A 139,812-nucleotide genomic window follows, 5' to 3' on the forward strand; every position below is an offset into this window, starting at 1 on the left:
ACTTATCTATAAATACAAATGTTTTAGCGGTACAGTGGAGAAAAAAATAGTTTGGGTTTGAGGTATAGACGAGTACCCCACCACTACGGAGATGGGATAATATAGAGATTTTCACTCTTAAAACTATGGTGTAAAATACTCATGTACGAACTATGTATATGTAAAGCGATGTATGGTAGCAAAAGAAAATCTCCACGTATACAATTTTTGTGTTTTCGGAGTCAAAATTAACTTAAAAGTTTGTCAAAGGACCCCGGACACAATACATTGATTTTAAGTTTCGGTTAAAATTTTTTAATAACCATTGATTAGGATAGTTTTGAACATGCTGATCAAAAGTGCTCATAGACTCAACCCACAAAAACTCTTCTCTTCTAAGCTACAGCCCTTCAAGAGTTTTGCCCACATAAGTTATTAATTTTTGGTTTCAGTTAAATTCGGTTTCGGTTTATAGTTCATATAGGCTCAACCCTCAAAAACTCTCCCCTCCCAAGGTGTTCATTTAGGCATAACCTTGGAAGTTATTGAATGTTACCCAAATTTAGTGGGATTACATATTTGGTTGATTAAAATTGGATAAGATTTGCGTGTGATAGAGAAGTGACAATTTTTTTATTTTAATGACGCCCAATTTGTAGAGGCCCGTATGTACGTAGAGGTACAATTGTGCATTGTATAGACAATACAATGGCACATTTTAGTTAAAATAAAATCGAATTTACCTCTGCACAATGCAGTTATATTGCTTGTTTTTCCCATCCTTTTCATACTAACCAGACAACATAAAAAAATATTTCTAATCTAAACTTTTCCTTATTAATTCGCAACTTCAAGAAACTATAGGTGGCATTTTAATGGCGGATGAAGAGGGTATAAACATCGATCTCTCATGGTATAAACTAACAAAAAACCGTAGACAACTCTAGTTCGTAAGTTAATTAGTAGAAATTCCCTTTTTATGTCATATATGTTCTAAGATATTGATGTGTACCAATGTATACACCCCCCTCCCAATATTTAATATTTGAATCAGCAGAGATGAGCTCAATATTTTGGAGTCGCGAATAGTAAGGAATCAAACTTATATAAAACCTAGCATAACAACCAAATTAGAAAAATCACTAAGCTCTAATCGCGATTTGGCAACAATGTCAATAAAACACTTTATCAAAAGGTGTAATACAAGTGCTCTCTCCTTACTTGACCTATATACTTTGTTATATGGGTCTTTTTTTATGCGACAATTTTAGTCACTCTACAATTATTTTAATTTTAAAATTTAAATTAAGAAAAACTTCATTTTTACAAAACAATTACTCAAATTTATTAAACAAAAATTATCTAGGCAGTATGTTTTACATTTTAATTATTTTGAGAAAATTTATTTCTATTATGAGCGACTGCGACGACATAATTCAGCATGAATTTCTAATTTTTTAGCCCTCTGTTCATGATAATTTAAACTAAATTTTTTAACGGAAAATAAGATATGGTTTGGTTATTGTACTTACTTTTTCGAAGCAGATTCCTTTATTAGTTTTGTAAGCTTCATGAAAGTGAGTTCATAGTAAAACAAACTAATCGATTCTTCTATATCGAAACACGTTACTCATAAGGTTATCCTCCAGTGTAATATAGATGTCGTTTTCTAGCTTTGAATTATATTAACCGTGGCTAAATTTCTCCAATAAACATTCGTTCAATAACGCCATCGCTTTTACTTGTACTGAAACTGCATACAAGTGAAATTTGCAAAACTTTAAACACTCTTGACAAATGCTGTTTTTTTTCCTTGCAACCAAGCAGATCTTGTACGTCCTTAAATGAGCTGGCGGAACAAATGAATGTAAACCTGATATGGGTACCGGGACACAGGGACATTCCAGGAAATTGTGAAGCCGACGAGCTTGCCAGAAATGGCACAATGCTGCCGGACACAAGCATTAATAAATACTCGGGAGTTCCATTTGCGAACTGCAAGTTATTCCTGAAAGAGGATATTCTGAAAAAGGCCAATCTTAGATGGAGGGAAGAACGTACTTGTGGTACTACAAGACAGATATGGCCTGAGTACAATCGCAGGCGTTCCGAAGTTCTCATATCACTTCCAAGGGCCCCTGTTCGCAAAGTTGTTGCGGCTATCACAGGACACTGGCTGGGCGGCAAGCATGCTGAACGCTTAGGCCTGGTAGTGTATTACGACTACTGCAGGAGCTGTCACAGTGGTGACGAGGAGGAGACAATGTCTCATCTTCCCTGTCACAGCCCAGCTCTTGTCATGAGTAGATGGACTTACTTGAGCCAGCCTCTCTTTGACGAGCTCTCCGACCTAAAGTCAGTCGACGTCAAAGCCCTCCTGCTGTTCCCTAATAGCTCCAAATGGTTCATGGAGTAGTGGCCAGGGATGGGCCAACCCATTAACGGTATCACAACGGACCCTATGGTCTAAGTGTGTCCCACCCCAGGACAGCCACTCTAACCTAACCTAACCTAAGCAGATCTTAAAACCCAGATAGGACGATATATCTATGACTGGTTATTTAATCTCGAAACATACAGGGTGTGTAGCGTAGTTGAAGAATTCCTCGAGGTAGATAAAAAGTCGCAGTTTTTATGCTTTAAATGAACATAATTAAAACTCAAACTAATTCATACGTTAAAATAATTTATTAATCGCAACAAATATGTTTTGTCTTCGTAAAAAATAATAATTAAAAATTTATATACAAAAAATAGTGGCATATTCTCATTATTAACAGTCTCAATAGTTTCAATTTATAAATATCAACAAAATATTATAATAATAATAATAATAATAGTAATAATAATAAAAACAAATTATTTTACGACACTATTTGTAGTCACTTTAGTCATTCTTTTTTACATAAAATCTAAGTCATCGTGTTCATTCATATTACACGATGTCTCTGATAAAAATTCTAGAAGTAAAATAAATTTATCATCTGAACATTTCCAACGTTTATATTTTTCTAAAATTTTATTTAACGCTATTGAAAAATGTTTCAGAATTACCTAAAACCAAAAGTTTTAATTAATATCAAGAACTACAAGGTTTTCGATTAAGAGTGATAACGGAGAATCCACGCGAGATCTATCAAACGAAACCCAAAAAGTGACCTAAAAGTAGCAAAAAAGGGCACAATTTGTTTTGGCCTATAAAGGCGGCCATTTGATTGATATTGTATTCAAAAAATAGTCCAATTGGAAGCCCCGTTTCGCCCTTAATTAACGTATCATGTGCGAAATAATATTTGTAGAAAATGTTTATCGAGTATGATTGACGATACATTTTTCAAAGGATGGAGGGGACATCATTTCATTTTCTTCGAGACCTTATATCGCGCGCAATGAAAACTTCTTCTCTGAAAGAGCAATCCAATGATATTAAAATTGGGACACAAATGGCAAATTTACAAGTATTTTAAGATTTGATTTTTGTAACACAGGCGGACATGACGACGGAACCCTAGAAAGTTGAGAAAAACATTTACCTCGGGCCATTCATTATGAAAAAATCCAGTACATTGTGATTCCAAATCATCACAATTAATAATCGTATCCTGATACACCATTGTAAATAATAATTCACCAAACACAGTCCATGTTACATCAGGATAATCGGATTGTTCCAACATAAATATATTACGTGAACATATCATACGAGAAAAACGATTTTCTTGATCATTTAATCGTTGATTACTCATTGATTCATTATCATGTTCAAGAGTATTGTCATGATTTAAACCAGATGTTGATGATGCGGCCATTTCATCGATATTATTCTCGAATGTCGTCGACATATTTATATTATTTGCATCCAAAGTATTATGAATTAACGGCTGCTGTTGTTTTTGTTTTGTTTGTTCCTTGGGGATCTTTTTTGATTGATATATTTTCCATATGTTTATAAATGTGTTTAATATTTCTGGATTTTTCATTAAATTCGGTGAAAATGTTACTAAAAAATTTTCAAACACTTAAATTTGATCGTGAAATTATAAAATAAAGAGACCGTCAAAACGAGTTGGATTTTTATGTTTATGTCAATAGGATATTCCACTATTTTTGAAAAAGTACTTCAAAATGTTGATTTTGCTAATAAAAAGCCACCAAAAAATTATTTTGGAAAAATACACACGCTTTCTTGCCAAAAACTTAAATTAAATTTTAAACCTTTTTTAAACTGTCAAAAACGCGGTCATTCAATTTGATGACGTAATATGGGTAGCACTATACGAAATAACACAAATAATTTTGGCAGATATATTCATAGACATCTGATTATAATATAAATATAAATACTTATCAATGTATATATTATACCCAACTGTCTACACTGAACTAACTGATGGTCTATGACTCATACCGCTATGACATCACAGCAGGGCTTACCCACGTTTTAGGTGACGTGATATACAGTTTAAAAATTTCGATTTTTAATTTTAATATTTTAAAAGAAAAATGTGATTTTATGACTCGAAATCAGAATATTTAATTAAGTATATTTTTACATAAATTTTAACTTTTTTCAAATTTCATGATTTATTTTTGACTAACGATAATACCCTATTATGGAATTTAATTCTCTTAAGTCAGAGGTGATGAACTTGTATTAGGCACGATGTTATCACTCGCGTTCGTTTATAATATACTACTTCATAGTGAACTTTGTGATCGGTGTCGTGCCTATTTTGATTCGCCATCCCTGTCCTAAATAATACATATACACGAAAATCTAGTTTTGTAAGCATAGTCGTCTCATCCACAGTCCAAAATTGATGAACACTTACCTACAACTAAGGCTAAATCAATGGTCAAATTAATAACTTGTTCGAGTACAAATGGAATAAAATCCGTACGTGACGTCATACTTAATTCAATATCTTTTAAAAATTGATGGAATTCATCCATACAATAATTATTTATTTCACGGTCCATAAATTTCCATATAATCTCCTAAAAATTTATCCAAAAATAATTATTATGTTTGGGTACAATTTTCACAGGCGATAACTTTTCAAATCTTAAAAAAATCATAGTTAAATTCATTCAGAAGCAGATATTTTGAAGCCCCATACAGAAATATTTTTGAGTTGTTTTATACTTGAAAAAAAATTACGTCTGTGATTATCATAACGAACTGTTTTGAAAATTTGTACATACCCGAATTCTATTTAAAATATATAAAGGCGTTAAAGTATTATAAAATACATCATTTGTCATTTCAATTTTAGCACTAATTTCATCGTCATTCTTTTGGATTTTATCATTCAAAATTTGTTTATTCGTTATAAAATGTTTGATTATATCGTTCAAACATTTTAGAAATATATCTGAAAAAAATAATCAATTTATTGAAAAGTTTCACATAATTACAAAATACAGACTAGTCAAATTACAAGGTGACAGTTTGGTGAAGTAACAGTCATAACACTGTTATCAATAGCCTTTTTCGATTTATATCACGCCTTTAAATGATTACGTTATGCTTTTAAAGTAAATTGGCAAAATCGGCGATTTAAAAAAACAATTACCTGTTGAAACATGTGATTGAATCCATTGCAAAATTTTCTCCTTTGAATGTCGAATCGTCCATTCAATACATAATTTTAAAATTGGCTCTTGTAAATCACCCAGTAATGCACCTAAACTCACTTGACATCGATCCTCGCATAAATTTTTTGGACTACAATTTGTACAAAGCGTTGAATAATAATTATCTGCTATAATTCGTGCTTGTTTTTGAATAATATTCTACAAAAAATTTAAATTAAATTATTATATCAATTCCGTCAAAAACCATTTTCCATGAGAATTGTAAAGGAATCATTGAACTCACCTCTAATTGTTTGATTTCGTCTATTTTTAAAGTTTTCAAAAACTTATTTAGATCTTTTTTCGCTTGTTCTTTTAAATTTGGTACTAAATTGTTACATATATTCTTAATGCATGCAGACGCAATACGATCTGATACAAATTCGACGGTTTTACGAGTAGATCCTGGATGTGAATTGAAGAATGTTTCTTCTAATTGTAACTGTAAAACAAAATCAAACAGAAATCTTAAAATCAATTTGAAAGATCTGAATGAAACTATTGAAATATTTCTTCTTAGATGGTTATCAAGCCCGAAAAATGAGGTGTGACTCCCATTTAACCTAATTCATATCATGCCTCATGTTAAAGAAATTCCAACAATTGATCATCTCCTCAAATCGTCTAGATCGGAGTCACGATCCATTTTCAGAGCTAGATACTGGTTTAAAAGAGTCTTGTTTTTTATATTTAGCAACGGAACCCCATTATAATTAAACCCCAGATATATTTAATAATATATTTACCTCTAATTGCTTCGTAGACACTGGTCCATTAAACGATATTGTTGTTACCGGCGTAATATGTCGTGACGTTAAATAACTTTTACTACTTCGTAAATTTAATTCACTATTCATAACTAACTGTCGAATTTCCGTTAAATACGGACATAATTTATACAACATTCGTTCATCAATAATTCTAACCAAATCCAAACATGTACTTCCATCGAAATTTTGTTGAGATTTAATCGATATATGTTTCGCTGTTGAATTCGAGCTATCAAACTCTGTCGTCAATGCACAATAATTCGATTTATTTGTTAACCATTTAAAGAATAATTCGTCGGGGAAATGTGGCCGTTCAAATAACCATCCTAAACATATTTTTAAGTACAGTAACGATAAACAAGGCATTGTCTTTACATAATTTAAAATATTTGAAATTGTATCGTCTGTATTATCGATTTCGATTGCACGTAAATGATAATAAATTTCGAATAAAGTATGTAAAATGTGTTTGTTACATGGTAAACGTATTGAAACGTAATCTTGCATTGCTAAATAATCGCATATCCATGGAATTGTTAGAATAAGTGTGTGATTTTGTATTGAATTATATAGAAATTGATGTAAATTTAATTGATTTTGTACCTGGAATCGTAAAAATTAAAAAGTTGAACAAATGACAATATAAATTGTAAAGAAACATGACGTTAAAAGTACATTAATGTACACAAAAAGTGTTTCTTTAACCCTTCAGAACGGTTTCGAAGAAATTCTCTCACGCTTAATTTAAAACGGTTCGAAACTGACAATAAACTGACGGACACAGTACACACTATAGTTGTTTCCCACCGATACGGAATGACTACATAGTTACTCAGTCAACGTACATCGTACGTCTTCGTATGATTTTTCGGGTTACCACATAAAAATTATACTACATATAGTACATATAAAAGACAAAGCATCTATTGTTTGAAACTGGCAGTGGCCTAACGGACACATCACACTATACAACACTTAAAGAATAGACTTCAATCGTATGTCGTGGCACACACAATTGCCCAATAACGTGAGATTTTCTCTCAGCACAAAAGTAGTGATTGTAGTATGAAAGACGACCAATCTGAAGGGTTAATTTGTTGCAAGCAAATAACTCGAAAACTAAATCTTATCGAAAAAAAAAATGTTTAAATTAAGGTCAGGTGTACTATTTGGCAGTCATTTCAGAACAACTTGAAATTTTCGTAGATTCTTGAATGAGAATTTCGCAACTATGAAAATTATCGAACAGGAAAGTTGTTAAACATGACCTTGGTAGCAGTTAGTTCTGAAATGGCTATAAAAAACTATACCTAGTACTAAGGCTCTATCATATTTTGTACCTTTTTCGAGTTATGTGTTTGTGTTAAGTAAAAAATAAAAGCTCACATGTATTCGAACGTCATGTTGAATAGAAATTAAATTTTCTGGTAGTGGTGTTTGTATTACATGTGTGTACGATAAACATTCGATAAATGATAAAAATTTGCTTAACAATTTCAATGACATAATGGTTTCACTGTATTTATATTTTGATTCTGGACCTAAAATTAATTTTGATTAAATAAAATTTGTCCAAAATTTAACAATCCATAAAGCTAGCGTAAATTTTTTAGAATTATTTGCTAGAGATCTACAGTTAAGGAAGTTTCTAAGGTCCGTTTTGTTCATTAAGATTTCGAAAGAAGTCTAAACGAGATATAAAATCGAATTCTATGCTTTTCTAATAGTTAAGAACTGTACGCTAATATTTCAAATATGTACGCTAGCTCTAGGACAATTTTAAATATTTACTTTCTTCGAAATTTAAATTTTCAAAATGGAATCCATCAAAATATAATTGATGTATTTCACTAATAAAACTATCCATTAAATGCCGTAAAAATTGCGGTTTTTCACAATGTATTAAAAATTCTTTATAAAATTCTTGATGTCCTGGAAAATCATTCGAATTTTCACCTAGAAAAAAGATTCAATTATCTAAAGCCTCTGAAATTTGAAAGTTTCAAAGTTTCGAATCCAAGGTAAGACTATATTTAGAAATAGGCCACTACATAAATAAAGCTAAAAAGTGTACTTTACCTGTCTGGGGTGTGGTAAGTCTTGATTGTAAAAGCGATAATTTTGTGGCACTAACATTTTTTAATGACGAACATAAGGCTTTATCTTCCTGGAAAAAGAAAAAAAAGATATTCTTCAAAAATAAAGAGAAATATAATTTTTCTACGGCTTTTTATTAGAAAACTTAATAATAACGAGTGTAAATTCTGTCTTGTAAATTCATTTTTTTAAAGTGTAAATTATACATTGAACTGTCACCAATTGACAGATCACGTACTTATACGTCATCAACAGAGAGCGCCAAAAAACTGCGTTTAAATATCTCAAAATTATAATGTATTTTAAATATTTTTTTACACTTAAATACAACATTTTTAAGCAGTATTTATATTTTTTACTTTGTTATAACGATGTAAACAATGAATTAAAAATATAAAAAAAATACATGAATATTTCCTATTATAAACATACCTCAAAACCGCTTTTCCCATCAAAACCACTACAATTACTCAACAATTGATATTTAAAAAGTCGTGCCAAATGTAAAAAATTAATCGGTTCCGTTGCCACACCACTTAAATTCATTAAACTATGTATCGATCTCACCAACTGTTTAAAATTCCACGTTGCACTCAAATGATTTTGTTCCCATGTTCGTAAAATCTCATAAAATAAATCACGTTGTTTACGAAATGCATGAAACGAGACCGCACTTGTAAAATTATTTCGATTATCCGTATCGGCTATAAATCGAACTACACAATTTTGCGTTGAATTTTTATATAAAACTAATTCATTTTCCGATAACTTTTGCTGATAAAATTCCGTTAATTTCTCACCGAGTTCCGGAGAAAATTCTTGAACACGTTCATTCGATTGTAGAATTTTTAACGTAGGACGATCTAAGATTTGTAATGAATTTTGTAATCGTAATAGAATTTTACATGCGAAATAAACACAATTGTGTAACGAATGAAAATATTCGGTTTGAAATTCTTCAGGATGTGATTTTCGTTTGCTTTCTTCGAAAGCTTCACAAAATTCTTGATACTCATTATCCTTCTGACATACAAGTAACAATGAAATAATAAAATATAATTCATTAATTAAATTTAAAATTAAATTATTTTCTATAATCATTAAATAAATTTCGATATAAATATCTAAAATATTCATAAAAGTTATCGATTTCTTCGAAGCTTTAATATAATTACGGGTCGTGGATGTTGTTTGTGTTTCAAATTTTTTCTTTGTCGGTGTAAGATTATTATTTGGAATAAGCGTTGAAATTTTTAAACATTCCGCTCGTAATAGATTTCGATCATCAACAACGTGTACATTTTCTTTAACGTCGCATACTTTAAAAATAGCGTTTGATTCGATATCTCGGATATTCGTAAATAACGGGCTGTCATTTTTAATATTAGTCGGGTCACTAGATGAATTTAATGAAAATAAACTAGTTGGCTTGATTCGTCGTGGTTTTTCTGAATCAATTGATGTTCTTTTCCCTTTCGAATTTTTTCGTTCAACAATGAAATCACCCAAACATGCTGAGTTACGTTTTTCTGTGGAAAAATTACGATATTTCGTTATAAATTTTTTAGTAAGAACGCTTTGGTTTTTTTTAACGATAATAATGATAAAACATAAGAGGGGTATCGAAAATGGGTCCTAGAGCACCTAGACCAAGGTGTCACTTGTGCCTTACTTGAGAAAAATCTGTCACCCGAAGGCGACACGTCTCTGGGTAAGAGATGCTATTTTAAGCAGATGAAGCTTTAGGATTCTGCCGAGGCCAGACCCAACGCAAGAAACCCACAGTTTTTCCACCGGGTTTTCTCTCAAGATTGATAGATCCAAGGTTTTGAACTCAAACATTCTAAACGTGACGCCCTGCAGATTTCCTCAGGGCGTCACATTTTTTTTTTTTTTTTTTTTTTTGACGAATTTTATGTATACATTGTATATCGAAAGAGAATGAATAAAATATTATTATTATTATTATTATCAGTTGCAAGTAACGTGGATGGAGATTTCATCCTTCTCCATACAAGCCTTACAAATGGGATCATCAACGGTTATACACAGTTTGGTCTGTCGCAAGCTCTGCACAAAGTCTTACTAATCAAGATAGTAATCCCAGTAGTCCAAATTTTGATATGGGAATAACAGGCTTAGGTGAAAATTTTCCAAAACTATAGATTTGAAATAATTACCAAAATTACGTTGTTTCGATGTATTTTCATTCAATGAAGATGTCACCAACGATGAACTATTTTTCTTGGATTGTTCGAGAGATGGTGATGGTGTGAAAATATCCGATTTTGGTGTACTATGAAATACGGAACGATTTGGTGTGCTTGGAGTGTCTTCCCAAATGCCGCTTGATTTTAAATTGGTTTTAATTGGGGTATTTTCTAAAGGTAAACGTGGAAAATTATCTTCGTTGATTGTTAATTCGGGAAATAATTCTACACGCCGTGTAGATGTTGATTTTTTCGTTACAGAATTTTCACTTATACTGTTCTTTCTTGGAGTTTGTATGGTGCGAGGAGTTGGTTGTGTTGTACTCGAATTTAAAATGCTTGAAAGAAAAATTATTTCCTTATTTAATTTCCCTTTCAGTAGAAAAAACTTTGCAAATTACTTCCAAAACTTTTTTTGCACAAGATAAAAATAAAATAATTTTTATTTTCAGCAAAACGATGAGTTTTACAGCAAAAATAGTTCAGACAAAAATTACAGATAATCCGATTCTCTACCAAAAGTGTCTCTACACCTTTTTTTCATAAGTATTGCCATTTTCGTAATATATCGGTTCAAAGAATTGATCAAATTATTTTTTCCTAATACATTTGTGAATCGTTATACGAGTAAAAATATGAGGACTTATTTTTGATGAACCAGCTTCTTCTTCTTGACGCTGTCTTTTCACAGCATCAATGCTACTCTTTCGATTATAATTTTTACGACACTGCACATCAATTTTTACAGATGTCTGGTCTTTCAGGTACTCCGAAAATTCATCATCCCTTTCAATACTTACGACTAAAAGTATTTTGTGGAGTATGAGACCTTTGAAACGAGGCAGGTATACGAGCATCACCACGCTGACAATCGAATGGAAGACAGATGTTACTCAGGCCATGCTACTAAATAAAAATAGGGACGGGATTCTTGACATTACTTTATATTCTACAAATTTTTAAATTTGTATGTATAAGATATAGGGACTCATATATTTACTCGTATAACGGTTCAACGAATAAAATAATTTTTTCAATTCTTTGAACCACTATATCACGAAAATGGCTGCACTTATGAAAAAAAGTGCAGACACACTGAAAAACGCAAAAAACCTATTTTTGCAAACTTCCCCTCTCAATAAAATTTTTTGCACAAGAGGGATTGATGGGGACTTTTCACAATTCATTTATAATAGTATTCTAAACATTCATACCAATTTTTAGCTCTATGAGAATTTTTGTAACCTTCAAAGTGTAATTTGACTGGATAATATTTGATTTAAACAGAATTGAAATACGGTTAATTCGACCAATAAAATTCGAGAAATTTGATAATTTGGCTAGCGGTTTCACAAAATATCGTCTGCAAACTATCAGTCCTTATCAATTTTGTCAGGTTTAAGTATTTTAAATAAATCAAAACATGAAAAATGGACATAATATAATTTTCAAAAATAACCGCTCAAGTTATTGACCTACCTTGATGTTTGATCTCGTAAATGATTTAAAAAATGTATAACAAATTCAGCATGTCCACAATTTAATTTTACTATTTCTTCATATTTACTATCCTAGAAAAATATAGAATATATAAATTTTTACTTAAAAATTTAACATAAACATTAGTTAAATACGGCAAAGTGAGGTTATGTAAGCATCAATTTTATAAATGTAGAAATCAAATTTAATTAAAATTGGTGAAAGTTAACTTTTCGAACTTACCTTTGTAGAAATATCTGACAGCCAATTTCTAAAATCATCTATTTTTATTTCTTCTGACAGCAACCTATCTAATAATTCTGCAGCCATGTTTGTGTAATGGATGTGTCCAAACTTGACATGACATCTTTTGAATCAAAAAGTTTCAACTTGTTTTTTTATTCGAAAATCGAACTTACGGTTTTTGTTAAAAAGCTAGAAACAATTTTGTTAAGTACAACTCTTGAACTTTTGTATTGTTTTTGTAATATATTCGCCGGGCTCGTTCACAGTTTGGAACAAATTTTGCATAGGTACCTACACATTTTTAAGGCGGCCAAAATATTTTGATTATGAAAGTGCACATATTTCTTGATTAATTTCTATAAATCTCTATAAATTGAATTCGAATGGTTTATATTGGGAAACAGTGTTTATCGGAAAGGAACACTTGCCCACGGTGACGATGACTTCGGTCCAAACTCGGTCCTTCACGACGGAGATCTATGATAATCAAAATGCTTGCCATTTTGCTCGGGAGTAACTGTTTCTGATAAACGCAGCCAACCAAAGGAGTTTTATAGTAAACTCGACTTTCTGATATGTTCGTATAATGTGCAACAGTGAGGAGGATTCGGAAATCATCGGCCTTCATCAAACCGGCTTCAAGCATCCTGCACAAGCCATTTATGCCAGAGCTATAATCCATTTATCTCATTGGTTAAGGATAAATGTTCGCGTTTATAAACGTAGCTCAGTTTTTCAATGTGGGGTTTGGGTCAAAACTTTAATTTACGAAATATATTTTTTACCATAAAATATGGAAACTTTTGGCTTTGTGTGACAAATTATCAGGCTTCTACTGCCCGTTATGGTTTGATTTGATACAGTTAAAAAAGAGATAAAAAAGATATAATCTATTCACTTTTAAAACATTTAATTAAAATTAAAAATATTTACAAATAATTATTGGCGAACGAAATTACCTAGAGATGGCTCTGGTGTGAATGCAATATGGCCGATATAGAGGATTTTCGTTCAAGTTGTCAAAATAAATTTTTGCATTTTTTTTTGTTTATTTGTTTTTTTAACATGGAGAAAGCCCTGGATATTAATATTGGTGATATATTTTATCTACTTGGTGGATCAGTAAGGCCGTTGATGGAAGGAGAGGCGCTTTCTCGTTCCAAAAACTTGTTTTTCTGTGGTATCCAATCGAAGCAAAATAATCGTTTATTAATCAAATCTTCATGTTTGAAAACGTCGAACATCACCGAGAAACCTCATGAGATCTAAATCAAAGTGTTTGTAGCCAATGACAACAAAAAAATCGAATGCTATTGTTCTAGCAAAGCGGGCGCGGGAAGCAAGTGCAAGCATGTTTTTGCGACATTGTGCGACAACTGACGCCTGTAGATCTTGTTTTCCCACACTGGGGAACACCACAACGTTTTTCATTTTTGATTATTTCCATCTCAACAACAAAAACATTCAGCACTTGTGTAGCTGTCAAAACTCAAAATCCTCTATAATAGTTTCACTAATCCTCGCTGCGCGGCGCCACCGTATCTTGCGATCGCGAATACAAAAATTTAATTTGTTACGATTACAGCGCCAATGTGATCACAATAGGAAATATTCATGTATTTTTTTTAATATTTTTAATTCGTTGTTACACCGTTATAACAAAGTAAAAAATATAAATACTGCTTAAAAATGTTGTATTTAAGTGTAAACAAATATTTAAAATACATTATAATTTTGAGATATTTAAACGCAGTTATTTGGCGCTCTCTGTTGATGACGTATAAGTACGTGATCTGTCAATGGGTGACAGTTCAATGTATAATTTACACTTAAAAAAAATGAATTTATAACATAGAATTTACACTCGTTACTATTAAGTTTTATAATAAAAAGCCGTAGAATAATATAATTTAATGAAATACCATATAAAATGTAAGTAATTAATATCATACAGTATGTCAACAAATTTGACAAGCCCGTACTATGATGACACGTCCGTATAATAATTTGAATTTCCGTTTTAGAAATTTTTAAATGCGCTCACTGAATTTGTACTTTTATTAATTAATTTTAAGTAATTAAAAAGATATTAATTACTAAAATAATGGTTTAGTTGAAATGTCCAGTCATTAAAGTTACGGAAGAAAAATCTTTGAACCAAATTTAAATTTCATGAATAATCCCAATTACTTCGGGATATATCACCCCCCGTCAACGACTGTAAAAAAATTGACTTGATTACATTTTAGAGAAGGCGTTAGCAATTATAACAAATTTCACAGATAAAATTAATATTTTGATTTACTTTTATTTGATAATTTTAATTTATATCTATTTATACATTATTTACATATTAAATTAATATATTCAGTACCAAGCTACAAAATTTTGCAAATATATGAACAACATTAAAATCAACCATAAATTATGAAACCATCCATTATCAGTTATTTGAAAATCGGAGACGTTTATCTGATTTTTTTTAGCAATTAAGATGATGATTTAATCATATCAATTAATAATCGTTCAATTGCAACATCTCCAATTGTCTTTTTAAACAATAATTCTTCCAATGATCGTTTCGATAACGATTGTACGGCAGGTAAAGCCAATAATAATTTTCCAAAACGAACAGCACCACGTTTATCGCCACTATTTAAGCGATGTAATCGATTTGATGTTGAATTACAATATTCTTGTAACATTACATAAGTTTGATCTTGGAGTAATTCAACATGACCAGAATCCGCTAAATGTTGGCAATCTGAAACATACAAGTTAATGATAATTAATTTAAGCCAGTTACTGTATATATTAGAGCTTGCAACAGGTACGGTAGTTCTGATTTTTTGCTGAGCTGACCTTTCTTCAGTTTCTGACGAGTTTAAATTCGAATTCAGTTATTTAAATCTTTTTTTTAACGCCATGAAATAGTAGCCGCCATGTTATTACGTCATACGGCTATGTAATAAACTAATAAGTTTAAATTATAAGCAATTATCATACAATTGACGTCATTACCACAGAGGAAAATGCGTCCATTGTCGTTTCAGTCAATAATTACGCACGAAATTTGATTGTGACACTTTTGTAATACTCTATTATTGATTCGGGCACCATTATCAACAACTCATCAAAAACTGTTTAATTTAACGCAAGATTCTCCTTCAAGGGACAAGGCTATTGACACAATTAGTGGAAAAATCGTTAATCTTACCTGATTTAAATAAAATCAATGCTTTTAGACAAGCGTATTCAGTGTGATCAATTTGTAAGAGGGTTAATCGTGTCACAATATCTCGTAAACGTTTGGCATCTTCTTCCAAATTTAATGTTTTCGTTATGTTTGTCGTTAAATTATTTATTAATACACTTTCATCTATTGGTAACGTCCATTGAGCAGCTGTTAGAATGAATAATTCGCCCCACGATTCTTCCAAAAGTATATTTTGATCTTTATGTGATAACTATTCCAAAAAATAGAAAATTACAAATGAATATTTAAGGTTCAAAAATTGTTTGTCCAAATATATTTTCAAAAACTTACTTGCAAAAATGATGGAATTGTTCGAGCCCATTTCACAGACAAAAATAGTAGTTTTGCCGCAGACTCATAAATATTTTCACTAGGGAAAATTGTTGATGATATCGTTGTAGAAAATGGATTAAAATTATCTGCCGTAACCATTTTTTGTTCGATTTTATTATTATTAGTAATTTCAACCATTCTGCTGTTTTCAACAGCTGAAATTAAAAAAAAAAATTAGTAGTTACCAGATGGCCGCGATCAGGGCACGAACCTGGATCATAAATCGGGTCAGAACCACTAAACGATAACGACTATTAAAAGATTTGATACGATTCAAAATATAAAAATTAAATACATTTAGAAATCTAGATACATAAAATATAAAAAAAATTAACTTCCACCGTGACAATGTTAGCACATTGCCGTGACCAGGATTCGAACCTGGGTTACTACGGCCACAACGTAGGGTCCTAACCACTAGACGATCACGGCTATTGGAAGGCTTGTTTCAACATCCAAAAAATAAATTCCGTTGACTTTTATAGTACATCTGATAAAATTTTTTAAAAGTACCTGGTGATTGGGTAACACTTTGTGTATTTGCTTCCTCTGAACTACTAACTTCATCATCATTACTTGCTTGCCGATGTGCTGTAGAATTATTCAAATTATTTACACTTCGTGGTAATATTACAGGATCAATAATTTCGTTCCCAATTCCCATCGTATTCAAAAATTTTCCACGAAAATATGATGGAATTGAAGTTGGTGAGAACATTGTTGGATAAAATAAATTACTTCCATATGAATTTGTGGAAGGCGCCCCTGGTGGAGCTGATGGTGGTATGGTCGCTTCAAATCCATTTGGTGGTATTGTTGGTATTTGATTCGTTAAAAATGGATGACGATTTTGTATTGTTGGTAAAGGAAGACCTGCACCTCCAGTTGTAAAGAATGAATTATGAAATTGACGTGGAAAAGACATTCCAGGAAATGGTAACGGCAGTAAATGTCCTGTTAATGGATTTGTGTGTGGTCCATGATGATGGCCATGTGGTATACATGATCTTGGAGCTCTTTCGTGTTGGACGGCTAGAAAAAAAAATTAAATGTAAGTTATCTCTTTATTAAGTTTAATAAAAGTTGAAATTGACCTGCAGCGACGCGGTCGGATAACTGCTAGTAAGATATAAATACGATATGTATTTATTTTAGTATTGTGTATCATGTTTAAATAGAATATTTGATATCTGAGTTTTTAATTGATATAAAAATAAGATGAAAAACACACCCTTTGTTTAAATAAATATGTCACCCTCACGCTCACCCCTCTTTTAATATCAATTAGTTTGAACACTTGAACCACTTAATAAAATAAAATATTCTGCTAATGAATATATTAATTTATACATAATGGAAAGATTTGATTTCATTTCCATGTTTTATGATCTATTGTCACGTTTTTGTCGATGTATAGAGTGTTTGGTTAATAATTAAGGGTGTAAGGTGGACATACGCGGAGTTAAAACAAATGTGAATCTAGAAAATTTTTTGTGGAAAGCAATATGAACTTTTCATGAGCATTTTTGATTCATTGCCATTGTTTAACTTAAAAAAACACACCAAATCTACTTCATTTGTGATTGAATGACAAGTCTCTGAGATAACGACTGAAATTGCTCCAAAATATCGCCTTTCGTATATTTTTTTTACCGATATCTCAGGGTCAAAATTAGCCTAGTAAATTATTTTTATCCTAATCGAATACAAAAATTTTGTTCCGATTTTTTACAATTTTCTTAAGGAGAGTACTTTGAAAAAATCGAATAATTTCCACGGTTTGATGAGTAGTTTTTGAAATATCGTCTAAATTTGATAATTGTTGGTTTCGAATTTGATAAAATTTAGTTTATAGAGTAATTTTGACCCAAGAATTATATAAATCGAATTCCTTTACCTATTAGAAAGGCAGTTTTTGAGATATCACCTTAATTCCTGTACGAAAAAGCTTTTATTTCGAAGCGATTCTGAATATATCTCGAAAAAAACACATCTAATTGTAATATGAATTGTATTTTTATATTTTTTGGGTCTTAATTAATCTGAAAAATCCATAGACACTAATTTTGGTTGATCTTGCGATTGAACAACAAATTTTTCATGTAACGATATATGATATCATCCCTGGTATACGATTTTAATCAATAACTCAGGAACCACCTGTCCAATCGTTTAAACGATCCGATTTTTCTATTATTTGGGTCTCAGGATACAAAAAAAAAATTATGTACACGAGAAAAGAGTACACTTTATTTTTCTTTTCTTTGTACTAGTGAGACATTTTTTCATCAACTTTGCATCGTCTACGGTGTCATGTTTGTAGTAATAATTTGTTGTGTAAATGAAAATCTTGTATCGAAATGTTTTTTGGGAAAAGTCTAATAAAGTTATAGTAATTGATTGTGTACGTGTTATTGAATGCTAGATGCATTCCTGAAATACACATTGCCTATAAGTATTAAACGATATGTGGTGACATCTAGCTATCGACAAGCAATTAATGTTTCAATTTCAAGTGGCTTTTTTTTTTTGTATTTGTATAAAAATATTGATATTTTGTTTACTTTTTTTATTGAATAACAATTGATCATATACAAAAAAATTATTAAAAATATCTGGTTATGACATTTTCAATAAATTTTATGAGCAATATAAACATTTGATTAAGATATGTAAACAATTTCAAGGATAATATTGTACTTACCATCTTTTTTCATATTTACTTGCAAACATTTTCGAAATCGACATGCTTGACATTGATTACGTCTGGTTACATCCACAACACAACGTCCATTTTCCTTACAAACATATTCTAAATTTCTGAATCATAAAAAAAAGTTCAATTAGAATATGTATAGCCGTTTTTAGTTATTTTATAAGCTACCTTCGAATACTTCTTTTAAAAAATCCTCGACAGCCATCGCAACTAGCAACTCCATAATGTTTGCCAGAAGCTTTGTCACCACAAACTCGACATAAGACTTCTGGTTTGCTATTTGGCAGTGTTGTTCGGTCATTCATCTGGAAAAATTTTGAAATAAATCCAAATGAAATTTTCTTTTTAAATCGTAGTTTTCATTAGTATAGAAAAAGGTAGGAGCAAAAAAGTGTTTTTTTTTTGTTTTGCGAAATTTTGCATAGTATTCATAGTTAATCTTGGATACAACGAATAATTTTTTTCTATTACAAAATCTCGTTTTTCCATAAAATACATTTGAAATGATGAAATGAATGGCATTTGTATGTTATTTCTCCTATAAGTGATTTTCTTTAAATCCTTAGGCATCTAATTTTCCTAGTTCTAACAGAATCCACAATCAAATAAAAATTCAAAAAGGACATAAAAGAAATGAAAAATTAACATTTATTAAAAAAAAAAGTCAATGAATGTACAATAGGGGTGGGGGGTTGGTGGTTTTTTGTTTTTCAAAAAGTAAACTGTTACACAACTCGTAAGCATAACATATTGAATAATTAAATATGTGAAGTATGACACCTGTGAGTGACCTGCGACATTCAATCTACTACCCCAAACAAGCGCCGCCAATCCGATATACCAGTGGTTTTGTTTTATAAATATAATTATCGACCCTTATTTCAATAAAGTGGTTGAAAATACTTTATAATAATATTTTATATAATTTAAAAAAAATTAACTTCCACCGTGACAATGTTTGCACATTGCCGTGACCAGGATTCGAACCTGGGTTACTACGGCCACAACGTAGGGTCCTAACCACTAGACGATCACGGCTATTGGAAGACTTGTGATGCTGTGCAAATAATAAAAGTAGTTTCTACTCATTGATGAAAGTAATACAAAGAACGATCAGAAAAAAATACTTTCAAATATTTTAAATATTGTTCACTGTTTTTACTTTTTCAACTATTGAATATACGTTTTTTTATTATTATTATTTATTTTCTTTACAAATATTTCAAAAACTATAAGATACAACCGGATCAAGTAAAAATTTATTTAACAGATATTTGTATAATTTTTTCCCAGGTATATTGTACTGTAACCCTTAAAATGAAGAATAGATTCTGGAGTCCAAAAAATTTAATTTTGCTCTCTCACATCCAAATTTGATCCAATTTTGATAAACCAAGTATGCAATCCTACTAAATTTGGGCCATACTTTTCAAATTTGTGATCAAAATTAACTTAGCTATAAAAGGTTTTAAGAATGTGGAGTCCTGGTCTCAAAATTATGCACAAAAGTGATAGCTACCGATAAACTGACAACACAGCCGAAAAGAATAATCCAAAATTAGTGGGTCTCAAAAAAAATTCCAATAAGATCGGATCAAATTTGCCTTTGTTATCAAAAAAATTGAATTTTTTAACTTTATGACGTCATCAGAATCCAAAAAATTTAATTTTGCTCTATCACTTCCAAACTTTATCCAATTTTGATAAACCAAGTATACAATCCTACTAAATTTGAGCCATACCTTTCAAATTTCTGATCAAAATTAACCTAACCCTAATAGATTTCGAGAATGTGGAGTCCTGGTCTCAAAATTATGCACAAAAGTGATAGCTACCGATAAACTGACATCACAGCTGAAAAGAAGGGCGTTGCCACGCCCTAGCTACGGACTTGTGCTTTGATAACTACTCCCAGAATCCATTATCCAAGTTGAAGAGAAGTAAAATTTTTAAATCCTACGTTCTATTGAAATAGTGAATAGTTTTTATAATAAATATAAACATAAAGTAGATATAGTATGTAATGTATGTAATGTATGTATGTTAATAATTAATGTATGTAAAGCTTCGATACATGGGTAACGACTTCTAGTCTGATTGGGCGACTTTTGGTTTCATGTTTTACACGAGACCTAACATAAACGGTTATTATATCATATTTAATTCAATATTGAACATATTACAAAACTCTATATTATTATTTTGTAATATTTATAGTACTGAGTGTCAGTACATCATTTATGACGTTTTTGGGTTTGTATCTCTTACCCTGCAAATATTTACAATGGCGATCTTATTATTCAAAGTTTCTTGACCAGGGTCCGGTCCCAGGGAAAACAAAAATGTTCCTTGCTGGGAAGTTATTTTAATGTGATATCGACCAAATCTCCACAGTGAAGAACTTCGAATAAATCATTGAATAAAATCTAGCTAAAAGCAAGTGAAATTAAACAATTGACTGAGTTAATTGTTAAAATAGCATATATAGACTGTGTTGATTATGGAATTGTTTGTTTTTTCACTTCATATTAGTTAAGAGAGATAGCCAGTCATAAATACATGTCACACACACCTGACTGGTATGTATTATATATACTGTACAATGTTCGAATCTTTTTTGCGCCCTTACAGGTAAACAATGATGTTTACGAAAAAATGTTTCAATCAAAAGTTGTTTATTTTTTTATAAGGAACATTTCTTATATTTAAACTTTTCTTCTATCTCTAACGGTTTACAAGATGAGCCCTACGGATCCAAGACCCAATTGACCTATGTTGCTCATTTACGAACTCGACTTCACTTTTTACCGTCCTGAGCATGCTATAAAATACGGTGATTTACCGGAAATGGATTAATTAGGTGATTTTATGAACACCTTTACCAAAATTTTGTTCGCAGCATCAATATTTTTAAGCGTTACAAACTTGGGACTATACTGAGTATACCTTGATATATACAGTCAAACCTGAGTAAGAGAGAACTGGGTAATAAGCGAGAAAACTCTACAAGTAAGAATATTTCTCAGGTCCCGAATTTTATCCTCTCAAAAATTTGAAATTTAACCAAAATTTTTTTCATAGCATCAATATTTTTAAGCGTTACAAACTTGTGGCTAAACTTAGTATACCTATAATTACCAACAGGCAACAACCACGAAAACTGCTCCAGCATTGTATCAAGTCGGGATGATGTACCAAGGTATAAAGAATGGCTTATTGTCATTTTTTGAAAATTTTCTTTTTATATAATAAAGGCTTTATGGGATTATTTATACTTTCGCTTTGAAATAGGTGGAAGTGGAAGCGTTAGAAAAATAATTTTAATGAATAAAAATGTATTAAAGTTAAAAAATTTAATCTTTTGTTTGGTTTTAAAAATTTGCTTAAAATAAAGCTTTTCAAGCTCGGTATGTTTCTAGAGTGACAATCAATATTAGTTCAAACAAGCTTTCATAAAGGTTATATTTATGAATTTGAAATAATCATATATTTATCTTTGAAAATTCTATTTAATTATACTAATTTATATTTTAATTTTTTTTTTTTTTTTGTAAAATATTTTTTATTTTACAATTATCATAAGCATATAGTATTTACCATAATATTTATGAAGATAAATTTAATAAAGGGCTGTATTTTACTTCCATATATTAAAATAGAATTATTTATGCAATTTTGATTTATTGCATTCAGAATTTAATGAAACTTAAGGCATGTTGTCCATTATTATATCATAATTAACCAGTTAAATTTTTAGGGGCCTTCAGAGAACTGAAAAAAGATATTTTAAAGATATTTTAACATTGATCCTTATGGGAAATCACAGATTTTATTTTATTTCAAAAAATTGGACGTTCAGATTTTCAGTTCTCAATATTTAACTGGTTAATTATGATATAATAATGGACAACTATGCCAAGTTTCATTAAATTCTGAATGCAAAGTCTATTACCGATAGTACTACCTTAATGTTCTCAACGTAGCTGAATTTTTAATTTATACAAATGATATAGTAAAATTATGGTGAAAACGCTTGTTCCATTCAATTTTCTTGTAAAAACGGTATGTTGAATTCACTGATCTGCGCTCCCATTCATAAGAAATATCCGTATACTTATCAAATATAACTGCAGATAATTAAATGCCTTTTTGTTAAGTATTGACGTATTATTTTCTTGTCTGTATACATTCGGAGGTCGTCTGAAGATTTAAATTTAAATTTTTTAATTTGTATTTTTTGTTTAATTTATTGAAGGGAAAATAATATTATTTTAATATGAGACAGAAAACCGTTGAAATATTGAAAATATATTCATTCCCCCTCTAACAAAAAAAAAAGTGGTGTTATAAGTTTAATCGCTATGTGTGTGTGTCTGTCAGCCTGTCTGTCTGTCTGTGGCATCGTAGAGTCCAAACGGATGAACCGATTTTGATTATTTTTGTTTCTTATGAAAGGTAATTTAATGGGGTGGATTCTTGGCTATGTCTCAAGTGCGTGTTTAGGGTTTAGTACCCGGAACAGCTAAAAAATAGGCGATGATCCTTAAAACAGTTCAGTTTGGAGAAAGCTCTCAGGAAAAAGGATTAATAATTTAATGGATACGGTTCTTAAGGACATCTCAAGTGCAAGTTTAGGGTTCCGTATCAAAAAAAACTTCACTTGCCTACACTTTTTTTTTGTGTGAAAAAATAAATATTATTTTGAATGATTTATTTCATCAATTTTATTACACAAAAACAAGGGCGCTACCAGTCTGTGGTTCAGGGAGCAGAATGGTGAATCTATATAGTTTATAATGTAGAATTTAAAAATTTTAAAATAAAAAAATTTAATTCTTATGTGATTCGTACTAGATTAAAAGTTGATGAGCAATCCCATAGATTTATCATCGCATTCTTTTATCGCTGACTTTTTTAGGATATTAAAGATCATTGTACAAAGTACATCGAACATTCATTGACATTATTTAATACCATTTTTATTTATTTATTTGTATTGTTTTCAATAAAAAAAAGTTAACAGTTGGTAAAATACGACATATAATTATTACATTTGACTCTACTTCCGGTTGTGCGTAATATATCTAATATTTGATTTTTATATAATAACAAACAAAACATGTCGTGATTACATTTTTAATTTCGGAGTCAATTAAAAACCATATGGAGTTTATTAACTTTTTTAACTATAAAAACTAATTTAAAAAAAAACTATTGACAGCTTCTAAAATCAGTATGCCCAAAAATTGGTAGTAAATATTGATGGAGATAATTGCAGTAGATTGATCTTGTAAAGATTCCTCAAGAGTTGAAGTTCAATCATTAGCTTTTATCAAGAATTTTGGGCGGATGCATGGGGGCGTTTTAGGTCATCAAACACTGTATTCTCCATTAAAATACATTTCAAATAGCGCTCAAATTTATAACATTCTTTTTTTTTTGATCGGTGGTTAATCATATCAAATAGTTATATCACTCGTTTCTCCTAAAAACTATCCAAATGGTTTTCTAAGTACACGGAGATTATTAATTCCTTATGTTAGTCAACCATTCATTGAGTGGTCTCGGTATAATAGAACACTCGAAATCGAATAAAAGTGGTATCAAGTGGTTTTAATTTGTACGATTCAGAAAATAGTTTTAATTTATATTTAAAATTTTTGGAAAAATTTTTGAAAAAGAAACTAAAGTTTCTGTGATATTTTTTTTGTAAATACTTTCGTTAATTTCAGTACATTTTGATTGATTGGTTTTCTAATCGAATAACCTTAATCAAAGTACCAGAAATATAATAAAAATATGATTTTATTATATATAAATTATTATAGGAATGAGTATTATATGATGACTTACATAATAACATTTTACGCTACTATCAATCGTAGAGTGGGTGATTTTGCACTTCCATATACAGATTAAAATAATTGTAAAAGGCTCGAAAATTGCTCATTTTAAACCATTTAAAGGCAATTTTTAAAAACCCTTTTGTATATCCCGCCAAACCGTCACCAAATTAGCAACGAGTAACATACATTCTTTTATAAAAGTATGTACGATTATGTCTCCATTTTTTCAAAGGGGTACCCCTTAAAAAAAATTGCAAAAAAACGAGAAATTTTTTTAATCTCCAATTTCGATAAAACTCAGTATATAAGGTAATTTTGACCCAAAAAGTACAAAAATCGGATGCATTTAATGACTAGTCGAATAGTTTTTGAGATACGGAAAAAATCAAACCAAATATTGCGATTCTGGACCCAGCGGTTTTAGCTGTGCTTTGAAGGATCAGTCAGCTTCCATTTACATAAATATAGGATAGATACCATATGAGATCCATGGTTACCATCTTATATATATTATTTTGATTACACAAACAACCAAATACCCTTAGAAAGTGGATTTTAAGGCGTCAATTAGTCGTTATTATTTCTTCTCCACATTTCAACTTTCAACAAAATAAACTAATAAACTTTCGAAAACGTTACTTGATAGATTAACCCTTATTCGCACCGTGCGCGAGTTTCGTTTAAATGGTAACGATACACTACTTTAATTATAGAATTGTATGGATGCATATATAATTGTATGGATTGCATTTATGACTTACATTGAAATTTTAATATTATTGTGTCACAAATTTAAATAAATAATCATGATAATTTATATTTGAAACATAGTATTTGTGTAATTTGATTTCTTATTTTCACAATTTTTTAATGCATTAAGTTTAATTAATTAGTATTTTTCAATAATTTTAATTTGACATTTCTATAACATTAACATGTAAAGAATTGCAAATTAGTCATAACAGCGTCCTTTAACGCCAAAATTTTCACTGGAAACGCTGGCATCGATTTTATTGTCCCTGCCATGACTACGCACACAACGAATATGCATGCATATAGACGTTATATGTGAAATTAAAACCACAAATATATAATATTTTTCCTACATATTATATATTTTATCGCTTCATATATGTATAATATTCCTTTGCCTGGTTTGTTATTGTCAATCATTAAGCATACGATGACTTATTACACAATATTTTTATTAATTGTGTGAATTTGTACACTTGTTCTGTCGATACCTTATGAATGGTATCTATGTATGTACGACGTATATTACGTATACGATTATTTTATATCGATAACTGTTATCATGTTCGATATATTATGCATTGCTTGCTTGCTTGCTGTAGGGGTTTTTACATCGGGTACAATAGATATTAGGAGGTTTATATAGGAAGAATGGAAATATATGGGGGTGTAAGAGGGTGGTATATATCTTAATAAATATGTGAGCTTTTGTTGAAAAGCTAAGTTTTATAAAAGTATATTATATGATGGATATATTCTTTTATAAAGCATTGACATTTTAAAGTGAAATGAGGTTGTGAAGCTAAATTTGTAAGCCAGGTTATGTTAGGTTAGAGTGGCTGTCCTGTGGTAGGACACTCTTAGACCATAGGGTCCGTTGTGATATCGAAAAGGGTTGGCCCATTCCCGGCCACTACTACTTGCAGCCGTTTAAGAACAGCAGGAGAGCTTTAGGTCGGAGAGGTCGTCAAAGAGAGGCTGGCTCAAGTAAGTCCATCTCTTCATGACATGAGCTGGGCAGTGACAGAGAAGATGAGACATTGTCTCCTCCTTCTCACCGCTGTGACAGCTCCTGCAGTAGTCGTGATACACTGCCAGGCCTAAGCGTTCAGCATGCTTGCCGCCTAACCAGAAGTAGTAAGCCAACAATACCTTAAAATTTGGTTTATGGAAATACATATAACTGTCTTTATTTTTAAGGAAAGTTATTCGAAACTAGATCATGAATTTACAATCAAAATACGTCATCCAAAACTATTTCTCTCTATACCTTATTAATATGAATTTTTTCGCCTTTCTGTCTTTCTCAGATATCATGCACTCTCACTCCCATGGATATACCTTAAAAATGTTCCCAAAAAATTACGTTTTCTTAGGATCATCTTTAAATCATATATGTGTACCCATCTACGTTTTTAAGTTAACAACGATAGCTCGGACCGAAGAATTGCCCCGAACAGCTAACGCGATTTTACAGATTCTAAGAAACAAAGAACTTGAACCTAAAGAAATAAAAAAAGGTATTCATTGACACATTTTTAATACTCGACGCGCTAATTCTTGAAACTGCTTACGGAAGCGAAATTTCTTAATGCGCCTTTGCTTCTCAGAGCTAAGTATTCCATCTTTATGTCAACATTAAACATTTGATTGGCTAAATTTTCTTTTTTTTTCGCAGTTTGATGGGATGAGCTTAGAAACACCAATGTATGGACAGTTAAAAATTATGGGCTCAGAAAGTGAAGAGAGTGCATTTCAGTGTCTAAAAAAGTAAAAACGTAAGCCACGTTGAAGGGCTAAGTTAGTTCGAAAGTCTTCTTTAATTCATCCCAAACAAGGTGAGTGTAGACACAATTTATATCTTTAGGAGACGAATATTGTATTAACAGCCAATGAAATCTAAAGAGAGAGATCTAAAGCTTCCTGAACTTCAATTCCCTCATTATCCCTTTGACCACTCTTTATGATTGTAAACCTAAGTATCTATTCGATAACTCGATTGAAACGAGCTTTACTGAAGTTCAGATCAAAAGTCTATTTAGTGGCTAAAGGAAAAAGCCTATAATCGGGCAAAGCAGAATAATAGTGTGATAATTGTTTATAAACTTCGAATTGTCCAGCTGAATGAATATAAAGAGTACGCAGACAAAAGTTTAAAAAAAAAGTTAAAAAAAACTTCCACCGTGACAATGTTTGCACATTGCCGTGACCAGGATTCGAACCTGGGTTACTACGGCCACAACGTAGGGTCCTAACCACTAGACGATCACGGCTATTGGAAGACTTGTGTCTCGATACAAAATACAAGAATCAGGTAATGTTAATCTTTTTATCCATAAGTACGAACTACTTTATTAGATAATCTGCATTATTTTTTGAAGAAAGTCATCTTGTTTTATTCAAATTTACAAAATAATAAAATCAAAAAGTTTACTTCTCGTTGCTAACACGCAGCATATTTTTGATGTAATCTTTTATAAATTATTTGATTTGAACATGTAAAATATAGAACCGATGCTCATTGTATCAAAACCAGGCATTATCTTTAATCTTTGTTATAGCAATAGATATCATCAATATCTATTATATCTCCTCTATAATATATCTCCTCACTTGGTTTTTTTTGTCCCTATGTTTCGTTATCACTTTCGTTATCACGTTTTAACATTTATAGGATAAGAGATAGACGAAAAATTAAACAAGCTTAACAAGCTAGTGTCTTGATGTCGATTTTAAAGTATCTTTCGATATAATTTGAAAATGTGCGAGAATAGAAGATCTCAAATAAAAATTATAATCGATTGATAAATATGAAAGATATACTCAATTAAATAATTTTATTCGGATGTTATTCCTCTCTTTCTATTTGTACATTTAAATCCTTCATATTTTTGTATCTTTGATGTTATCCAATAACTGATATGATTTCGCATGATGTTTTGGTTACACTAACGCAATAAAAAAAGTTTAGGATACATGCCTATTATTTTTGTGTGAATATTCCGATGTTATTAGCTGAAACGTACATTTTGGTTTTTGAAGTTTATAGATGGTTAGTTCATGATGAAACTAACTGTTCATATTTCTAAATCTAGTTTTTTAGATGTTTTTGGGTAATCTAAGCAATCGCACCTAGTATAGGCATTATATTATAACGAAAACAGATTAAACATTTTTATAATACGGTGAGCTCCTGATCTAATATCGAATATTATAATCATCATCGGAAATTGAATATTTATTGACAGAAACATGTGCTACAATGATAAAGTATTTTTTTATTATGGGACAGGAGGACGCATAACTATGACATTGGATAAAAAATAAAGTTATACGAATAAATTTCATGGTTATTTCTTTTAAACTTTTTTGATTTGATTATTATTATATTAATATTTTATTTTTTATAAAATCAATCCATATTGTTTGAATAAATTTGTATACAAAATTTTTGCTGTGTCAATATTTTGTGGGTTTACAGGCAGTACCTATACATAATTTATAAGAATAAACCTTTCTAAGCTTCTCAATACGAAATCATTCAGTCGAAATATTTCGACAATCTTTGTTTAATCGTTAAATAAACACGTTTTTCTATTGTGCTTTAAACCAGCTTATATCTAAATCACTATTTACTAGCGGAAAATTTGTTACGCTATAATTGAGCTATAAAAATCATACAAAATGTTGAGGAGGTAAAGTTTGGAAAGACCGTCATGTATCTTGAATCGAAATAATGTTTCTGTATTGCGAATTCTTAATGTTCTCATTATTTTGTTATATTTTATAGGTCACTATGAGATGTAGTTTGAACCTGAAAAAACTCCAACTAACCCCGAGTCTATCAAAAAGAAATTGAAACTTTTACTGAACGTTTTAAGTATGAAATGCCTTTAAAAGAAACTTGCAAATTTTAAAATTTATCAGTCACACACCTTCTATAGTGCGCTTCTCGAAAAATGAACTGTACAATTTGATGAAACTCGGTGGATGGGGTAATTTTGACCAAAAAAGTATAAAAATCAGGTTAATTTAATGATTGGATACAGAGTTTCAAAGATATCGCTATATTTGGATCGATTTTAGTCCGTATCTCAAAAACTATTCGACCAGTCATCAGATGCATCCGATTTTTGTACTTTTTGAATCAAAATTATCTTATATACTGAGTTTTATCGAAATTGTAATTTTTTAAGGGGTATCCTTTGAAAAAATCGAGAAAATCGGAATAAAAAATTTTGTTTTGGATTTTGATGAAACTCGATGGATGGGGTGATCCAAAAAGTATAAAAATCAGGTTAATTTAATGATTGGACTTATAGAAAGTTACAATGTCAGCGAGTATCATGGGAAAAACTTCATTTTCGAAAAAGTTCCCCGCCAAAAAATTGAAATCCCTAAAATTGTGAACAAAAAAGAGAATAAGTGAGGGCTATAACGTGATAGCCTTTGTTTTTAAAGGAAAAATTGCCCAGCAAAATCGGCGAGTATCCGCTAGTCTAATCTATAAATATAATATTATGAACAGAAAATTCGCAAAATCGTCGAATCAGGGAATCCAACATAAAAATACGAACATATTGACATTTCTAATTACAATTACAGATAAGATAACCCTCTCTTTCAGTCTCAAATAACATATAAATTTTTTATTTTTAAATACAAAGTGATTTGTATTACTCAATAAATAATTACACCAACAACGATAATTATTATTATAAAAAAATACACGCACTTATATAATAGACCACCCCCTAATATTTATCTTGGATATTTATAAGAAAGGGGTTGTGTTATTATTTTAACTAAGGGTTGTTACAATTATTATTTAAACACTCAACAAAAATAGGAGAGTTATTATTTTGTAAAACATATGTTGTAATTCACATCTTCAAAGGAAAAGTTAATTTTTTTGGGGCATGTATAAAAATATACGCATACTTCCGTAAAACGGAACTTCCAATATTTATAGAAACTTCTAAAAGTGATTTGTTTGAAAACATTCATCTTTTTTAAAAGGGTGAAGATTTTTACTTCATGTTCCATGCAAAAGAAACTAAAAATTTAACTTCCACTCTGACAATGTATGCACATTGCCGTGACCAGGATTCGAACCTGGGTTACTACGGCCACAACGTAGGGTCCTAACCACTAGACGATCACGGCTCTTCGAAGTGATGGTAAAATATATTTATCTGAAGATGTTGTGTTAAAAATAACCAAGCAAAAACAACTAAAAATTTAACCTCCATCGTGACAATGTATGCACATTGCCGTGACCAGGATTCGAACCTGGGTTACTACGGCCACAACGTAGGGTCCTAACCACTAGACGATCACGGCTCTTGGAAGTGATGGTAAAATATATTTATCTGAGGATGTTCTGTTAAAAATAACCAAGCAAAAGAAATTAAAAAAATAACTTCCACCGTGACAATGTTTGCACATTGCCGTGACCAGGATTCGAACCTGTGTTACTACGGCCACAACGTAGGGTCCTAACCACTAGACGATCATGGCTATTGGAAGACTCTATAAGCAATAAAAAGAATACTTACTAAAAATTTATTAACAACGTTATTGATGTAAACTTTAAAGAACAGAATACAAGGGGACAGTGGAAAACTTTGAGAGTGATATTGACTATCTGGTTCAATTAAACCATCATTTTTGTACCCCGATAGATAGGTCTCATCCTTTTTATTTGAAATTTCCTTGGTGCACGTACATCCTTAACCATATATCTCAAAACTCAGATTGAAGAATCATCCGATTTTTTTCAGGATGATGTTTTTGAAAGGTTTTACAATTGATATAGAAATATTAATTATTATAAATTATTTGTTTTTACTCACATAAATCAGAATTTTTGTTTAAGACCTCAGAGATTTTTTCAAATCTCTCAGGTATTTTAAGATAAGTTTTCCCGTCTCATTTTTATATGAATATTTATCATTTATAGCTTTATTTTTGACCATCTACGATTAAATACATACACGCGTTATTAATGAATGATGATCGTAAAATATATATGGCACACGACTGGCCGCGTGCCTAAATGTAATTAATCAAAAATTGTCGCTTCCTAAATCAATTTCACGCTGCAGTGTTTTATAAACAGGTGATAATAATTTTTGGTGTATGTAGTTAATTATGATATTCATTGCATTGATTTAAAAAGGGGAGTTGTTTTAACTTTAGTGGCTCGATTGATTTCATAATTGTTTGTAGGTACTCGTAATTTAAGTTTTGGTGGCTTTATTATTTATAAAGATAGGTAACCGTTTTGTAAGATATTATCAAATATATGAACTTCAGATTTCGATTAAAAATTTGAATAGTTTTTTTCAAGAAAGCTCTTTCTTCTTCTTTACTTTTTTTCTTACTGCTCACGTCATTGCTTAGCGTTCTCAATTGCGGTGTATTCTTTTTCACGGATTCCGGGAAAACTTTGATTACTCCCCCAATCTTAAGATTGATAGATATCAATTTTTGGTTATTCTAAAAGTTAAATGGGATATTGAAATATTCTTAGTTAAATGAGATGTTCTGAAAATAAAAATTTCTTCTTTTTTTTTGAAGATTTGATTTTTTTCCAATCCAATTTAAACTCAATTCATTCATTTTTCGAAAATATGAGGTTATTGCGATTTTCTTGAAATTTGAAGGTTATTTTGCAATCTTCGGGGTTCAATAGCAAACAAAATCGATGCATGAATTTATACAAAAACTATTCTTCTTATTCGCTCTCAATTCGATCAATAGAAGCAGAGATATTCAAGAAAAAACAATGCAGAGATAAATTGTCCCAAAGCCGCGTGTAGAAGGTCGTGTGGAACATTCCGGAACCGGAAAACTCCTTTACTCTGTTTCTTACAACGAAAGAAACGTATTAAAAATAAAATTAACCTTCTTCCAAAATTTTCCGAATTGATTATCAAAATCCGATAGATTTACCCCACTAGCATATAAAGTCTCAACGATGATGTAGTTAGTTATTGAGACGTAGCGTCAATAAACCAAAAATTTTGTAGAACATGATTTTTCGGGTATTGCTTTTATGGATTTTTGTTGGATCCTTCACAGTATAAGCGCGATGCACTTATCTATTTTATAATACTTATCAATTCGTTTTGGCAACAATTCTAAAATAAAATTTCAATGGTTCAAGCCAAAGAAAGGATTCAATTTGATTAAAATTTAAATTACAATACAAGTCTTCATTTTTTATGTATAAATATTTTTATCAAGTCATCATTTAACCATTATGTAAATCAAGGGTATAGTTTTTTTTTTAACCCTTAACAGTTCAATAATTTTATCAATATATTTTTTGATCTTAATTATGTATGCACCCTGTATATGTGATTGAAAAAGGTGTTACATGCTGTATATAATACTCTTTGATCTATTTTTAATGATTTGTTGATTTTTGGTACATTCAGTACCACAAAATATGTTATTTGAATTAAAATATTGGTTCTTGATTTTTTTTAACATAAGCTTGTAGTATATAATTGCTGTAAATTCTAGCTTGAGATTTTAGTATTTTTTCAAAGCTTCCAGTTAGACAAATTTTTGGGACCCCAAATTCGGATAAATTCAATATCTATATTTGGATTTTAAGATCGTTGGTTAAATAATCGATCCAAATGTGATAATGAAAGGTATTTATTTAAATTGAAGGTTAAAAAAAATAGTTATGAAAAGGTACATAGCTCAATATCTTTTACCTCAATACAAAATTGACTGTATGAATTTCTGGTACCTGAATCTAATTTTCTTCTTCCAAACCTTTTGCGGTTTGTCATTGTTACACTTAATCGATATTTAGAAAGTATATTAATTTTAGATTTATTAAACTGATTTTTATTTTAGCTTCTTATCATGTCTTCCAATAGCCGTGATCGTCTAGTGGTTAGGACCCTACGTTGTGGCCGTAGTAACCCAGGTTCGAATCCTGGTCACGGCAATGTGCAAACATTGTTACGGTAGAAGTTAATTTTTTAGTTTCTTTTGCTTGGTTATTTTTAACAGAACATCTTCAGATAAATATATTTTACCATCACTTTCAATAGCCGTGATCGTCTAGTGGTTAGGACCCTACGTTGTGGCCGTAGTAACCCAGGTTCGAATCCTGGTCACGGCAATGTGCAAAACATTGCCACGGGAAGTGAAATTTTTAGTTGTTTTTGCTTGACTATTTTTAACAGAACATCTTCAGATAAATATATTTTACCATCACTTCCAAGAGCCGTGATCGTCTAGTGGTTAGGACCCTACGTTGTGGCCGTAGTAGCCCAGGTTCGAATCCTGGTCACGGCAATGTGCAAACATTGTTACGGTAGAAGTTAATTTTTTAGTTTCTTTTGCTTGGTTATTTTTAACAGAACATCTTCCGATAAATATATTTTACCATCACTTTCAATAGCCGTGATCGTCTAGTGGTTAGGACCCTACGTTGTGGCCGTAGTAACCCAGGTTCGAATCCTGGTCACGGCAATGTGCAAACATTGCCACGGGAAGTGAAATTTTTAGTTGTTTTTGCTTGACTCTTTTTAACAGAACATCTTCAGGTAAATATATTTTACCATCACTTCCAATAGCCGTGATCGTCTAGTGGTTAGGACCCCATACGTTGTGGCCACGGTAGTAGCCTAGGTTCGAATTATTATTTTATTTTTTGTTAAAAACACATTGTTTCATCGGGCGAAACAATACCGTACGATGAAACTTATAGTAAAAATATTAAATCTGAACAAATTCGAAACAAATCGATTAAATTTTATTTTATTTTAAAACAAGTTTATAGTAAATTTAATATTAAACACAAATAAATTGCTAAACTATTGAATTAAATAAATACAAAAATGACATACCTCGACCAAATCGAATAAGAAAATTTTAACCCAAACACGTTTTGCAAAAATTTCACAAACTACACTCCTAGAATCTATCAACGATAAAACACTAGTTGTATTTTTCTTGAATTATGACAGAAAATTATGATAAAATAATTCTTTCTTTCGATACAAAATTACAAATACAAAAAAAAAAAACCAGCCCCTATGAAATAATTTCCAAACCACAATATTAATTCTTATTGGTTTTTACCCTTCATTGTATATACAATCGTATACATTCGATTGGCTAACTTTCGTTAAGGGTGGAGTTTAGATACATAATAAAATCAACTTGTTTTGTGTCACTTAAGGGTTGTAGGGTGGTTTTATATGTATATACCATTATTTAAACACAAAAAACGTCATTTGTGGAATGAGAGTTCTTCGTGCGGATGAAAAAGTTGTGTGGTTTTTTGAACTTAAATGTCGTACAAGTCAGCCAACAAATTATATACCCTTATAGATATCTATCTTTTGTTTTTAATCAATTTTCTATAACTATAATGCTTGTTTATGTTCGAACAATTTCGAATAAATGTTGTATGCGGATAAATTATTAATTTTTTTTACGTCTATATACGGTGGAACCTGGATAACTCGAACTTCAAGGTAAATGTAACAAGTGAAAACAAACAATTGACTGAGTTAATTGTTGAAATACCATGTATAGACAGTGTTGATGAAGCAATCGTTTGTTTTTTGACGTCACGTTAATAAAAAAAGATATCCTTTTAAATAGCTACACACACACTGATATTCCCATATTAATGCATACTATAAAATTTGCACCTAATAAGCGCCCTCGTGGGTAAACAGTGAAGTTTACAAAAAAAATTTTCAAACAAAAGTTGTTTATTTTTTTATAAAGAACATTTTTTACATTTAAACTTTTGTTCTATCTCTAACGGTTTACAAGATGGGTCCTACGGACCCAAGACCCAATTGACCCATATTGCTCATTTACGAACTTGACCTCAGTTTTTAGGTCCTGAGTACGCTATAAAAATTTCATCTTGATATCTCTTTTCGTTTTTGAGTTATCGTGTCCACAGACGGACGGACGGACGGGCGGACACCCGGAAATGGACTAATTAGATGATTCTATGAACACCTATATCAAAATTTTTTTCGTAGCATGAATATTTTTAGGCGTTACAAACTTTGGACTAAACTTAATATACTATGTATATTTCATATATACATGGTATAAAAATGCTGTAAAGTTAATGAGTTTCCGACTTAATAGGAAGTTTAAGATACAGAGGATTTATTTGCTAAAATTTCGACTTAAAAAGGCACGATTATATTTTTATAACTACGACGTCATTTTCAACTTCTTCTGAGGATTCGAATAATCGATGTTCCACTGTATATATTTCGTGAAACAGTACCCGTTTTGTTAAATGAACAATACATACTTGAAACTTCGTGAGTGCAGGCTTTCTTTTGACGAGTCTATACCAAACTTTCTCTCTACGACTTTTTCAAAAGAGCTGCGTTTTCAAATGAGCATGATAACGTCATATAAGCTTTCGATCTGAAAAAACAGGCAACAAAAATACGTATGTACGGCAAGTTCGAGGTGATATAGACAAGCTCATCGGTGCTGTATTTTTAAATGCGTTAAAACTATAAGAATGTATTCGTCAAGAAAGAATTCGGTATTGCATTCGGCATATTTTGATCATACTCATTTGAAAACGCAGCACTTTCGAAAAAAGCCGTAGAGTGAAAGTTTAGTAAATTCGCCAAAAGGAAATCACTGATGAAGTTTAAACTATGTATAAATCATTTAACAAAAAGAGTGCTGCCTCGCGGACTAAAAGGCTTTTTTTGAAAGAAATCCAAAAACCATATTATAAGAAGGAAATTTTTGTCGGCATTATTAATTGTGGAAAAGGAAGTCAAATGATCGAAGAGTAAGTAAAATGGCAGAAGTTTCGTGATCGGTTTTACTAAATAATTTATCTACAATATACCTAAATGTTTTATTTATGAGTTTATCGTATCTGGGCTAAACAAACAGGGGCTAATAAAAGAATTGGAATGAAAGTAGCAAACAGTCGGATTTCCTAAAATGAATATTTGATTTTAGTTAAGAAATTCAACAAATGCTATTCGTCATAAAATTGACGCTATTAGCATTTTCAACTTGAGAATTTTTGTACGGAGGTCGTGTGAGAGCTCATACCAGATTTTTTTTATTGATTTTCGTTTTAAATAATTTAAATGATGTTTTTTTAAGGGCACATTATAAAGTAATTTGTCTTCGTACTTCGAAGCTTTGCTGGCGATAATTTTTCATTTTATTAGTTAAGTCCTTGAATTATTTAATTTTATTCGAGCTACAATTTTGGAGAACATATACATATTTCAGTCGAAAAAGATCTCTTTTCCCAAATATCGACTATCTATATTTCTATGCCCTAACATTGCCACCGACAGAAAAAATATTTTAAAATAACATCCTTTTTTATGTCAAGGACTAAAAATAAAACAAAATTATTTGATAAAAAAATTTTTATTTTCTCATAATTAAATTTCAACTCAAAAAATCATTTAATAATCTTGAGTTTGGTCAGCAATCCATTCCAAATATTCTGGGAAATTTACTTTTGTATAGATACCTGCACGTCCTTTTTCACCACATCGAACACCCCATGAAACAATACCAACATTTACCCAACGACCATTTGGTAATTGTGACATTAAAGGTCCACCAGAATCACCCTGGACAAAAAAGAGGCATTTTTAAAATGATGAAACTTTACTAATTTTAACAATGATCATTTCTGACATCTGCCAGGTACGATTGACAGATATTTCGGAGAATTTCCTTCCTTTGAGAAAATCCGTCAACAAAAATAAACTTACTTGGCATGAGTCTTTGCCACCATCATAGCCAGCCGCACATATTACTTTATCCGTTAACGGTTGTGTAAATGCTTGACGACATTTTTCCATATCCCAGATCGGTATAGAAATCTCCATTAAAATTCCACTTGTTGGACCACCAAAACCTTGGGTACCCCATCCAGCAACAATAGCATTCTTACCGGTAAAATCTGAACCAATTGGTGGTAAACAAATGGGCCATATATATGTATTAAATATTGTCGATCGTTCTAATTCCAAAATTGCAATATCATTATCGTACGTTGCTGGATCATAATCTTTGTGATTTGTGAGATTTTTCACTGCATAAACACGTGGACGTGTTTCATCATCATCGTCGAAATCATATTCACCTAGTTTTACGAATACATCTTTAGCTTCATAACTGTAAAAAAAATCATTTCCAATTAAGGAGATATGCAAGGATTGAATAATACTAGGGATTTCAATAAAACTTTAAAAATACATTTTTTGATTAACAAAGTTTCCAAAAATCACAAAAAAATTCCTAGGTCATCGGGCTTTTTAATATTATTTTATCGTTCAAAGTGGCTGAAAAAATGATGAATCATATAGATTATCCTTTTCAATTGGATATTTCTATATCAAAAAATCTAGAGAGTGTGATAAAAAACTATCTAAAATATTTATACAATCCTGTAGTTTATAATAATACCATAAAAATATAAGGTTGTCGATGGTATAAAAACAAAATTTTAATTTAATTATGAGTTCATCGAAGATCCATCATTTGATGAACAGAGACGACTATAATTAGAGTATTGATGATTGAAGAGAGATATCTATATTATCAAATTTATAAGCATCACTTTCACACAATATATTATATATTTTTGTAGTTGCATTGTAAAACCAAAAATAATTCATTATTACTTCATTATTTGGTTTAAATGTATGTAAATTAAAAAATTTCGTTTGTTGCTTTAAATGAATCAAAAAGGATTCTAAAGGCTTAATAATGTTTTCAAAACTTACTGATTGTATAAACAATGTGCAGCGGATAAAACATGACGCTCAGTGATTAAAACTCCTCCACAGAATGGAATTTCAGTTTCATCCATAAGTGCAGCCATCCATGGCCAATCGACATGTTCAACCATATCTTTTGGATTTGCATTTGTTGCTAATCCACAACCTGCAAAATTTGCTTATTAAAAACTATTTACGGTAGAGTTCATATCATTTTCATGAAGCGTCTTTTTCTGAATAAAAACCAACCCAACTCCCGTGAACTCCAAATTTAGCAAATCTGACTTAATATTATGTAATTAAAAATTCGAGCATTCTTCTATTTAGAAGCATCTATATTTACCTCGATTTTCAACAGTTTTAAATTTTTCATCTAATTCATCAGGAACATCTGAATCGCCAGTTGATGGTAAATTATAAACAATGTTTGCGCCATCGGCTTCGAAACCGCCAAGATCATCAGGACAACATACACCAATGTTAACACTATATTTAAAAAACAAATAAAAAACAGATTAAATCGAACCATTGATGTACTTACTTATCAATGTTAGTAATTACAATCTTGACTAATTTTAGAAAGTAACAGATTTAAATAAGTTTGAAAGTAGATCATTTTAATATTTTATTCTCAGAACAAGTCTTCCAATAGCCGTGATCGTCTAGTGGTTAGGACCCTACGTTGTGGCCGTAGTAACCCAGGTTCGAATCCTGGTCACGGCAATGTGCAAACATTGTCACGGTGGAAGTTAAATTTTTAGTTTCATTTGCTTGACTATTTTTAACACAACATCTTCAGATAAATATATTTTATCATCACTTCCGATAGCCGTGATCGTCTAGTGGTTAGGACCCTACGTTGTGGCCGTAGTAACCCAGGTTCGAATCCTGGTCACGGCAATGTGCAAACATTGTCACGGTGGAAGTTAATTTTTAGGTTTCTTTTAATGAATTAAAATTATTTTACTCACCTTTCAATGATACACAAATGATCCAAAACTTTCTGGAACACCGATTGTTTTAATTGACAATATGGAATATATTTGCAATGTCCGGCACGTCCACCAATCGCTGTACATTTTTGATAATCTTTATTTTCCTGCCACAAAAGAAAAAAAACAATAATTTTAAAAAAAGATTAAACAAAATATTTTTCATTTAAACCTTTTCTTTATCGAAAACGATAAATCGTTTTTGTCGATTCACTAGATATCGATGCATGGAGGCAACATTATGGCGTTCACGAACTTTTGGATCCACAAACAAACAATGAACAATTGTTATGGAACATACAGCCAGAAAATAATAACTAAGCAACTTCATTTTGACTTGTATTAAAAATTTTATTGAATGCGATGTTTATTAAATATCTTTCTGGATTCCGTTTTTATGTCATTGCTATAATATCTCATGTGAGATAATTCTCATTTCCCTATTTGAATGATAATTACTTATTTTAGTTAATCAAATTTGGGGCAGACCTCTTTTCAAGGTCTTTCCTTAACATAGATTTAGAATAGAATTTTGTGTGGGTGAATTAGCTGTTGTCATATAAACCAATCTGAATTATTCTGGACTTTACTCGTGAAAATTTCATTTCAAATATCTGTATGATGTTATAGCAATTTGGTACCACTATTTTCGCGAGTGTACACTACTAACATTTTTCTAGTTATGGTTCTTTTGGCGTTATTTGCATCCCTTAACCAATTTTGCACTGGCGTCAATCGAGAAAATTGATCACACGTTCTGCAGATATGTCAAATATTTCGCTCGTTAAATATTATTTAACTTTATAAATCATAACATCTATATAATTTTATAAAAATATATTTTTAAAGCACTAGTAAAAGTAGTAAGGCTGTTGTGTAGTCAACTTGGTAATTTGTATGACGTAAATGTAATAAAATGCTTTAAAAATATCGTAAACTAGGCAATTTGTGTGACGTAAGTGTAATAAAATGATTAAAAAATATCGTAAAAGTGTCAAAAACCAAAGTTTTCTTTTTGGAAATAAATTTCAAGAATATAAAAACGTATTAGTAATTTTAACTGAATACAATTCTGTTTACCAAAATTATTCAATGTTAATTTTTTTTTTTTGTTAATTTTGATTAAATATTATTCAGTATGACCTTGCTTTGAATTTGGCTAATGTGATAATTTTTTGGAATATAATCTTGCTCATTCAGGGAATATTAAAAAATAAAAAATAAAAAACAAGAACAGGGATTAAATTTTTCTTTGGAAAACCCTCTCTGAGAAAGAAGTAATGTTTTTCTTTGGTACCGAAAACATTACTTCTTTATGAAATATTACATATATAAGTTGTAACCTGTACAAAAATATAGAAGTATCATCTACCGATTAAAATTTACCAAAAACTAACATCAAAGATGAAACGTATGACTCAAAATTAGTAGATTTTAAAAAAAATTCCAATCAAATCAGCAAAAATCGATTTTTTAAACTTTTTGACGTCATCAAAATTCAAAAAATTGAATTTTGCTCTATCACACCCAAATTATATCCAATTTAGGTAGTCCAAATATGTATTTCTACTAGATTTGGGTCGTATTTTTCAATTTTTTGGTCAATTATAACCTACCTTTTGTAGTTTTCTAAATAGTGGAGTCCTGGTCGGGCTATTTCGCACAAAAGTGAATAGTATCGAAAAATGATCATCATAGGTGAAAAATAGTACCCAAAATTAGTGGGTTTCAAAAAAAATTCCAATCAAAACGGATAAAATTTGGGTGTAATATGAAAAAATCGATTTTTTGAACATAATGACGTCATCAAAATTCAAAAAATAGAATTTTGCTCTATCACACCCAAATTATATTCAATTTTGGCAATCCAAATATGTATTTCTACTAAATTTGGGTCGTTCTTTTCAAATTTGTGGTCAAATATAACCTACTCTTTGTAGTTTTACAAATAGTGGAATCATGGTCGGGATATTTCGCACAAAGGTGCATAGTAGCGAAAAATTATCACCATAGGTGAAAAGTACGGCCCAAAATTAGTGGATTTCAAAAAAAACTCCAATCAAATCGGATAAAGTTTGGGTGTAATATGACAAAAATCGATTTTTTGAACTTAATGACGTCATCAAAATCTAAAAAATTGAATTTTGCTCTATCAAACCCAAATTATATCCAATTTTGGCAATCCAAATATGTATTTCTACTAAATTTGGGTCGTTCTTTTCAAATTTGTTGTCAAATTTAACCTACCAATTGTAGTTTTTAAGCTAGTGGAGTCCTGGTCGGAGTATTTCGCTCAAAAGTGAATAGTAGCGAAAAATGATCATCATAAGTGAGAAATATGACCCAAAATTAGTGGGTTTCAAAAAAAATTCCATTTAAATAAGCTTCAATTTGGGAATATTATGATAAAAATAGATTTTTTGAACTTAATGACGTCACCAAAATCCAAAATATTGAATTTTGCTCTATCACACCCAAGTTGTATTATATTTTGGCAATCTAAATATGTAATTCTACTAATTTTCGACCATACGTTTCATATTTGCGAATAACAAAAAATAAAAATTTGTGTTTTAATAAATATGAAAAACTACACGTTACACGTTAATGGTAGCGGTTATACAATTTTATTGTTACATGTTTTTTTATTTTTTATACATGTACGTATGTTTACGATCGGAAGTAACATCGCGCAGCATATATACTTCTCAACACTCAACGATAATGCGTTTGACATCAGAATGCCATCACGGCCCATTATCTCTTAACAAGACCACACTTACACTTCAATTGTACCTCTATAAATACATTCAAGTATTTATTTCAATATCTAGATGTAACACTAAAGGGAATTTTCCTATTCGTTGAGTGCGTAGTCATGGTAGGAACAATAAAATCGACGCCAGCGCTTCCAGTGAAAAATTTTGGCGATAAAGGAGGCTGTTATGACTAATTTACATTTCTTTACAAATGTTAATGTTATAGAAAAATGTCAAATTAAAATTATTGAAAAAAACACTAATTAATTAAACTTAATGCATTAAAAATTGTGAAAATAAAAAATCAAATTGTATAAATATGATTTTTTAAATGTAAATTATCATAATTATTTATTTAAATTTGTGAGACAATAATATTAAATTTCCAATGTAAGTCATAAATGCAATCCATACAATTATATATGCATCCATACAATTCTATAATTAAAGTAGTGTATCGTTACCATGGAAATGCCTCCAATAAAACTCACGCACGGTGCGAATATTTATTTATTTGCTCTAAAATGATTTAAAAGTTTGTTTTTACTAATCCAAATTTTCATCTAAATGAAAATTGACAAATTGGATTGAGCTCATGTTCTTTCAAATTCATTTTATACCCTATATATATCAAGATATATGAAGTTTAGTCCCAAGGTTGTAAAGCTTAAAAATGATATGAACAAAATTTTGGTATACATCTTCATAAAATCACGTAATTAGTCCATTTTGGGCTGTTCGTCCGTTTGCCCGTTTGTCGTCACGGTAACTCAAAGGCGAAAAAGATATCAAACTGAAATTTTATAGAGCGTACTCAGAACGTAAAAATTGAGCTTAAGGATCAATTGCTAATATAATTTTTTGCGTCATAATTTGCTGTGTAAAATAATTTTCATAAAATTCTTTATCAGAGAAGTAGTGTTTTAAAAATTTCGATCTAGAAATCAGTATAATTTTTAATAATCAAAGATATTTCTGTAAAAGATAGTTCATCTTATGACAGTTCACACATTTAATCTGTGGGCGCCAAGAAGATGATGTCGTTTAATGTCAATATCGATACGATATATCTCTTAACATTGTGGTACACAGAAGTCGAATCTATCTATATGCTCGTTTTTAAATCGAAATTCGTTTAAAAACAACAAATTTTAGCTACCTTAACTTTGTGGAATTACAAATAAATTGCATAAACTAAATACATTTTGCAATTGCATATAATATATTGTGTGCAAGTGATGCTTATAAATTTGATAATATAGATAACCCTCTTCAATCATCAATACTCTAACTATAGTCGTCTCTGTTTGTGGTGGAGTGATGGATCTTCGATGAACTCATAATTAAATTAAAATTTTGTTGTTATATCATCGACAACCTTATATTTTTGTGATATTAATATAAACTACAAGATTGTCTAAGTATTTTAGATAGTTTTCTATCACACTCTCTAGAATTTTTGATATAGAAATATCCAATTGAAAAGGATCACCTATATGATTCATCATTTTTTCAGCCATCTTTGAATGACAAAAAAATAATAAGAAGCCCGATGACCTAAGAATTTTTTGTGATTTTTGGAAACTTTGTTAATCAAAAAATATATTTATAAAGTTTTATTGAAATCCCTAATATTATTCAATCCTTGCATATCTCGTAATAATTATTTCGCTCCTGTGTACGAATGCTACAATTGTTATACATCCAGAATTAAAAGTAATAGAATTTTCACACCGAATACTTAAAAAAAAATACCGAAGTTGGGTTGATTCCTTTTATAATGTTTAGTATAAACTTTTATCGCTATCAATAGAGATATATCGTACAACAAAACGTTTAAGATGTGGTGTCGATAACATGTGCTCATGTTCACAGCTTCAAGTGTTCATCACATCATGATGAACTGAAGTGGTACAAACAAGTGACTGTGACTATTTCACCCATACCAACTTGCGAGCTATGTTTTTCACTATCTCAATCTCATCACACATATAGTATTTTCTTTTTATACCATGTATATATGAAATATACATAGTATTATAAGTTTAGTCCCAAGTTTGTAACGCCTAAAAATATTGATGCTACAAAAAAAAAATTGGTATAGGTGTTCATAAAATCACCTAATTAATCCATTTCCGGTTGTCCGTCCGTCCGTCCGTCCGTTCGTCCGGCCGGCCGTCCGTCCGTCAGTCTGTGGTCACGATTACCCAAAAACGAAAAGAGATATCAAGCTGAAATTTTTACAGCGTGCTTAGGACGTAAAAAGTGAGGTCAAGTTCGTAAATGAGCAACATGGGTCAATTGGGTCATGGGTCCGTAGTACCCATCTTGTAAACCGTTAGAGATAGAATAAAAGTTTAAATGTAAAAAATGTTCCTTACAAAAAAATAAACAACTTTTGTTTGAAACATTTTTTTGTAAAGATTATTGTTTACCCGTGACAGCGCAAATTAGTTCAGAACATAATTGATATGTTATATATATATAACACATAGTATCAATTATTTGCATAGCAACAACATTGTTTATCTCAAACATATACGTCACTTATAAGATTGTATTATTTGTTTGTGTATCCGTCTGTGGACACGATAACTCAAAAACGAAAAAAGATATCGAGCTGAAATTTTTACAGCGTACTCAGGACGTAAAAAGTGAAGTCAAGTTCGTAAATGAGCATCATAGGTCAATTGGGACTTGGGTCCGTAGGACCCATCTTGTAAACCGTTAATGATAGAACAAAAGTTTAAATGTAAAAAATGTTCCTTATCAAAAATTAAACAACTTTAGTTTGAAACATTTTTTCGTAAACATCACTGTTTACCCGTGAGGGCGACAATTAGGGCGGAAATTTTATAATATGTACTATACTTGATTATCAGTTATGTATGTGTCACATGTTGGTATATGTAATGTGATAAAGAAATCAACACTGACTATACATGGTATTTCAACAATTAACTCAATCAACAGTCAATTGTTTGTTTTCACTTGTTTAATACTAAACCATTTATTATTTGTATTATTGGAAATGTTGGAATGAAAGGGAGGGGGTTGTTGTGTTTAATTTGGGCAATGCTTACATATAATCCTCTCCCCTAGCGGGTTTTTGGGTTCTCTGATCATAGTTCCAAAATCACACTTTTGATATTCCCTTCTTCATTTGGGGTAATTTGTCCCAGATGTTTCAAAACAACAACTGAAAATATTCGACGAAATTATGAATTATGTCAAAGGAAAGGGGGCGCATATCGGAATTCTTACTTCGGAATGGTAATCATCGACCCAAAAAACTCCCGAGCAAACTTTTTTGGCCCATTTTATTGAATACTAGCAGATCATATTCCTGTTTTGGACCAGCAGAGGGTAAACTATCACAGGAAGTAGGGAGAGTACCTATATCGAAATTCTGACTTCGGAATCGTGATCATTGACCCCAAATTCCCTTGAATTTTTTTCTTTTTTTTAATTTGTTGAATATGAACATGTTTGGACCAGCGTATACTGATGAATTTCAATTAACAAATACCTCAGTCTCATCTCCCCGTCGCCAAATGGATTTCTGGAAACGTGCTTGTATCGAGCCAACCTATTTCTTTTAGTCTCAGTCTGGCCCTTTTTGTGCTTATTAAAAAGTGAGTATAAATTATTAATTTTTTTCCTTTAAATACAATTTATTTATCTGTTTTCATAAGTTTCATTTTAATAAAAATAAAAATTTGCAAATCTATCTAAAAATAAATTGAGCAATAAAACTGGTAGGTACACATAACCTATAATTTTATTATAAACATTGAAACATGTAAACATTCGAATTAAATTATTTTATCTACAGATAATAATAAAATTATTGACGAATATTCAAAAAGAAATTTTACGCATTAAATTTTTTTTTATAAATACTGTTATAAAAATATAATTTTGTTTACATAATTTTAGGTAGAATAATATGGTGATTACTCAGTATACATACGGTGTTTGGTCATCGAATATTTATATTATTACTACAATGTAAGTAAAAGAGCAAAATATTCTATCTATAAATCTAGTAAGAGTAATTATTCTATATTCTCGCGAGGTAACCTCGTCATTTCGAGTTATAAAAGCACATTTTTCTTTTAAAATATTAAAATTAAAAATCGTAATTTTGAAAATGTATCTCACGTGACCTAAAACGTGGGTAAGTCCTGCTGTGATGTCATATCGGTATGAGTCATAGACCATCAGTTAGTACAATGTAGACAGCTGGGTATAATGTATACATAAACTTGGTGGTTTCGATGCTTAAATTCACGATCTCATCTTACATCACGAGCAATCTCAATCTCAGTGCAAAGACTGAAGACTGAAGCCGCAGAAGTAACAACTATTGTCTAAGCTTCCAAATCTGCTACTTTTCTGCAAAAATCGTTTTTACTTTGCACGGATATTCCAAAATTTTATTCTCCTTCAACTGTCAATATCTAATCGTCCCTTTATGTTCTGACTGTTTTGGATCCAGATTATTTACGATTCTTAAAATTTTAATTGATGCTCCTAAAATTAGTTACTGTGTCATACGAGGGACCACGTAAATGAAGGAGTCTGTAATTACTTGCTTGCTCCATATCCCTTTAAAACTTCTAAACAAATATCAACTCAGAACCCAGACTCAGTAAAAGTGAGGCAAGTAGTGCCGAAATCTATTTTTTTCGATTGACCAGCTAAATAGCAATTCCAATTTCGATTGATTACAAAATGCAGCCTTATTTTAAAGAAATTTATTTAAAAAAATTGCTTCAGTGAATTTTATTACTTTCTAAACATTTCTATAGCAATCAAAGTAGATTTTATTACTTTTGATGGAAAAATACCTTTTTGTTAAAAAGAAACGCGATATTTTGGTTTATGTCCTTGCCGCCATTTAATTTTTAATTAGTAAATTGATAATTATGTATCATATTTAATTAAAATTAGCATATTTATATTATTTATTAATAAGGGAAGGTGTAGTACCTAGAATCGAAAATCACATTTACCTATATGCATTAAAATATCACAGTTGAAATTGTCTATAAATGAGCAAGCCTAAGAAAATTAAGTAGCTAGACAGACTTCTTTTTAATAACGCGTTCATTTTCAATTTTTAAACTTGTTTAAGTATTCAACGGTTTTGCCATGTGTATTTAATCGTATTTTAAATCCTTAATATCAGAGGTCAATTAATAGAATTCTGACCTCCCAGTAATATATGCATTCTACTACTTTACTATTGATTGTTTATCAAACATTTCGAACAAAGGATTCAACATATAAATATATTGAAAATACTCATACGATTACTCATTTAACAACAAACTGTGTCTCTGTATGTTTGTATAAAAAAAAATGTAAACAAAGAAATCATTGGCACTACTCACCATTTATACAAATATCAACTTTCCTTTTACACTAAATCTCAATTCATTTACAGATCTAGGTATGAAGGGAAATAGAGAGTGATTTTAAGAGTAATGACATCGGATTTGAATGTGTCAGCTCCATTGAGACGACGTCAAACGGTGTACAACGCCAATTTTGGGTGAGGTCAAACCAAAAAGAAGCCATTTTTGCTTACCTTTTAGTATCATAGATGGCAATTAACATATGACTTCCGCTTGATGTTTAAAGAGCCAACGCAAGTGATTATCCACATCAATAGACAAGAAATAGTTTGATGTCTCAATGAAGCTTAAATGATAATGGCTACATTTTTCAATACAAACGCTACTGGGACAAAAAGCGACAATTCATTTAATAAGCAGAACGCGTCGTAACTGAACTTGAACAATTTTGCTTGTCAACTTATCAAAAACAATATTTAATACCCAATTTGGTTGATAATAGGAGTCCAAATTTCGCTTTCTAAGCAATCTCTTGAAATAAAAGTTGATACTATCAAAACTGGAAATTAATTTGTTCACGATCTAAATAGTTCATTTAAAGTCAATTCAAGGTCAAAACTAATAAGAGATATAAGTAAGGATGTGTCGAGGGATGTCAGCTAAGGACAGCTGCTCCTCCCCTTGGGCGTGGGCATTAATTTGGTTGGCTAAGTATGTATTTTAGACAATAAATTTTCTTCCTGTTTCATCCACCTTCCCTTGAGCCAAAAGCCGATTACGCTCATGGCCAGAAGTATGAACTAGATTCCGCAAAAGTCCAATTAAAAGCAACTATATGAAGAATTTGTCATTTAATTTTTGTAAAGTCTATTCGGTTACGAAAAACCCCGATCCGAACATCTCTGGCTGTTCAAAATAGATATTTTCGTTGGAAACTATGTATTAAGTATTCGTTTTTGCCAAAATGCTTGAATTTATGAAATTTTACGACAATAAATTTTCCTCCTATTTTTACCACCTTCCCTTGAACTAAAAGCTGACTACGTCCATAACCAGAAGTATTGACTAGATTCCGCAAAAGTTGAATTATAAGCAACTATATAAAAAATTGGGCATTCAATTTCTGTAAAATTCATTCGATTACGAAAATCCCCGATCCGAACATCTCTGGCTGTTCATAATAGATATTATCTTTTGAAAGTATACATCAAATTCTTTCGTGATTTCTTCATTTACTTACAGGTACAAGTACAAGAAATTAAATACAAATTCGATTTATAAGGAACAACTTTCTAATTTTTGTTCTATTTATAAATGTTCATCCATTTTTTTCATTTATGAACCTAAATTAACTTTGACGATGATTCTAGAAGTCAAGGTCATATTCAAAGTCACTATAAATGTGTCCTTTTCAAACTTAACAAGCACAGCCTGAAATATTCTTTTCATAAAAAAAGTTCTATGCGTGTTCCAATTTCTTATTACAGTACCTATATCGATTTTTCGAGGAAATAGAACAATTTTCTACATCATACTCAAAATGATTTTGAACTTTGTAAAGGGAAAGCAACATAAGAGAATACACATGTATATAATATATGTGTGTTAAAAGTATATCGTTCTGCGTTCTTGTTCAAACTACGCGATGTTTTTCAGTATTGTACTAGACCTCCAATATTAGAGTTCATTATTAATTTGTTAAATTTATTATTATAATATTTATTTATTTCATTGTGCCAAAGCTTAAGTTTTATTAATGTTATCAGCTGTTTTTATTATTTATTTATTAAGAAAAATAAACTAATTTATTCATAATAATTAATTTGTAAATGTAATAAAATCTCTTTTTTCTTATTACATATATATGAAAATAAATAAACAACGAAAAATGACTTCCCCCACACAAGTGGTATGTTTTAATAAATATTATTTAAATATTTTTTTTTATTATTTAAAATATTATACAATTATTTATTTTTATTAATTCTATAAAAAGAATATTAGATTGTTAGTTTGTAATTTGACATTTAATCAATTGTTTACCGGTAAAGTTGAGGCTATGCACATGCGCGATTCTATATTGTTATGATCAAATGTATCAAAGCGGGTTTTCAGATTATTATTTATTATTATTAAATTTTTTGAGATATGCGTACCAAAAATATTAACATTGTTTTTGTAAATTAGCATGACCTTGTATGATACGAATATATGGAAATCGTATAATTTATTGGAATCGATATTTTAAACCAAAAATATTTTGTCATATAGTTACAAAATTTAAATTTTGTTCTAATTTAAAAATTTGATTGTTATTATTATTAAGGATGATTGATTTTTTTTATATGAAGTTGGACTAAGTCTAAATCAATAGGGAATACTCATGTATTTTTTTTTAAATTTTTAATTCATTGCTTACACCGTTATACCAAAGTAAAAAAATATAAATACTGTTAAAAAATACTGCATTTAAGTGTAAAAAAATATTTAAAATACATTATAATTTTGATATGTTTAAACGCAGTTTTTTGGCGCTCTCTGTTGATGACGTATAAGTACGAGATCTGTCAATTGGTGACAGTTCAATGTATAATTTACACTTAAAAAAAATTAATTTACAACACAGAATTTACACTCGTTATTATTAAGTTTTATAATAAAAAGCCGTAATAGGTTGGCTGATAAGTCCCCGGTCTGACACATAGATGGCGTCGCTAGTATTAAATGCATATTATTTTTATATAGTACCAACCTTCAAATGATTCGTGTCAAAATTTGACGTCTGTAAGTCAATTAGTTTGTGAGATAGAGCGTCTTTTGTGAAGCAACTTTTGTTATTGTGAAAAAAATGGAAAAAAAGGAATTTCGTGTTTTGATAAAATACTGTTTTCTGAAGGGAAAAAATACAGTGGAAGCAAAAACTTGGCTTGATAATGAGTTTCCGGACTCTGTATTTTTTCCCTTCAGAAAACAGTATTTTATCAAAACACGAAATTCCATTTTTTCCATTTTTTTCACAATAACAAAAGTTGCTTCACAAAAGACGCTCTATCTCACAAACTAATTGACTTACAGACGTCAAATTTTGACACGAATCATTTGAAGGTTGGTACTATATAAAAATAATATGCATTTAATACTAGCGACGCCATCTATGTGTCAGACCGGGGACTTATCAGCCAACCTGTTAGAATAGTATAATTTAATGAAATAACATATAAAATGTAAGTAATTAATATCATACAGTATGTCAACAAATTTGACAAGCCCGTACTATGATGTCACGTTCGTATAAAAATTTGAATTTCCGTTTTAGAAATTTTTAAATGCCCTCACTGAATTTGTACTTTTATTAATTAATTTTAAGTAATTAAAAAGATATTAATTACTAAAATAATGGTTTAGTTGAAATGTCCAGTCATTAAAGTTACGGAAGAAAAATATTTGAACCAAATTTAAATTTCATGAATATTCCCTATTCTGGAAATTTTCGGTAGGTTGTCCGATTATTTAAATATTAAATAAATGACTTCAACAGTAGGCATATTTAACATTGGTTTTATGGTAAAACGGTAGATGGATATGTTTTCAGAGATTTCTCAAACACTAGTTGGTAGAAATTAAAAAAAAAAAACTATTTAAATTGACTTTCATTTTCCTACAGCTATTTTTGGCAGAAGCTCCACTTTCTGATAATTATCGCATTTGAAATCTGCAAACCCTCAAAAAGTATTGAATAGAAAATTAAAATTTGTTTTTATTAAAAAAACACACTTGAAATTGGATTAAACAAACATTTTACAAACAATAATATATTTCCTTTATCAAAATTTTTACATCATAATTCTTGAATGATTAATTAGTAATTATCGACTAGTTAATCATTTGTTTTCACTTTTTTGCATACACTTATACAAAGAAACATGTTTTACATAAATAACTGGACAACTGATTACAAATTTAAATAATTTAGAAATAAATAATTGTTATCTTGTTACTGCGCTAAATTTCTAGAAAATCAGCCCTTTGTTCTACCAATTTTTGGAGATTGAATGGTGTAATTTTTTCGCAATCATAAAAGTAAACGAAAAGTTAGATGGACAAATTGCAAAAGTTTTAAGAAGCTTTAAAATTTGGACATAGAGGAATAGGAAATATTCATGAAATTCTTTTTCACATTTCTTAACAAAATATGAAAATATCATAAAAGATATGACCAAAAGTGAAATTAAAATTAAAATCGGCCAAGAAATACGGATGAAATAATATATTGAATTTTCATTACTGCCATATCTTCAGTAGCACTTGCAAGGTTAAGGCTCCCTCTCCCCTTGGTGAGATGTCGTGAGGTTTTAGTCAACCCCCTCCCCCGTCCCCCAATCTCACGTGAGATTTTTCAGAATGTGGGTTTATTACGTAAACACGTTAGATTGTTTATTGTAAAAAGAAAAAAACAATTTGGTTTGTGCTTTTATTTACGACTAGTTAAGACTACCAATCAATATTGCTGAGAGTTATAAATGTAATAAAAAGTTAAGAATAGAATACTTAAATTATGTCTACTGTGATTAAAAAAAAAGAATTACTCTAATTCAGTCCATGGAGAATTATGCGCGGTCTCAAGAGAGACTATTGGAACCAACATGTTCATATGATTTTCAGTAAAATCATCCGCTCCTTCAACTTCGTTCTGATTTAGCCACTCCAAGCCGTTGACGCTTGCGCACAGTAACTCATTAGCTCGTCTTGTGACAATCCGTGATGGTCGCATTTTGCGGAGCATACGTGCTTGTTTAGCTGGTGCAATGTGGGCGGCTCGCCTGTGCTCTGCAGCTCTTGTGACAGATGCAAAGTAAATACCGCATGTACTACAGCACCTTTTCTCTAAATCATCATGTACACTTGGGCAATAGAGATCATAAGGCGTGCTGATGAAAAAAAAATTGCGTGATATTTGTCGAGACCCCCCCTCTCCCCAACGTGAGATTAGATGATATTTGACTCGACCCCCTCCCCCCCTTAATCATCTCACGTAATTTATGGACGTCCCCTAATACAAATCGATTGACGCCAGAATCATCAAAATCGGTCCACGCGTTTGATCTCTAGTGTGCTACATAGGAACACACATACATTTTCACAATATGGTGTCTGGTGGTCGCCATATTGAATTTTCATTACTGCCATAGCACTTCAGTAGCACTCGCAAGGTTAAGACAAATCGATTGACGTAAGAATTATCAAAATCGACCGACCCGTTTGGCGTCTAGTGTGCCACATACGAACATGCATAGGCTGATAAACACATTACCACTCCTTTTAATTAGGGACATACAGCGGGAATCGACTTAGTTTTATACTTTGTGTTGATGCTAAAATAAGTAACCGTTAAATCTTCATCAGTTTTTGAACTCACTGTGATTGGATACGCTCTGTATAAATATTTATTGAGCTGGTGAAACAGATATTTAAATGAATGAAAAGTATTTAAATGAACTATTTATATAAATAATAAAGTTTTACCTTGAAATAAAAATTATTTAATTGTACATTTGTACACAAATTTTCTTTGATAATCAACATAACATTATACATACATATTTTATGCGGTTTAATTATTATTTACTTAACTTTGAATTAATTCATTAATTTTTTTTTTAAACAATTCAACCAATGTTCAATCGTTCAAACATCCAAACTTCATTGCCATTATTGGCGCATTAAAAAAACGCTGGAGATTTTATTTTTATTATTGGAGTTTTGTAGTTTTTATACCCTGTATATATGAAATATATATCCAGGTATACAAACTTTAGTCCCAAGTTTGTATCGCTTAAAAATATTGATGCTACTAACAAAATTTTAGTATAGTAAATCACCTAAGTAGTACATTTCCTTTTGTCCGTATGTTTGTCTATCTGTCTGCCCGTCTGTGACCATGATAACTCAAAAACGAAAAGAGATATCAAGCTGAAATTCTAATAAGCGTGCTTAGGATGTAAAAAGTGAGTTTAAGTTCGTAAATGAGTTCTCAATCAACCTTAATTACTTTTCGAAAAAGTTCATGGTACAAAGTTTGAAAATTTCTTCCACTCTTTTTGCTATTTTCTTCAAATTTTCAGTAGGTATGCTGTAAAAAAAACATGTGATTTTTTTTGTTTGCAGTTAAAAAGTATTGGACCAAAATTGGTTCCATTCCTGAAGACAAGTGCCGTATTTTTTGTGCTACAAAGTCGTATCGAAAAAGAAACATGGCTTTATTTGCTAATCAAATGTATACCAATTTTATGTCTAATCATGTTCGTTTTACTTCATGGTATGAGTTTTTCAGATGAGTAAGTGATCTCTAGATTGCCTTAAGAAATTATACATAACTGTGGCGATGAGAAAAATACCCTCTTTCAACTTGAGCTTTTGTTTTGTAGATACGCCTATTCTCGTCGAATCATATTAGGTTTGGTATTTTCATGTCTTGGCGATGCACTTTTAGTTTGGCCAAACAGTCATTTCCTGTATGGTATGGTCGCTTTTGGGATCGCACACATTAATTATGTAGCGGCATTTGGTTTCAAACCAATAAACCTGCCCCTTGGAATTATTATGTATTGTACGACAATTGCAGGTATGAATTTTAGGTTAGTTGGATTTTCCATGCACACTCCCCAAACTGGGCCGGATTAACCATATCGTGGTCCCTAGACAATGCAATTTTCGATGCTCCTTTTAAGCCGTTTGAAGTTTAAGCCGTTTGCTAAATGCAATAAAATACAATAAATGAAAGAAATTTTTTACTATATGAAACATTTTCAATTTATTTTTTGAGCGCTCAGAACCCCCTAGCTGATGCGGGTCCCCCGCCCACACCTCCACAATGTCTTAGCCAATGACTTCTCATCTTTTTAATTTTTAGAAAATTGTGTTGAAATTGCACAATAATTTTATATTTTCCAACAGTCCCTCTTATAAGTTTTCGATTCGAAGAGATCTTTTTTATTATGATTTATTAAACTTTTTGGTAAACTTGAATACCCTGTAAAGATTTCCAAAGGCAACCCTATTCTGATCTTTAACTTTGGAATAGCTTTAATCTGTTTCTGTAACTCATTTTTTTTCCATTTCCAGTTAACAGCATCTTATTAAGGGAACTGGAAGGTTTATTACTCATATTTGTACCAGCTTACAGTTTATTGCTTACGACGACCACATGGCGTGGAATCGCAAAAGTTCAACTATTTGAGGTAAACATTTTTACGCATTTTTTAAAATTTCTCATTCTTAAAACAAGCGAAAAATCCGGGAAATTAGTTGCAAATTGATTGATTGCTGCTACATAAAATTTTTATAATGAAAGACTTTTTAACAGGAACTATGGACGTGGACTAAATTATGCTCTTGTATCGGTGGAATTTCATTCTTAATATCGGACACAATTTTGGCGTTTAATTCATTCTACGCTCCAATTCCATACGGTGATGTACGTTTTTTTTATATAGGCAACCTACAATACAGTTGCTCAATATTTTTATCAAAACTGTTTTTTTTTTTTTTTTTATGAATTGCTCCTCGTTTTTTTCAGGAATTAGTAATGTCCACATATTATTTAGCGCAATTAGGAATCACATTAAGTATAGTGGATTCAAAAGATTGCTATCGAGCGGAACAAGCAAAAAAACATCAAATGGAAGGTAAAACAGAAACATCTAATGTTGTGAAAACAAAGAAAATCAAAGAACATTGATGAAAAAAGATTTAGAAGAATGAGATTTCTTTTTGAGATCACGTTAATTTAATTTTATAGGAAATTATTTAAATAAATTTGATTTTTAACTCAGTTCTTATAAAATAAGAAATTTTTAAAGTAATTAATCATTTTTTGGTGGACAACGAGATTGGAACAGTCCCTTCCACAAAGATTTTATCGAAGAATATTTAAAGAATTAAAATTGTCAGAAATCAAAAAATCTAAATACACTTTAAGCAACCTTCTATCCACGATTACGTAAAAATCTACGGTTGGTCGAAGATTATCTACATATCCAACGCCTAAGGGACAAATTTCTTTAACTTTCCCCGAAATATTGACCACAGATGTCGAGTATATTCACGTGAATATAAAATGTTCTTTATTCTCTACCAAAAAATGATTTAATTCGTTAATAATTTTGCTGAAATGTTTCAAAAATGGGAAATAATTTTCCATAAAAGTGATGTCAGATGGTGATATTAAGTAAAGGTACTTTTGAAAGAGTAGTTTTATGCACCCAAATGTTCCTTGTGTGGCATCTTCTGGGTTAGGTGACTTTTTTTTATTGGAAAAGTGTAAAAGACTGAATTATTAGACTGAAAGATGTTTTTCTTGGTTAATTAAAAGTCACTTAAAAATATGCGTCATTTTAGTGATGAAGCTAGGTCATGGAGGTATTATAGAAGAGGAGATGCAGTAACGTTGCACTTAGTCAAGCAGTTATTAACTATTTCACCAAAAAAACCCATTTATTTCAATACTTTGTCCATAATCGCATATAGGTTAGGTTAGGTTAGAGTGGCTGTCCTGGGGTGGGACACACTTAGACCATAAGGTCCGTTGTGATACCGTAAATGGGTTGGCCCATCCCCGTCCACTACTCCATTAACCATTTGGAGCTGTTTAAGAACAGCAAGAGGGCTTTGACGTCGACTAACTTTAGGTCGGACAGGTCGTCAAAGAGAGGCTGGCTCAAGTAAGTCCATCTCCTCATGACAAGAGCTGGGCAGTGACAGAGAAGATGAGACATTGTCTCCTCCGCGTCATCACTGTGACAGCTCCTGCACTAGTCGTGATACACTGCCAGGCCTAAGCGTATAATCGCATATAACTAGTATAAGTTCATTTTGCTTCATGAATTAGTCCCATGTCAAAACCGTTGTATTTGTCAAACAGTAGACACCGTTTTATGTGAAACTTGTTGAATGAAACAGCGTCTTCTTACTATAATATCTCCATGGGCAAGGTGCTAGTGATGATTTCAATTCGTTGTCGTTTTATGAAAACTCGGAAAATCATCTCTAGCTCCATTATTATTTGTAATAATTGTTTTATTTTTTCATTTATGATATGGAAAAGTTTCATCGGAATTAGTCGGATTATAATGTAGTTAAACTTGCGTAAACGCAGATAGGTTATTAGAAGTTTCCTAGTCAATATAATAATTAAGTTCCAACTATAAAATTTAGGAATTAGGAAAATGAATAACTATGCGCACAAAAAATGTTCAGAATTCGATTACAATTTTTTTTTTTTTTTTTTTAATTGTTTTAGTCTGTTTTTATTATTTGAAACCCACAATCTCTCCTTTCTTGTTACATGTTCAGAAAAACGTGCGGAAACCAAGTTTGTGATATTTTCATATTGTTGATTCTAATAAAAGTTTTCTGTATTATTAAATTATTTTCAAGACATTTTCTTGGGATGTAACGCTTTTATAATAAATTTTGAGACACCCAATATACAAAACAATTCGTTAGTAATACAATCTCATTTCTTTAGTTAAAAAATTCTCTGAACATACTTACTTTTCTTACAGTTTTGTCCTTACATATTAAAATTAACAGGATTCTACGAATGTGATTTGGTTTTCCGTTCTTTTAGTGTTTGATGTAAACGTTTCGGTTCGGTCATTTCGGAATGGGAATCTTTTTTCTTACCTTCTGTATTTTCATTTTAAATAGAAATTTTCAGTTCAAACACTCAGCGAACATGATTATGATTGCAAAGGTTAAAGAAAAATAAAATACGCAGGTTTTATAAATTCGATTTTCTTCCTAATTTTCAAGTTCTCTATTCTGTTGTAACAAACTTCAATGTTTTAATAATATTAAGGATATCAATTAGATTTTGGGAATTTTCGATAGAAAGACTGCCGATAAGTTATTGTAAAACGCTGGTTTGTTTTTTGTAAGAGGTTTTATATTTTGTAATATGAAATGAAGATAAATAAGGGTATTTTAGAGGTACAGAAGGGAAGTTTTGATATCCTAATTGTGCTATCCTTTAAATGTTGCCAATATTTTAGTATACACTCAAAATGTTTTTCTTAAATTGTTGCAAAAAAATGTTTATGTAATAAAATACGGTATTACAGTATTGATTTTTTTGTTTTCATTGAAATTTAATACTATTCCTTTTTTTTCTTAATTCCTGTTTGTAGCTTAATTCCTGCTTTTCTTTTCACTTCAATCGCTTCCAGTAAGTCGCTTAGAAAACTGTATAGACAGTTACACAGCCAGAATTCGATTGTCTCCCTACTTTTTCGTTGTACTCTTGCATAGTATCGATTACGATTTAGTGTTTTGGGAAATTATTTCCAAATAAAGCTTTCTAGATTATTCCGGTGGCCAAAGTCCTAGAGTATACTGAATGGGAAAGTACTAGCTGGTGTAAGTGGAGAGTTTATTGTCTTTACGATACTTTTGGTCATCCACTGCTTCTTCAGTACATCTGCCATAGTGTTCTTCATATTTTTGTGTCAAAAATATATACGAAATTTGTCTTCGAGATGCTGAGTCCATAGAAACGCATCCGTACGTGTCATTACTACCTTGAATATTGTAAATAGAAAATAATTTCGGGAATTATTTGATGCTCAAAGCCAGCTTCAAGCGTCGCATTGAGGTCACATCTTTAGGGTTTTATTATTCTGGTTATAGAAAATAAAAATAATTTATTGACTGAAATATATTTATTTTGCTACGCGTATTTTGTTTTGATCTAAATCTGCTAGGAAGCAACTATTAAAATATTTTTTGTTAATTATATTCAAAAATCGACATGCTAATTGCTGCATTATCATTCAGTGATTTAAATCTTTCAGGATGTACAGTATTTAAAACCGCTGAAAGCCAATTAACATAAAGGCCAACTTTTGTGAAAACAGTTAGAAAATTGAGATCACAATGTGATGTACCAGTTTTTCGAGGACTAACACTCACGATACCTTGTAATACCCATACTTTATCATTAGTCGATTTTGGGAATACTAAACCACCTCCACTGTCCCCATTACAAACACCAGTTCCTGGAATGAACAGCAACAATAAAATATTTGTTGAAATTATGCAATATTCAAGTGAATTTACCGTTGCGCCAACCAGCACAGAATGCTGTATATGTTATGTATTTTCGAAAATCTCGTTTTTGATGTCTCATACATTCTTCGTTACTTACAACTGGTAGTTTGGTCTTACGTAAAATTCCACTGAAGGTTTCATCTTCGGTGAGACCCATTCCCACGATCTAAGACACCAAATTAAGTTAAAAATAAAATCTAGTGTAAATTTAACCGTATAAGTAAAAAAACCAGGCTCCGTTGAATTGGAAGGGCAATTTCTGAGATATTGGCTAAATTTACGGAGGTGAAATGTCGGAACTATTTCTTCGGTCAATACATTAGAAACTATGTGGTCGATTTTCGGGTGGCTGTGCCGTTCCCATCACCCGTTTTGAGGGCGCACCTGTGAAAAGTTGGATATGTTGGAATTATACTTACATGCCCCATACTATATTCTTTTAAATGAGCTGAAATATCATGTAAATTCCAATCAATACAAACAGGTCGTACATGTGAGTCAAATTTCACAGGGCTGCTTAGAATAATAACTGCAATATCCGAACCATAATTACCAATTTGATCCTGATACGATGGTTGAATAATAATTTTTTTAATTTCACGTATTTGTGCATTTTCATTGTTCGTATTTAAATCACTGTTATATTTTCCCAACGCAACTTTCATTGTATCCGGTGGAACTTTCCATACACAATGTCCAGCTGCAAAAATAATTTCTTGAATGAAATTTTCCTTAAATTACATATTTTTAAACACACCTGTGACGATAACTAATTCAGAAATTAACGATCCACCACACCAGAATATCCATTTGCCATCTTCTAAGGTAAATAAGGCCGCATACCAAGGCCATCTACCCTGCTCAGCGATTTGACCATGGACAATTAAAGGAATTGCAGGTAAATCAGTTTTACCACAATCTACAATAAACTTTTAGGGTTTAAAATTAGTTGCAAAAAAAGAATAAAAGAATACTTATTACCAGGGTCGCATTTTAGCATATCCCGGTTCCATGTACCATCTGCTTGGCAAATCATTTGCGTATTATTTTGCTGTAATTTACTGGAAGGGATGTAATACTGTTTACATTCATAGCGAACAATTGTACTTGGCGGCATTGGCTTGTTACAAGCAATTAATCCTTTTTTTGGTCCCTCTTTTACTTGACACACTGCTGACATTCTATTCGACAATATTGGTGGACATTTTAATTGACCATCTAGAAAATTTCAGGAATTTTTATATTTATAAGTTTCCTGATACAGATTAGATAATTACCAATTGGACAAGATCCAGTTGAACATTTTAAACTTCTGCAAAGGGCTTCAGATTCATCAGAACCATCTATACAATCTGGTACACCATCGCAGCGTGAATCGAAATGAATACATCCTCCATGCCGACAATGGTAACTATGTGGAGGGCATGGAAGTTCTTCGCAAGTATTTTTACTCTCATCTGATCCATCTTTACAATCAGTTTTTCCATCACATAACAATTCAAGGGGAATACACTCATTTGAAAGGCAACGAAATTCTTTCATGCTATAAAAAAGTAGATTTTTCGTTAATCATTTATCAGGGTTAGGGATCACTAGGACTAAAGTCACGCCAGAGAAGAATAGCTAGGTGTTTTGAGACTAGTAACCTTAGTTAGAACGCGGGTACAACCGTCGACATAGACCACGTAGACCGCGGTCTCGTTTCGTAGATGACTAATCCAGTTAATCATTATTTGAATACGGACTCACCTGGATAGTCTTTCGGTGTGACTTTAGTCTAAGAAATTTGAATAAAATTTACTCGCAACTATTTTTAGTTCGCCCACATTGACTTTCATCTGACTTATCTGCACATTCAGGAGTTCCATTACATCGAGCAGATGTCGGTACACATGCTCCGTAATGACATCGATACATGTTTTTTGGACATCTAAAACATTATTTTCGAACACATTTAAATTAATTTTATTTTTCGAAATTATTCGATAATAATTTTTTACATAATATGATAACATAAATCTTTTATTTCATCAGTCCCATCAGCACAATCTAGTTTACCATTACATACATCTTTTAATTTCATGACAGTACCATCCATACAAATGAATTCTGGTATTTCTTGGCATAAATGTCGGGATATCCATGGATCTAAATAGAAATAAGACATTATAGTTCCTAAATTGTCGCAGAAGTACAGGTACGAAACTTTCGTGTCCTTGATTTCTTCAAATTCCACTATTATAATAATGCGAGTAACGGTGGAAGGGTAATATTCCCCCCCCCCTTCACTCAGTTATAGCGCCTAGCATCTTCTTTAATAACTCGCCATAGGGTCAAATTAAAAAAATTATTGTAAATTTTACTTACCAAAAACAAAAATAATTAACAATAATTTTGCCAGCATATTTTTAATCACATTTATTTCAAGAATTAATAATTTTAATAAAAGTTAATACTCGGTATTTATACAATTAATTAATTAATAATTCGGAACATAAATTCTTTGTATGATTCTATAGAATTAAATTTATTTGAAACTTACCAATGAAAATCCATCTTCGAAATAGTTAAAATTCCAAAACCAGAACAGTACTTCTTATAAAATGTCTCGTGAATTTTGTTTCATGAGTCTGATGGACCCACAATTTTAAAATTTTTATTTTTTAATCGTTTCCACTTCGCTGCAGGAATTAAAAGAAGAGCTCAGAGAACGAGACTTAAATGCAGACATTGGCTTCTGCACTCATCGGAAGAGTGTTAATCTCATAGATTTTCCATTAAAATTATCCTTAACTCCATGAAACCTCTAGACTTAAAAATAAACTTCTTTTTGTCTTCTAAGATAGAGGCAAATTTTGTTTTATGTTTTAACTTTTGCAGCAGATGAAAAGTGAATGTCATATTAATATTTCCCTGTTATTTACCTCCACTGATTCTTCGTCTAATGGAATTTCGTCTAGAAATAGCCCTCAGTCGATATTTTAAAAGATATCTTTATAGAATCGGACTTTTAAAGTTCATAAATTAACTGTGAAATAGCCATAATTTTATGGAAATTAAAAAATTACAATTAATTTTATACGGTGCGCTAATAAATTCATAAACATGTTTTACTTATTCATTTCTATTGTCGCATATTTTGTTGTATTTCAAATTAACGAAGGAAATTTTTAAGAAATTTTATCTGCAATGTATTTTTACGTCTTAGGACAATTTTGGTTTCATCACACTATATCTCGGATCGATTTTTGAAGTTATCTCGAAAACTATCCGTCTAAGGGTTAAATAAACCCGATTTTTTAATTTTTTGGGTTAAAATTACCTTATAAACTTAATATCATCGAAATTGGAAGCATTAAAAATTTTTCGATTTTTTGCAATTTTCCCTTAGAAAAAAATCGAAAAATCGAGAAAAATTTGATATTGTGGAATTTGATAAAACTCAGTTTATAAGGTAAGTTTGACCCAAAAAATTCAAAAATCGGGTTCATTTGGCTATTGGATGAATAGTTTTTGAGAAAAACGATATCCTGGATCGATTTTTGAGTTATCTCGAAAACTACCCGTCTAAGCGTTAAATAAACCCAATTTTTAACTTTTTTGGGTTAAAATTACCTTATAAATTGAGTTTCATCGAAATTTTAAACATTTTCGATTTTTTGCAATTTTCTTAAGGGGTACTCCTTAGAAAAAAATGTGTGCCCCTCATTTGCCCCACGGTAGAATTGATGTCAACATTGAGTCCATGGCAAGCAACAACGTATTTTGTAATACACGGCTCATTAAATAGACATAATTTTACTACCGACTCGGCGGTACTTGTTTGACATTTACTTTGAATCTAAGTTTTAAAAATAGGATCCAATTAAATAAGCCAGAATTTTTTAATTTTAGAAATATATTTCATAGTAAATTAAAAATACAACAATAAGAGAGTGTTAATGAACACTTATTGGGTGGTGTTTGAGTGATATATTTATATATAGTAGGAACAATATTATTATATTCAACGTACAAGGTCTTCCACAAACCAACACGAGATACGCATATCGGCCGCGGCCACGCAATATGTGCTTGCAAATTGAGCTTTCATTTGAAAAATCCTAGGTAAATTTTCTTCGTCAAAAAAATACTTTCAACAATTGGGATATATAGTGTGTCCCCAAAATAAGAAAATTTACAAGTATAGTTACCTCTATCCGGGGACACACTGTATAAAGTACTTAGGAAGGAAGTTATTTACTTCTAAAAATACCATCCATGAATACATTCAACGCACATTTCAAGCTAGTAAGTGGAAAATCTTTATGATAAGTTAATCAACAAAAACCAATTTTAATTTTTAAAAATAGTTTCAAAATTGAAAGAGAGTTAATAAACGGTCCGAAACATCGGACAAGACTTTATTATATTATAAAATTGATATATTATTCTTGTAATATTTTCAGCCTCTCCCTAGAAAATCCCATTTTCCTGTATTTTGAAATGTTTTCCCTAGGGTGTGGCCTTCTCGAATTTTCCCGGATATGTGGCTTATACCAATCCTAGAAACACCTTATGGTTTAGTCTTGTGCCCAGTTTAATCGAAATCGTTAAAGCCGTTTTTGAGAAAACCCCAAAAATCCTGTTTTGGCCTAGAGGGAAGTACCCTTGAAAAAAGGCCTAGGGAAAAATGAAAAAATCATCTGGAATTATGGCCAAACTGAACCTATGTACCGAGTTTGAGAAAAATCGGTTGAAAATTGGAGGCTCCAGCTGGGTAACAGACATTCCGACATACCGACGGACGCAACATTTAAAAAAAAATCACTTTTTTGGAATCAGGGACCCTCAAAACGTGTATTTCCAACCCCGATATCGATTTTTTTTTCGATCACAATTCTTTATTATATTTATAATATAATAAAGTAAAAAATAATTTCCTTCAATTTAGAAATTTTTCACAATTGTTTTGTCATGATCTGATCTTCTCTAAGTGACATCCTCTTTAAATCTTGAGATAAATAAATCCCCTTTCAATTTTTAATGGAAAATCTACAATTTTTCTTATTTTAATTGTTTCATTCGATCTTTCATGTACGTATTCATCTGCGAATAATCCAATAAAGTGCTTTGAACAATATCTTTCAAAATGGAATTCCATTCTTTTTCCAACAAATTCAATTTATCAATTGCATCGCATGTATTATCAATTAATATTCCAAATTGATTACGAGCCTTCTGACGCCAAATTAAATCTTCCTAGAAATTTAAATAAAATTTATAAACTGTGATAAAGTCGGAATCCTGTAGGAATGAAAGTAGGATTTATGAAATTCTTACTTGCGAAATTGCTCCTCGATGCCATTGTAATGCCTCTTTGGATACAACACTTTTTAATGCTGGATCAGCACTAAACAGCCATTGTTTTGCGCTTAGATTATTTGCAGGTGGATTTTCAACTTGCAATCGTTGTAATAGTGGTTGTAGCAAAGCATCAGGTAACGACCATGCTACCAAATCACTTAAGCTTTGATATTCTTCATTCGCTTTTGTAACTTCGTCTTCAGTCACCTGAACAGGAGAATTATCAATAAAACTGAGTTAATTATCAATAAAATTTCTAGTTTTTCTGGTGGATTCGTCAACGATGTAATTTTTTATTGCGGAATTTGATAAAACTAAGTTTATAAGGTAAGATTGACCCAAAAAATTCAAAAATCGGGTTCATTTGAGTATTGGACGAATAGTTTTTGAGAAAAACGATATCCTGGATCGATTTTTAAAGTTGTCTCGAAGACTATCCGTCTAAGGGTTAAATAAACCCGATTTAAAAATTTTTTGGGTTAAAATTACCTTATATACCAAGTTTCATCGAAATTGGAATCATTAAAAATTTTTCGATTTTTTGCAATTTTTTTAAGGGGTACCCGCTTAGAAAAAAATTGAAAAATCGAGAAAAATTTTTTCTTGCGGAATTTGATAAAACTCAGTTAGTAAGGTAAGTTTGACCCAAAAATTTTAAAAATCGGGTTCATTTGATTATTGGGTGAATAGTTTTTGAGAAAAACGATATTTCGGATCGATTTTTGAAGTTATCTCAAAATATATTTTTCGAAATTAGCAAGAAAAAAAATTTTTTTTTTGCAATTTTCTTAAGGAGTTTAGAATCTTTCGAAATATGCCAGTGGCTCGTTTCCTTTACCTTAGAACTACCGAATTCACAGTTTCGAAATCTTTGGAAAAAAAAGGAAATACTTTGTTAAAAAAATAATAATTTACCTCGATATTATTAATGACTTTTAAACCCCAATGAGTTAATCGAAAAATAGCATAACTTCGCCAATTTTTTTCTGTCACAGGATTTCCTTCACTCTCAATTTCCAATGAATATAAACCTTGAACTTCAGCGAGTGCATTAATCTGACCCAAACAATAAATATTTGTTTCACGAAATATAAAACTTTCAGCATTTGGAAAACGATTTTTTAATTTTGTTAAAACACATGTGATCCCGTTAAAATTCACATAAGTGAATTTTACGGTAACAACATCGTTTGCTTTTTCAGAACTCCATGATTTATCGATGTAACGTAATGCACCATGTCCATAAATATTTAAGGATCTTCCACAAATTTCAGCTAAGTAATCACTTCCTATAACAAAACGATTTCATAATATTTAGATAAAATTCAGGTCTGTAAATTTTGTACCTTGCTCTCGATCTTTAGTTGGAAGTGATCCTGCCGGCGAAGATTGACAATTTTTTCGTGCCTTTGGTTTTGCAGTTGCTGCTCGTATATTTATTCGATGATGGTGGGGAAATTTCTTTATTGGCATTGCACTTTTTACAGTGCGCTGAGAAGATTGAGAACGTACAGTTCCTAAAATCACAAAAACATTTTTTTGCACTTACGTTTTGTAGGATATTTCTATCGGAAGAAGATCAGGAAAGAAAAAATTCATAAAGATATCAAAAGAGCTTAAAACCGTTTGTAAAAGGCTCATAAAAAAAATAAATAAACGAACACATTTTTCGAATTTTTTGAATCCAACCAACGAGCTGCCACCTGGAGCAGCATCAAGAGGCAGTTTAGGAATCTATGAATGATATCTGTTAAAAAAAAAATTACCTGCTTTGCTACTATTTGATTCTCCACACGAAGAAGCAGTAGTTCGAGAATAATTTGAGGTAGTCGACCCTGTCGATATGGTACTCGAATTATCCGTTGATATAATTGGAGTCGGCGTAATTTTCATTTCTGGCTCACTGGATATTGCTAATTTCGAGATAACATTTGGTAATAAAGAAGGACTTTCACTTGGAGTTGATGCTTTTGGTTTATCACTATTTTGCTCCACAATTTCTTCTGAATCACTAGAATCACTCGAATTAGACGAATGTAACGAACTGACAGGACTATTAATATTTGGATCGATACTCGAAGTTAAATCCCATGTACTTTGTTTAATACTCAAACATTTATTCGACGATGTGATTCTAGATTCTAATTTTTCTAAATTATTCATCATAGGTACTAAAATTGGCGGTAACTTTAAATTATCACTATTTGTTGATGAGGACGATGTATGTTGTGAATTTTCTGTTTCCACAGATTGTGATCGTCGTAACGAACATGATCTACGACGTTTTCCCTTTTCCAGTGTAAAATCTGTGGGTGCAATCACTAAGTCACAATCTGTTTTTAAGTCTTTGAAGTATGTATTCGTTGTACATGATGTTAAGCATTTAGTTTGAGAACGTAACAGCTCCCAATTTGTGCGTGCATTTGAGATAACTTCCTCGCGTCGTATATTTGAACATACATCAGTGGTTAAATCCATAAAAGTGCTATTTGATAGCTCCTTGTTGTGACGCCATACCATTGCAGCTTTACGAACTTGATCTGTGATTTGCATACCACTTAGTTGATTTAAATTTGGCAAATATGATACTAAGAATGATACACAATCACCGCCCAACGATACTGGATTATTATCGATTGTTATTTCTTTTAAATTTATTGCTTTTGCTAAGCTGCTCATGTCTTCAACGCTAAAAAATTTCAATTGTTTTTATAAAAATTTGTCCAGTAACGGGGGTGGGTATTTTTAATATCAATACTTGTTAGGATAACATTCAAAGGTAGCACAAGACTGCTGAACGTCCTTAAATGAGTTGGCGAAACTAATGATTGAAAACCTGATATAGGTACCGGAAGCCTCTGACCTCAAGTTCACTGACGTCATAGCACTATTGCTGTTCTTGAAAAGCTCCAAATGGTTCATACAGTAGTGGCCGGGGTTGAGCCAACCCCCTTTTCAATATCAAAACAGACCCTATAATCTTAGTATGCCTCACCCTAGGATAGCCACTCTAACCTAACTTAAGCTAGCATAGGATGAAAATCAATATTGATGTTGGTGGATAAGCCATCGACTGATTACATGGCATTAATGACCAAAACTCGTTTTGGTGGGTTTAAAGTTTTGACAATACCCGCAGAGACAAACGAAGCAGAAGAATGACTTTCCAGGGAAAAGAGAATAACTTAATTTTCAAAGAATACGACAGAATGTTCACGCCTGCCTAAAAGAATTCAAAGAGAGCAAGAAAAAACAAAAATTGGTTACAGCTACTATCATTTCTTCTCTGGAAACACTGTAAGCTAGAGCAATATCTTTTGATACTGAGATTAGAAATCGAAGGCAAAGTCTAAGCAAGGGTACTTGAAACTATGAAACTCTTAGCGGTAGAAGGAATCAGGAGCTGCTGTAACTTTTAGAGAGAACCGATCTTGAGTCACTGTCATAGCAGATAACAAGTCATCATACATGGTTGAAGCCAGTACCTCAATTCGCAACTTGAACTGTATAAAACCAAGGAAACTTTTACTATTTTTAACTATATCGATGGAAAAAGAAGGTTGATATAAGTTTGGTCGCTATGTGTGTATGTCTGTGTATCTATCTGAAGGAAAAAAAAAACTTACCTTTGTAGATCATTATTCGAAAGAAATAATTTTTCTAATTGTGGTGTTTCCGAAAATCCTAATAATTTCCGTAATTTATTACGTCGAAAATTTGCTTCACGTAATAATTTCAAACCTTTTAAATCTAGAGTACCAACTGTTTTAATTTGATTACCAGCCACATTTAATACTTTTAATTCGGTTAATGTTGATAGACCGGATAATGTTAATAAACGATTACCATGTAAATCCAATACTTCTAATTTAATCAATGATTTTAATCCTTCAATTCTACGTATTCGATTTTTACCCATCAACAATACTCTTAAACTAATTAATGAATCCATTGAACTAATTCGATCTAATTGATTGTCATAGATGTCTAAAAATACTAAATGTACAAAATTCTGTGAGTGGAGTCCATCTAATTTTGTTAATAGATTATGTTGCATTGATAATAAACGTAATCGGGGTTCACCATCAATGATTGGTAACACAGATAGTCCTCTCCTGAAAATAAAATCATTGATTAATGATATATTTTACAAGCCTATGAAAAAACTGCTTACAAAAACTTTGGGCGACCAAACGCTAATATAATACTTAATACCCTCCACACTTTGGATCTTATTGTCCATACGTTCAGAAGCAGAACTTCACATAACACCCAATTATCTCGATAGACATGGAGCTAGTTAAAAGATATAGTTTTGAATCTACACTCTTTGAAAAATAAGAAATTAATAATAATAAAAAATAAGGGGATTGCCGCAAATGGGTCTCTAGCACCTAGACCAAAGGAATCTCTATGTTGTCCTTGAGAACAATCTGTCAACCGAAGGCGAGGCGGCTCCAGGTAAGAGATGAAATTTTAAGCAAATGAAGCTATAGGATTCTATCGAGGACATATGTCACGCAAAAACCCACAGTTTCTCCGAGCATTTATCGATCCAAGGTTTCGGATCCAAACATTCTAAACCTGACACCCCGTAGGTTTTTGCAGGTGTAAATTACAGGCCCTACAAGTGAGATCATCAAAGATCCCCATGTTATAAAAGTGGTAATTCAATCAACAGTGTTCTGTCAAGGATCCCACTCTTTGCTTTAGGGTGAGTTTCAAGCGAGCACACTCGAATGGTCTAGCTGTAGTTATACACAGTTTGGCCTACCGCATTCCTTGCGCAAAGTCTCAGTAATCAAGATGGGCTTGTCGTAGTCAACGGCTTCTTGCTCTCGTGTCAACGAGTCCGATATTTCATTCCCTTTAACGCCAGAGTGGTCCGGTACCCAGAAGTCCATTTACTTCCATAAAAAATTGTTTTTGTAATAGAAGTCTTCAAAACAAATGATTCCAAGAACACCCGATATAAATTCGAGTGTAGAAGAAAAATATTTGTAAATGTGAAAATACGTACCTATCTAAGCTAATTCGATCTGGGTATCTTTCTTTCTCTTTCTGAGCTCTGGATGCATGTATTTTTCCATCAGCAGTGGTTTGTAATAACACTGGATGTCCTGGTAATAATTTTCCATCTTCTAGAAAGTCATATGGATTGTTTCCACTATTATTAGTACTATTATTTACTTTGCTGTTATGGGTAGGGTGTACCCGTGGTTTTTCTTTATGTTCTATTGCATTATTATTGACTGGAACATTTGGTAATGCAGGGCCAATTGTTAGAAACTTTTTAATATGTGACGATGCATTTATTTCATCTACACTTGCTGTGGATTTGCCACGAGAACGAAATATTGTTCGTTTCTTTTCCTAAAATATAGAAAATAATAATAATTGTAACTCTATATGAAAAATCGGTTTAAAATTAGAGGAAATTAGGTTTAAGGATTATACAGTTGTAGTTTCTTTTTAATTTTGTAATTTGTATTTTAGAAAATAACAATACAAATAATTTGATGAAGACTGCAATTATACTATTTCATGTTTTAATGTGAATTGTAATATCATGGATTCAAGTTTATTTTGCTAAAATTTTTTTCGTTTATTACATAAAATTAAAAAATTTAGCTAGGTTCATCTTTCTTCTTTGAAATTTGAAATTTCTACTTTCAAAATTATGGCATTCATTCAAATCAAAAATCTAATTAAAGTTAGAAGCGGCATTATTTTTTTTAATTTATCTTTCGAAGCTCGATTATTTTTCTTTTAAAAGTTCATATCATTCTTTGAACAAAATGATAGGATCATTTTTGTAATGTCCGATTATTATCGACCATAGTTTGTAGTAGAATAGGCAATTTTATAACATAAATGTTTATAATATTGCCTATATTTACTAAGCAAAGTAGATAGAATAAAATTATTTTTAATCTAAAGAAAAATTAAAGCTTTTAAAAGTTTTAACAGAAACAAATAAATATTATAAATATTTATTATTTAAGTTAACATGCACGTAACTATGTTAAGTTGATATGTGGCGTGTATCAAATATGTAAATGAATCTCAATTAAATTATAAGAGAAATCCCAATTTGTTTAGTTTTTTTTTTTCTCTATATAATTTGAAAGCAAAAGTTTAAATAAAAGATTTGTTTAATTTTTTACTTACAAGAATGGCAGTGGTATTTTTTGGCATTAAAAAAATACAATACAACAAAATAACTCATAATACAAAATATTGAATATTTTTTTATTCTAAATACAATAAATAAAATTAGTTATTGACATTTTTTTATAATTTATTATTTTGTTTATTGAGGTTAAGTACACAACAATAAAACGAGAATATTTTTTTTATTAGATTTTCTACGCATGTCGAATAGGTTACAAGGTATAGTATTTATTCTTCCCCGAAATTTCTAAATTTATTTATTATCTTTAAGATAATGATTTAACAAATTGTTTTGTTTATCGTGTTTATAATTAATTGTTTTTCTAGAAAAGGAAGTTAAATAATTGATAATTTCGATAAAACTTCGAAAGAAAATCTAGGCAAAATGTTGTTTCTAAGAAATAGTTTGCTTCAAACCACAAGAGTTTTAATGATAGCAACAAATAATTACTCAAAACCAGCAAGTAAGTTTGTAAATTTTGTTTTAGAAAAAAAAGTGAGGTTATATAAACATGCGATTTTCATTTGTTTCCTAAAATATCGAATATTTTTGTTTTTAGTTGCATCTATGGGTGCAAAAGGAAAGAAAAAATTAGGAAAATTAGGTCCTATGGTAGAAAAGAAAGTATTGCCAGTGGAAACTGATCCTAATAAGCTTGTAAATTTTGTATGTGGGAGTAACATTTTTAAAGAGGGTAAAGATATTGAATTAAAGCCTGATAGTGAATATCCTGAATGGTTGTGGAAATTGAATATTGGCAAACCATTAACATTAGATGAATTAGACCCAGAAACTAAACAGTATTGGAGAAAACTTCGAAAAATGGGTCTTAAACGTAATAATCAATTAGCCAAAGTGAAAAAATTAAGATAGTTTTATTTAATGTTTGTTTGTTTTTTTAAATATATTTAGTTACATAAATTTTACTTGTAATTGTCTTTATAATCCCACGAATGTAACTTTTTGATTTGATTTTTAAAATTCCAAGTCTAATGATGATTTCAAGTTTTTTTTTACACCCAATTTAACGATTGGATTAATATTGCAGCTAGAATATCCCAGAATTTTTCCGAAATAACTGCTTTTTCTCATAATATTTTAGGCGATTATTTCTCAAAGCTAGTAGCCCAATCGGTAAATGAACACGATATTTGTATGATTCACCAAATTCAGAAAAGCACAACAAAATTAGTCATCTGATTTTTGGTTTTTAAGTCCTGGATAACAATAAATGGTTTCAGAGAGGGCTTTTGAGACGTTTAGAGTCATCTTTGGAAAATCAAGGCGAAGAATGTCCCTAATTTCAACTCGCTGTAACTAAGTCAATTCTGAATTTACATAAAAACTTTCTTATTCAAACATTTTTTTAAATTTATAATCTTTTCAAATATGTAAAAAGTTAATAGGAGTGCCATTTAAAACGGCAAGATTTATCTCGTTCGCGAGTATCGCAAGGGATACAAACTTGACATTTTCAGAAAATACGTAATAGGGAATATTCATGTTTTTTTTATATTTTTAATTCATTGTTTACACCGTTATAACAAAGTAAAAAATATAAATACTGCTTAAAAATGATATATTTAAGTGTAAAAAAATATTTAAAATACATCATAATTTTGATATATTTAAACGTAGTTTTTTTGGCGCTCTCTGTTGATGACGTATAAGTACGTGATCTGTCAATTGGTGACAGTTCAATGTATAATTTACACTTAAAAAAATGAATTTACACTCATTATTATTAAATTTTCTAATAAAAAGCCGTAGAATAGTATAATTTAATGAAATACCATATAAAATGTAAGTAATTAATATTATACAGTATGTCAACAAATTTGACAAGCTCGTACTTTGATGTCACGTCCGTATAAAAATTTGAATTTCCGTTTTAGAAATTTTTAAATGCCCTCCACTGAATTTGTACTTTTATTAATTAATTTTAAGTAATTAAAAAGATATTAATTACTAAAATAATGGTTTAGTTGAAATGTTCAGTCATTAAAGTTACGGAAGAAAAGTATTTGAACCAAATTTAAATTTCATGAATATTCCCTATTCGATACTTTCATGCCGCACAGCAAAGCAGCATTTCATACGAAGTTAAACAACATTAGTGTTACCAAAAATTTTGAACACACTGTAAAGTATAATGGAATAACCGGGCGTTAGGGTGGAGAAAAAAAAAAGTAATTTTTATTTAAAAAATATTTATTTAAATATAAATTTTTACAGTTGTTTTTTTTTTTTTTTTAAATGTACAAATAAGACGCCACCCCTCCTTATTTCGGTAAATTTTTTCCAAATAATGAATTATACAATTCAGTTTTAGCATGATCTGTCCATTTATTCTCATCCATTGGTGCCAGAAAATTCACTAATTTCGTATGTACCGTATAACGTATTTTTCGACCTTTTGTCGCTTTTGTATCAACATTCCGTTTCATTTTACTACGCATACTTTGTAACTGAATCCATTGTTGACTTAATTTAATCGGATCTGTAATATTTGTTGATTTATATTCGATTAATTCACGTAATAATTGATGATAAAAATCATCATCATCGTAAATTTCCGCATTATATTCTTCGTAAGTTCGTTTTCTCGATGTAGTCTCATCATTTTCATCATCAGATCCCGTTGATTTAACAGATTTAAGTCCTACAATATTGTAATTGGAACGTTTTAATTGAGTTTTACGAATATATTTTTCACGATCTTTTAAAATATATTCGATTTGATTAATCACTGAATTTGTATTGATTAAATTTTTCGATACGGAAATTCGTGTTTTTTCATTCCATTTTCTAATCACGTTATTTCGATAATTTCTATAAGTGTTATGTCGTTTCGATATTGTCTGTTCATAATCGGGTAATGTTTTAACTTTCTTTGTAATTGGTTCACCAGTTTCTTCTTCATTTTCCGAAACAATTTTTTCTTCATCTTCATCATCGCTAGGAATTTCCTCGTCACTTTCTTCAACTGTTTTCTGGTCAAGATTTTTAGTTTCGGGGTATTTTTTTAGTAACGTATCTTGTAAATTTAATAAACCGTCTAAAACTTTAGCTACATTTGATTGGGTTTCTTTAGCAAGCTTTTCGAATTCTTCGCCTGATTTTTCTTTGATTTTCGTGTAGGTATCGGTTTGAGGTAATCGATTTGCTGTTATTAAACATTTTTGTAATTTAATACGAACTTCAAGTAAATTTTCCCATAAACGTAATTGATTTTTCACACATTGTCCTTTTTGTACCTGGCTATTAATATTTTCTTCTCGCATGTGTTTAAAATTCGAATTTTCCTCACGACTTTCATCATTCTCTTCTCCAAAATCTTCACCTTCGTCTGATTCATCTTCATCGTCGACACTTGAATCTTCTTCATTTTCGATATTCGAATTATCTTCCTCAGAAACTTCGCTATCATCACTTTGTTCATCTGGGATATTTTCATCACTATCTTCGAAATCTTTACGAGATCGTCGTTTTCCCGCATACCGTGTATCGATGTTTTCTAATAATTCTAAATTTTGTTTTGTAATTTTACTTGGTTTAAAATCTCCGATTTGATCTTCGTCTTCAATATCTTCATTGGATACAACTTTTGCTCTAGTATCTTCATAGATATCATCTTCGGGATCTATTACACCTGGTGCTGTATTTAACACATTCGAAATTTTATCGGAAAGTGTTTGTGTTTTCTTTCGAATCATTTTATAGAAAAACAAAGAGAAATTTTATTATGACATGAAAATGTTTGGTTAGTTTGCTGTCATATTAATTTGTCAAACACGTGTTTTTTTCGTAAAATATTTCGATATGTTCGATATTTATCATATAGATGGCAATACATATTCTACAAAAATAGGGTATTATCGTTAGTCAAATATAAATCATGAAATTTGAAAAAAGTTAAAATTTATGTAAAAATATACTTAAATATTCTGATTTCGAGTCATAAAAGCACATTTTTCTTTTATAATATTAAAATTAAAAATCGTAATTTTTAATCTGTATATCACGTGACCTAAAACGCGGGCAAGCCTTGCGATGATGTCATATCGGTATGAACCATAGACCATCAGTTACTTCAGTGTGGACAGCTGGGTATAATATATACATAGATAATAAATATTGGTAAAAGTTCAGTTTTAGCACTTTTTCTTATAAAACATCCTAGAACATCAGGAAAAAAACCATTTTCAAGCATTTTTTACGTAGATTACGAATCCGTATGCGACGATACCGAAAAACTTACAGTTTTTCTTTAATTCAGGAAAATATACTCAATTTTCTTGGTTAATATTTTCAAGCCTAAAAATGAATAACTGTATTCATAAATTAATTAAAAATAGGTCGTTATTTACTTTATTTATTATTAAATATGTTAAATTTATACAAAAATTATAAAAATATATTTAATAAAATAATATTTTTAAATATTTAAGTATTGAGTTTCAAAATGAATATGGCGTCAACATGTGACATTTATCTTGTTTGTGTAAACATGCAAAAATAGGGTTGACGACAAAATTAATGGATAGTATGAAAGCCTAAAAACAACTATTAACCTACGATACTCATGCTAACTCGATACCGTTAAAAGTATGATTGACATCAAATCAAAGAGTGAACGCAAGGGCCAAAAACCCGCAGACCCGTCCTAACTCGATCCCATTAAAGGCATGGCCAACCTGTTGATCACAGGGTGAATTCAATCACAGAGTGAACGCAAGGGCCAAAAACCCGCAGACCCGTCCTAAATCGACCCCATTAAAGGCATGGCCAACCTGTTGATCACAGGGTGAATTCAATCACAGAGTGAACGCAAGGGCCAAAAACCCGCAGACCCGTTATAACTCGACCCCATTAAAGGCATGGCCAACCTGTTGATCACAGGGTGAATTCAATCACAGAATGAACGCAAGGGCCAAAAAACCCGCAGACCCGTCCTAACTCGACCCCATTAAAGGCATGGCCAACCTGTTGATCACAGGGTGAATTCAATCACAGAGTGAACGCAAGGGCCAAAAACCCGCAGACCCGTTATAACTCGACCCCATTAAAGGCATGGCCAACCTGTTGATCACAGGGTGAATTCAATCACAGAGTGAACGCAAGGGCCAAAAAACCCGCTCGCAAGATTTTTGGCCTTTGCGTTCACCATATGATTGAATTCACCCTGCGATCTACGGGTTGGCCATGCCTTTAATGGGGTCGAGTAAGGACGGGTCTGCGGGTTTTTGGCCCTTGCGTTCATTCTGTGATTGAATTCACCCTGCGATCTACGGGTTGGCCATGCCTTTAATGGGGTCGAGTTAGGACGGGTCTGCGAGTTTTTGGCCCTTGCGTTCACTCTGTGATTTGATGTCAATCGTACTTTTAACGGGATCGAGTTAGCATGAGTATCGTAGATTAATAGTTGTTTTTATGCTTTCATACTATCCATCAATTGTGTCGTCAACCTTATTTTATAAATGCATACATACACAAACAAGGTAGATGTCACTTGTTGACGCCATATTTGTTTTGATACCTACTCAATACTTAAATATTTAAAAAAATTATTTTATTGAATATATTTTTATAATTTTTGTATAATTTTAACATATTTAATAATAAATAAGGTAAATAAAATATCATAAAAACATGTTTAATTAACTTAACACATATATTCCATTTTAGGCTTATAATATAACTTGTATTAACCAAGAAAATTCATATTTTCAAAAAGCATATTTTCCTGAATTAAAGAATTTTTCGGTATCGTCGCATATAGATTCGTAATCTACGTAAAAAATGCTTGAAAATGGTTTTTTTCCTGATGTTCTAGGATGTTTTATAAGAAAAAGTGCTAAAACTGAACTATTACCTAAATATTTATATATATTATAATCAGATGTCTATGAATATATCTGTCAAACTTATTTGTGTTATTTCGTGTAATGATACCGATATTACGTCATCAAATTGGATGTCCGCGTTTTTGACAGTTTAAAAAAGGTTTAAAATTTAATTTAATGTGTATTTTTCTGAAATAAATTTTTGGTGGCTTTTTATTAGCAAAATCAACATTTAAAGTACTTTTTCAAAAATTGTGGAATACCCTATTCATTTGGCAGAAGAATAGTTTACGCGAGATCAACTCTCTTTTATACATATTAGTTTCTCGCTACTTTTGGACATCCCATTGGCTCCATTTAATTCTGAAATACGGGAAATGTAGCATGTACGGTTGTTTACTAGGCAGATTGATCACCAATTCATATTTTTAACACTTTTGTTTAAAACAATTTCATGGTGTTGGTAAAAGACAATAAACCCATTGCAGTAAAAAGTATCTAACAGTAATCAACATTAAATGAGGGGAAAATATGGCTTTAGTGATGGGCTCTGCTACTCACGACTTTTTTACCATTCATTAAACACTTTTTGGTCTTTCTGTAACTCTTCTGTACAATAAGCTCATTAAATTTGGATTGATCGAACCTAATCACTCTGTACACAGATAAAAAATATAATCTTTAAAATTTTGTTATTAAAGAAAGTGCCTCTTTTTTTATGAATAATTAATTTTTTAATAATAAGTAGTGATCACGTGAATTTTTTTTCCTTATTATAATCATAGTAATGACATAAAAGTACTTGAAATCGATAATAAATATTAAATAAGTATCAATTTTACGAAATCGAATGAAACATAGTATTTCTTTATCTTATATGTTGTAAAAATCCTACAAATGATTTCACAAAAATTTGTTATTATATTTTTATATCTTCACCGATTAATATGTCCCTAATTTACCTTTTTCTTTTGAGGAAAAGTTTAAAGAAGGAAGAAGGGGATTTGAATCAATATTTTCCCACCTGGTTCGATTACGATATTCTATAATTAGAATAATAAAGCCAAAAACTCGTCCCGTGCTATGAAAAATTCTAGTTATTCCATAGACCACTACTATTTTTTTTTAAAGATTTAACCACGCTTATGACTGTCATGTTGAATGTTGACTCGTTCACATTATTAGTGATTTACAACAATACTGAAACATTTTGTAAAGTTAATGTTATTTTTTTTATCTACTTGTATTATATCAAATAACTTAAATTGATTCCATAAAGTTGATGATAAAATTTTCATTATGAAATGTTAGTACCTAAAGGAATTACGCTATCGAATATTGTATCTATAGCCAGTAATTTGGAAAACATGAACAAAAATTTTTATACATTTCTGACTGTGCTGTGTTTTTTTCATGTATTTTTTAATCTTAAAACAATTCAAAAATTAATAAATTGCAAGTTGTACTGCACCCATGAATTACAAATTTTTTTTAACTTGTAAAAGTATGCAACTTTTATTACATTTACGTAATAGTATGATATAACTTTAGTATAGTATTATTTTTTTAAAGTTTAAATTTTGTAAATAAGATTAACTTGTCTTTGATTCTGAAATACCAAAACCATAGACCTTTTGAAACCCTTCTCGAAAACATTAGGAGAAGAGTGATTCTAAACAGGCCTGTACCTGCTTGTGTCTTATTCGTGTAACTGAAAGTGAATAAGCAGAAAAATGAAGAAAAATCGTATAACAACCGTTAAACCACAAAATTCAAATCAACAAATATTCAATTCCTTAAAATTACTACAGCAATTAATAAATATTCTATTTTTATATCAAATAAATATAAAATTAACAACAAATACCAAAGAACCATTATATTATGTAAAAAAATCACCAACAATTTATTCAATAATACGTTATATAATTCTAATATCAATACCAATATTATATGGTACATATTATTATCAACAGATTGATTTAAATCGTTTAAATACATTTTTAAAATTTATCATATACATTGAACGTTATGCATTAATGTTTATAACATTATTTAATAATAATGAATTTATTAATACAACAATAATTGTGTTTAATAGTTATCGACAATTACATAAAATTTTTAATAAAATTCAACAAGAGTATAATTTAAAATTATTGTATTTACAAACGATATTTATTGTATGTATTACAAGTTTATGTTTAATTGCTAATATTGCATTATCGTGGGCAACGAATTTAAATCAAGGAATAATATGGGATCAAATTTATCAAGGTGTTTTGATGTTATTTCAACAGATTGTATTAATTTTATTTTGTATATTATTATTAATAATTTTACATAGCTATCAAGTATTGAATAGATATTTAAAGGATTTATTAAAAGTGTACGAAGAGGATGAAGTTATTAATAATAAATTTGTTGTGTTTGAAATGTCCACCCTGTATAAAGGTTAGTAGTGAAGGTTAATCTATTGACCTTTGTCTTTTGAACTATGCTTAAAAGCTTAAACCATTAGTAATCATTGAATGAATAGATGGGTATCAAGACACCATAGTAATTTCTTATCAATTTAAATGGTCTATAGTCCAATTATATTAGGGATTCATCTTGGATTCAAACAGAATTAGCTGAATACTTGTACAAACCTTTATTTTGATAGTACAAATGTTGTCTCAAAAGCAGTGGCGGATTTAGAGATTTGCCGCCCGTAGGCTATTCAATTTTTGCCGCCTCTAAATTTTGATATCTTAGTTCACAATCATATCAATTATCTATCAATAAAATTGCAACTTTATGATTTGTGCTCCATTATCCTCATTACATCAAGACACTCAGCCAGACACTCTTGCTGAGTGGTCATGTCGTTTGTTTTGGCGTTACAACACAAATACGACTACGCAATTGCATGCCTTAGGCGCGAAGCGCGTAGGTATGCTCGACTCTTGCCTAAAAATCTAAATCCGATGTTTTCTCACATTAAACCGTGTCTAACAAATACGATGTACATGTATATTATTTAAAAAGCAACTTATCAAAAAGAAAAATAATCGCTGAGCTCATAAAAATTATTTGTATTTTCTAAAAAAGTTGGCTTTGTGAAAAAGTTAACAAATGTAAACATTCAATTTAAATAATTCGTGTACGACATAAGCGCTTAAGGCATGATCATTTGGATTTTCCAAACTTTTTCTTACTACAAATAAAATAATTAACTGATAAAATGTATCCATTTTCTAATCCGCAAATTGTCTAACTTCATATTTAGTAGAGGGAATTTTTTTATTGTCATGTTGCAATCGTTCAAATATCAGTTATTCGATTGATTTAAACAAAAAGACTATACTTATTCTGAATCTCTATAAGATATCGAACTAGTTTTTTATTTAATAAAAATTAGTCAGTATTTTTTACGCATAAAGAAATAACTTTCTGGAATAGAATTTGACAATTTGCAAACATGCTGCAGCAATCATGATTAGACCATCGATATTGTATCAAGATTGAATTGTGTAAGGAGATCTCATAATTATTAGGTACACGGAGAAAAAATTATAGTAATTATCAGTGAAGAAAATATGTAAAAATAACTAAATTTCGACTATAATATGGAATCGCTACTGCGATATTCTAAAAATTCATGATCATTACATTATAATCAAAAGCGTTTAGCAATTGTTTATGCAGAGATTTTGAGATATTTATTATTTAGCACTGTATATAGGACTATATTTCGGTTTTTGTTGAATATTTTAATTCCTCTATAATTTTTGAAATTCGTATTTTGTGTGTGTATTATAATTTTTTCTAAATTTTGTCAATCGAAATAAAAAATTTATGAACTGAATTTGCCGCCCCTTAAAATTTGCCGCCCTAGGCTCCAGCCTACTCAGCCTGCTGGTAAATCCGCCACTGCTCAAAAGCACAGTCATATAATATAAACAAGTCATTTAACTTCTCTCAAAACCATGGGTTTCTTAGTGAAAATGTTTTAGTTACATTATTAAACACTAGACAGCACCACATATGTTAAATCCAAATGGATCCTGTAGTTTGGATTCGATACTGGTGGCGTTGCTATGTAGCAGTTTTGGGAACTAACAGACTTGTACATGACTGTGGTCAAGTGTCAGCGTCCATATTCAAGGTCAAAGGTTGCAAAAATCACCAACTAAATCAGTGGTAAATTTTGGTCTTGGGAAGAGGTTAGATGTCTGAGTGACTTGCCCTTCCTGGTGCGCTCATGATTCTTAGGATTATACATTTTTAATATTGATATTTTATTGCGCGTTTTACAACAATATTAATTTTTACAGTACAACCTGATGCCAATTTAAATAATTCATTATGTTTATGCCGTTTTATTCATCAAGAATTAAGTGATTCAACAACATTATGTAATAATACATTTTCACTGTATCTATTAATTACAATAATTACGCAACATTTTGAGTTGCTTTTTATGGAGCATTCAATTGTTATAGCAACTGTTCGACGGCCATCTTTTGTATTGTTTTATGCATGGATATTTATATTTTTGGCTGTTCCTTTACGGTTTTGTCAAACTATCGAAACTGAGGTATTTATTCAATTTTATTCAAGAGCTAGTGTTTATAAAATTCGGGGTGCGCGAGATTACTTTGAGCATTTTGGTCGGTGAATTGAAATTTGAAAGTTGGGCGTAATCTGGTCGAAATTTTTTTGTTATGGACAATAATATTTTACGAAAATGGGGTTTTTATTTTATAAAATCATAATTCTAAAAATTACTGGACCAGATTTCGGCTTGGTTTAATCCTGAAATTTCGATTCCAAAAAAGAAACATGAAGATAGACAAAGTTATGTTTCGCATCTTGAATTTATTAGGGATAATTCTAAAAAGTTTCGTTTCTCTTCCAGTCGAGGAAAACGATTCATATTATCAATAAATTCGATACAAATTATGATAATAAGGATATACAATTAACGGTAAGTTTCCCGTAATTGTAGCGTTACGAGATACTCACAATGATTGCGTCTGGAATCTTTTTCGAAATAAGAAAGTTTTTTGTTACAGAAAGATTTATTTAATTTGCAAGAAATTCATCAAAAAGTTGATTTTAATGCAGCCGGTGTATTTCCTTTGAAGTTTTCGGTCTTTATCACTGTAAGTCATACTTAAAAATATTTTTGATAATTTTTGATTAATTCACACTTGTGTGAAAAAACAGGATACCGAGAAAAGATGTATTTGATAAAACTACAAATTTTATTACTGATAAAAAATTTTGTTACTACCGTCGCTAAATTAAAAAATTTTTGTCTTATTTTTCAGATGGCCAGTTTTACAACAACTATTTTTGTAATATTAATGCAATTTAGTCACAATTAATTTTTGGGCTTAAAATGAAGTTTAATTATATATATATATAAATAAAATTATTTACAAAGTACTTAAAGTTAAAAATCGAGAAAACAAAAAAAATTTTGTGTTTTTATTTCAAGGATATAGATAGCCCAAAATAACTTTTGCTAAGGCAAGGATTAATAAAAATTTTTTGTTTATATTATTAAAATTAATCATCACATAAATTTTAATATTCTAATTTAATGAATGGATTTAAAATAAAAAATGTCATACATATTTAGTTAATCCATATAATAATTAAATTAATTTACGCCAAATAAATTCCAAAAATAAAATAACTTAATCCTAGTGGATTTAAATTGTTATATTGATTGTTTGTAAACTTTACTAAATATTTTTATTGATTTTATAGACTATATGACTCGTTTTATCATAGGAAATTCAAAGTTAAAACGAAAATTTATTAGTCAAAAAATTTTATCGAAAATATACTCATAGAAAAATAGAAACTAATTGTAAAAATATCTACGACTCATTCATGTTCTTAATAAAAAAAAATACTGGGTCCGCGTCAGTTCACAGAATTCTTCAAGATGAAACCAATTTTTGTTATTGATTGCATAGTGAAAAATGATTATATAAATCATCAATCAAGGAAATCGAAAATTAGCATTTTTTCCACCCTTTAAATAAATTTTTTTTCGCATCTTTGTAACTCAATAAGACAAAAATAAATAATTGTTAACTAATTTTTTTAGTTCTTAAAATTGCATTGAAGTAGTAAAAGTTGCCTATAGCTAATAAGGAATTTTTAGGTAATGCAGAAAATTTAAAGTATTAATTTAAAAAGTTAAATACTTGTTTTTAAATACTTTATGAGTTATTTGTAATATTAGTTTAAAAAAGACATATTTCTGATTTAGTAGTCAACCCAATATGTACGTACATTAACTTCATTTGGCTTGATCAAGATATTTATAATGATATAACATAAAATTTTCTCATTCTTACTTTAAATTACCTCTACTATGTTTAACTTTTTCTGATAACTCACAACTTATTTTTTTTAATGAAAGTTTGGAAAAAAAATATAAATTAACAGATTGTAAATTATTTTCAAAATATTCTCAAAATTTATGGCAAGCTGAAATCGATTTAAAAAGTTTTAGTTTTCTGTGTAACAGATGCTCCCAATCAGCAAACAAATTATAACGTGCGATAAGGAACATAGTTCCAAAAAATTTAATAAATTTTTGATATAATTAAAGGTGTCAATAAATTAGTCAATACCTATATATTTGTTGTAAAATTATGATAAAAGCACTTATAATGAGTCAAGCAAAAAAAAGTTTATCATAAAGGTACTTTGATTGAATAATAATAATAATACGATAACGAAATTCAAATTAGATAGTATATAAATATATATATTTAGTAAAAATTTAATTTTTTTCTATAAAAAATAATATTTTCATTTTTGAAGTATTGAAATAAAAGTTTTCAAAAAATGAGAGTCAGTTTTTTATTAATTGCTACAATTGTGCTATTGTTCGAACAAGTAGTTGGACATGATAGTAAGTATTGCTTTATTCAAAATTAGTTTTTAAATTATATGCAACAATCTTTGATAAATTTTTTATATTTTTGCAATGATTAAACTGTACAAACTCAAGGATAAATACCTGATGTTGAAATATATTAATTTTCGAGTGGTTTAATCAATGACGTAACATTAGTACAGGAGGATCCTAACATTTATTATTACAATTTTCTTATTTTCTTCTCAATGAAATTGAAGTGAAATATGGCAAAATAATCGTCAATAAATAAGTACTGGTTTAGGTGATTTAAATCACAAAACTATAAAACTATATTTCCATTTTACTTGAAAACAAAAACGCATAGACAACTGTTATCTCGATTGCTTTCCCTCTGGTATAGTAAACTTTTCCATGACATAGCTGTGTCATAGATAGCACAATATCTTTAAAGAAATAAAAAGATGATTCAAGGTACATTATCCACAAGGTACAAGGTACACGAGGTACAATTACTCGACCCCAGTGTTTACTTTTATTAGATCAGTAAAATGATTTTTTTTTATACTAATAGAAAAAGTAGTCTGCTATTATGGAAGTTGGGCCACATATCGACCAGGAAATGGTAATTGTGAAGTGGAAAAAATTGATCCAACATATTGTACGCATGCAATATACACATTTGTTGGTATTAATGAGGATGCCACAATACGGATAATTGATCCGTATGCTGATTTACCCGATAATTATGGCAAAGGTAAGAGTTGTTCATATTTTTTCTAATTATGTCCTAATATATTTATTTTGTATGTTGATTTTATTTAAAGATGGTTTTGGAAAATTTAACGCTTTGAAAAAGATTAATCCAAATTTAAAAACATTAATTGCGATTGGTGGATGGAATGAAGGATCTACTAAGTTTTCACACGTAAGTCAGATTTTTTATAACAAAATTTTTATTTAAATTTGTTTTAGCATCCCTCTTTTTGCGCCGGGGGTTTATAAAACTAATATTTTTCTATCGAATTTTTTGTTTTTAGGTGATGAATAATCCAGAATTAAGAGCACAATTTGTCAAAAACTCTGTTGATTTCGTCTTGAAATATGGTTTTGATGGTTTCGATTTTGATTGGGAATATCCAAATCAACGCGGTGGCATCGAAGAGGATAAAGAAGCTTACATTGCTACAATTAAAGAATTACATGAAGCTTTCAAACCTCACGGTTTGTTATTATCAAGTGCTGTAGCAGCGGCAAAATCTTCAGCTTCACTATCGTATTTAATACCAAAAATGAGTCCGTACGTAAAATTTTTTTGAAAATATAGCATTTTTCCTTTAATCTCAATAAATTCTGATTATTTTTCCCAAAGACATTTGGATATAATAAATTTAATGGCATACGATTTGAATGGTGGCTGGAATAATTATGTTGGAATAAATGCACCATTGTATCCACGGGAAGATGAAAGTGAAGAAATCCGTGGAAACTTAAATGTGGAAGCATGTATTAAATATTGGATGGATAATGGTGTTGATCCAAAAAAAGTTGTCCTAGGTATGCCATTGTATGGTCGATCATTCCGTTTAGTTAACAAAGATAACTACAAACCGGGGGCACCAGCAAGTGGAAAAGGAATTGGTGGTCCATATTCAGGAGAACCGGGTATGGTTGGTCTAAATGAGGTAATAAAGCATTAAATAAAAATAATTTTTTCGCAAAATATAATATCTCAAACGTTTCAAAAATATTTAGATTTTGGAAATTTCAAATAATGGTTGGACTCATTATTGGGAACCCGAAGGTATGGTTCCATACATGGTTAAAGACTATGATTGGATTGGATACGAAAATGAACTATCGATTGCTCTGAAAACGCAATTTGCCATGGAAAAAGGATTGGGAGGTGTTATGATTTGGAGTCTTGAAACTGATGATCTTACCGGATTTTCTGGACAAAAATTTGTTTTCTTAAAAACAATTAATAACATCTTAAATGGAGGATCATTGGTAAGTTCTTAACAGTGACGAGTAAGTTTTTAGAGTGGGGATGATCTCTATTATCTTTAACTTCTGATAGTTCACATTCACAACCAAATATTTGCGTACATTACATTTGGTTTGATCAGGATATTTATTATGATAAAATTTCGACAAAAAATATAAATTATAAAAATATTTTTGCACATTCTAAAAATTTAAATTATGGTTTTAATTTCACAGCCATCAACAACATCTACACCAAAACCAACAACCAGTACAGCAGATCCATCAATCAGTACAACAGATCCATCAATCGGTACAACAGGTCCAACTTTAGCCCCCGGAAACATTTGTACAAAACCGGGTTTTGTACGTGATCCTGATGATTGTAGTGTATTTTATATGTGCGAGGAATCATCGGATGGATCGTATACCCAATATCGATTTGAATGTTCAGATGGTCTTTACTTTAACGAAGACACGGAAGTCTGTGATTATGCAGAAAATGTACAATGTTAGCAATTATTAAGGACCCTATGGTGTAAGTGTGTCCCACCCCAGGACAGTCACTCTAACCTAACCTAACCTAACCTAACCTAGCAATTATTATTGTAATTCGTTTCTTTTGTATTTGTATACAATTAATTTTTTTTTTTTAAATAAAATGATTTTGTAAAAATTTTATTTAATGTTTTTTAACTTATTTTGAAACCAAACGTATTTTATTTCAAAATCTATGCGTTTTATATAAATCAAGACTACACATGCTCTATATAAAACAAAAAATTGAAAGAAGTGAAAACGTAACACAGTAGCCATGAGGCGAATACTGGTCCTTTTTGTATTGGGCTTAGGTTAGCCCTTAAGATTAGATTAAGCTATATTAGGATTGAGAATTTGATCTGTTAGACGTACACTATCACTTATATTTTTAGTCTCTTACTAACTCTAAAGTAACTCTTTACGAGCTGCAGCAACACACCCGGTTTTTTGTCTCAATTATTACGATAAGTTCCAAAGTTCCATGCTAGGAAAGCTAAAATATTTTGTATCTTAATATATATTAGCTCTCTTTGCTGCGTAGATTGTTTATTTATTTTAGAAATAAAAATACGTTTTTGAATTTATACAAATTTGTAAACTAGAAAATTTGTCTACTAAGTACGGAGTCGTCCCCTCCCATAGAGCATACAATTACTGGTTATCTTAGTCAAGAAATATTGTCAAAAAAATTGCAAATTGTGCGGAGAAACACACCTAAGAATTTACAAAAGAAAAAAAATTCATTTTATCTCAAATAGATAATAAATAAGTTGTAAAAATTAATCGATAAATCAGCTTATATTAATGAATTTCTGAGATTTTTCATTAGTTTTTTATCACGAATGGACATAAATAAACTCATTCTATTTGAAAATGAAAAGTTTATTATTGATTACAGTTACAATCTTTGTGTTTGCCGTCGAAACATTCGGTCATGACAGTAAGTTAAAATTAATTGTATTTATAATAACAAAGACCGCATATAAGTAAGAAAGAACTGCAACTATTGCAGTGAAAAACATTTTTTTAACATTGGGCCATAACTGTGAGAAACCTCAACAATATTGTAGCTTACTGACGCCATATTGACAGTGTGTGGATTTCAGCACCAGGTGGCAGAAAGGAAAACTAAATTTAAATGAGTTGGCTAGGCAAGTAGGCAAACGATATCGATTCAAATCATTAGCCTAGCTGCTTGATTGAATGGCTGAATATCGTGTAGATCACTAGTTGAAGAGCGCTGTTTAGTAAAAGAACTAGGCTGTTAATTGAACGGCTAATTTTTATATTTGACATAATTTTGTATTTGAGTAAATATTGGATAAAGCAAAAGTTTTTGTATTTTTGTTTGAACACTTTTAACGATTGCACAGAAATTATAATGCATTAATTTTTAAAACACTTTTTCTGGTTTATTTTCTTCCAGCAAATAAAGTCGTTTGTTATTATGGAAGTTGGGCAAAATACAGACAGGGTAATGGTAATTGTGAGGAAGAAACCATTGATCCAAATCTTTGTACACACTTAATTTATACATTCGTTGGATTAAACGGGGAGGATGGATCAGTTAAAGTTTTAGATGCTTGGGCTGATTTACCGGCATCAGAACCAGGCGGTGGCAGAGGTAAATGCTTCCTTTTTAAAATAATCTAACAACTTATGTTTGGAAATAATTCCATTAAGAATATTCAAAGAGTTTTTTGTTAACTAGATGGTTATGGAAAGTTTAATGCTTTGAAAAAAATTAATCCAGAATTAAAAACATTAATTGCTATTGGAGGCTGGAATGAAGGTGAAACAGCTAAATATTCAAATGTGAGCTTTCATTTTATCATTATTATCCTCATTTTAAACTTATTTTGCTACTTTCACAATCGCTTTACCAGTGCGAAAATAAAAAGGATAAAATTGACGGGAAAATATTATTTAATAAAAAACTTCAGATAAAAAATTATTAAATCTTTAAAATTTAGGTACTCAATGATCCAAATTTACGTAGTAATTTCGTTAAAAGTGCTTTGGAACTTGTATTAAAATATGGATTTGATGGCTTCGATGTGGACTGGGAGTATCCAAATCAACGGGGATCAGAAGGAAAAGAATCTGATAAAGAAGCATTTATTGCAACACTTAAAGAACTACATGAAGCTTTTCAACCGCATGGTTTGTTAATATCTGCTGCTGTAGCAGCGGCAAAAACTTCAGCGAGCAAATCATATATTATACCAGAAATGAATTCGTAAGTAATATATATTTTCTGACAATTGCCACAAAAATTGAAACAAATAGGATGTTGAAACATTTTGTGGGTATAGATTTTATTCCAAGAGTAAAGGTTCCTAAAAAGGAATAACATAGAAAAAAATCTTGGAATGTCGGTTTTGATGATCACAGGATAATTGAAATAACACAAGTAATAATTAATGATTTGTAATTAAAGTAAAAATAAACTGAAAATGTACAACTCTGTTACATTATGTATATTGACAACTAAAAATATAAGGCGGCTTTTTTACACTAGTGCCAACTTAATAATAACACATATTTTTATTAATAGAATGTGTACAAAATAATTTTCTCATTCCAACACTCCCACTAGAAAATTATTTTTCTAGCTCTTCTTTAAACCCCGTTACTCCCATGCCACTAACACATTTGACATGTTTTGTCTGAACTAACCCTTTCGTTAAGACGTCCGCTAACATACTATTAGTGTCTGTTGGCACCAATTTTATATCCTCAGATATAATTCTTTCGCGTATATAATGATGTCGAATATCAATATGTTTGGTTCGACTATGATGAGCATTAGAATGCGCTAAATCAATTGCACTTCGGTTATCACAGAAAATAACCGTCGGAGAGCACGGACCTAGCTTAAACTCTTTGCTAAAATTTTTAAGCCACATGGCTTCTTGTGTGGCTGCCGCTAAGGCCATGTATTCAGCTTCGGCTGTCGATAAAGCGACAGTGATTTGCTTTTTAGTTGACCAAGTTATGGGACCACCTTGGAATTTAAAAACGTATCCCGTAACTGACCTTCTTTCATCTACATCACTCGCCCAATCGGCATCGCAATAGCCAACTAGATCGTCAGTTTCATCTTTACAAAATTCTAATTTATAGTTCGCAGTCCCTTTCAAATATTTAAAAATTCTTTTCACTGCATTCCAGTGAGGTTTTCCTGGGTTATTATTGAACCTCGAAACTACACTAACCGCGAACGCAATATCTGGCCGAGTGCCATGTGCAGCATATAAGAGGCTTCCAACAGCTTGTTGATATGGAATGTTCAACATTTCTTTCGCTTCATCAGGCGTTTTCGGAGACATATTTTTGGAAAGTTTTTGATTCGTATCTAATGGCGTACTTATTGGATTGCAATCCGACATATTGAATTTATTTAAAATGTCTTCAATATATTTTTTCTGACCAATCCATAGTTTTCCTTTGGAACGATCCCGAGAAATTTCGAAACCTAGACAATGTTTCGCTTCACCAACATCTTTCATTTTAAATCTAGAGCTCAATTGGAGTTTTAAATGACTTTTGAAAGTAGAATCATTAGAAAAAATCAGTAAGTCGTCTACATATACGGCCACAAATGTCAGTTTTTTTTCTTTGATTTTGTAATATACGCATGAATCGGTCCTACTCCTCGTGAGTCCCGCTTGAAGGAGACAATCATTCAATTTATTGTTCCACTCCCTGCTAGATTGTTTTAAACCGTAAATAGTTTTTCGGAGTCGGCAAGCTTTGTCATTGACTTCAAACATTTCGGGTTGTGACATATATATTTCTTCAGATAAATCGCCTTGCAAAAAGGCACTGACAGCATCCATCTGATCTATGCATAAGTCATATCGCACAGCCAGAGCCATAAGGTATCGAATTGAGCTATATCTTACTACAGGTGAGTAAGTTTCATCGTAATCGATCCCTGGTTTCTGGGCGCAACCTTTCACAACCAGTCTAGCTTTGTACTGAACTTTCCCTGTCCCTGAACGTTTAGTTTTGAAAACCCACTTTGATTTAATGACGTTTTTATTAATCGGAACGTCAATCAAATCCCAAGTGTGGTTTGCTATTAACGAGTCGTACTCGTCTTTCATAGCTAACTTCCACTCATTTGCATCGGGCCTGGTTAGAGCTTCTTCCACGGATATTGGATCAAAGTTAGTTGATTTTGTCATGTATAACAGAAAATCATCCAATACTTTTGGTTTTTTAGGTCGCTCAGATCGGCGTAGATCTGTAGAAGTGCTATCTGCGGAATGTATTGCTTCCTGTGGAAATTCGAAGGTCGGGTCTTCCAAAGAATTTTCAGAGAAATATGTACTTGAGTCATCACTTTCTGCAACAAAGTCACTTTCTCCCACTTCAAGTACATCTTCATTAAAATTATTGTCTATGTCCAGAGGACTACCTCCCACTAAATCTAAATTTACAGTATCAACATCGGTTTTCTTAGAAATATTATCATTTTCCAAAAAAACTACATCTCGAGAGATGTGGGTACGTCTCGATTTGGGTTCATATAAACGATATCCTTTACAGTTTGAGCTGTATCCTACAAAAACACATTCTTTGGATTTTTGATCAAGTTTCCTGCGGTTTTGTTTGGGTATGTGCATGATTGCCTTGCAACCAAAAATTTTTAAGTGATCTAGTTTCACTTTAGTACCTGACCAAACTTCCTCAGGGATGCCATTAGATAAAGATTTTGTGGGTGACCTATTAATTAAATAAACGGCTGTGGAAACCGCTTCTGCCCAAAATTCTTTCCCTAAACCTGAATCTAATAACATGCACCGGACCTTTTCTACAATTGTTCTATTCATACGCTCAGCTAGCCCATTTTGCTGCGGAGTATGCGGTGTAGACAATTGGTGCTGTATTCCTGATTGTTGTAAGAAACGAGTAAAATCATTCGAGCAATATTCTCCCCCATTGTCTGTACGCAAAATTTTAATTTTATAACCGGATTGATTTTCAACAAATGCTTTGAAATTTTTAAAATGTTCAAATACTTCACTTTTATTTTTAAGAGTGAAAACAAAAACTTTATGAGTAAAATCATCAATGAATGTTAAAAAATATCGTGCACCACCTAACGAAACACTCTCCATTGGACCGCACAAATCCGAATGCACTAACTCTAAAATATTTTTAGCACGGGTTCCTGCATTTTTGAACGGTTTCAGTGTTTGTTTACCTTTTACACATATTACGCACTTATCGCAATTATATTCGGAGGAATTTACGTTTGAAACATTTTCAATACATTTAAGTTTTTTCATATATTCATAGTTGAGATGTCCTAGTCGACGGTGCCATAAATCCATTATATTTGACTTGGTAAGTAACGATTGGTTAATACTAGGTTCACAATCAAGTTTATAAATATTGTCTATTAAACTAGCACTAGCTATTTGAAAACCATCACTGTCAAGAATACGACAACCTTTATTATCAAAAATCACAGTGTTTCCTTGTTTAACAGTTTGACTGACAGATAGTAAATTAGCTGATAAATCCGGAACATAAAGCACATCCTTGATGTTGACGGAAACATTATTTAAGTTTACTTCTGTACTTCCAATCCCTTTTACATTAATTCGATGACTATTTGCTACCATAATGTCAGCAACACTTGCAGATTTTAAATTTTGAACTTTGGTGTGCGACATGTGAGCTGAAGCGCCGGAATCAACGAACCAGCTGTTATTTTTTGAGTTGGATGTATTGAAACATGATAATAAAGTCGTCTGCTTATTTTTTACGTAATTTGAATTGTTTACTTTCTTACGTGAACAGTGTTTTGAAATATGCCCATATCCATTACAATTAAAACATCTCGGACCCTTGGTTTGTTGATTTGTGTTTCTATATTGATGCTTATTGTAATTTTGCTGTTTGTTGTATAATGCCACGGAGTTTGTAGGTTTATTGTTTTTCACTTCTTGTAGTAGCTTTGTTTTAACAGAATCAGCCGTCAGTGGGATTCCAGAACTTTCAATGGCCATGATCATAGGTTTATATTCATCCGGTAAACCAGCCAATAAAAATGTTCCCAACCATTCATCAGTTATTTCAAAATTTATGTCGTTTAATTTTTGAGCGGTTGACATAATTTTTCCTACATAGTCTTCTACGGATTCGCAACTTTCAAGATTTGTGGTTATTAAAGTTCGAATAAGACTGACTTTGCGTGCAAGTCCAGAATCATGAAACGTTATTTTAAGTTTATCCCAAACTGCTTTCGCAGTATTTGCATTTTGAATGTGCACATAATTGATGGGATCAATACACAGAATAATTTTTGATTTGGCTTTAACATCGCGCCTGATCTTTTTTTCTTCATCAGCGGTAGAATCGGTACCGAGAACACATGTCCAAAGATCTTCTAATTCCAAAAAAGTTCGAATGGAAAATTGCCACGTGTTATAATTTTCCCTACCTTTAAGTTTTTCAATAACCGGTAAGTTGTTTCCAAACATTTTCACGTGTATAAAAACGGATACACTTCACTAATTACTTCGCTAACGGATACACTACTTGAGGTTAAATTTTCAGTGTCACCAAAAATATCCAATTTAAAGGCCCATAACCTCTTGGAATGTCGGTTTTGATGATCACAGGATAATTGAAATAACACAAGTAATAATTAATGATTTGTAATTAAAGTAAAAATAAACTGAAAATGTACAACTCTGTTACATTATGTATATTGACAACTAAAAATATAAGGCGGCTTTTTTACACTAGTGCCAACTTAATAATAACACATATTTTTATTAATAGAATGTGTACAAAATAATTTTCTCATTCCAACAAAAAAAACTATCCTTCCTATGTAAAAGAGGAAAAACATCACATAATTTGATTGTAAATAAAAAGAATTCAAAATTCTGGGTGTGATTAAGGACTTTTGAGTTGAATGATGCTTGTATTTTTTATAGATACTTGGATTTGATCAACTTAATGGCATACGATTTACATGGTGCCTGGGAATCCCATACTGGACTTAATGCCCCATTATATCCACGAGCCGATGAAAGTGGAGAAGATCGTGAAGTACTAAATGTCGAAGCATGTGTGAACTATTGGTTAGAAAATGGTGCTGATCCAAAAAAACTTGTACTTGGGATTCCATTGTATGGGCGGTCTTTCCAATTGGTTGATAAAAATAATTATAAACCTGGTTCACCCTCAGTGGTTAACGGTCAAGGATTGCAAGGGCCATACACTAGAACAGCGGGTACACTTGGATATAATGAGGTATGAAAAACAAAATTTCTATCCAAATTTTTCAGAAAATTGGCGAAATTTTTCACAATGAAATTTTTGTTAATAGATTCTGGAACTTAATCAAAATGAATGGGATCATTATTGGGATGATGAGGGTAAAGTTCCGTATATGGTGAGAGGTCAAGATTGGGTTGGATACGATAACGAGAAATCGGTTGGATTAAAAGCACAATACGCGATTGAACGTGGATTAGGTGGTGTTATGGTATGGAGTGTAGAAACTGATGATCTTACTGGAATTTCCGGACAGAAATTTGTTTTGCTAAATTCAATTAACAGTGTTTTACATGGAGGATCAGTGGTATGAACATTTTTATAGTTTATATTTCATTTAATAATGTTAATTGTTCTTACTATCGAGTGTGTCGCATTTAAGATAAAGACACTCTCATTATTGCGTTATTTATAAGAATATCGATTTGAAATTTTGCACAGTTTTTGATTTAAAATTTATCTGAGTTTTTCATCTAAAAACTTAGCTAAAAAAGGGGGGTTATAAGTTCGACCGCTATGTCCGCCTGTCTGTGTGTCTGTCTGTGGCATCGTAGCGCCTAAACGGATGAACCGATTTCGATTTTTGTTTCGTTTGAAAGGTAATTTAATGGGGACGGTTCCTAGCTATGTTTCAAGTGCGAGCAGTGCCGGATTAAGCCCATCGGGGGCCCTAGGCCAATAAAATTTTGGGGCCCCCTTTTTTGAATAATTGTAAAATTAATCGTTATTTGTGTATTCATAGCATTCGTACAGCCTATTCATATCATTCCAAGGTTATAAACGAAATAAAATGAATGATGAATGAAGAATTTTCGAAATTTGAAAAAAAAAATAACTTGAAATTGAAAATTTTTGTTCAAAAATAATCATATCAGATTTTCGTGGGGGCCCCTGCCCGTCGGGGGCCCTAGGCCATGGCCTAGTCCGGCCTAATGGGTAATCCAGCACTGAGTGCGAGTTTAGGGTTCCGTACCCGGAACAATTAGAAAATAAGCGTTGATATTATAAATATGTTTGTAATTGAAATAAAAACCTACGCCTTCCCTACGACAAAAAAAATTTTTTTATAACAATATTTTTTTTGTTCCGTAGCCAACTACTTCGTCAACTACGACAGGTGTGCCCACAGACCCCTCGGAGACAACTGAAAAACCATCATCACCACCTACAGACCCTACAAAACCTACAGAAACAACTACTGATAAACCTTCAACGCCACCTAGCACAGATATATGCCAACATGAGGGTTTTGTTCGTGATAAGAACGATTGTAGCGTATTTTATGAATGCATTAAGGAACAAAATGGTGAATTAAAAGCGACAAGGTTCCAATGTGGTGCTGGCACTTATTTCAATGAAGAAGCTCTTGTTTGTGATTATAAGGAAAATGTTAAATGTAATGTTTTATTCTAGTAAGAATTGTTGTTACGAAAATATACCTATAATGAAACAGCCAGCAATTGCAAAGACATTCGAAATATAGCCCCCCAAGTAAAGAGTTTGGACCGATTATATAACGAATTTTCCGAAATTCTTTATATAATCAGTCCAAACTTTGGGGTCGCTGAACACGAATATCTGAACAGAATTGGTCTCCCTGGTTCGAGGTCTCCGAGGTACTTTGGGGACCCTGGGTACCCCAAGCACCAGGTACCAGGTGCTCGATTTTGTTGCGTTATTCGTGTTCAATGACCCCAAAAACCTCTGAGTAACCAGTTTTTAATCATTTTCATCACTTACTGTTCAAATTTTTCGAACTTCGACTAATTTTATAGTGTTTCGTTTCCGCGACTACGGTATAATGATAAAATCATAAAAATAAAAACTATACTTAATGACCTAATTAATGCTAAAATAAAATTCTACTGGGATTATATATTTTATTTCCTTAAATTTATGGTAACATCGAAAGCAATTAGAGACTACAAATGTGTATTTAATCAATGTAAATCTTTTTCTATTTCGAATAAAGTCGATTTAATAAAGCCATATAAGCGTATCCACCTTTTAGAATCTGCAAAATACAAGCAAATAAATTAAAACATTCAATTCAATTTCCCCAAAACATTTTTGAAGGAGTATTTAAATTTACTGTTATTCTGCGAATTAGTGTGATCAAATTTGTAGTGTTGTGATTAAAATTGTAATTATTAGTATACTAACCCCAACACAAGTCATAACAGAAATTGTTCCAAATGGTCCAATTTTAAAACATAATGGTTTTTGGCAACGCCTCATCATAAAACGTAAACATTGATTTGCATCTTTATCAAATTTATACCAATTACTTTTCCATATGCTAAACGCTAGGTTTTCACTCTAAAAGAAAAGTTTGAAACAGGTGCAAAATAAACAATTGATTCAGTTAATTATTGAAATATCCAGTAAGAAGATTTTGAACATCATGTGCTTCAGTGACGTGGCGACGGGGGAGCAAGGAGGTACATCATACTCCGGCCGCTACTCACAAAGGGCGCCAAATGGTCCGCAAAACAAAACATTTATCTCTCTCTCTCTGTCTTTTATCTCAAGATGGGTCTTTTACAATCTTAATGGATTTTAAAGAAAGTATGTAATACCAACCTTGTACAAAACCTCATTTCCAAACCAATAAAAAACGATTAGATCATTCATAATGCAAGTACAAGTATATATAGCTAAGAAAATTTTTTCCACGAATGCATTTGACTTTCCCAGAAAATAATAAAAATAAATTAATTTAAATAATGTTTTTTATTGTTAAGGTTGATCGAACATTAAGGTAATGCAATTAATAATATCAGTAAGGGAAAGTGGTCTATAATGATCCCGTAGGGTAAAATGACCCCTCGTTTGTTTTAAGTGAACCATTAAAGGCATCTAGTATATTTATGGATAGATGGTTTCCGCGTGATCAAATTAATCGTTCAACAAAGACTTATGGTGATGTATAAACTAATTTGTGTTTCGTAGACAAATTTCAACGTAAAAGTTCTTTTTTCTATTAGTTTTTGCCGGCTTGCTGTTTTTACTCTTGGCTTTTGTTGACTTTTAAAAATATTATAACACATTTTCACAGGCGTATAATAAATTTTAAGGTCAGTTTTTTATGACGAATTTCAAATATGTCGTTACGGGTAAAATGATCCCCTTTATATAAGCTAAAATGATCCCTATTTCGTATGTAAAATTATAATAGATAAGATGATCTCCCATCATGTAACGGGTCTTGAATGTGTTGATTTAGATGAATTTACCAGTGATTTTTGTTTTCATACTAATCATTTATGCAATGTAAAAGGACACCCACGCCTATATATCGAAAAATCACTTTTTTTTGGGATACTTACAATAATTATTTTAAATCCACATAAGCAAAGTAACACTGAATATGTTAAAGAATGGAATATCATTATTGGGCCAATATAATCATTGACTTTATCAATTAGACTAAAAAATAAATTATATTTATAATAAATCTCGGAAACTAATTCTGTCCCTTACTCTTGTTACGATCTCACTTTTTACATCCTCAGTACGCAATGAAAATTTCAGCTTGATATCTCTTTTCGTTTTCTTTTTTTATTTATCGTGTTTACAGACGGACAGCCGGAAGACCCAATTGACCTATGTTGCTCATTAAAGAACTCGGCCTCGCTTTTTACGTCCTGAGGGCGCTATAATTAGGTGATTTTATAAACACCTATACCAAAATTTTGTTCGTATCATCAATATTTTTTAGCGTTATAAACTTTTGGGACTAAACTTAATATACCTTAATATATATTACATATATACAAGGTATAAAAAGGACCACTAATCATAGATAACTATAATATAGATATGCCACTCCAACATGTTTTATCAAATGAGCTCCAAAAAGTTTACACTCGATTCACTAGATGTCACTACAGTAGATAATTTTTAAATTAAAAAGCATAGGCAATGACTGTTACAGAAATGTTGTATGTAAAACATAAACTTTTCTATAGAAAAGTCTATTTCTGAAAAATTGGATATTGACACAAAAATACGTGTAAGAAGACGCCACAAAGTGCCCGGAAAATTTGTCTATAGGGATAAATAATAGGTATATTTTGAACTAATTCTAGATTATCATATACATTTCAAAATCTAGTCTTCTTTTCTCAACTACATTTTTTGTTTAAAATTTAAAGCTTGAGCCTATTTTCAAATTGGGGGTGGTATCTTAGTCATGCACACTTAAGTGCGTGGCCACCACTGCGTTAGTGTGCACGACCAAGAAAAAGTAACACCGCATAAAGAGTAAGAATCAAAACCAAATAAAATCAAAGCTCGTTTCTGGAAAACTTAATAAAAGCTTATAAATACTTACATAATGATATCCTGATGTAATTTGATCGACTGCACAATATCATATTTAACCTTTCGATTATTTTCGTTTGTGTTCAACAATTTTGAAGTATCACTACCAAGATTTACTAAATAATATTCTAAAATATCTAAATAACCTTTGATACAAATGAAAATACTCAAAATTAATCCATTCCAGGATGCAATAAAGAAACCACCTAGCATTGTACCCCCATAACCAGAAAAAAAATATCCAATCTCATATCCTGGTGATTTATGAAAATCAAATGGTAACCAAATTTGTATTGGTAATTCTTTTTTAACACGATCCGTAACTGTTCCATTACTTAGTACAAAATATTGTTCACCAATTATTAAATCTTTGACGTATGGAGCCGCAGCAACAACAAAAGTTGACGTTAAAATTGCACTTGTTTGATACAAAGTCATATAAAATGCAAGTTTATTGTATGCTTTAAATAATTTTTGTACATTTTCATTCGTGGATTGTTGAAATTGTCGATCAAGTTTTGAACAATGTTCAACAATTAATGAAACTTTATCCGTTTGAAATACTAAAGTTAAATATTTAATCGTTGTTACATTCGTTAAAAAGAATAAAGAACCAATTGTTAGAAATTCATCGAAATCGTTGCCTACTAAAGTCAACGCCACAAATTGTAAAATTGTGATAGTGGTAAATGATAAACAACAAAGTATACCATAAATTCGATGTAGAATATTTAAAAATGTATATTTTGTTTTAATCGGCCATGTTGCATTTGTGCGGCAAAGTAATAAAGGCCTGTATAATATTGGATATTGGTTTTTCATTTTTGATTAAAAGTATAACAAGTTTTAGAAGATTAAATTTTGGGAAAATAAATTTTCACACCTATTTATAAAACAATTTTTTCTTCATTAATAAATAAAAGGATTTATTAATAAAAATTTAAATAAATTTATTGATGTGGATAAGTATAGTATGAGACGGTCCTCTATCGAAAACCGTTAAAAAAAGATCGAAACACGTAGGTAATATGTAGGTAAAATGTTTCATACCGTTGAGTTTAACCATGACCTTCAAAACCATTTCAAAGTCAACTATATGGGTCTTTACTGACATGATATGGGAAGAAAACTTTAAATTAGTTCTACAGCGATTCGTTCAGCAAAATTTTTTGCAATAAACCATGCGTTTTATTTAAAATATAACTGCCTAATTTTCAATTGTTTACATGTAAATGGTATAGTTATAGTAAATGTCAAATTAAAGTTATTGAAAAATAACAGTTAGATAGATAATTAAACCTATTGCATTAGAAATTGTGAAATAAAGAGACGAAATTGCATTAATAGTACTTTTTAAAAGTTAATTAACATAATTACTTATTTAAATTTGTTAGAAACTAGTATTAAATTTTCAATGTAAAACATATATACATTCCATAGAGTTATGAGTTATCCCATACAATTATATTCATAAAGTAATATATTGTTACTATGGTAGCTCCCTGGAATAAAATACATGCATGAAGCGAATAGATATAAAAATGTCTCGATAAATAATATCTACGCCATATCAAACTGGGCTATAAATAAATATTACAATGGTCTAAAAAAAAGGTTTACCTAATCATTTTAGGTGGTAAAAATATTATATAAGTAATAATTATTGAAAATTAGTACCTATAGTTAAACGAACGGTGCCCAATTATTTTGATAATATAGCTATTATTGATTTTTAACTTTTAAAGTATTAAAAATTATTGACGCATTATTTTGATCTCATACCCTCCTTTTCTACCTTTCAAGAGAAAACAGTATTTTCCCTTTATTGGAACATACATGCTTTGAAACATGTAATTTTTGACCAAGAAATTTGAATTATAATTTGGCCTGTATTTTCCTATTAACTTTTTATCAAAATTTTTATTATAAGAAAATAATTTTTGAATTTCGCACTTTTATTTACTTCGCCAACTTTGCTATAGAGAGCGCTTCATATCGCGATTCAATTCTGTCATTCTATAAAATAGGTTATACTGTAAAATTTATATTTTCATTTTTCGAACTTTATTTAGAATTAAATTATCCATCAAAATGTCAAATGAACCACTTGATAGCGAAAATACGCGTTCCTTTAATGAGATAAACATTAAAATAGAACAAGAATTACATTCAGAAATAATAATCAAAGAAGAAAAATTAGATGAACATCCACAAATCCAAGATGAAAATTGTTCATTTTCATGTGATGTTTGTGATAAAAAATTTCGTTATAGTGCCAAATTATTTGTTCATAAACGAAGTCATCACGGAGAAAAACCTTTTGCCTATAATGTTTGCAAGAAAGCATTTACTGAATCAAGAGGCTTGTCACAGCATAAACGAATTCACTCGGATGAGAAACCTTCAATTAATGAGGTATTCATTAAATTAGAACCTGAATTACATTCAGAAATAATAATCAAAGAAGAAACATTAAGTGAACATAAATTTTCATGTGATTTTTGTGACAAAACATTTACTCAACACGGTAGTTTAATCGACCACAAACGTGTTCATACGGGTGAGAAACCATTCTCTTGTGATTTTTGTGATGAATCGTTTACCCAAAAATACCAATTAGTCGTTCATAAACGAACTCATTCCGGAGAAAAACCGTATTCATGTGATATTTGTGATAAAATATTTAGTTCGAAAAGTAATTTAAATGAACATGTTCGAATTCATACCGGTGAAAAACGTTTTTCATGTGACATTTGTGATAAAAAATTTACCCAACGCCGCAGTTTACTCGACCACAAACGTATTCATACGGGTGAGAAACCATTCTCTTGTGATTTTTGTGATAAATCATTCACCAAAAAATTTCACTTAATCGTTCATAAACGTACTCATTCAGGTGAAAGACCTTATTCATGTGATCTTTGTGATAAAACGTTTAGTTCGAAAAGTAATTTAAACGAACACAGTCGAATTCATACCGGAGAGAAACGTTATTTTTGTGATATTTGTGATAAAACATTTAATGTGAAATCTCATTTAATTGAACATCAACGAATTCATTCAGGCGAAAAACCTTTTTCGTGTGATGTTTGTGACAAAAAATTTACGACGAAAAGTAATTTAATGCAACATAAACTAACTCATGACGTAGATAATGTAATACCGTGTGATATTTGTGAGAAAACATTTACAACGAGACGGTATTTAATTCGTCATCAGCGAATTCATTCAGGAGTCTAAATCATCGAAAGAAAATTTTAATATAAATTTTGTTGTTTTGTTTTGGTTAATAAATAATTTTTTCATGCTATTCCCTTTGAATTTGCTTTATTTCCTAATGACACTCGAATTTTGATTAACTTAAGGACGTTCCCAAAAATTCACGTTTTAGAATCATCTTTAAATCGTGTATGGGCATTCTCATGAATGCCCGTTAAAAGCAGGTAGATTTTTAGTTAGAAAAACTCGAAATAATTCGCAGCGGCACAAATTTTAAGTATTAAGAAGTCTTTTAGTAATTTTAATTAGCCTTTTTCCTGGGAAGATTAAAAATAAATCCTCTAAATGGCAGGATATATTTGTAAACCACCAAACCAAAATTTTGTTCGTAGCATCAATATTTTTAAGCGTTACAAACTTGGGACTAAACTTAATATACTATGTATATATTTCATATATACATGGTATAAAAAGCAATTAATTCCCCAGTACCTTTATGAAATGCAAGCTCTGACTTGGCAGATGCAATAAATCGTGGTCACTCATACATCCTAATGAAGCAGTATACCAAGTTTTAAAAAAATATTATTATTGCATCTACAGAATGTTCATGAGCTTTTAACAAGAAGTATTCAGGAAGCTGTTACACACTCACTTATCTTTCCTGAATGCCATAAAATACGTAATAAATTTTTGGAGAAATTCATTTCCTTGCGGCTTTACATTCTTGCGAAAGATATAACGGTGCAACCAGAGTACCAAAATCTTGTTGTTTTTAGGTCTCGAACTGCATATATGCGTACTTCTACATGGACTGTTCGCAAATAAATTGTTTAGATATTTGCAATAATATTATAACAACCTGTTTTTTTTAATTTAAATGATATTACTAATTTACTTCTTCAGTATTAGGAATACTTTAGATATCTATAAAAAAAAATAATAAAAATATTTATTATTATTATGGGAGTTAGCGTGAAAGTACTTCAGTTGACAGTTAATGTGTCAAACGCTGTACACATTTCCCATAATGCATTGCAGGATAAGAATACCTCCTTTTATATTACTTTAGCATAGAGGTAATTGGATCTGACATATGGGCGGGGCTAAAAAAACATGGCTGACATAAAGTGACAAATTTTAAAAATAACAGTAATTGGAATCTGACATATGGGCGGGGCTAAAAAAACATGGCTGACATAAAGTCACAAATTTTAAAAATAACATAGTAATACATAAACTTTTTGCAATTTTTCAAGAAGAGAATGATTAATATTAATTAAATTTGTTGTTGGGGGCAAAAAAAAAACCGAGTAATCGTAATTTTACTGAAGGTGAAAAACTTTTGAAAGCAGGTCATGTGATTAAATGCAGAAAAAATCAAGTCGAAAGTGAGGAGAATGTGCTAAGTTTAACGTCATAATGTTTACAAACAACTAATTTAAAAGAAAAGTCTCATCAAATCTAAATAGATAACTAAATATGTCTTCAAGTATTCTTGATGTCAAAACACAGTAATCTTTTTAGATTTAAACATATTAGTTCAATAATACATTATAAACATTGTACTTACTTGATAAGACATAATCTTTTTCCTTTTTTTAATGAAGTAAGCACACTTTTTGACTTGGTAAGATATTTTTTAATTGCAGTGTTTTCTGTCATAATTTTAAGACATTAATATTCTCAAAATTACCAAAATAATTTTCAACTTTCATGTAATATTTGCCTGCTTGAGGCAAATTATGAAAAATTAGATCTGTATTCGTATTGGAACGACTTTGGCAATTTTTCACACTACACTTTACTCTTTTGTGCTTTTGGTAATAGTTCAGTTTTAGCACTTTTTCTTATAAAACATCCTAGAACATCAGGAAAAAAACCATTTTCAAGCATTTTTTACGTAGATTACGAATCTATATGCGACGATACCGAAAAATTCTTTAATTCAGGAAAATATGCTTTTTGAAAATATGAATTTTCTTGGTTAATACAAGTTATATTATAAGCCTAAAATGGAATATATGTGTTAAGTTAATTAAACATGTTTTTATGATATTTTATTTACCTTATTTATTATTAAATATGTTAAAATTATACAAAAATTATAAAAATATATTCAATAAAATAATTTTTTTAAATATTTAAGTATTGAGTAGGTATCAAAACAAATATGGCGTCAACAAGTGACATCTACCTTGTTTGTGTATGTATGCATTTATAAAATAAGGTTGACGACACAATTGATGGATAGTATGAAAGCATAAAAACAACTATTAATCTACGATACTCATGCTAACTCGATCCCGTTAAAAGTACGATTGACATCAAATCACAGAGTGAACGCAAGGGCCAAAAACTCGCAGACCCGTCCTAACTCGACCCCATTAAAGGCATGGCCAACCCGTAGATCGCAGGGTGAATTCAATCACAGAATGAACGCAAGGGCCAAAAACCCGCAGACCCGTCCTTACTCGACCCCATTAAAGGCATGGCCAACCCGTAGATCGCAGGGTGAATTCAATCATATGGTGAACGCAAAGGCCAAAAATCTTGCGAGCGGGTTTTTTGGCCCTTGCGTTCACTCTGTGATTGAATTCACCCTGTGATCAACAGGTTGGCCATGCCTTTAATGGGGTCGAGTTAGGACGGGTCTGCGGGTTTTTTGGCCCTTGCGTTCATTCTGTGATTGAATTCACCCTGTGATCAACAGGTTGGCCATGCCTTTAATGGGGTCGAGTTATAACGGGTCTGCGGGTTTTTGGCCCTTGCGTTCACTCTGTGATTGAATTCACCCTGTGATCAACAGGTTGGCCATGCCTTTAATGGGGTCGATTTAGGACGGGTCTGCGGGTTTTTGGCCCTTGCGTTCACTCTGTGATTGAATTCACCCTGTGATCAACAGGTTGGCCATGCCTTTAATGGGATCGAGTTAGGACGGGTCTGCGGGTTTTTGGCCCTTGCGTTCACTCTTTGATTTGATGTCAATCATACTTTTAACGGTATCGAGTTAGCATGAGTATCGTAGGTTAATAGTTGTTTTTAGGCTTTCATACTATCCATTAATTTTGTCGTCAACCCTATTTTTGCATGTTTACACAAACAAGATAAATGTCACATGTTGACGCCATATTCATTTTGAAACTCAATACTTAAATATTTAAAAATATTATTTTATTAAATATATTTTTATAATTTTTGTATAAATTTAACATATTTAATAATAAATAAAGTAAATAACGACCTATTTTTAATTAATTTATGAATACAGTTATTCATTTTTAGGCTTGAAAATATTAACCAAGAAAATTGAGTATATTTTCCTGAATTAAAGAAAAACTGTAAGTTTTTCGGTATCGTCGCATACGGATTCGTAATCTACGTAAAAAATGCTTGAAAATGGTTTTTTTCCTGATGTTCTAGGATGTTTTATAAGAAAAAGTGCTAAAACTGAACTTTTACCCTAAATTGAGGTAAATACTTTCCAAACGCCATAATTTAATTTTTTTATTTATTATTTATTATTGTAATTATAAAAGTAATCAACTCAAAACATTTCAATGCTCAACACTAAAAGCTGTAACTTGAAATTAGTTTCTACTTTGACAACCAGATGTCAGTCTTCTTTTGTCAGATCCCAATATGGTTTCACGTCCTTAATACATATGTTCTTGTATAGATCTTTGGTTCTCTCCATGAAGGTTATAAAGAAGGAGAAAGATCGCTATGTACTAAAGCATTAGCGCACTTGTCCCTGAAAATTTGTAGAATTTATAGTTCATTTTTAAGCCACCAGCCGCGCTGTCATCAAGAAGTAGTATCTGTGAAGTTAGCTGTTGTTGTTAGCATAATGTACAAATTGATATATCATTTCAAATTAGCGCTTTTATTGATACTACTTAGCGGTCGCAGCGCCTCACTTATTTTATCCATATTTCGGGGACAATATTTTCTACAGCGATCGTTCTCTTTCTTATAAGCTTCATGGTTCTCTCAATCTGTAAAATAGGTTATGTTATACTGTAAAATTTATATTTTCGGTATTTGAAAAAGTTAACTTAATAATTAAATTATTCATCAAAATGTCAGAATTAATAATCAAAGAAGAAATATTAGACGATCAGATTCAAGATGAAAATAAACCTTCATTTAATGAGCAACGCATTAAAATAGAAGCTGAATTACATTCAGAAATAATAATCAAAGAAGAAATATTAAATGAAAATGAACAGATACAACAAGGTGAACAAATTCATACGGATGAGAAAGCTTCATTTAATGAGGAACGTATTAAAATAGAAACTGAATTACATTCAGAAATAATAATCAAAGAAGAAATATTAAATGAAAATCAACAGATTCAAGGTGAACAAATTCATACGGAAGAGAAACCATTCTCTTGTGATATTTGTGATAAATCATTCATCAAAAAATGTCAATTAATCGTTCATAAACGAACTCATTCAGATGAAAGATCTAATTTATGTGATGTTTGTGATAAAACATTTAGTTCAAAAAGTAATTTAAATAAACATGTTCAAATTCACTCAAGAGTTCACGTATGTGATATTTGTGACAAAACATTTAATGTGAAATGTCGTTTAATTGAACATCAACGAATTCATTCAGACGAAAAACCTTTTTCGTGTGATGTTTGTGACAAAAAATTTAAATTTAAAAGTAATTTAATGCAACATAAACTAACTCATTCAGAAGAAAAACCATTTTCGTGTGATGTTTGTGAGAAAAAATTTAAGACTAAAGGTAAATTAAAGCTACATAAACGAATTCATGTTGTAGATAATGCATTACCGTGTAAAATGTGTCAGAAAAAATTTACAGCGGGAAGAAATTACATTTTTCATAAACGTCGTCATTCTGGAATCGAATCACATTCATGTAATGTTTGTGGTAATTCATTTATTCAAGTAGTTTGATTAAATATAATCGAATTCATTCAAGAGATTAAATCGTCATTTTGGAAAAAAAGAATTTAATAAAATTTTATTTTGTTTTGTTTTGAGTAATAAAAAAACTTTTCTTGTTCTTCCCTTTGAGCTTGTTCTGTTATCTAATGACACACGAATTTTTTTAGTCAGAAAAACTCTAAATAATACTTAATAAAAACTGAAGAATAAAAATCTGGTTGATTTTACGATTGGGCGACAAGTTTCTGTGATATCTACCGATTTTAAGCGAAATCTGTGTAATAACATATTCAATTGACAAAGGAACGGGAAAAATACTCCAAAAAATGACTGATAAATCCAAGAAATGAAGCAAAAAATTTCCTGATATTTTTCAATTTCTTTACCGGTAAATTTTTGTTAAGGAATTTAATGAAATCGATTTGTAGGATAAAGCTGAGCCCAAGAAATATAAATATGGGTGCCTAATACGATGGGGTGAGTACTTTTTATGATATCATCTCAAATCTTGTATGAAAAGTTTTTATTTCGGAAATTTTTCGAGCGTTTCGGCAAATATCCTAAAAAATTCGTGAGATGCAGATACTTCTGGCAGAATTAAAGCAATTTATTTTGAACCACTTACTGCCTTTCTTTCAGACATATTTATAGTTAATTGCAAAATAAGGGAGTAATTATTAAGAGGTAAGTAAAAGAGTACTTATTTACTTGGCGTGTAATGGTAGGGGACCACGTCTCGCTACCTACACAACAGACTTTAATTTCACAGACATTTATATGTTCTTAAAACGTAAAATTAATAGGTTTAGTGATACTAGCATATGTTTATTTAAGTAAATACACAACCAATAAAGTATACAATTGTCTAAAGCAATTATGCAAGAATAAAAATTATCCTTTGATTAATAAGCAGATACCTATTTAAGCTCAAGTAGCTAGCTAAATAGTGTACCGTAAACTATATCAACTCGAGGCGCTAATAAGGAACTTTTGGTATCGAAGTTCCATTTCGACAGTATGTCCACTTGTATGTATGTGTCAGCACTACAGTCCTGCAAGGTTCTTGGCTTTGTAGCGAACTTCATCATCTGCTTTTATTCTCTTTCTCTTCTGTTCTTATCCAACTGATCTTGGATATATCTTTTTTCTCCCGTCAGTTTTTCCTCTAAACATGTCTGCAAGGCCCCTGGCTTTGGAAGAGATTTCTCACAATTTGCTTTTATTCTCGGCCACTTATTTCTAATATTCGAATCTTTCAAATCATTCTCTCCTATTTTTATCCAGCTGATCTTAATATGCATATGATAATTATACTTTTACATGAAAAAGCTCGAGAAAGAAGGACGATTCAATTTTTCCGATGTTAATTAGTACGAATTATTATCGCTAGATGGCGGGGTTGCAACTCCCACTTATCTGATAAATGCTAAGTACAAGTATTGGCATCTGGTAGTGTAAATTAAAAACGGATCAGCACCGATTATCTACTTAACTGAAAAATATGTTTTTTCGAAAAACCACCTTACTGCAAGCTAAAAATAATTGATATTTTCTGGGTTTTTAATGAACAAGGGACCTAAAGAACTCTGGCAACTTAAGAAGGTTATTGCAGTCATATCTTTACCCCATTACCCCAAAGTGTCCGGGGCGTCAAATGGGTCTAAGACGGTCCTAGATGTAGATAAATACAACCTGCTAATTATCGCTACCTACACAATCGTTTGTTGTGCTATTCTAAAAATAATACTAAGTTATTTTCGTATATGTTTATTTAAGTACATATAGAACGAATAAAGTTGTCACAATTGTCTGAACTTCTAAAGCAATCCTAAGCAAATTATTCTTGGGAATGAATAAACAATTATTTTGATAAATGATAAAAAAATGAAAAAACTCTGTCGATTTAATCTCTTTATTTTTTCGAATATACTTGATTCAATAATGCCAGGTAAGCATAAGCACCTTTTAATATCTACAAAAATGAAAAATTATTTAATTTTTAATATCAAATTAATTTAATCAAAAACGAATCGATCATTTTGAGTTTAATAGTATAATAAACAATTCATACCCCAAGACATGTAACAACAGAGATCTCTCCAAATGGTCCCATTTTAAAAAATAATGGTTTTTGACAACGTACCATCATGAATTGTAAACATTGTGTAGCATCTTTATTAAATTTGTACCAGTTACTATTCCATATACTTATTGCTAAATTTTCACTCTAAAAAAGAATTCCATATTTAAATGAATAAGAAACGAAGCTATTTCGGTAAATGTCGTAGTTTGTCGTGTTGTAAAAGACACTGTCTTAAATCTGTATTTCTATACATTTAGGCAAGAATAGTTTATGTCTTTGCCTGGAGGCACTCAGCAGCGCTAGTGCAGCGCAATGCGAACTTTCTTAAAATTCGTTGTGTGCCGTATAGAATCATAGATAATATCCGTTAAGATGTTGTGTTTATTGATAGTCCTCGTAGATAAATAATATTAGATATATCAGAACAAGATTATATGCTAGGCAAGTAGTTAAACGTTACCGTTCCGAGTGATTTGCTTAGCTGTTTAAATAAGTTAGTAAAATATGGCGAATTTACAATATACTTACTTTGTACAAAACCTCATTCCCAAACCAATAAAATACAACTAAATCATTTATAATACATGTTCCAATATAAGTGGCTAACAAATATTTTTCCACGTAGGAATCCGACTAAAAGTGAAAAATTTTATTATTTATTCTTTAAATTTTCAGTGGGGAAAAGTACGAATATATATTTAAGTGCTTTTTGTATGATAAGTATACATAAACACAGCATTTTGTGGCTTAAGTGTTAAAGCACTGGGCCTAAGAGATAATGGATCCCCGCCAATTTGTACCAAGTTTGAGATGAAATCCTATAATCTTATCTGTACTCTTATTTACTAAATTATATACTTACCAGAACTATTTTGAACCCCACAATGCATATTAAAAATGAATATGTTAAACTTTGCCATAACATTATGGGGCTTATATAGTCGTTTATCTCATGAACAAGCCTAAAATTTTTATAGAATAAACTAATTTTAGCTGGGTATAAATCTACCGGATTTTGATAATAAATTCGATAAATTTTGGTATAAGGCTTTTTTAAATAGGTTTCTTTCGTTGTAACAAATACAGAAAAAGAGAGTTCCGGTTCCGGAACAATCCGCATGACCTTCAGCATTCGGTTTTTATCTCTACGGTTATTTTTTCAAAACCTGATTATTGGAAATTTTCAACTGTTGTACCTTGTACCTGTTGTACCTTGTAATGATGCAAATCAGATTTTTTTCGAGTTTTTTGCATTTTTGTTTTGTATGGTTTCGGCTCATAATCAGGTTTTGAAAAAAAAAAAAACCGCTAGCACTATCCGAAAATACATAAAAGAACCTACAAGTTAAAATTCGATGATCAACCTTTTTTATGATCATAAGTTACATCTTTTTCCAGAATTGCAACTCAATTTTTTCATTTTCCGAAAAGTTATCAGAGAAAGTTGAAAATACGAGGTCACTTGAGGTTTTCTTGAGATTTTGACGTCATTTTGCTATGTTCAGGCTTCGACAGTAAGCAATCCTGGTGGAAAAAATATTTGAAGAAAGAATAGGTCTTGATAAGTCTTAAAAACTCTGAAAAAGTCTTAGGAATTCTGAATAACTCTGAAATTCTCAACGTTTTTGGACTCTCTAATTTAGTTATCCAGACTTATTAAGTCTGAATTAAGACTGTCCAAAAACGTTAAGAAATTCAGAGATATTACGAATTCCTAAGACTTTCAGAGTTTTTAAGACTTATGCTTTCTTCAAATTCTTCTTTTGACTCAAATTTTCGTGAATTTTGTATCATTTTAATTAAGATATTTGCAAATCTCTTTAAAAAATATAATGAAATTAAATTAAAAAGGCTTACGTAATAATTTCCTGATGCAGTTTTACCGATCGTACAATATCATATTTAATTTTTCGATGATTATCATTTTGATTGAATAATTTCGATGTTCCATTGCCAATATTTTCTAGAAAATACTCTAAAATATCTAAATAACCTTTAACACAAATAAAAACACTTAAAATTAATCCATTCCAGGTAACAATAAAATAACCACCAACTAAATCTCCAATATATCCCGCATAAAAATATCCAATCTCATATCCTGGTGATTTGTTATAATCAAATGGTAACCAAATTTGTATTGGTAATTCTTTTTTAACACGATCCGTAATTGTTCCATTACTTAGTACAAAATATTGTTCACCAATCAAAATTTCTTTTAGAATCGGGAGCATAAAAACAATAAAAACAGTAAATAAAATTGCACATGTTTGATAGACAGTCATAAAAAATGTAAATTTTTTATATCCTTCATACAATTTTTGTACATTTTCATTGGTCGATTGTTGAAATTGTCGATCAAGTTTTGAACAATGTTCAACAATCAACGAAATTTTATTTGCTTGAAATACTAAAGTTAAATATTTAACGCATGTTATATTTGTTATAAAAAATAATGAACCAATTGTTAAAAATTCATCAATAGTTTTTGTATCGATTATAATTAATCGAAATTGTAAAATGGGTATAAATGCAAATAACAGACAATTTATTTGGCCATAATATTTATGTAATAAATAGAGAAGTTTTGATTCAGTTTTAATCGGCCATACTGCATTAATTTGACATAAAATTAATGGTTTATGTAATATAGGATGATGTTTCTTCATTTTAGAAATTTTAAAGAAGTTATTGGAGTGTTTTAACGATGATTTCGCAAAATTAACTAAATAGTTATTTTTCGAAAAATTATTTCTCTTTTTAATATTAATATTTAATTAGCGTTTTTTTAAAACTTTTCGAGGATAGTTTATTAATTATAGGGTAATTAACAATGGTTAATTATATACAGTGTGATCATTTCAAAAGTATCCGTCTTAAAAATTCTTGATCTGATGTGATTATTGTTTTGAGTGAAAACGCTTCGATTTAGGAATCGACGGGAAAGTTCAAAAAAGGTATACATAAAAAATTTTAGGTTTCATATTCCTTCAACTCACCTCAACCTCGAATGTCATTTCCTACTTCGTGATACCTCATTTGAGAGGGCATAAATTTCTCTCTTTCCCCATGATAAAAAAATGAAATTGGTTCTTTAAATAGACTATCTAGAAAATTAGAAAATTGAATTGATACCCTCCATCTTCTACGCAGTCTTTCTTCAGAATCGATCGATTTCATTTTTTTATCATGACTAAAGAGAGAATTTTATGACCTTTCAAATGAGATATCACAAAGTAGGAAGTGCTATTTGAAATTTCAAAGTTGGGGTGGATGGGGGTGAAAGAATGAAATCGAAAAATTTTCTAGGTACCGTTTTTGAACTTTCCTATTGATAACTAAATCGATGTTTTTTCACTAAAAACAATAATCATATCAGGTCAATAGTTATTATGAGTGGATACTTTTGAATTAATCATTCTGTAAAAGTATTTATATTTTCTTAAAAATAAGTTTTTATTTTTTAGAAAAGTTCTTATTTTTTGTATAATTATCGTAAATAGAAAATACATTTACCCCTAATTAGGGAGGAACCAGTAATGTGTATTTAATTAAAAAAGAAAAATAATGTTTTTTTTTGTTAAATATGGACATACGGTCTTCGAACTCGAAAATTTCAAATTTTAAAAAGCCATAATTATTACCCGAATATAATTATTATGTTTTAATGTTGAAGTTGAGATTTTCTATCAATATTTTTAAATAATATCCAATTATGTAATTAAATATAATCGATCCTGCTGTCTTGTTTCTAACTGATTCTCATGATTATTAATTCATAAGATCTTTGATTTATTAATCAAAGTTTTTTGTTTGTTTATATCAAAATTTAACAAAACTTCTTTTTTGCATTAATAATTTAAGATATAAACTTTTTTTTTAATAATTAACATCTAAAAGCAAACTTATTTATATATAAAGAAAACAATTTTATATTTTCCATTTTATAAACCAAAATTATTCGAAAATTAAGTTGAATTTTGTTCTAATCTATTGAGATGAAAGGCAAATAGACTAATAGAGGCATTCCTTGTGTTTTTTTAACTAATAGTGTGTGTAGGAATGACAGATGATAGACAGAGGTGGATTTAGGCTTAGGCCTGTGAGTTACCAATATTTAAAAGGCCCAATTAGCTTAATTTTACTATATTTTCTCTCACTATTACAAAGCTTCATTTAAAAATACCAAATATTTGAAAATTAAATGTTTAAATTCTATAATTGCTTCCGCATAGAACAAAAAGGGCACCATCTCGGATGGGGTCTAGGGCGGCATCGAAACTTAATCCGCCACTAATGATAGAAGCAATAATCAGGGCTTTCTGTCACAGTTCGATTCATACTTGCTAATAAAATTACAAATATCCACACTACTGCCTTTTTCTCTTACTGTCTTTCATCTCATTATTTGAATTCATTAAATTAAAGTACGTTCTTTTTTTTTTTAACTATTGCAGATATAGTAAAATTATGGAAGAAAGTATTTCAGCTGAATTAAGAGGCATGAAAAGTTCAATTGAATTAAATTTATTTTCATTAAAATTAATTGGAATTTATCCAATTCATACTCAATTAAATATCATAAATGCAATACAATTATTTTGGGGCTATATTTTATTTGGATGGTTTACAATATTCATTATCACGGAATTTATCGAATTATATAATATTTGGGGTAATTTATCTGAAATGACAACAAACGCAACAGTTTCATTACTATATTTAGTTGGATTTATAAAATTTATATCTTAATTTGTATGAAACCAAAATTAAAGTACATGACTGATTACGTCATTAAAATGGAACATAAACAAATGAATGATTTAGTGACAAATATTTATCGGAATTATTCGCAACGTGCATTAAATATTACAAGTTTCTTTTATAAATTAACATTTGTAACAATTTTAGCATTTTTTGTTGTACCACAAATAGAATTACATTTAATTGAACCAACTTATGTAAAGTTTTTAAATGGTACACAAAGTAATGTAATTAAGAAACCATTAGTGTTTAGTTCATGGTTTCCATTTGATACGAATCGTTCCCCGGGTTATGAAATTGCATTCACGTTGCAAGTGATATCAGGTACAATTGGTGCAACATTTTTGGGTGTATCTGATACATTTATTGTTGTTATGATGATTTTTGCAATTGGACAATTACAAATTTTACAAAATAATCTTGAAAATTGTGGTAATTTTAACAGTACAAATTGTGATATTTATCAAACTATTTTAAAATGTATTGAACATCATATTGATATTATTGAGTAAGTATCTTTAAAAGTAGTCTTTTTAAAAAATTAAGCAAAAAATATTAACTTTTCGGGCCTGTTCGTGTGCTTTCGTAATAAATATAAGTCGTACTTAGTAAGTTAAAAAAAAACTTGTGATAGAAATATGGTGAAATTAGTTAAAATAAATTTAATTATTCAGATTATTTCTCTGCTCTAATATTTTCACTCTCAAATACCATTCAATAACTTAAAGACCATTTATTACATGGGCTGAGCGTCAAACGATTTAAAATGTGCCAAAATCTGAGGTAATTACTTGGGTCAAATCCATCATGGCGGTGATGTGGAAATGTCAAAACAAAATGTTGTCATACTTGTCATTGTAGATTCGTAAAAAAATGTAAGGTTATATATGATAAATATTTTTTTAAGTTAAAAAGCGAAAAAGTTCAGGGAAACCACGATTCATGAGTTTAATAATCTCTTAAGTCTGCTAAAAAATGTACCTATCTGTAGAAAGGCGCTCAGTATTGTTCCTCGTTGTTACAGATATATAACAAAATTAAAAAATTGGATAAATCCAGTAATGTTTTTTGATTTTTTAATATGTTCTTTGATGTTATGTGCAATTGGATTTCAAGCTACTTTGGTAAATGCTATAATAATATTTTTTTGGGAAGCAAGACAAACTTCATTTATTTGTTATTTTTAGCATGGCCCAAGTTTACGATTATTTTTCCTTGTTGAATATTTAATTGCCATGCTAATTCAATTATTTATGTTTTATTGGTATGCAAATGAATTATCAATTGAGGTTTGTTAAACTTCTATTCAAATCCAAAGAACTTTCCTGTGTTAAAACGCCCCGACCTTGTTATTAAAGCTTTGTTCCAAATGATATGCAATCTATTAAATCAGTCACAAATAATTGCGTATTTTATTTAGAAGGTTCTTTGAATTTGAAAATTACTCTGAAGTTTTTAGAACTGGAATTGTTTAAACTATATTTAGAATCTATTTTTAGAGTATGAATGTAGCGAAAAGTGTTTGGTGTTGTAATTGGTATACTTTTGACAAAAAATCATCTCAACTATTGTATTTTATTTTAATGCGATCTCAAAAACCATTATTTTTGACTGCTGGACCATTTAGTAAAATGTCTATGTCAGCATACTTGGGTGTAAGCTAAATTGACTATGTTTAATAAAGCTTCACCAAAAATATCTCAATTTATCTTTCAGATTTTAAAAGCATCGTACACGTATTTGACGCTTTTACGACAGCTGTACAATTTTGACGAATCTGATTAAGACAAATACTTTACATTAATGTTGGTTTAATGATAAAACCAACAAATTTGGACGTTTATAGGTATATACTTTTTCAGCTGTTATTCTTGTGATTTAACAGGATAAATATAAGTTTTAATTCTATATTATATTGAAAATTCTACAATATTTAAAATACTTTGCATTTAAATTAAACGTTATTCGAAACAATTATCCGTTCTGTAAATCACATCGCATAGAACATCAATGAGTGTGAGAGAGTACATATGTAGATACATATACATTAAGCAAGGTGCATAAGAAAGATACTTTTGTATGTTTGTTATGTTAATGTTAATGACGATTAATTTTATTTAATTGATATTTACTTTTTCATTTAATTTGAATGTCTTAGAGTAATCGAAGAGAGATTTCGGAGAAGTGTATCAAAATTCAAAAATATTGTTTAAATAATGTAAAATAAGAAATTGTAAAAAATAAACAAATTTAAAAATAAGTCTGAGCAAAAGGTTTTTATTTTGAGTTTCAGTTTTTTCTGTACCTAAGTATTAATATTTCTATTTAGAGATATATTTAGCTGATTTTACGGAGAAAATGCCTCCGTCGCTATTATTAAGTTTCTGATTTTCATTAAAAAAAAAACTTTTTTTAGAAAAAAATATTTATTTTATCATAATTTACAAAAGAAAATGTCATAAATAAAAAAAATCACAATTTAGAGATGAACACATTATTTACCAGATTGATGAACGGATAAGTGGTGCTGGGTGAGCAGCAATACCAACAGCTGGTGATGATAAAATAGTACGTGGAGCCAACAAACCTGGAGCACCAAGAGTTAATGGAGCTGGAGCTAAAGCTGGTGCACTAAGTAAACTTGGTGATGAGATGATGGTACGTGGAGCCAATAAACCTGGAGCGCCAAGAGTCAATGGAGCTGGTGCCAAAGCTGGTGCACTAAGTAAACCAGGTGATGAGATGATGGTACGTGGAGCTAATAAACCAGGAGCACTTAGAGCCAATGGTGCTGGTGCCAAAGCTGGGGCTGCACTGAGTGCCAGTGGTGCTCCAAGTAAATTACCAGCTAAAGCTGATGATCCAAAGATAGCGAGTACAACTGTGATGTATTTGAACATTTTGGACGATTTGTTTATTTTTTTGAAATAACTTTGGTTATTTGTTTTGAATTGATTTGTTTATCAACTGATATCGATTTCAAACAATACCCAACTATTTATATACCCAAAAAAATTATATGGCTTGAATAATTAATTAATCATGATAGATTGAAATTCTTTTACGCATACAGGTGGGAGACAATGTTAGGTTAACCCTAGCATTTAAAAAAAAAAATAAATAAAAAAATATACATATGTTTATTGAAATTTTAGCAATTAGTTACATCATTTTTAGTTTGGAATATACACATACTTTTCGTAAAATTTTGATTTGAGGTCGTCCACTGTTTTGATCGTTCCAAATTTTGTGTGTGCATTTTTTTTTTAAATTTATTATATCCTCAAATAAATAATTTTTTAATTCTTATTATCTAACATTGATTTGCTGCTTTTATAAATATTCAGTGGCGGATTTAGGATCTAATGATTTAACTCTGATTATAGTATTATTTTTTCATGTTTGTAAGTGGCATGACTATCATTTTCGCAAGAGGTTTTTTTTTTTTTTGGTTCCTATTTTTAACCCCCTCTGGTGTGTGTCTGTGTGTTTGTCTGTCTGTGGCATTGTAGCGCCTAAACGGATGAATCGATTTTAATTTTTTTGGTTTCATTTGAAAGGTATTTTAACGGAGGTATGTTTCAAGTGCGAGTTCGTACTCGAAAAAACTAAAAAATTGGCGATGATCTTCAAAATTGATTCAGTTTGGAAAAATAATTTTAACATATAAATAATTACGATGGGAATGAATGGTCAAAAAAACCTGGCTCCATTCATTTCGAAAATTGAAATGGTAAAATAATTAAGTAATTCAAAAGAACAAAGTCAACTCAAATATTTCAATTTCAATTAAAATATTTCCAAAAGTTTGTCCCAAAAAAGATAGCTCTCTAAGTATCCTTTTCATCTCATATATGATATCCTTGACCATCACTTTGATATTGATTAAAGAAGGAGTGTTATAAGTTTAAAATGTTTATCTGTGCGTCTGTGTGTTTCTCAGTGGCATCGTAGACCATAAACGGTCGAACCGCCTTGATTGAGAACATTTTATAGCTAAGTTTCCAAAAATCGGTTTATAAGGAATAAATCGCATTTGTCGGGGGTTTTTTAAATTTTGTAAATTTCACTTGTTGTACTATTTTATTACAATAAAACATCCTCTACAAATATCGTCTAAAAATACCATCCATAAAAACTTTAAAATCCGCCACTGTTAAGACAGATGTGATTTTGATCTTTTATTGTAAAATTTTGAATGTAAAATTAAAAACAAAAAAAACAAGTGAAAACAAACAATTGACTGAGTTAATTGTTGAAATACCATGTATAGGCAGTGTTGATAACTCTGTCACATTTCACATACATACATATCTGACATATTTAACTGATATTCTCATATAATGCGCAAGTGTTGATGCGCACTCGTTTGTTTTTTTGACGTCACGTAAATAACAAAAGATACTCACTTTGATATTAATACATACTATAAAATTTGTACCTAATTAACGCCCTCGTGGGTAAACAGTGATGTTAACAAAAAAATGTTTCAAACAAAAGTTGTTTATTTTTTTGTAAGGAACATTTTTTACATTTAAACTTTTATTCTATCTCTAACGGTTTACAAGATGGGTACTACGGACCCATGACCCAATTGACCCATGTTGCTCATTTACGAACTTGACCTCACTTTTTACGTCCTAAACACGCTGTAAAAATTTCAGCTTGATATCTCTTTTCGTTTTTGAGTAATCGTGACCACAGACGGACGGACGGACGGCCGGACGGACGGACGGACAGCCGGAAATGGATTAATTAGGTGATTTTATGAACACCTATACCAATTTTTTTTTTGTAGCTTCAATATTTTTAACCGTTACAAACTTGGGACTAAACTTATAATACTATGTATATTTCATATATACATGGTATAAAAAGATTTAAATGGAAGGTTATTCAATCATAATTTATGCATTAAATATGATTATTTATTTTAAAATGGTGTTAACATTAATACTAAAATATTTTTGTTATGATTAATTGAATTATAACAAATGTCACAAAAAATTATTTATTTGTTTATTAACAATACTTCAAGTCCTTGACACCACTTAACGCCCGTTTTTTTTTTAGTGCAAAATTATAATCTGTTGTGGCCGGTTTATTTAAGGCCATATTAGCAACTATTAGTTTACATGAATGACTTGTGTAATATATGCAAAAGTGGTTTTGACCAGACAAAATTACTTTGAAAATTTATTAATTCATGAATAAATTTTTGTGTTTATATTTTTATAATTTCTTGAGCGAAATAAGTGTCATTCATTTTCGGCAAAGTCCGTGTTACGCAGTCATATAACTATAAGGGTTCCGCTGTTTGTACTATTTATAATAGGTTGGCTGATAAGTCCCCGGTCTGACACATAGATGGCGTCGCTAGTATTAAATGCATATTATTTTTATATAGTACCAACCTTCAAATGTTTCGTGTCAAAATTTGACGTCTGTAAGTCAATTAGTTTGTGAGATAGAGCGTCTTTTGTGAAGCAACTTTTGTTATTGTGAAAAAAATGGAAAAAATGGAATTTCGTGTTTTGATAAAATACTGTTTTCTGAAGGGAAAAAATACAGTGGAAGCAAAAACTTGGCTTGATAATGAGTTTCCGGACTCTGTATTTTTTCCCTTCAGAAAACAGTATTTTATCAAAACACGAAATTCCATTTTTTCCATTTTTTTCACAATAACAAAAGTTGCTTCACAAAAGACGCTCTATCTCACAAACTAATTGACTTACAGACGTCAAATTTTGACACGAATCATTTGAAGGTTGGTACTATATAAAAATAATATGCATTTAATACTAGCGACGCCATCTATGTGTCAGAGCGGGGACTTATCAGCCAACCTGTTAAGTAATATCGTTAAATGTGGGTCTTAAAAATTCAATTATAATATTTTCAGATTTTTAAATCGCTTGGCTTAAAAATATAGAAGGCGGGTCACAATTTCTGCATATTTTGGGTCGTATCTGATGCTATGTTCAATTGAGAAGAAAAGTTATATTCTTTGTACCCATTCTTTTTAATCCAACGACGTATGAAAATTGAACAACTAGTGGCAAAGCTAGAAGGGTTTTAAGATTTATAAAATTTCATTTTTGATAGTTTATAACTTTTTGATCATTTTTTGTTCATTTTAAAGTTAATTTTTGGACATTTTTTTTGTCCATTTGTTAGTCATTTTTTGGTCATTTTATGTTCATTATTTTCTTTTTGTTCCCTTTTTTATTTGTTTTTCGGTCATTATTTATTGGTTTTTTTATTTATTCTTAGTTCGTTTTTGATCCACTTTTGTCCAATATCCATGAAAACTTCTTTCTAGGTAAATTTTGGAACTAAGTGTTCTCAATTACATTATCTTACAGGGTTAAAATTAAAAATTCAATGATCTGTGATCTTGAAATAGACAATTCGTCTATTTAATTCAATTTTCGTTATTTTTGGGTCAAATTACCTTACTTACACATTTTTTTTGCACCAAGTGTCCCTGAAAATGCTTAAAATTTTATCCTTATATTTTTTTGACTAGGTATACAAATAAAAAATTGTTAATAAGGCATTATCAAAAAAATATTCTCGAAAAATCAACTCTCTACATTTCCTCCGACAGCTGAAGATTTTCGAAAAAATGGTTTAGATGAAAAATCTTAGTTTTTTTATGAGGATCAACTTTCTTCCTAACGTTCTTTATAATTTAAAGTGTTAATCTATCTCTTCCCGTTTAGGATATAAATTGGCTATTAAAGAAATTTGAAGAACTGGGTCAAATCAAGTGTCAGAATGTGATGTCCCCCATCAAACTCAGCAAATTTTGTCTAAGTTATTGTTTTATTGGTTAACTACAAAACAAACTATTAGCCATTATAGATTTAACTGATCCACCCTGTATGATCTTAAAACTTGTTGCCATTTTTGCGACTGCATAAATTATTTTGCAAGAAAAACGGCAGTTCTTTCTTGCCGAAATTCTGTACCATTGAGAATATTGACGGAAAAAAATAAAAAATAAAAATTGATATAGAAAACTTTTTTTATTATAAATATTTATTTACATTTTGTATTTTTTGATAAATTACAAGAGGAAATCAAATTCGAAGAAATCACTAGAATTACCAGATTGATGAACGGATAAGTGGTGCTGGGTGAGCAGCAATACCAACAGCTGGTGATGATAAAATAGTACGTGGAGCCAACAAACCTGGAGCACCAAGGGTTAATGGAGCTGGGGCTAAAGCTGGTGCACCAATAAAACCAGATGATGAGATGATGGTACGTGGAGCCAACAAACCTGGAGCGCCAAGAGCCAATGGAGCTGGTGCTAAAGCTGGAGCACTAAGTGCGATTGGTGCTGGAGCTAAAGCTGGTGCACTTAGTAAAGCTGGTTGGGATCGTACAATTCCACTGCTTGTAGAAATGGCAGCTGGGGCTGCACTAAGAGCAATTGGTGCTCCAAGTAAATTACCAGCCAAAGCTGATGAACCAAAGATGGCGAGTACAACTGTGATGTATTTGAACATTTTGACGGTTTGTTTTTTGTTAAATAACTTTGGTTATTTAGTTAAATTTGATTTGTGTAACTGATATCGATTTCAAACGAGACCCAACTATTTATATACAAAAAATTTTTGCAAAAATCAAATTAATCAATCATGTGATAATATGGTTCACGCATGGGCGGGGTTCAATGTTTGAGTATATTAATATAACTAGGGCCAGGTGTAGTATTTTTTAGCTCTTAACGTCATCAAATTTAAGAATCTATTGACAAGGTCCTGCCTAAAGCAAATTTTTGCATCACGGAAATTTTCATGGCCGGGAATTTTACTTCAAATTGCCTGGAAAGTTTTTAATTTCACGCTGAGCTTAAAGTTGATGAATATATAGTCGGTAATTGACAGTGGTGTAATCATCAAATGAGCTGATGGTATACGATAAAAGAGCCGCAAAAACAGAGGATGATATACGCTTTATGCCAGAAACAGGATTTCGAAATTTTTGATAAACAAATCAAACCAGTGGATTTCTTGACATTTTTAGGCAGGAAGGTATTGCAAAACTTCCAGTGAAACTTTTGGTCTTCACAGGAGAAGTTTAAATAGTTTAAAAGTTTGCATTTTTTTTTCGAATTGAGATTGTCGAATTTTATTAACAATACTACTATGAGCAATCTTAAAAAATTAAAATACTAAAAAAAACTTTTATAAAATCCTTTTTGCTAAATATCAGTTGAGAAATCTAAAGGGTTATAAAAATCTTGGTACATGGTACACTGGTGGACCTGAATCAGCCTCGAAACTTCTTTGGCGCCCAGGCTAGAATGGTAATTTTCAAGCTTAGCCCGTTCATATTTTATTAGATGAAACTTTTTAACTGGTATTCTTCATATTTGGAATGATCTTCTTATTTGAATATCGTTCATAATTTTTGTCTCCTGAAAGAGAATTTTCCCTCTAATAATTTTCGTAAATGAAAATTTTTTTCTCCAGATATGTAAATTTTTGAAAGGGAAAAGTTTGTCCTCGGATATGAAAATTTACGTAAAGAAAAAATTACTTCCCAACTATATTTTCGTCAGGGGAAAATTTTTTTGAGAATTATATCCTCTTAAATTTTCAGCCGTCCTGAAATGGTTGCCAAATACTACACCTGGTCCTACACCTATAAGTATTAGCAATTGTGTCTGCTAAGTTGTTGTTTTTGAAATTTTTGCAATTACTTGCATCATTTTTAATTCACTTAAACTAAACTAAAGGCCATCTACTTGTTACAATTTTGTGTAAAATGTTATGGTATTGTTTTTTTAATGGGTCTATTTTTTTTTTATAAATATAATTTACATAATTTTGTTAATTCATGGGCGCCATCAACACGGATGTCCAAAATAAGAAAAAAGAAAATAGTCAAATTATCCCAAAGTTGCCATGAAATTTTTATCAATCTGTTAAGGGTTCAAAGAACACTTCAAGTAGCTGAAACCTTGAAAAATGGATGTGATTTCAGCTGAAAAGAATGACCCAAAATAAGTATGTTTCAAAAAAAATTCCAAGATCGGATAAAATTTGCCTGAATTATCCAAAAAATCGAATTTTTTAACTTTATGACGTCATCAGAATCCAAAAAATTTAGTTTTGCTTTATCATATGCAAATTTTATCCAATTTTGATAAACCAAGTATGTAATCCTACTAAATTTGGGTCATACTTTTCAAATTTGTGGTCAAAATTAATCTAGCTATAAAAGATTTCAAGAATGTGGAGTCCTCGTCCCGGAATTAAGCACATAAGTGATAGTTAGCAAAAAACTGACAAGTTCGAGCCAAAATTAGTGGGTTTCAAAAAAATTCCAATAAAATCGGATCACATATGCCTCTGTTATCAAAAAAATTGAATTTTTTAACTTGATGACGTCATCAAAATCCAAAAAATTAAATTTTGCTCTATCAAATCCAAATTTTATCCAATTTTAATAAACCAAGTGTGTAATCCTACTTAATTTGGGTCATACTTTTCAAATTTGTTGTCAAAATTAACCTAGCTTTAATAGGTTTCAAGAATGTGGGGTGCTGGTCCAGAAATTAAGCACATAAGTGATAGCTAGCGAAAAACTGGCATCACCGCTGAAAAGAATGACGCAAAATTAGTGGGTTTCAAAAAAAATTCCAATAAGATCGGATCAAATTTGCCAGTGTTATCAAAAAAATCAAATTTTTTAACTTTATGACGTCATCAGAATCCAAAAAATTTAATTTTGCTTTATCATATCGAAATTTTATCCAATTTTGATAAACCAAGTATGTAATCCTACTAAATTTGGGCCATACTTTTCAAATTTGTGATCAAAATTAACCTAGCTCTAATAGATTTTAAAAATGTGAAACTTGGTCCCGGAATTAAGCACATGAGTGATAGCTAGCGAAAAATTGAAATCACAGCTGAAAAGAATGACCCAAAATTTGTGGGTTTCAAAAAAAATTCCAATAAGATCGGATCAAACTTGCCTTTGTTACAAAAAAAACGAATTTTTTAACTTAATGTATTTATGTAAATAATGAGCGCCTTTTACATGATTCTTTACTAACTTTTTGTTTTACGTAAAAGACCTACATTTTTTTTTGCGAATATTTCTTATGTGCCGGTGATGGGTGCCTCCTTTGCCACGCCCTAGCTCCGGACCTGTCTGTACTCACCTTTACCGATCAAAACTGACACCATGGTGCTTAAAATTACTTTTATATATAGGATCATCTTTTTTAACATGATTCCTGGTGGGTCATTTCACCCGAAATATTTAAGCATAGGCTTTCGTAGTCTAAAACACTTTTGAGAATTAGGTCCCTTTGATAAACAAAGATTTCTATTTATAAAAACCTACATTAATAGTTGATTTATTGAAAGATTAACCATAGCTATAAAATCACTGGAATTGATTTTGTCGATAATGGTACAACGCTGATGCTCAATAAAATACTCGTACATTAAAAAGAAATCAAATATCCATAGTTCCTAGTCATAAAGTTTGCGCAATTAACCATGGAACAATTTATGTGAAGTCAAATAAAGGAAGAAATTACAGGTACACGATCAAGCAATCGTGAGGTGTTTTTTTTTTTCGTAAAAGATACCTGCTACAAAGGGTAGATGTACATCTTTAAGATAAATGCCTGAGACGAAATTGAGCTACGAAAATTCCCCCAAATAAATAAAACGAAACAAATATATTTTAAATTAAAAAAAATTTATTATAAATATTTTTCATTATTTGTATAAAAAAAATTGTATGATAAATAATTTACAAACTGATGAAACTGATGAAGTCTAAATGACTAGAGCCTCTTATATTTACATCATTGAAATCACAGTATTATCAGCTATTTACCAGATTGATGAACGGATAAGTGGTGATGGAGCGAGTCCAATAGCTGGAGATGACAAAATAGTGCGTTGTCCCAACAAACCTGGAGCACCAAGTGCTAATGGTGCTGATGCTAAAGCTGGTGATGAGAGAATTGTACGTGATGAGATTAAACCTGGTGCACCAAGAGTTAATGGAGCTGAAGCTAAAGCTGGAGCGCTAAGTAACCCAGGTGATGAGATAATGGTACGTGGAGCCAATAAACCTGGAGCGCCAAGAGTCAATTGGGCTGGTGCGCTAAGTGCTAATGGTGAACCAATCAAACCTGGTGAACCAATTAAGCCTGGTGCACCAATTAAACCTGGTGATGATCGTAAAATTGTGCTTGTTGAAATAGCAGCTGGAGCTGCACTAAGTGCAATTGGTGCTCCAAGTAAGTTACCAGCCAAAGCTGATGAACCAAAGATGGCGAGTACAACTGTGATGTATTTGAACATTTTGACGGTTTCTTTTTTGTAAAATAACTTTGGTTATTTAGTTAAATTTGATTTGTGTAACTGATATCGATTTCAAACAATATCCTAGTATTTATATACAAAATTTATTTTTTTGTTAAATTAAAATCAATTTTACGCACTGGGTGGGGACGTCATTAGCTTTATTTTGATTACTACTGGAAATAATAATCCTGACTAAATCCATACACTTAATTATCTTGAATATGCGCTGTACAATGAAAAATATCCGATTATTAGTATCTAAATTATAAATATTTTTAGGAAGGAACAAACTTGAGGAGACAAATTGACTTAAGGCGAAAGTATCCTTGCGCTCTTTTTACTCCGATTGGTTATTCAAGACTCAATTGTACGGTTATTTACTTACCATAAAAACTTCATTACGATACGACTAAATTTAGGGCTCAACATACAAAAATCTAAACGCTTTCTTTCGTATACTTTCTTATACAACCCATTAAGGTAGTGGAACCAATGATGGCCCTGGTCCTATGATAGCCCACATTTGAAAAAAAAAGTATTCAATGGCAAATTCATTTCATATTTTATAGGCATGCGTAAAAACTATCTTAGATTCCGTATGTTTGCTTAGATCTTTAAAACAACGCAACGGATTATGATGCAGTTTTTTCTAATAGAGTTATTTAAGAGGAAGGTTTTTATGTATAATATAGTAGAGAAAAGTGTTGAAATAGGGGTTGGAAGAGATATGCTTCAAAAACTTCAAAAGCTGTGCATCGATTAAGCTCAAATATTGATAAGATATACAACCAGCTTTAAGGATTGTTTTTATCTATTTTTAACCTTCGGGGAGGTGGAAAGCTGGAGCGAGCAAGTGGGGAAGGATAATCGAAAATTTTCAAATATACTCAAGTGGGGTATCAAATAAAAGAGCATGATGTATACATTACAAAACTGTAATCCCTACACAAGGCGGGATGTGGGAGTAGGAGTGAAAGTGGGAATCAAATTAGGGTTTATGAACATACGTCGATTTTGCATCCAGCTCCTCATTTGTGTTAGGTTGACCACTAAAAGATTTGGCATGAACAAAAATTTATCAAAATAAAGATAGCTAATTTTTCAACGTGAATTCTATCATCCATTCTGTGTGTTTGTATTGTAATTTTAGCAATTACTTGCATCAGATAAAAAAATATTCGTAAACTTTGTAAAGGCCGTCCACTGTGTTTGTTTACCTAAGAAATATGTATCAAACGGTAACGCTCGTTCTAAATTCTGCACTTGTTTTGATGTTTTGATTTTTTTTTTTTTTTTTTTTGTTACATGAATTATGACACAAGATTATAATCAAATTAATATCATTTTATATGTGGTATAAATTTTAATTAATACGATAAACACATAACACAAAAATTGTAATTGAATGAAATGCTGGTAAGCTGGTGTGGAAGTCATAATTAATTCTGGTATAATATTTATTTTTTTTTTTGCATGATACTTTAAAATCATATTTATGAGTGTTTATTACAAAATATTTTTTTTATTGATTTCCGCCATAAAAAAAGAAATATGAATACAGATCAGTTTTTCATTTGTCATTGTCTTTGTGTAACAAGTATTACTCGATGGATGCTGATGAAATTTTTTTAATTCTTACTTGATTGAAATGGATGAATTCGTTTGAATTTTTACTCCATTGAAGGTTAGAAATTCTTTGGATTCTTTCTCCTTGTGTCACAAATTTATCAACAAAAGCTATAATGTAATAAGGGAAAAAAAGCGAGTTAATTGTTGAAATACCCTGTATGGAAAGTTTTGAATGTTAGTGCTGACAATATTTTTTGTAAATTATTGAAGAGTTTTGAAAACCAACACAATTTTATAAATTACATGCTGTGAACTGCCCGCTTTGCTGGGCAACATCCCCACTTTCACCCCTCCCTCAATATCCCCTTGCTTAGAGGCTACAGTTTTGTAATGTACACGTCATACTCTTTTATTGGATACCCCACTTGAGTATATTTGAAAATATTATTCATCCTTACTTCCTCGCTTCACCTTTCCATCTCCCGAAGCTTAAAAATAGATGAAAATAATCCTTGAAGCTGGTTGTATATCTTGTCAATAATTGAGCTTAATCGCTGCACAATTTTTTTGTTTTAAAGCGCATCCTTTTCAATCCCTTACTCTATTATATTTTGCATGTATTATGTAAACAAACCTTCTTCTTGAATCACTCTATATATTAGACAAAACCTCATCAAAATCCGTTGCGTAGTTTTAAAGATCTAAGCATAAATATAGACATAATTGGTACCTACAGGCAGCAGAAAGCGACTTCATCATACCATGTATATATGAATATGTCAAGGTATATTAAGTTTAGCCCCAAGTTTTTAACGCTTAAAAATATTGATGATACGAACAAAATTTTGGTATAGGTGTTCATAAAATCACCTTATTAGTAAATTAGTACCTAATCAATCATTATTTAATAGCTGTTACCCTTCAAATTTTATTATTTATCAAAGATAATGGAATTATATTAAAAATAAATTAAAATTTAATTTGCCTGCCAAAATTCAATAAATTCATACAATTCTCATGTAAATCAAATTTTAGTTTTATTATTAGAAATACCTTGATATTTATTTCTATTTTTTATGAATTTTTATCAAATCATTATTTTGATTGCACATGAAACCTTCTCTTAGTAAGAAGATTCCACAGGGGCAAATAAAGCATTTGTAACAAAAACCTTTTGCCATTTTTATTTTGAGAAAACTATGTGTTGATTTTTATAATCCTTCATAAATTAAATACTTTTTAAGATCCCAAAAAACAGTCCATTCATTTGCATCTTTATAGTTTTAGTGTCTAAGTTCATTTTCGAATCCATAAAATTGAAGTTGAGAGGTCAATATGGACTTTTTCTGAGTATCTTTTAAATAATTAACAATTTTATGCTTCTCTTATCCATTAAAAAAATTCCTTATTTAATTGCACTAACAAACACAGTAAACGTAAATTGAATGACAAGGTAAATCGAGAGCAATAACAATAATAACATAGACCTGTTTGTGATGGGGTTATCTAACTACACCAAAAAAAAACAACTTTCAATGCAAAACAAGAGTTGAGTTTTCTGACTTTTGTCCGGAAATTCGGTATTGATACTCCACTGTTCAGAAATCGTAAAAATACTAATTTCACAATAACTTACAAAAATTGTTCTGGCCATAAAAAACGTAAAAAAAAAAAAACTTTAAGTACTTTTTATTACTTTATATTTTTTTTACAATAACGTTTCCAATAAATTCACAATTGGATTCACCCATTTCGAAACAAAAGTATATACGGCATCTCTACGTGCGACACGTGAGCCAATCGCTCCAAATAACGAGACTCGTAATCGACGTGTTATTAAACGAGCTGCATTTCGTAAATCAACTAAATTATTACCGGTTATATGAAATTCCGAAGCACGTTTCGGATGATTCGATGATTCTGCTGTATATTCTTCTTCATTATTCGATGCAGATGTTTTCCATGAATCCATCGATTTATTATCTTCATCAAGTATTATTTCATTTTCAATTTTTGATGATGTTGTTGTTGTTGTAATAAATGCCATTGGTGGTGCATCTTTAAATCGAAATATTCGAGTTGAATCCGATGTTGATTGACAAACATTTCTAGAAATTAATAACATAATTGTTAGAAATGACAATGGTAATTGTATTAAATGTTTTGACATTGTTTCAATTGTATTTTAAAATTTATTAATAAATATTTGTTTTTTGTATGGCTCCTAAACTATCAGACATTTCGTGTAAAATTTAGTATTTATATAAATGATCAAATTCGGTTTAACAATTGTCTATTGTCATTTTTTCTTATACCCTGTGTATGAAACCTGTAATACAAAGAAGAAGCTTTTTCGGTTCCGAAAAGATTCGCGTGACTTTCTGTACGCGGTTTTATCTCTAACGTTTTCTTTGGTAACGTTTCCTAGAATTTCACTGCTTCCATTAATCGGTGATGACCATAAAAAAGGGTGGTTAATTTTGGTCCGACACAACCTCAATTTTGTGAAAAATGAAATTTTCTGAATAGTTTAAAAATATGAAGTTACAGCGGATTTGTTGAGATTTCAAGGTTATTTTGCTCTGTTCAGAGTTCGATAGCAGGCAAGTTCGGTGTTCGGGTACAAAGTTAAAGAAAATTTAACTTATGTGCAGAAATCGTGAGTAAATCTCTCATCACGCGAACAAAATTGCCGAAGAGCTCACTCAAGTGCTGACATTACGGTTTAAGCGAATCACACTATCAATGATACTCTGAAGGAATTCGATATTTACTATCAAGTGCCGGTTATCCGTCCTATGATTTTCCATTTCGAGCTTTGCTCAGAGGTTAATACCGGAACAGGGCCTAGCTAAGCCAGCCATAGTTGCACACCTCTCCTTTCCTTTCATTTCCCCTGTATTTTTTTCCCGGTAATAATCACAGGGTATTAAAGTAATCAATATGTTCAATTTCAATTTATGGTTACTGATAACAGTTGAGCGTGGTCGTTTAATATTAATTTGTTTAAGTGTAATTTTAGGAAAATAATTTAAATGACTTTATTTGACACATCAAAAATTTGAGACCATTTTTATGATCATCCTCTTTAAGGTTGAAATTTAATGAGGAAATTTCATTATTTATGGCCCAAAAAAAATTACTTAATATTATGCAAGAATTAAAGAGTATATATAATAAAATTTATTTATTTTTTCCACTAAAAATTACTCTACCAATCGGTTTCCATTTTAGTGTCGGTTTCGGTAGTCAGAAAATCCAAAAAATTCTACTTCTAGATTCTTTAGAAGTAAACTCCAAAAAATGCTATAAGGCATTAAACTTTTGTTAATTTTATTTTCTACATTTTTTAATCCAAAAATTCGGAGATTATACCTAAACCATTTTTTTCCTGATGTGTACAGTCTAAAAATGGAAATTTCGTAACCTTAGTATCTCATTGTTATTTACCAAAATTGTATTACGGTGGGCCAAGTGACCTATTGTCGAAAATTTGTTAGTAAAATAATACATTTGATGTAGGCTGACTTTTTAATAAGATATGAAGAAAATATTTAATCGCCATTGTATTATAGTGTAATCGAATAATTTTTTAATTAAATTAAACTATCTCGACCCGTGCAGAATTCTCTCTTGGTATGTTTGTATAGATAATGGGTGCCGAGTGTTATTTAATATTTATTACAATAAATTAATTAGTAATAATTTTAATGACTAATAAAATTACTTACATAAATTTTTGAAAAATTAGAAATAATTAATTTTTTTATTATATAATGCATATCTCCATCAGACATTAGCCATATCGCCACATTGTCGACGAATGTTAGGTAATTTCCGGGTACCTTCGAATATTAAATAATAAAAAAGCATCCTGTGGACTATTTTAATCTATTATGACTTACAGCTCGTTTTGTAATTAACCAATCAAAAAATTATTCAGACAAAAGTTGGAGAGTTTGATTGTGTTCTGACATCAGATTGTACCTAGTTCTCCAAGTTGCTCTAATAGTCAATTTAGATCCTAAATGGTATAAAAGTTAGAATAATAGGCACTTTGAAATAGAAAGTTGATTCTCATAAGAAACTCTAACAGCTTTCGGAGGAAATGCGACTTAAAATTTCTGTCTCGTCCTGTTGAAGATCCGTGACATTATCCTCGTCCTTTCATTGTTCGAATATCATACTCAATAGCTTTTGACTAAGATAAAATAAGATGAATCGATATAAGGAATAGTAGTACCTGTCGAATATAGTTATTAGAATGAATGATATATCTAATCTTTACAAAATTTTATAACAATAGGGTATTATGAAACAAAAAGTTTAAGATTGAATAATATAGCTATTTGTAATTCTACATGAGTATAAAATTATCGAATCAAAGAAAGTCGGTACATTATTTATTAAATCAAGAATAAAAATATCACTTTCAAAATTTAAATTTTAAACATTTGAACCACTTTTTTTATGTAAAATAATTTTGTATTCAAAATTTGTCGTTCATGTGTCAATATAATATGATAATATTCGGGTAAGATTAAATCTTTATGAGTTACCGATGAAAATATATCAATTGTATTCTGAAGAGAGAGTTCTTGAAAAGTTGGTTCGTTTACCCCTAAACGTAAAACAACGTACTCTTTAGAGATATCACCGTTTCTCAAAAAAAAAAAGATTTATTTGAAATATCTTTACAGTTGCTGATAATCATCCCTGGTGGAAAAAATATTTGAAAAAAGAGTAAGTCTTAATAAGTCTTAGGAAACACTGAAAAAGTTTTAGAAACTTTAAAAAAGTATTAAGAACTCTGAATAACTCTGAATTAGACTAGTCCGAAAACGTTGAGAAATTCAAAGTTCCTAAGACTTTTTCAGAATTTCTTATTCTTTCTTCAAATATTTTTCCCCCGGGATGTCTTCAGTATTAGGAAAACATCTATAAAAACTATTACATTCGAATCAAGAACACATCATCGAATTTTCGGGTGGAGTGAATTTCATTTATTACTTATTATATGGAGGTAAAAACTCATTCCGCTTTATATTTCTGTCTATAATTAGGTATAATAAAAAAAAAACCATTCTGGAGCTATTTATTTGTTTATATACTTATTCATTTTTTATAAAAGACAATTAAAGCAGGTGACCTCCACAAAATGTAAAAATAGAATGATGTAAGTTCATTCAAAGTTTGCAAGAATATCTTTGAACACAAAGAAATTTACAATAATTTTTATTTACATCCCTTGTTTGTCGTCACACGCAAATGGATGATTGATTTTTGATATCTGAACAACCACTCCCAAAGCATAATCCACGTATAAATAGAACGACTGGTGCTCTAAATCAATCATAATAATCATTTGCGTTTATTTGTAAACAAATCATACAACAATTACCAAAATGTACAAATCATTGATTGTTTTATTCGCTTGCGCTGCTGTCGCATTAGGTGGAATAATTATCACCGATCCTCCAGCACCATTAGCTTTGGCTACTGCTCCTGGTTTGATTGCTCAACCACAACTTATTGCTGCTCGTGCTGCTCCAAGTTTAATTTCTCAACCACAACTTATTTCTGCTGCCGCTGCTCCAGGTTTGATTGCTCAACCACAAATTATTGCCGCTCGTGCTGCTCCAAGTTTAATTGCTCAACCACAACTTATTTCTGCTGCCGCTGCTCCAAGTTTGATTGCTCAACCACAATTGATTGCTGCCCGTTCTGGTATTATTGCTGGTTCACCTTTAATTTCCACCGCTCAAATTTGGTAATCATTTTGATTTCAACGTGTAAAAAGTAATGTTTTTTTGTTTAAATAATGTGTTATTGACTGACTCTTTATAATTATGATTTATTTTTAAAAATATAGTTTTTTAATTTTTCGTACAAATAATTTGTTTGTTATCAATCCTTTTCTTTTCCTCAATTCTTCTATTTTATTTGCTTTCCAATATTATTGGAGACTAGCAGCCAAACCCGGCGTTGTTTGGGTTAAAATACATCGCATGGTCAATGGTTTAAATAATATTTAAGGATCCATTTTTAAATGTAAATGGAGAAGGGTTTTGTTCTTTTCTAAAAGCTTCTTTAGTTCTTTTTCTTGTTAGAAAATCGTTTAATTTAGTAAAATTTATATCCAGACAGAATATTTTAATATAAAATATCTGGATGACCGAGCTTTGCTCGGTATTCTTAAAAAGACACAAATTTTATCACTAATAGAAGACCGTTTTAAATGTCTCCACACAAATACCAATTTGAATGTCCCGGTAATGTATTTTATTTTATTAACTACGATATACACCAATAGATGTCAGGAAGAGTTATAATTTGCATTGTATTTCATTAACTACGATATACACCAATAGATGTCAGGAAGAGTCATATTTTGCGATGTATGTTTCAGTTTTTCATGAAAAAACGAAGTTTTTTTAAAATGAAACCTTGTTAGATCGACTTATCGCCCCAAAAAACCCCTACATACTCATTTTCATGAAAATCGTTGGAGCCATTTCCAAGATCGTTGATATATATATATATATATATATATATATATATATATATATATATATATATATATATATATATATATATATATATATATATATATATATACAAGAATTGCTCATTTAAATATATAAGATATCTCACTTTTAACAATAAATCCCTTGAAAAAACACTAAATTAAAAAATTTAAATTTCGGAAGAAGGCCCAGATAGTTTGTGCTAGGTTCTGTTGGTCGTCGAGAGATGGCGCTAACAGCTCTTGGCAGTCAGTTTAAAGTTCATCATGATTATAGTTGTCGGTTTAAACAAACTTTCTAGATCATTTCTAGAACTTTCTAGAAAATTTCGAATCTATTTTCTAAATTAATTTGCCTCTTGAAGAAAATAGTAAACAAATTTCGTAATAATTATTTTCTAAATTAAATAAAAATTATTGAAACAAAAATTATATTTTCTATGAACATGTGAAAACAAACAATTGACTGAGTTAACTGTTGAAATACCCTGTATAAAAAGTGTTGAATGTCAGTTCTTTTTTTATAAATTAGAAGAGTTTAAAAAAGCCAACATAATTATGGCCATTTATTTGATGACAAAATTATTTTCTAGAATTTTTTTTGCGTTTTTCGAGAATGTTTCGCAAGACCCTTAGTTGAAGCTACCTGAAATTTTTCAACTCCCTATCTTTTATACTTTTAGAGAAAATTAACAAGAAAGTTTTGTCCTAATATACGCCCTCACGGGTAAACAGTGGTGTTAGTATGTTTGAAACATTTATTTGCAAAGAAATAGTTATTTCAATTTGCAAAGAAATTTATATTAGCTTTCTATATTTCGAAACCAAAGCAGATATCGAAAAATTTTCTTATTATTTTTCGTCTACATTCATCATCAAAGTCGAAAAATAAGGTACAAATAATTTCAACCCTAAATCTAAAATTGCCTTGGTGCTCGTACTATCTTAATGAGATGTGCAAGGATTGAATAATACTAGGAATTTCAAAAACTTTATAAATATATTCTTTTCCAAAAAGTTTCCAAAAATCACAAAAAATTCCTAGGTCATCGGGCTTTTTATTATTATTTTATCGTTCAAAGTTGGTTGAAAAAATAATGAATCATGTAGGTTATCCTTTTCTATTGGATATTTCTATATCAAAAAATGTAGAGAGTGTGACAAAAAACTATCCAAAATATTTAGACAATCTTGTAGTTTTCGATGATATAAAAACAAAATTTTAATTATGAATTTATCGAAGATCCATCATTTGATGAACAGAGACGATTATAGTTAGAGTATTGATGCTTGAAGAGCGATATCTATATTATCAAATTTATAAGCATCACTTGCACACAATATATTATATATTTGTGTAGTTGCGTGATATTGTAAAGCTAAAAATAATACATTATTTGACTACAAAGCATGTATTTGGTTTATATGTATGTACCGTGCAATTAACCAAAACTTTTTTACAATACTTTAGGGAAACAAACATATATATATATATTTTGTTTTCGCACATTGAAGTTCCACTAGCTTAGTAATTACCAATGATATAACGGATAGCATCTTTTCGTTTGGAAGGCCGATGGAATGTGCAGTATAATTATTTGTGTACTTCTTTCGACTTCATCTAAGGAAATTCGAAAGACTACGAAGCTCTGGTTTGACGAACAGAATATTACAAAGACAGCAAATAAAAAGGATTAGGGGTAAAGGATTGAATATAAAACAAAATATTTATATGAAAAAATAAAAAACTATAATTTTTAAAACTAAATCAGAGTCAGTCACACATTTTTTTAACAAATTTTTACACGAATGAACTGATTACCAAATTTGAGCGGTGGAAATTAAAGGTGAACCAGCAATAATACCAGAACGGGCAGCAATCAATTGTGGTTGAGCAATCAAGCTTGGAGCAGCGGCAGCAGAAATAAGTTGTGGTTGAGCAATTAAACTTGGAGCAGCACGAGCAGCAATCAATTGTGGTTGAGCAATCAAACCTGGAGCAGCGGCTAAAGCAATTGGAGCTGGTCCAGCAATGATTTGTGGTTGAGCAGCACGGACCACTGTTGTTGAAATTGTAGCTGGTGCTGTTAAAGCTGGAGCAGCAGCCAAAGCTAATGTTCCAGGAGCAGCGATTAATCCACCAGGACGGGCTAATGCGACAGCAGCGCAAGCGAATAAAACAATCAATGATTTGTACATTTTGGTAATTGTTGTATGATTTGTTTACAAATAAACGTAAATGATAATTATGATTGAATTAGAGCACCAGTCGTTCTATTTATACGTGGATTATGCTTTGGGAGTGGTTGTCCAGATATCAAAAGTCAATCATCCATTTGCGTGTGACGACAAACAAGGGATGTAAATAAAAATAATTGTAAATTTCTTTGTGTTCAAAGATATTCTTGCAAACTTTGAATGAACTTACATCATTCTATTTTTACATTTTGTGGAGGTCACCTGCTTTTATTGTCTTATAAAAAAAAGTAAACAAATTATCAAATATCAGTTCCCCACATAGACTCACATGTATTAGTATGATTTCTATTCCGTGATTTTCGCTACATTAACAAGTTAAACCATAGTCACAGTGTCTTAAAAAAGTAGAAAGTACAGTAGAGCTCATGGCGTTAAATTTTTATTTTTAGAATTTTTAAGAATACGTCAAAGATGCTCTTTGGAATACGTTTTTATAGGTTATTTAAGTGATCAATACACTTATCACTTAACAGTGACTGGTAATTTTCAACAGTTACACTTTAGATACATTGAAATCTTACAAAGAATATTTCAATATTTAAAAAATAATATAATTTTCCATTTTATCACCCTCTAAAAGCTAATCTTTCAAATTTTTTTTTGTAATTTTGATGTATATGTGTCTATCTGGGATGTGTTACAAGTATCAAATAATAATTGCATATATAGTCGCATGAAGGAAAACATAAAATATCCATTCTTAGAGAGTCCTAAATGACAGCTTCGATTTTAATGATTTTTAAGAAAATGTTTCTTTTTATATATTGTTTAAAATCAGAATCCTTTCAGAGAGAGGAAATAATCTGGAGAGGAATAACGCAATATCCCGACTGATACATGGACGCCAACGCGCTAATGGTAGAAGTTTGGAATTTCGAGAGGATATTAATTTTATACTGTAGTCATTTAGGAAAGGATTTTTCGAAATGTGTCCTCTAAAAGGATGAAATAGGGGATGAAACTTTGTATGAAAATATATACAATCCATCATTTATGAGTTGATTACGTTTCCCCCCTCCAGATTTTTACCCCCCCCCCTTCTGAGAGGTTTCTAATTTTAAATAATAAACAAAAAGAATCATTATTTTAGAAATCATCAAAATCGGAGCTGTATTCGAGGATTCCCGAGTAAAAACATTTATTGATGCGACTAATAGTAATATTTATAATAATAATGTATGGTTACTATTGAATACAATTTATTATTTTAAAATTGTATGATCAATCACACGGATATTAATAGATTCAATCTATAAAACCCGCCCAATACATTAAATTTAAAACTAGAAGTCAATTTGGTAATTATGCGTTGGCTTTTCTTTTGTAATTTTATACAGTGTGTCGCACATTTAAGATGAAGACACACGCATATTTTCATTATTTATGGGAATATCAACTTGGAATTTTGCATAGTCATACAGGGTGATGGAGAAATGGAGAAATAAGGCCGATTCTTAATATTTTGCCTAGCGTAAGAGATGGTTAGAGATATCGAAAAAAAACGATTAGCCAAAAGTTGTTTACAATATTTTTTTCTAGCCATATACCAATTTTCGCATTTTTAATATTTATTTATTTTCAAAACTTCGGTTAAATATCTGAAAAAAGTAACACATCACGATGTATAACTGTGCAAAATTTCAAATCGATATTTCTTAAATAAGGAAAATATGAGGGTGTCTTCATCTTAAATGTGCGACACACTGTACTAGTTCTATTTGATCTTTTTATGAATAGATTATTTTAAGAAAACGTCTAAATTAAATGATCTCTAGCCCCCACAATTTTAGAATATTTTTTTTAGTTTGATTGGAATGAAATTTGATGTGCCTAATATATTTTTAACATTTAAAAAGTAAATCTTTGTTAACGAGCTTAATCATCCCGGAGAAAAATGAATTTTAGCGTGAGGAGAGAGGCACTGCAAATTAACATTTGTCTTTCATTCGTCAGGTAACTAGGATTTCGATTCCAACCATACAATGTCAATTCAAAGAGAATAAATTTTTTGTTCTTCCGAAGTTCAAGGTTTTGCAACTATCACTAAATTAATTATATACCTATCAAATTCTCATACATGGCTAACAATTCACTCCCATATCTTCACATTTCGAAGGGACAAAATGAATATATTAAATTTCAGAAACACCATTGATATGGAACACTTAAGAAATTCTTTTTGTAAAAATAAAATCATTTCTAAATGGCATAAATACCGTTAGCATTCTATAATTGAAATCAGTTCAGAATCTTAACAAATATCAAAAAAAACAACATAACCGCAAAATATGTTGAATTACTTAATATTATTTACAACAATAATAGTTGGAATTACCGAAGCTGGAATATTAGAAACAATTCCTCTACAACAACAATCAGAACAATTGATTGGTTTACGGAAAATCTATTATGAGAATCGTCCAATAATTGGTTATGAAACAGAAATCCTGAAACCAGATTTACGTCCATTAGCTGAACCATTACGTGTTATCAATCAAGCACGTTTAATAAATCCAGGTGGATCAATTCAACTGGTTCAATCGACTCTGGAACCCCAACAACGATATCGTCTTCAGCAACAAGATAATTTGGATCGGTCGTCTTCAGCAACTGCTGCCGCTACTGCAATCGCATCAAGTCAGGGTGCAACCGCTTATGGAAATGCTATTCAACGATATTCGTCAGAAATACCTCAATATGCGTCGTCTGCGGCAAGTGCAGCTGCAGCAGCATCATCAGTCGCACTATCACGATCTGATAATACCGCACAGGATTTATACAATTTAAGAGATCCACGATTACAGCAAGCGATTAATGAAGATTATTTAATTTCAGCAAATCAATATGGCGCATACTTAAATAATAATAACGGTTTACAAAATTATGAAAATTAATTGAAAACTAAAAGTCAATTCACATATTCAGATTTTAAGCGTATGATACCGAATATCGATTTGGAAGCCGGATAATCAATGTAGTTCACGTTAAGGCAACATTGGCGCTGCTATCAAGTTGTACTCACTTTGATAACAGCGTAAAAATTAACGACGCACTAACATTGACTTGAATGGCTGTAATTGGGATGAGAATTCTAGATGGTTTCTAGTTCTATTTATAAAACTGTACGGTGTCATTTGCTTAAAAATTGCATAAGTGTATCGATCCTCAAATGGATTGTTAATTTAAATATTAATGCTCTCTTTTTGTATAATTTTAATAGCTTGTTAAAATCTGCAAAATTGTTTCTTCTTTCTTCGAATAAAAAAAAAAAAAGCTTTTTGAATAATATGATGTTTTTGATTTTTATTGAAACACCTGTGAACAAATCATGTGGGAATTGTATTTCGAGCCTTATTTTTCAAACTTTGAGAACAATTATGGTTTTCGTCAAGTTTAGTTTCCAGAGTCTTTTAACGAAACTAAGATAGATGATTGAAAATTAGAAAGTTTTAAAAAGTCTATTCTAATAATATAAAAGTAAAAAAATAACGATATTATAATGTAGTTAAAATTATTGTTATTTTTGGAGTCGGTGTCAGCCAAGGAAATAACTCTGACAGAACAGTTTGCTACATTAACTTGGCTGACACCGAATCCAAAAATAACAATAATTTTGACTACATTATATTATCGTTATTTTTTTACTTTTTAGTGCATATTAATTTGTTTTAGAAAAAATTTTCTTTTGAAGTCGATTTCTTTTTGTTAAAAATTTTTTTATTTTTATTGAATCTGAAGTACACTAACTAATTTGTCACTAAAAAAAGAATCATCGAAATCGGTTGGCGTGAAATTGAGTTCTTCGTCCTCTTGTCGTGCATACTTAATGCAAATTTAAGACTTGTGGTTTTCTAATGGGATGCCGTGGTCAGAACTGGACTAAAATGAAATGGGACCACACGGGAATCACCAGCTTTCAAATAGATAAAGAATAATCAAAATCGATTAACCCAGTCAAAAGTTATGAGGGAACAAACAAACAAAAAATACAGTCGAATTGATAACCTCCTCCGCTTTTGTTTGAAGTCGGTTAAAAAAGGGAAATTGAAATGCTTATTATTTATGTATTTTTTTTATTATAAGTATTATACATTATTTATTTTTAATGTATTATACATTATTTATTTTTAATGTTTACATTCAATCTTCAGCTAAATTAAGAATGGAAATCATTACACGTTTATATTCCGGGTCAAAATTAAGTTTTAAAAACATTTCACATGCAGTTAATGGTTCATGCCATTCATCTACTAATTCCAAAATTTCAGTTCCAGAAGATTTTGTAATTATTTTCAAAGTTAGACTTAATTCAACTTTTCTATCATTTTCTATTAATTTGGATGTATACGCTAACTTTGTGTATGTTAAAGATTTAACCAATTTTTCTCTAGGAGATTTTTCCATCCATTCTGGATTTTTCTTTCGTAATTTGTCAGATATTATTAAATGACATACGGTGACTAAAGTGAACACTGTTAATTTATCATTTCTTGATAATTGAGCTGGTATTAATGCAGAAACGCCTTGTACTCGGGCTAATAATGGAAATTTATCCTCAGTTTCAATACCTATTTGCATTTTTAATACTTCCATAGGGATTGGAGAAGGCATATTAGGATCTGTTGCTAATTTACAAGCTAGGTCTGGGAAACATATGATTAGTCTAGATAAAGTTATGCTTGATTTACCCGGAATAACACGTTCTGAAATGTCTAGTTTTCTTATAATTTTCAAAAAATGTTCTCTACTCTTGACATTTCTTATTGTCGTCAAAATTTTGCTGATATTATTACCTTGAGTCATCCCAGTGTATACTAGATATAAAATATCTTTTTCCTGAATTCCAGACGTCATAATCCTATATCTGGTTGTTTTTGCATTGAAGCCGTCATATCCAAATACTCCACTCAAATGTTTTAAATCTTTACACTCTTTTAAAAAAGTGTAAAGTTTCTTTTTTCTAGCCTCTAAGTATTCATCGTTGTCTTTACTGCCTCCAGGATTACCCATTTGTCCAGACATTTTAATGTCCACTCAGAAGGTTTAAATAATTATGTATTTTTTAATATTGATCGTGGCAAATATTACGTAATTATTAATTATTATCGAATTATTTTTTTCAAAAAGTGTCTATTTTTCTACAAGATGCTATTTAATGATTTTACCACAAAATCAATGTCAATCAATGGACTACACAAATAGTTCAATGACGTGTTTATTTAAACGATGATAAATCATAAACTTTTGGTCTAATCTCTATTCTCTACTCTATGACAAACCTGTTTTCATATTTCAACATTAGAGGGCAGATATATCGCAGCGGATATTTTAAACTTAATTCAACACTCTTGACACTATAATGTTTTGACCAAAGACTATAAGATAGACAAGAAGCAGCCGTATAATTGTAAACGACATCTGGTTTTTCAGGATATACACTAACGAGCTTGTTGGCTTTTGCGGGGGCGACGATGAAGGAGGATTTTTGAAATATGACAGATAGTCTTTGTGACAGATATCTACGCTTGGGTTTTTGATGATTTTGGTTTCTTAAGACGTAATACTTAATAAATTAATAATTTTAAAGTAAAAATTAAAAAAAAATGGTTCGTTGTAATGTGAAAGGTTGTACAAGAACACAAAAACAAGATAAAAATCATTCATTCTTTTCTGAGCCGAAAAATTTAATGATGTAAGTACATAACAGTCAAGTAAATGTAAAATTTATTTGGTGATCTATTGAATTTGGAAAATATTAATTATAAAATAAAAGTATAGTGAAAAATGAATATTTTAACAAGAATAAATAGTAAAGATAATGTAATTAATTATTAACTGATTTATTGCAGACGAAAGCAATGGAGAAAATTTGCTGGTATTACGAATAATCCAAAAGATTTTCGCATTTGTTCGGATCATTTTGAATTGTCCTGTTATCGAAAGAGAACACCACCACGTTGGTTGTTATATCGAGAAGCAGTCCCAACGATTCGTATGGGAGGTAGAATCTTTTTTTTTTTGAATCTCTTTAAGATTCTATTATTAGTAGTTTAAAAAATGAAGTATTTTTTATTTTATGTTTATAGTATATTTATTGTTACTAGAATAGCTTATATTTTATTTAATTTTATAACATAAAATGTTTTTTAATAAGTTTAAATTTATTAACCAAAAAATATTATTGAATATATCTATGTTATATTTTACTAAAATATTTATATAAAGTATGTAATATCTTTTTACGCTTTTGTTTTTGACAGCTAAGAATAAATAAAAAAAAAAAAATTAATCAACAAGTGCGTTATAATTTTATTCTTTTACTTTCATTAAATTATTTTTTAAATTTAAACCTGGCGCCGAGGTTTTTCTT

The 139,812-nt window shown here is 30.6% G+C and overlaps 16 protein-coding genes, 11 non-coding genes and 1 pseudogene across 27 annotated transcripts; 13 read left to right on the plus strand and 15 right to left on the minus strand.

Moving 5' to 3' along the window:
- Positions 1–1,390: 1,390 nt before the first annotated feature.
- LOC123298892 lies at positions 1,391–12,502 on the minus strand. Its single transcript, XM_044880990.1, has 17 exons — positions 12,416–12,502; positions 12,173–12,264; positions 10,664–11,031; positions 9,645–10,012; positions 8,916–9,506; positions 8,466–8,553; positions 8,178–8,342; positions 7,773–7,927; positions 6,363–6,989; positions 5,861–6,058; positions 5,556–5,775; positions 5,213–5,354; positions 5,026–5,044; positions 4,812–4,977; positions 3,513–3,979; positions 3,008–3,033; positions 1,391–1,463 (listed from the first exon to the last, which is right to left on the minus strand). Exons 1-17 carry the CDS (start codon positions 12,500–12,502, stop codon positions 1,391–1,393), a joined length of 3,852 nt encoding a protein of 1,283 aa, XP_044736925.1.
- Positions 12,503–14,907: 2,405 nt separating this feature from the next.
- Positions 14,908–19,028, minus strand: LOC123298893 (nuclear receptor subfamily 2 group E member 1-like). Its single transcript, XM_044880991.1, has 6 exons — positions 18,892–19,028; positions 18,712–18,827; positions 16,521–17,039; positions 15,966–16,162; positions 15,636–15,885; positions 14,908–15,182 (listed from the first exon to the last, which is right to left on the minus strand). Exons 1-6 carry the CDS (start codon positions 19,026–19,028, stop codon positions 14,908–14,910), a joined length of 1,494 nt encoding a protein of 497 aa, XP_044736926.1.
- Positions 16,368–16,439, minus strand: Trnah-gug. The gene has a single exon. It is a non-coding gene; the product is annotated as a tRNA-His (tRNA).
- A 661-nt stretch (positions 19,029–19,689) lies between the features above and the next one.
- Positions 19,690–19,761, minus strand: Trnah-gug. Its single transcript has one exon. It is a non-coding gene; the product is annotated as a tRNA-His (tRNA).
- Positions 19,762–27,523: 7,762 nt separating this feature from the next.
- Positions 27,524–27,595, minus strand: Trnah-gug. The gene has a single exon. It is a non-coding gene; the product is annotated as a tRNA-His (tRNA).
- A 2,821-nt stretch (positions 27,596–30,416) lies between these two features.
- Positions 30,417–30,488, minus strand: Trnah-gug. Its single transcript has one exon. It is a non-coding gene; the product is annotated as a tRNA-His (tRNA).
- Positions 30,489–30,593: 105 nt separating this feature from the next.
- On the minus strand, positions 30,594–30,665 carry Trnah-gug. The gene has a single exon. It is a non-coding gene; the product is annotated as a tRNA-His (tRNA).
- Positions 30,666–33,222: 2,557 nt separating this feature from the next.
- On the plus strand, positions 33,223–33,294 carry Trnah-gug. The gene has a single exon. It is a non-coding gene; the product is annotated as a tRNA-His (tRNA).
- A 105-nt stretch (positions 33,295–33,399) lies between these two features.
- Positions 33,400–33,471, plus strand: Trnah-gug. Its single transcript has one exon. It is a non-coding gene; the product is annotated as a tRNA-His (tRNA).
- Positions 33,472–33,575: 104 nt separating this feature from the next.
- Positions 33,576–33,647, plus strand: Trnah-gug. The gene has a single exon. It is a non-coding gene; the product is annotated as a tRNA-His (tRNA).
- A 105-nt stretch (positions 33,648–33,752) lies between these two features.
- Trnah-gug lies at positions 33,753–33,824 on the plus strand. Its single transcript has one exon. It is a non-coding gene; the product is annotated as a tRNA-His (tRNA).
- A 2,919-nt stretch (positions 33,825–36,743) lies between these two features.
- On the minus strand, positions 36,744–39,464 carry LOC123297396 (trypsin-1-like). The gene is made up of 6 exons (XM_044879044.1): positions 39,275–39,464; positions 39,082–39,209; positions 38,454–38,596; positions 38,117–38,276; positions 37,100–37,505; positions 36,744–36,955 (listed from the first exon to the last, which is right to left on the minus strand). Exons 1-6 carry the CDS (start codon positions 39,431–39,433, stop codon positions 36,785–36,787), a joined length of 1,167 nt encoding a protein of 388 aa, XP_044734979.1. The 5' UTR covers positions 39,434–39,464; the 3' UTR covers positions 36,744–36,784.
- Positions 38,762–38,833, plus strand: Trnah-gug. The gene has a single exon. It is a non-coding gene; the product is annotated as a tRNA-His (tRNA).
- Trnah-gug lies at positions 38,939–39,010 on the plus strand. The gene has a single exon. It is a non-coding gene; the product is annotated as a tRNA-His (tRNA).
- Positions 39,465–49,033: 9,569 nt separating the features above from the next.
- Positions 49,034–55,842, plus strand: LOC123297839 (lysoplasmalogenase-like protein TMEM86A). The gene is made up of 6 exons (XM_044879644.1): positions 49,034–49,133; positions 53,390–53,559; positions 53,650–53,846; positions 54,347–54,462; positions 54,588–54,698; positions 54,801–55,842. The coding sequence occupies exons 1-6, from the start codon at positions 49,089–49,091 to the stop codon at positions 54,960–54,962; spliced, it is 801 nt and encodes a 266-aa protein (XP_044735579.1). The 5' UTR covers positions 49,034–49,088; the 3' UTR covers positions 54,963–55,842.
- Positions 55,843–57,959: 2,117 nt separating this feature from the next.
- LOC123298894 (modular serine protease-like) lies at positions 57,960–60,497 on the minus strand. The gene is made up of 8 exons (XM_044880992.1): positions 60,331–60,497; positions 60,132–60,260; positions 59,608–59,873; positions 59,312–59,548; positions 59,088–59,249; positions 58,750–59,030; positions 58,340–58,496; positions 57,960–58,278 (listed from the first exon to the last, which is right to left on the minus strand). The coding sequence occupies exons 1-8, from the start codon at positions 60,495–60,497 to the stop codon at positions 58,010–58,012; spliced, it is 1,668 nt and encodes a 555-aa protein (XP_044736927.1). The 3' UTR covers positions 57,960–58,009.
- Positions 60,498–63,248: 2,751 nt separating this feature from the next.
- Positions 63,249–69,900, minus strand: LOC123297740 (leucine-rich repeat-containing protein 49). Its single transcript, XM_044879501.1, has 8 exons — positions 69,848–69,900; positions 68,697–69,049; positions 67,303–67,791; positions 65,443–66,365; positions 65,023–65,193; positions 64,592–64,965; positions 63,653–63,883; positions 63,249–63,571 (listed from the first exon to the last, which is right to left on the minus strand). Exons 1-8 carry the CDS (start codon positions 69,872–69,874, stop codon positions 63,377–63,379), a joined length of 2,763 nt encoding a protein of 920 aa, XP_044735436.1. The 5' UTR covers positions 69,875–69,900; the 3' UTR covers positions 63,249–63,376.
- Positions 69,901–69,936: 36 nt separating this feature from the next.
- Positions 69,937–70,772, plus strand: LOC123297741 (39S ribosomal protein L54, mitochondrial). Its single transcript, XM_044879502.1, has 3 exons — positions 69,937–70,069; positions 70,178–70,314; positions 70,411–70,772. Exons 2-3 carry the CDS (start codon positions 70,236–70,238, stop codon positions 70,722–70,724), a joined length of 393 nt encoding a protein of 130 aa, XP_044735437.1. The 5' UTR covers positions 69,937–70,069; positions 70,178–70,235; the 3' UTR covers positions 70,725–70,772.
- A 1,329-nt stretch (positions 70,773–72,101) lies between these two features.
- Positions 72,102–73,633, minus strand: LOC123297678 (protein AATF). The gene has a single exon (XM_044879429.1). It carries the CDS (start codon positions 73,565–73,567, stop codon positions 72,134–72,136), a length of 1,434 nt encoding a protein of 477 aa, XP_044735364.1. The 5' UTR covers positions 73,568–73,633; the 3' UTR covers positions 72,102–72,133.
- Positions 73,634–82,505: 8,872 nt separating this feature from the next.
- On the plus strand, positions 82,506–85,164 carry LOC123298977 (probable endochitinase). The gene is made up of 7 exons (XM_044881081.1): positions 82,506–82,622; positions 83,161–83,343; positions 83,414–83,514; positions 83,627–83,886; positions 83,959–84,271; positions 84,342–84,596; positions 84,810–85,164. The coding sequence occupies exons 1-7, from the start codon at positions 82,556–82,558 to the stop codon at positions 85,086–85,088; spliced, it is 1,458 nt and encodes a 485-aa protein (XP_044737016.1). The 5' UTR covers positions 82,506–82,555; the 3' UTR covers positions 85,089–85,164.
- A 776-nt stretch (positions 85,165–85,940) lies between these two features.
- On the plus strand, positions 85,941–94,406 carry LOC123298976 (acidic mammalian chitinase-like). The gene is made up of 7 exons (XM_044881079.1): positions 85,941–86,052; positions 86,539–86,736; positions 86,824–86,927; positions 87,086–87,351; positions 92,075–92,393; positions 92,470–92,724; positions 93,510–94,406. The coding sequence occupies exons 1-7, from the start codon at positions 85,986–85,988 to the stop codon at positions 93,828–93,830; spliced, it is 1,530 nt and encodes a 509-aa protein (XP_044737014.1). The 5' UTR covers positions 85,941–85,985; the 3' UTR covers positions 93,831–94,406.
- Positions 94,375–97,565, minus strand: LOC123298895 (odorant receptor 30a-like). Its single transcript, XM_044880993.1, has 4 exons — positions 96,754–97,565; positions 95,747–95,846; positions 94,581–94,736; positions 94,375–94,431 (listed from the first exon to the last, which is right to left on the minus strand). Exons 1-4 carry the CDS (start codon positions 97,563–97,565, stop codon positions 94,375–94,377), a joined length of 1,125 nt encoding a protein of 374 aa, XP_044736928.1.
- Positions 97,566–98,834: 1,269 nt separating this feature from the next.
- On the plus strand, positions 98,835–99,983 carry LOC123298896 (gastrula zinc finger protein XlCGF52.1-like). The gene has a single exon (XM_044880994.1). It carries the CDS (start codon positions 98,835–98,837, stop codon positions 99,981–99,983), a length of 1,149 nt encoding a protein of 382 aa, XP_044736929.1.
- A 4,061-nt stretch (positions 99,984–104,044) lies between these two features.
- LOC123298897 (zinc finger protein 345-like) lies at positions 104,045–104,899 on the plus strand. The gene is made up of 2 exons (XM_044880996.1): positions 104,045–104,372; positions 104,517–104,899. The coding sequence occupies exons 1-2, from the start codon at positions 104,045–104,047 to the stop codon at positions 104,897–104,899; spliced, it is 711 nt and encodes a 236-aa protein (XP_044736931.1).
- A 6,691-nt stretch (positions 104,900–111,590) lies between these two features.
- On the plus strand, positions 111,591–113,522 carry LOC123298898 (annotated as a pseudogene).
- A 713-nt stretch (positions 113,523–114,235) lies between these two features.
- On the minus strand, positions 114,236–114,637 carry LOC123298899 (branchpoint-bridging protein-like). The gene has a single exon (XM_044880997.1). The coding sequence runs from the start codon at positions 114,635–114,637 to the stop codon at positions 114,236–114,238; it is 402 nt and encodes a 133-aa protein (XP_044736932.1).
- A 4,209-nt stretch (positions 114,638–118,846) lies between these two features.
- On the minus strand, positions 118,847–119,254 carry LOC123298900 (neuropeptide-like 3). Its single transcript, XM_044880998.1, has one exon. It carries the CDS (start codon positions 119,252–119,254, stop codon positions 118,847–118,849), a length of 408 nt encoding a protein of 135 aa, XP_044736933.1.
- A 13,697-nt stretch (positions 119,255–132,951) lies between these two features.
- Positions 132,952–133,433, minus strand: LOC123298409 (testis-specific gene A8 protein-like). Its single transcript, XM_044880404.1, has one exon. The coding sequence runs from the start codon at positions 133,380–133,382 to the stop codon at positions 133,002–133,004; it is 381 nt and encodes a 126-aa protein (XP_044736339.1). The 5' UTR covers positions 133,383–133,433; the 3' UTR covers positions 132,952–133,001.
- Between the last annotated feature and the right edge of the window lie 6,379 nt (positions 133,434–139,812).

Source organism: Chrysoperla carnea, chromosome 4 (assembly GCF_905475395.1).
Source record: "Chrysoperla carnea chromosome 4, inChrCarn1.1, whole genome shotgun sequence".
NCBI classification, from domain to species: Eukaryota; Metazoa; Arthropoda; class Insecta; order Neuroptera; family Chrysopidae; genus Chrysoperla; species Chrysoperla carnea.

Excerpts from the sequence above, each read along its gene's own strand:
- LOC123298892 (XM_044880990.1), bottom strand. The coding sequence starts at position 12,502 with ATGGCTGCAGAATTATTAGATAGGTTGCTGTCAGAAGAAATAAAAATA. Across the intron at positions 8,554-8,915 it reads ATGGGAAAAGCGGTTTTGAG|GAAGATAAAGCCTTATGTTC; the intron begins GTATGTTTATAA and ends TTCTTTTTCCAG. Across the intron at positions 3,034-3,512 it reads TTCATAATGAATGGCCCGAG|GTAATTCTGAAACATTTTTC; the intron begins GTAAATGTTTTT and ends TTTTGGTTTTAG.
- LOC123298896 (XM_044880994.1), top strand. The coding sequence starts at position 98,835 with ATGTCAAATGAACCACTTGATAGCGAAAATACGCGTTCCTTTAATGAG.
- LOC123297678 (XM_044879429.1), bottom strand. The coding sequence starts at position 73,567 with ATGATTCGAAAGAAAACACAAACACTTTCCGATAAAATTTCGAATGTG.
- LOC123297740 (XM_044879501.1), bottom strand. The coding sequence starts at position 69,874 with ATGCCAAAAAATACCACTGCCATTCTT. Across the intron at positions 64,966-65,022 it reads AACTAAAGATCGAGAGCAAG|GAAGTGATTACTTAGCTGAA; the intron begins GTACAAAATTTA and ends GTTTTGTTATAG. Across the intron at positions 63,884-64,591 it reads AAGTCATTAATAATATCGAG|GTGACTGAAGACGAAGTTAC; the intron begins GTAAATTATTAT and ends TCTCCTGTTCAG.
- LOC123298895 (XM_044880993.1), bottom strand. The coding sequence starts at position 97,565 with ATGAAAAACCAATATCCAATATTATACAGGCCTTTATTACTTTGCCGC. Across the intron at positions 95,847-96,753 it reads TTACATCAGGATATCATTAT|TCTAATTGATAAAGTCAATG; the intron begins GTAAGTATTTAT and ends TTTATTTTTTAG. Across the intron at positions 94,737-95,746 it reads GTGGATTTAAAATAATTATT|AGTGAAAACCTAGCGTTTAG; the intron begins GTAAGTATCCCA and ends CTTTTCTTTTAG.
- LOC123298893 (XM_044880991.1), bottom strand. The coding sequence starts at position 19,028 with ATGAATGACCGAACAACACTGCCAAATAGCAAACCAGAAGTCTTATGT. Across the intron at positions 17,040-18,711 it reads AGTAAATATGAAAAAAGATG|CCGTCCAACACGAAAGAGCT; the intron begins GTAAGTACAATA and ends TTTTTTTTCTAG. Across the intron at positions 15,886-15,965 it reads CAATTCCATCATTTTTGCAA|TTATCACATAAAGATCAAAA; the intron begins GTAAGTTTTTGA and ends TTTTTGGAATAG.
- LOC123298899 (XM_044880997.1), bottom strand. The coding sequence starts at position 114,637 with ATGTTCAAATACATCACAGTTGTACTCGCTATCTTTGGATCATCAGCT.
- LOC123298900 (XM_044880998.1), bottom strand. The coding sequence starts at position 119,254 with ATGTTCAAATACATCACAGTTGTACTCGCCATCTTTGGTTCATCAGCT.
- LOC123297839 (XM_044879644.1), top strand. The coding sequence starts at position 49,089 with ATGAAAATAAATAAACAACGAAAAATGACTTCCCCCACACAAGTG. Across the intron at positions 54,463-54,587 it reads CAAAAGTTCAACTATTTGAG|GAACTATGGACGTGGACTAA; the intron begins GTAAACATTTTT and ends ACTTTTTAACAG. Across the intron at positions 54,699-54,800 it reads CTCCAATTCCATACGGTGAT|GAATTAGTAATGTCCACATA; the intron begins GTACGTTTTTTT and ends CGTTTTTTTCAG.
- LOC123297396 (XM_044879044.1), bottom strand. The coding sequence starts at position 39,433 with ATGAAGTTGCTTAGTTATTATTTTCTGGCTGTATGTTCCATAACAATT. Across the intron at positions 38,277-38,453 it reads TAAAACTGTTGAAAATCGAG|GTTGTGGATTAGCAACAAAT; the intron begins GTAAATATAGAT and ends CAAATTTTGCAG. Across the intron at positions 37,506-38,116 it reads GCACATTGTTTATACAATCA|TTATGAAGCTAAAGATGTAT; the intron begins GTAAGTTTTGAA and ends TTTTTTTTACAG.
- LOC123298977 (XM_044881081.1), top strand. The coding sequence starts at position 82,556 with ATGAGAGTCAGTTTTTTATTAATTGCTACAATTGTGCTATTGTTCGAA. Across the intron at positions 83,344-83,413 it reads ACCCGATAATTATGGCAAAG|ATGGTTTTGGAAAATTTAAC; the intron begins GTAAGAGTTGTT and ends TTTTATTTAAAG. Across the intron at positions 83,515-83,626 it reads GATCTACTAAGTTTTCACAC|GTGATGAATAATCCAGAATT; the intron begins GTAAGTCAGATT and ends TTTTGTTTTTAG.
- LOC123298976 (XM_044881079.1), top strand. The coding sequence starts at position 85,986 with ATGAAAAGTTTATTATTGATTACAGTTACAATCTTTGTGTTTGCCGTC. Across the intron at positions 86,928-87,085 it reads AAACAGCTAAATATTCAAAT|GTACTCAATGATCCAAATTT; the intron begins GTGAGCTTTCAT and ends TTTAAAATTTAG. Across the intron at positions 87,352-92,074 it reads ATTATACCAGAAATGAATTC|ATACTTGGATTTGATCAACT; the intron begins GTAAGTAATATA and ends TATTTTTTATAG.
- LOC123298897 (XM_044880996.1), top strand. The coding sequence starts at position 104,045 with ATGTCAGAATTAATAATCAAAGAAGAAATATTAGACGATCAGATTCAA. Across the intron at positions 104,373-104,516 it reads ACCATTCTCTTGTGATATTT|TTCACGTATGTGATATTTGT; the intron begins GTGATAAATCAT and ends TTCACTCAAGAG.
- LOC123298409 (XM_044880404.1), bottom strand. The coding sequence starts at position 133,382 with ATGTACAAATCATTGATTGTTTTATTCGCTTGCGCTGCTGTCGCATTA.
- LOC123297741 (XM_044879502.1), top strand. The coding sequence starts at position 70,236 with ATGTTGTTTCTAAGAAATAGTTTGCTTCAAACCACAAGAGTTTTAATG. Across the intron at positions 70,315-70,410 it reads TAATTACTCAAAACCAGCAA|TTGCATCTATGGGTGCAAAA; the intron begins GTAAGTTTGTAA and ends TTTTGTTTTTAG.
- LOC123298894 (XM_044880992.1), bottom strand. The coding sequence starts at position 60,497 with ATGTCTTATTTCTATTTAGATCCATGGATATCCCGACATTTATGCCAA. Across the intron at positions 60,261-60,330 it reads GATTTATGTTATCATATTAT|ATGTCCAAAAAACATGTATC; the intron begins GTAAAAAATTAT and ends ATAATGTTTTAG. Across the intron at positions 59,250-59,311 it reads TATGCTAAAATGCGACCCTG|ATTGTGGTAAAACTGATTTA; the intron begins GTAATAAGTATT and ends AGTTTATTGTAG.